Below are 144,179 nucleotides of genomic sequence, written 5' to 3'. Positions count from 1 at the left end.
ACTTGGGGACTTTGGAAGGGCATGTGGGGAGGGGGGTTCCAACTACATTCACCTGAGACTTCTGCCCTGGGGGTTTTGTGAGCTGGCTTCAGGAATGTATGGAGCCTCCCATTCCCCACATCCTCCTTTTTGGCCTCGCCACTTTCTTAAATAAATTGGCACTGACCCTGGTGACAGACTTGATCATTTCCCTTTGCTTCGTGATTGTATTAAGTGACTGCCAAAGGCCTGTTCCTGACTAGTCAGCACATTCCTCAGGACTGTGAGTGGGAGCCCATCTGCTCTGGGAGTGCTTCCTTTCCTTTACTGTGCTATTTTGGTTTCAACTTCCTATTTGGACAGGAGCATCTTCCAGCCAGTGGGGAAAGGGAGAGGGTGGAGAGGAGGGCCACAGTCTTTCTTCATTTCTCACTCATCTCTCTGGTCTCTCTGGAAATATATCAACAATAATCAGATTATATGCCATGCACCCCTCTAAGCTCTCTATACATGTTCATGCACTTAATCTTTATAACACTCCTCTGAGGAAGGTGCAAATACTACCTACATGGCAAAATAGGTGCAGAAAGGTGAAATGACTTGCCAAAAGTCACACAAATGTGATAGAACTGGGATTGAATCCAGGCAGGTCTGGCTCTGGAAGCTTAGTTCTTTCCTACTGGCTCTATCACTTTTCAGGGATTGGATTTCTGAGGCTCTAGATCTGGACCCATTGGGTATCTGAGGCCATGGCCTCTTTCCCCCTTCACTGTCTGTCAGCAGAACCTAAAGTCACTTGCATTAAAAATGAAAGGGTTGCTCTTTAACCGCCCCCCCTCCCCTGACATTTGTCTCAGGATCTATTCTTGTTCATCAAATTATGTATGCATGCATATTAGCATAACCAATGGACACAGACACTGGCATGGTGGGCTTGCCTGGGGTGGGAATGGCTGAGGGAGGGGGGTCAATTCAGGGAAAAGGGAGACATATGTAAAACTTTAGACAGTAAATACATACATACATACATACATACATACATACATACATAATAAAAAATAAAAGGGTGTTCCCCATCCCTTACCAATCACCCACTCATTTAATATTTGAACTCCCAGGTCCTAGGCCAGCAGGAGAATGTGGACTCTACCCTAGAGTTAGTTTCAAGGGGCTGATGTAATAATAATGCAAAACAGCTGTTGGGAATTGAGTACTCACTGTCTGCTGTTCTCTTAATGCATTGCTTCATTTAATAACAGGAACTCTCAAGTACGTTGCAGGGAGGAACTGAGACTCAAAGAGCTCTCAGCCAACCACAGGCCTAGCAGTTGTGCACTTCATTGCTATACTAGATGTTAATAGCTAGGTAGCCTTCATTGGATGTCAGGCACTGTCTAAACAGTATCCTGTATTGATTTATTCAATCACACTAACCCCATGAAGTAGGTACTATTAATAGCCCTATATCCTTATTTCACAGATTAAGAAGCTGAGATATGGAGAGATCAAAGTAACTTGCCCAAGTTCACACAGGCCAGGAAGCAGTAGATCTGGGATTTGAACACAGACTGTTGACTTAGACTGGTAGGTTCCCTTGTGTATGCTCTTAACCACTGTACTGTTACCTCTTGGCATTGCGGCCACCTCAAGGCCTTTGAGGTGCCATGTTACCATAAACCCCTCTACCTCTTCTTCCCCATATCTCCCTGCCTATTCCAAGTGGACTTCCCAATAACCATAATTGAAGCCTCTGGAGTCAGACAGTCCTGGGTTCAAATTATAACTCTGTAACTCACTAGCCATGTGACCTCTGTTTGTCTCTGTGCCTCAATTTCCTGACCAATAAAGTGGGGATAGTAATGGCAATTATTGAGGCACAGAAAAACAGAGGGTGGCTGTGAGCATTTAGATCAAGCAGGACACATTCCACCATCACTAGCACCACCTCCTCTTCTCCAAACCAACCACAGCATCCTGCAGGGGGAAATGGTGCTTCATGCCCTTGCACTTAACAGTCTTGCCCTCCGTGTCTCTCTTTTCCTGTCCCAAATGAAAGGCAGTCTTCAGTTACAGACTCCCTAGGCTTTTCAAAACTTGGTGATTACAATTCCTCCCAAGAGATCAGAGAAGCCCATTTCCCTAGCATTCTAAGCAGGAATTCTATTGTCATTTGGTAACTCAAATATGGCCAAGGTGGCCCAGCCCATCTCCTTTCCTCCCCACCCTTAGTATAAGCAGAGAAGATACAACTTCACTGAAACATACTCTGGCAGCATCCCATTACCAGAGTCTCCCAGAGAGAAATTCACAGCAAATAATCCATTTCAAATAGTACTTATTTGGAACCCAAGAATTCCTTGCTACATCGGTGACTGTGGATGTGAGCCTTTTCTTCTTGCCTCCTTTACTGAAAGTGTTTAAGTACTGGGAAGGAAATATCCAGTGTCTTTCCCTACCTTCCTAAATGCCTTTGTCCCATAATTCCAGTCTCCTCTAGTTGTTGTGTCTTGTGACTTAAGCTCAGTAGGGAAGAGCATAGTGCTACCTATAAGCAGGCAGTCAGGATTAGAAAAGGAAGGCCCTTCACTTAGTTCTTTATCCACAGATTGAGCCCTAACCCTGGCCACTAACTTCCCTTAATCTTGTTCATAGGCTGAGTATAAAAATGTAGAATGAGGTAACTCGAACTTAGAGAAGTAAAGTAATTGGACTGCATCACACAGAACCAATTTTCCATCACAGCCATCTACTGACCATAAACTTCAACCCATGTTTTTAGTCACAAAGAACAAGACAACAAGCATGTGGATGCATCAGTGCAAAGGGATCTCTATTGCTAGGGTTCCAATTTAAGGACAGGGCAGCACATCTTTGTCTCTGAGGGAGAGTCTGCTGTTCCATTCTTCTGGAAGTGCTGCTGGGGCTGTTAAAAAGAATTCTTAGGATATATTCCTAGAAGTGGGATCACTGGGTCAAATGGCAGTTCCATATTTAATTTTTTAAGGAAACTCCATACTGTTTTCCACAATGGCTGCACCAGTCTGAAGCACCAATCAGAAAGAATGTACACCCCTATGTTCATAGCAGCACAATTTACAATAGCTAAGATCTGGAAACAATACAAATGTCCATCAGCAGATGAGTGGATTAAAAAAGCTGTGGTACATTTATACCAAGGAATACTATGTAGCAGTAAAAAAGAGAGATCTCTTACCCTTTGAGACAGCATGGAGGGACCTGGAGAGTATCATGCTAAGTGAAATAAGTCAGTCAGAGAAACAAGTATCACATGATCTCACTCAAATGTGGAATCTAATTAACAAAATATACTGATGAACATAGTGAATCTCGAAACATGGAAGCATGGGATAGTGTGGAGAATCTAAGAGGGAAGGCAAAGGAGGGTGGGTGGTGATCAACCAAAGAACTTGTATGCATATATGCATAACCCATGGACACAGACAATAGAGTGGTGAAGGCCTGGGGTGGGGCGGGGTCAGTATGGAGGGGGTCAGTGGGGGAAGTAAGGGGGCATATGTAATACTTTCAACAATAAAGATTTTTTTAAAGGAATTCTTGCCTAGGGAGAGTGATTTGAATGATGAAAGGAATCAATAAATTGCCATTGAATGCAGTCCAGCCTCACTTAGTCAAACTAATTGGAGGTAGCCCTTCAAATTAGTAAACCATTTGTATTGAAAGTTACTTGTAAAGAAATAAAGTTTTATTGCTTTGAATAATTCATAGTAACACCTAGTAGGCTAACAAATTGTAGTCTAATCAGGTCTTAGGAGACTTGACTTAATGAAATGAAAAGAATCCCCAACATCAACCATTTGTATACAAATGGTGCTGCCAAAGGAGTGACATTTGCTGCCTTAAAGTATGGAAACTCAGCACAAGGAACCCATTTTTATGCAGAAGACTCTTTCTACCCAGAATGGGCAAAGTAAGGCGAGATTGGGCCCTCCATAGCCATTTGGTACTCATGGAGTGTCTTTTCATGAAGTTTTACTGTAAAAGGAAACAATTGAAGTGACCTGAGAAATAGCAGGTGCAATCCTTCCACTGATAGAATGAAAGATGGTTTTGGAATACTGTCATTTCCTTTTATTTATTTTTCCTAAGGAGACATTGGGGGAAAATGTAACCAACACAAGTCAAGTACCTCAGTGCTTTATCAAAACCCGGAACAAACATTAAGGAGAAAAAAATCTGAAGGTCGAGGAAGGGAAATAAACAAGAGTAAGTAAAGCATGAATCATTCATTACCACCTGATGACTCCTTAAAAATAAAAAATAAAATGTGGAAGGAAATAGAGTCCTTGCCACAGTTTGACATTTTTCTAGAAGACCTGGCACAGACTCTTTGTCCTTTTATTTCATAGAAGGAACTGACCTTTGGCTTCTGACTTGTATCGCCTTTTCCTCAAGCCTTCACAAAGTACAGGATTAGATGATGATGATAACCCTGCACCAGGTCCCACTTCTGTCCTGGACACTGGGAATAGAGACAGGAGAAATGCATTTTATTTGCATGGATTTAACTACTTACATCTTGTTTCCCAAACACTTTGAGATGGCTTACAACAATAAAATAATAATAAAATAGAAACAGAGAGCTGGCCAGGAATGATATCAAAAGAATTTTTAAAAATCCAGTGCAAAAAAAAAAATCCCCTCAAAGGCCATATGGAGTTAATTACAGAGGTTTAAAAGAGCAGAATTAAGATTCAAACAAGCTCAGACCAATGGACCATCTCTTAAAAGAGGACAGTCTTCTCAGATAGACCTCCCTAGAAGTGTGATCTTGGGCCCAATATCTAACTTCTCTGAGCCTCGGTTTCCTCATCTGGATGATGAGTCTAATAAATATTATCTATTTTGTATAGAATGTTATAAGGATTCAGTGAGCCGAAACCGGTTTGGCTCAGTGAATAGAGCGTCGGCCTTCGGACTGAAGGGTCCTAGGTTCGATTCCGGTCAAGGGCATGTACCTTGGTTGTGGGCACATCCCCAGTGGGGGGTGTACAGGAGGCAGCTGATTGATGTTTCTCTCTCATCGATGTTCCTAACTCTCTATCCCTCTCCCTTCCTCTCTGTTAAAAATCAATAAAATATATTTTTAAAAAGGATTCAATGAGATAATTCTATGAACCACTGAGCCCTTCTGTCTTGCAGAAGACACATGTTCAATAAATGGTAGATATGAGAACCAATATGAAGACAGTCTCACATTGTGCAATACAAAGCATTTTCCCATGATGGGTTCTCATTTGATTCTCACACCTGCCAGGACCTGTGCTCAGGAACACAGAGAAGAAAGAACAAAGAATGGAAGGGGTGGGGGGGGCGTTCTTTAGGGAAAGCTTTCTGTAGAAAGTGGTACTCTTCTGAAGATTGGATCTTCTGAAGGTCATGTAGGATTTGCAGACATAGAACTGAAGTACAGATGAGGAATGAGATGGCAGTGTATAGAGGCAGTAAGAAGACCCTCCCTACTAGAGCAGAGGGCCAGGTAGTAAATAAGAGTAGAGAGGGAAGGGTAGAGCAGGATCGACTCATGGAATTGCTTGACTCTGGCCAGACTGGGAAGGAATTTGGACTCCATTTGACAGGAAATGGGGAGTCATTGAAGGATTTTGAGCAGGTTGAGCAAGGGAAGGATGTGACATGTTAAAAGGGATGTTTTCAAAGGTGGAGTCTGTCTGCTGATGTCTGCTATGTGCAGGTTGGAATGGGGGTGGGGGATTAGGAGGAGGCATAGACTGGCAGGCCAGCTGCAGTGACCAAGGAAGAAACAGATGGTGAAAGCTCAAGCTAAGTAAATGGGAATGGAGAATATGGGGGATTCCTAATTCCAGTTAGAGGCACCTGAGAGGGAATGATTTGCAATCAACATACTTCTCTTCTAGACTCAAAATCCCATGAGGGTAGGGTCTGTGCATTCCACATTCATCACTGTACCCCCAGGATCTGGCATAATGTTTGGCATATAGTAGGTGCTTAGCAAGTGTTGAATGAATGAATGAATGAATGAATGAATGAATTTCATGCATGCCTCCATGCAGACAGACACTCAATAAGAGTAAGAATGGTCAACAATAAGCAATAGTAAAGGAAAATAAAATAGAGGATCATCCAAAAGGTCCCATTATTTTACCTGATTCTTTTACTGACCCTGGACCCACTCTGACAATCTGTGTAGGATGGTAGCCCAGGAGAGAGCTAGAGCAGGCTGATAAATAAGCCATCTAAAGCAGAACATATCTGCTCTGTAGGAAGCACACCAACCACACATCCCCCAGACAGTTCACACAATATAGGAACATCACAAAGCAGGTAAATTATGGATGAGAGGAGATATTTTTAATGGGGGTATTTACCTCACAAAATAATTAGCTGAGAATCCATATAAAGTAGCCAACTGCCTTACTATTACACTTAATTCAAGACCAGGATATAACTTACTGGTTTTTCCATCCAAGACACTGTCGGTTAATGATAATAGCCCTGACATGGGAGTCTAGAAACCTAACCCTTGGTCTAGGGGGGAATAGCAGAATGTAGTGGTTAATAGAACAGGCACTGGAGTCAGGCTTCCTGGATTTACATCCTGGCTGCACCTTGGGCAAATGGCTTAGCTTTTCTGAGCTGCAGTTTCCTCATCTATCAATTTGTGATAATAAAACATCTGATTCTTCTTGATAAAGTATTGTGAGGGTTATGTAAGGTAATGTATGCAATTTGTTCAGCAGTGCCTATACTATAGGGTCTCAGTCAGTGTTGACTTTTACTTTAAATCTTAACTATATGACCTTAAGCAAGTCATTTACCTTCTCTGGGCCTTGGTTTCCTTATGAACCTGAGGCTTCTTCCAGCCATACCTTAGGGATGTGGTCTCTACCTGTACTATGAATTCATCATTGAACACACACAATGGTATCTCTATCCTCCCCCTCTAGGGTCCCCAGTTGATAATTCTGCCCTGACAGGGATCATTGGGACTTTGAGAAACGTGAGAAGACCCAAATACACACAAGACTAGGATAAATGCATTTTCCTTAATATACTTCATAAACATCCCAACTCACACAGCTCCCACCCTTAAGTTCTAGCCCTTTGGCCCCTCACAAGCTGCCCTACTTCCTCAACTATGTTCATCCCAGGCCCTAATGGAGAGTGATCCCAAGAACACTTCTCTCCTTTGGACAGCATCCCCAGTCCACCCCGCATTTGGAATTAGAACCCCAAGTTCCTTAGGTTTCTTTTCTCCACCCTACTCCAACCCAGGGAACTGCTATTGCACCAACCTCTGCTGCCCTCTGCTGTCTGGCTCCAGACATGCTGACTTCAGTTGGGCAAGTTAAGTCAGCTTCCAAGCACCTTTCAGTTTCTCCAGTCCCTAGCTGCCAGCCTGACCTCAGAACACAACATAGGATGGGGGTTGGGAGTACTAGAAGACAGCAACCAATGAACATATATATGCATAGCCTATGACCATTTTCATAGGCATAGCCCATAGGCACAGACAATAATGTGGTGAAGGACTGGGCAGTGGTGGGGACAGGGGCTGGGTAGAGGAGAGCAAAAGATGGGGGGGGGCGGAGATATGGGAGACCTCTGTAATAGTATCAACAATAAAAAAATGAGGATATCTCCTGCAATATTCATGTTCAACCCTAGTCAACATAAATGCATGCACAGTCTTTCCTATTTACACCCAACATACCCAAGCCATAGCTGGTGTGGTCCATGAGTTTGGAGCTGTTGTCTTCAGCAAAGAAGATAAACTGCTAGAGTCACCCATGTTCTCATCTAAGCCTCGTTCTTGAAAATTCAATAATAATTTATTGAGCACTCTCTGTGTGAAGGGCATTATGCCAAATATTGCATATGCATTATTTTATTATATCCTGACAACTACCTTACAAGTAGGTAAAATTATTATTATCCCCATTTTACAGATGAAGGAACTGAGACTCAGAAAAGTAGAAGTCTTGCCTATGGTCACAGAACCAGTGAGTGGCAGAGATGTGGCAACTGCCACAGACCCTAACTGATTTGTCTGCCTCCACTCTCTTTCTTCCAAACTAGCCTCCATGCCATAGTCACTGGTTGACTTTGGAGTTTTATATCTGGATGGCTATAGCAGCTCACCTTTTTTGCTGAAGAAAAAGCTCTAAATTCATGGACCACACCAGCTGTGGCTTGGGTATGTCAGGTCTGAATACAGAAGACTGTGTGTGTGTGTGTTTGTGTTAAGGAAGAACACAAATGTTGCAGAAGATAATTACGATGATCGTTAGATGTATTTAGGAAGTGGATTTGACAAAATATGGTTACTGACTATGAAGGCAGTGAAGAGGGAAGAGTCTGAAATGATTCTCAGTATTCTGGCTTGGGCAACTGGGTGTAAAGGGATGCTAATCATTAAAATAGGAACATTGAACATTACTTGGATAAGGAATGTGAAGGAAATGAAGAGATTCATTTTGGACATGGTGAATAAAGGATAGCCAGGGGGAGATGGTCAGTGAGCAATTGGTTTTATGAGTCCAGAGCTCAGGAAAGAGGTCTGGACTGGCATCAACTTAGGGTTGAAATTTTTTCAAGGACAGTGGGATGCAAGAAAAAAGACGAGGACTGAAGCCAGAGCATCAATATTTAAGGGGAAGGTAAAATCAAAGGAGTGTAGGTAGATGACATGGATAGAGGAAGAAAAACAGAAAAAAATTGTCAAGGAAATCAAAGAAAGGGAAGAATTCTACTAGATCAGCTACCACGGAAAGGTCAGTGACCTTTAAAATTGTCCTTTAGCATGGCCAGCATAGCTCAGTGGTTGAGCATAGACCTATGAACCAGGAGGTCGTGGTTTGATTCCCGGTTAGAGCATATGCCCCAGTTGCAGGCTTGATCCCCACTTTAGGACATGCAGGAGGCAGCTGATCAATGATTCTCTCTCAACATTGATGTTTCTATCGCCCTCTCCCTTCCTCTCTGAAATCAATAAAAAATATATATGTTAAAAAAATTAAATGGGGTCCTTTAGATTTTTGCATTAGAAGGCTCTGTAATCTATTGCTATGTTGTTGTTTTTGTTGTTGTTATTTTAATTAGCTTTGTTGTTGGAAGTATTACAGATGTTCCCTTTCCCCTCTCCCCATTGACCCCTTTCACTCTACACCCTCCTCCCAGGCCTTCACCACACTATTGTCTATATCCATGGGTTAAGCATATCTCTATAATAAAGAGTCAGGGTGTAACCACCGTCAGGACCAAAGGCTGACTATCCGGAAGTCAACGCTGGGTTGCCATGGCGACCCAGCGCTGACTACTGAGGCTGCAGGCCCAGTAACCCAGCAGTGACTGCTGAGGGGGCTGCAAATCAGGCTGGGAAAGAGACCTGAAGAGAGAAGCAGGGGCTGATCTGTAGCATTTGTGGCAGCTTTTTACCAGCACTTGCCTCTCTCTTTCCCTCCGAGCCTGGCCAGCAGCCCTGCCTCCATTTCTCTCCAGGCCTCCATTGGGGCTGCTGATCAGACCTGCCTTTCTGATCAGGCCCTGTTGGTAGGCCCAGAGACGCTGACTGGCATAGAAACTGGACAATCAGAACCAAATCTGAGTCAACTGTGAGGAGGCAGTGGCTGCCTAGGAGACAGAGCTTTTGACACTGACTGGCATAGAAACTGACCAATCAGAACCAAATCTGGGTCAACTGTGAGGAGCTAATAGCTGCCTAGGAGGTGGAGCTTTTGACACTGACTGGCATAAAAACTGACCAATTAGAACCAAATTGGCCAGCAGGGGAGGGCAGTTGGGGGAAACCAGGCTGGCAAGGGGAGGGAAGTTGGGGGTGAGATCAGACCAGCAGGGGAGGGCTGTTGGGGGCGAGATCAGGCCAGCAGGGGAGGGCAGTTAGGGGTGATCAGGCAGGCAGAGGCAGTTAGGGGCGATCAGGCAGGCAAGTGAGTGGTTAGGAGCCAGTGGTCCTAGATTGCGAGATGGATGGCCAATCGTGCCTAAACTGGCAGTTGGACATCCCCCAAGGGTTCCCTGATTGGAGAGGGTGCAGGCTGGGCTGAGGGAACCGCCCCCTTCATGCATGATTTTCGTGCACCAGGCCACTAGTATACATATAAATTCTTTGGTTAATCTCTTCCCCCCCCCCCCCTTCCCTCTGAGATTCATCAAATTGCTATGTTTTTTAAATGTCACCCTAAAACTTAGTGGCTTCAAACAACATAAATCACTATATTATCTTTCATGATTTCTGTGGGTTAGGAATTTGGGGAACTGAGTAGTCTGGCTCAAAGTCCCTTATACAGTTTCAGTCAGAGAGTGGCTAGAGTTGGAACACTGTAGGGAGGGAGGTGGCTGGAGCATTTGAGGCTGGCCAGGCATCTCTCTCTCTTCATATGGTCTCAGGGCCTTGCCAAACCACCTCTCTCCATGGGCTACTTTGAGCTTCCTCACAGCATGGAGGTCTCAGGGTAGGTGATCTGTTTATTTTTATTTTTTAAAATATTTTGATTGATTTCAGAGAGGAAGGGAGAGAGAGAGAAAGAAAGAGAGATGAAAACATCAATGAGAAAGGATCATTGATCAGCTGCCTCCTGCATGCCCCCCACCAGAGATGGAGTCTGCAACCCAGGCATGAGCCTTGACCAGGACTTGAACCTGTGACCTTCTAGTTCATAGGTTGACACTCAACCACTGAGCCACACCAGCCTGGTTAGGTGAACTGTTTACATGGCAGGTGAGGATCTCATGTTTTTATATATCATCAAAAAACAATCCAAAAAGAACTTAAGAAAACAGTTTCATTAATAATAGCAAGCAGGGGGTGGGGGCATGCGTGGGGAGGGATGTGGGATGGGAATGAGGGGATAAGGACAAATATGTGATACCTTAATCAATAAAGAAATTAATTAAAAAATAAAATAAATAAAAATAATAATAGCAAGCAAAATAATAAAATATCTATCAAATATAATCAAGGAAGAGAAATACTTATATACTGAAAAGTGCAAAACATTGATTACACAAACTAAAGACCTAATAAATGGAAAGATCTGTGTTCATAGATTAAAAGACTTAATATTGTTAAGTGGCAGTACTGCCTAAAGTAATCTAAAAATTGAATGCAATCCCTATCAAAATTCAGTGGTATTTTCTGCAAAAGTGGAAAAGCTGAGCACCAAATTCATGTGGAATTACAAAGGGGCCTCGATAATCAAAACAATCTTGAAGAAGAAGAATAAAATTGAAAGACTCACACTTCCAGTTTCAAAGCTTACTACAAAGCTACAGTAACCAAAATAGTGTGGTACCAGCATAAAGACAGATATACAATAAGCCAATTGAATAGCATGGAGAATCTAGAAAGAAACCCTTACATCTATGGCCTTGACAAGGATGCCAAGACCATTGTACAAAATTAACTCAAGCCCTGGCTGGTTTTGCTTAATGGATAGAGTGTCGGCCTGCAGACTGAAGGGTCCTGGGTTCGATTCCGGCCAAGGGCACATGCCTGGATTGCGGACTTGATCCCCAGGAGGGGGCATGCAGGAGGCAGCCAATCAATGATTTTCTCTCATCATTAATGTTTCTATCTCTCTCTCCCTCTCCCTTCCTCTCTAGAATCAATAAAATATATATTTTTTAAATTAACTCAAAATGAAATAATGGCCTAAATGTGAGAAAAAATTATAAAACCCTTAGAAGAAAACATAGAGGAAAATCTTTATGACCTTAGATTTGTCAATGGATTCTTAGATATGACATCAAAAACACAAGCAAAAAAAGAAAAATAAATAATTTAATGTTATCAAAATTTGTTCATCAAAAGGCATTATCAAGAAAATGAAAAGAGCCCTAGAACATCGGCCTGCAGACTGAAAGATCCCTAGTTTGATTCCAGTCAAGGGCACATGCCCAGGTTGTGGGCTCAATACCCAGTAGGGAGCATGCAGGAGGCAGCCGATCAATGGTTCTGATTCATCAGTGATGTTCCCATCTCTCTCTCTCCCTCTCCCTTCCTCTCTGGAATCAATAAAAATATATTTTTAAAAAGAACATAAAAAGATAACCTACAAAATGGGAGAAAATATTTGCAAACCCTATATCTGATAAGGGCCTACTGTCCAGAATATATATTTTTTAAAACTCTCACAACTCAACAACAAACCAATTTTAAAATGGACAAGGGAGTTGAAATAGACATGTCTCCAAAGAAGATATACAAGTGGCCAACAAGCACATGAAAAGATGATTAGCATTATTAGTCATTAGGAAAACACAAATCAAAACCATGAGATACCATTTCACAACCATTAAGTTGGCTATAATTTTTAATAAACAGAAAATAACGTGTTGGTGAGGCTATGAAGAAATTTAAACACTCATACATTGCTAGTAGTAATGTAAAATTATGTGAAAACAGTTTGCTGATTCCTCGAAAAGTCAAACAGAATTACCACATGACCCAGCAATTTCATTCTTAGGTATATACCCAAAAGAATTGAAAACAGGTGTTGAAACAAAAACTTGTACATGAATGTTGATAGGTGCAGTCTTCACAATGGCCAGAAGGTTGAAACAACCCAAATTTCTGTCAACAGATGAATGGATGAACAAATTGTAATACAGCCATACAATGGATTATTCAGCCATAAGAAGAATGAAGTACTAGAAAATTAATTGTAAGGCTAAAAGCAAGACACCCATGAAAAACACACAAGGTGTCAAAACAAGCCAGAGGAAAATCATTTGGGCAAAAAGTGAAATAGGATCCCAAGTCAAATTTATAGAAAATATTCCTTTATTAACTTTTGGTCGAGAATATGATTGTATATTTTCAGAAAACAACTCTGAGACCATGTGGATTCCAGCAACAGAGAGGAATCGGCAGGACTACTCCAGCCATCAGGACAGAAGAGAAGCAGTCCAGAGATGGAAGACGCCAACGTCGCCTTGCCATACTAGCAGTTAGCAGCTGTGCGTCACTGCAGGTTGCCCAGGACCAAACCAGAGAGAGTCGGACCTGCATTACCACCATTTGTCCACCATCCAGAACTGAAATAGACATGTCTCCAAAGAAGATATACAAGTGGCCAACATTGCTGACATGTACACATAAGGAACTGTTTGACATTGAAATTGGGTCTCAAAAGAACTGTTGGCCCAGAAAGAAACTCACTACAGACTGATTCATTTGCCTGTCAACATAACCATTATTGCTTTTCTCATTTTCGGTTCTTATAAGTGTATTTCTAATAGCACATGATCTCGCTCATCTAGGGGAAATAATGAACAACATAGACTGATGAACAAAAACAGACCCAGAAACAAGGAGGAATGGATCAGACTGTCGGGCCTCAGAGGGAGGGTAGGGGAGGATGGGGGTAAAGGGGAGAGATCAACCAAAGGACTTGTGTGCATGCATATGAGCCTAACCAGTGGTTAAGGACAACAGGAGGGTGGGGGCATGCGTGGGGAGGGGTGTGGGATGGGAATGGGGGGATGAGGACAAATATGTGATACCTTAATCAATAAAGAAATTTAAAAAAAAAAAGAAGAATGAAGTACTGATGCGTGTTACAACTTAGATGAACCTTAAAGACATTATGCTAAGTGAAAGCAGCCATACACAAAAGGTCACATAGTAAACGATTCTATTTATATGAAATGTCAAGAGTAGGCATATCTACACAGACAGAAAGCAGATTAGTGGTTGCCAGAGGCAGAAAGACAAGAAGAAAGAATAGGGTGTAACTGCTCAATAGGTATGGAGTTTGATTTTGGAGTGGTGGAAATGTTTTGAAACTACTAGGAATGGTGGTTTCACAATGTTGTGAATGTACTAAATTCTATTGTTCTCTGTAAAATAATTACTTTTGTTATGTTAATTTCACCTCAATTTTTAAAAAAGGAATGTTGCATCAAATAAAGCAGTATCACCTCTTCTGATCTAGCTTCAGAAACCACGTCGTATCATAATCAGCATATGCTATTAGTCAAAATAGTCACAAAACCCTCCCAACTTCAAAGGGAGTAAATATAGCCCCTACTCTCAATTGGAGAACACCCCAGAGGTCATTGTTGACTCTAACAAGAGCACCTGTAGTGGAGTGTTGGGGGCTAAAATCAGGCCACCCACAGTGGATGATTGTGAGGATGGAAAAATTGACCGAAGAGCACAAAATACCTGAATCAATGAAAAGACATAGTATGTTCCAGGACAAAAAGGCTCAGTTTTATTAAGATAGATATTCTCACCAGATGAATACATACATTTAAGCAATCTCAACTTGAATCATAACATATATTTTTATAGGACTTGAAGAGCTGATCTTGAGATCATCTAGAGAAGAAAATATGTAATTATGACAAAGAAGTATTTGAAAAGGAGGGAGGAAGGCTACACTACAAGGCTATAGTAATCAAAACAGCATGTTACTAGCATAAAAACAGACACAGATCACTGGAACAGAATAGAGAGCCTAGAAATAAACCATGCCTATATGGTAAAGTAATACATACCAAAGAGGCAAAAACATACAATGGGGTAAAGGCAGTTCAGTCAGTAAATGGTGTTGGGGAAACTGGACAGATGCATGCAAAAAATAATGAAACTAGACCACCTTCCATACACCAAGAATATAGGAGAATAAACTCAAAATGGATTAAAGAGTTGAATATAAAACTCTTAGAAGAAAACATAGGCAGTAAATTCTCTGACATTTCTTTTAGCAATATCTTTTTCTGATATATCTCCTCAGGCAAGGAAAACAAAAGAAAAATATAAACAAATGAGACTGCATCAAACTAAAAAGTTTTTGTACAGCAAAGAAAGCCATTAACAAAACAAAAAGGCAACCAGCTGAATGGGAGAACATATTTACCAATGATTCATCTGATAAGAGGTTAATATCCAAAATTTATAAAGAAATCATACAACTCAACACCAAAAAAAACACACAATCCAATTAAAAAATGGGCAAAGGACCTGAATAGACACTTCTTGAAAGAGAACATACTGATGGCCAATAGACATGAAAAGATGCTAACTTGGCCATAAAAAAGAATGAAATCTTACCATTTGCAACAGCCTGGATGGACCTGGAGGGCATTATGCTAAGTGAAATAGGCCAAAGAAAGACAAATACCATGTGATTACACTTATATGTGGAAATGTAAAGAACAATATATACAAACAAACAAAACAGAAACAGACTCGTAGATATAGAAAACAAATTGATGGTTGCCAGCGGGTAAGGAGGAAAAAGGTGAAGAGATTAAGAAGTACAATTGGTAGTTACAAAATAGTCACTGTGATGTAAAGTAGAGCATAGGAAATATAGAATCCTATATAATAAAGAGGTAATATGCAAATTGACCATCACACCCTCGCACAAGATGGCCTCCACAAGATGGCCAGCAGGGGAGGGCAGTTGTGGGCGATCAGGCCAGCAGGGGAGGGCATTTGGGGGCAATCGGGCCGGCAGAGGAGCAGTTAGGCATTGATCAGGCTGGCAGGGGAGCGGTTAGGGGGTAATCAGGCTGGCAGGCAGAAGTGGTTAGGGGCAATCAGGTAGGCAGGCAAGCAGGCGAGCGGTTGGGAGCCAGCAGTCCTGGATTGTGAGAGGGATGTCCGACTGCCAGTTTAGGCCCAATCCCACAGGGGTCCCAGATTGGAGAGGGTGCAGCCTGGGCTGAGGGACACCCTTCCCCAGTGCATGAATTTCATGCACCGGGCCTCTAGTAGTCAATAATATTGTAACAACTATGTATGGTGCCAGGTGAGTACTTGAAATATCAGGGGGAATACTTTGTAAAGAATATAATTGTCTACTCACCATGCTGTACACCTGAAACTAATATAAAATAATATTGAATGTTAACTGTAATTAAAAAGAAAATTATAAAAAGAAAATTGTAAATATTGGCTCTGAGGCTCACACCTAGGGACACCTCTGAATAATATAAGTGAAACCAAGGAATGCACTGTTATCATGAGTTTTCCATCCTTCTCAATGTAGGAATTGGAAACATTTTAGTAGCAAGGCAACTGTCAATATGTAAAAACACACCCTTTTATTTTATTATTATTATTACTAGAGGCCCAGTGCATGAAAATTCGTGCACTCTGGGGGTCCCTCAGCCCAGCCTGCGCCCTCTTGCAGTCTGGGACCCCTCAAGGGATGTCTGACTGCCAGCTTAGGCCCGATCCCCCGCTCCCCATGGGGGGAGTGGGCCTAAGCCATAGTCGGACATCCTTAGCGCTGCTGAGGAGGCGGGAGAGGTCAGCCTGGCTTGTGGCTGAGCGGAGCTCCCCCTGTGGGAGCGCACTGACCACCAGGGGGCAGCTCCTGCATTGAGTGTCTGCCCCCTGGTGGTCAGTGTGCATCATAGTGACCAGTCATTCTGGGTCATTCTGCCGTTAGGGTCAATTTGCATATTACCCTTTTATATATATAGGATTATTTCAATCCTCACCCAAGGATATTTTTCCATTGATTTTTAGAGACAGTGGAAGAGAGAGGAAAAGTCAGAGAAATACCAGGATGTGAGAGAAATATATCGAGCCCCACCGGGGGCATGGCTCAGTGGTTAAACGTTGACCTATGAATCAGGAGGTCATGATTTGATTCCCAATCAGGGCACATGCCCGGGTTGCAGGCTCGATCCCTAGTGTGGGCCCTGCAGGAGGCAGCCGATCAATGATTCTCTCTCATCATTGATGTTTCTATCTTCCTCTACTCTCCCTTCCTCTCCGAAATCAATAAAAATATATTTTTAAAAAATAATCTTTATCTTTAAAAAAAGAAAAAGAAAAGAAATACATTGATTGGTTAACCTTCTGTATGGGCCAGGGAGGAGCCTTCAAACAAGGTACATGCCCTTGACAGGAATTGAACCTGGGACCCTTTGGTCCACAGGCCAATACTCCACCCACTGAGCCAAAGTGGCTAGGGCTGAAAACACACCCTTTTAGATCCTGCAGAGTATCTTTGGAACCTTGTTTCCCTGGAAAAGCCAGCAACATAGCCTTTGCACAGTAAAGGGTGAGGGACTGAGTGTATGGATCCTCTCTGCTGATAAACGTTAGAAGCTATTAGAAAAACCTGGAATGTTTAAACAGGGATGAAAGTGAGAGCAAAGCGCTACCCCTGCATTTTCCAGGCAAAGGACAAGTGACAAATATACCCCAACTTTGGGAACTACGAAGCATCACATGTTGGGGGAACATGTTTCAGTAGCACAAGATTCAGTAGCACATTGCCAGGACAGAAAACACTTCCAGCCATTGGTATAATTTCCTGTCAATTAGGCCTACCTAGAGAATTCATTACTCTTCCCTGAGGTTCGTTCTTTCTTTCTTTCTTTCTTTCTTTCTTTCTTTCTTCCTTTTTTCTTTTTTTTTTTTTTTTGTAAGACAACATTTATTTGGTAAATCACAGTGGTAGAAAAAGTAATCCCTAAAAGAAATGGGCTTAGAAAACAAATTATAAAGGTAAAGAAAAGGCCCTTGGAGCTTGAGAGTGAGGAAGCTAAGGGTAATGTGCCTGGGAGGGAGGGAGGGAGGAAGGGAGGGAGGGAGGGAGGGAGGGAGGGAGGGAGGGAGGGTGGGAGGAAAGGAGGGAAAAGAAAGGGAAAGGCACGGGAGGGAGAGTGCCCTGAGGTATTTTCTAGCTAACTGGTTTATTTCATTCTTGGGATGGAGTTAATTTAATAAGATCTCTATTATGATGGGCTTTTATCTTCAGTAGTCCTTATACAAAAGTAAAGTTTAGCCTTCTCTAGAAACAAAATAAAACACTCATAATCTATTTTTTAAATTGCCGGGGGGGGGGCACTTTTGACTGAGTTCAAGTTTGCCCAATTTTTCAGAAGGTGAAATTAAGCATCTTCTCATTACTAACCTGGTTTGGGAAAAAAAACGAAATTAAACCCACCTCCAAATAAAGCCATGTCCATTTTTCCAAGTTTATAGCTCCCTCTTCCCACCCCTTCTTTGACTTCAGGAAAAACACAGGCACGCCTTAGCATGTGAAGGAGATTGTTGAAGGAGAGTTTAAGGATAAGCTTTATCAGAGATGCTCAGTAAACATTTGTATGGCTAACGAGGAGTATAGTCTGCTGATCAGAACTCCAGGTTTGAGTTTCCGAATCCTGTACTGATTTATCTTTGGACACATCATTAGCTCTTTCCTAATTTCATTATGGGGCTCCACCACTCTGCCCTCGCCCTTTCCCAAGATTCCCCCCAGTTACTTCTTCCCTGCCCCACCCAACATTATTGGGAAGCTTCGAGAACTTCCAGGAGAGTTACAAGTGAAATTTAAGCATGGTAATTCCCAAGGTACTCAGATTTCCTGATCCACATTTATATGGTAGGAATTCACAAGAGGGGAAAAAATGTAAATATTGATAAAGTATACACCATCTCTTTTGTTTATGATATAATGGTACATCTAAAAAAAATCAAGAAATTATAATAAAATAATTCTGGAATAAATAAATAAGATGACATGTTTTTGGTCTATACTAGCAATAACCATCTAGAACCAGAAATGGGGAAAATGTTGCATTCAGAATAATAAGAAAAATAATGGATAAGAAAACAAGACTCATACATGTGCTACCTACAAGACACTCACTTCAGATGGAAAGACACAAGCAGCCGGGCTGGTGTGGCTCAGTGGTTGAGCATCTACCTATGAACCAGGAGGTCACGGTTCAATTCCCGGTCAGGGCACATGCCCAGGTTGTAGGCTCGATCCCCAGTAGTAGGGGATATGTAGGAGGCAGCTGATCAATGTTCTATCTCATTGATGTTTCTATCTCTCTCTCCCTCTCCCTTCTCTGAAATCAATAAAAACATATGTTAAAAAAAAAAAAAGAAAGACACACGCAGACTGAAAGTAAAGGGATAGAAAAACATGTTACATGCAAATGGAAACAAACAACAAAAAAGCTAGGGTAGCAATACGTATGTCAGACCAAATAGGCCATGGCACTGCCTGCCTGTGCCCTCTCAGGCTGTTGTTTGCATCATTGCCTTCAATCTGCCCCCTGACCCTCCCCATGACCACTGCCTGAGGCGCCATTTCTGTGCCTCTCCTGGCAACGCTTGTTCACTTGCTACTCCCCAAGGCTGCCAAGATGTCCTCTGCCACTCTGGCCTGCTGGCTCTCACTTCACTTCTCAGGCCTCCCTTGGGTTCCACTCTTCCAGAGGGTCCCACAGAATAGCTGCTTGAAAGCTGGTTGCTTTACGTGCATTTTCTATCAAACAGATGAAATTCTCTATTATCATGATCTGAACTATGACTCAGGACACCTACTGTCACTGAGTGGGAGAAAAATGCAAATTGGGTGGCAAATTCTGATGGAGGTTAGGCAGGCATTGGTGCCCAGAGACGGCATACCTAGATCAGAAGGCAGGATAACAAGCCTGGGGAGAGAGCAGGATAACAAGCCTGGGGAGAGAGAAAAAGAGGCATGAACAAGAAAAACCCTGAACAACTTCTCCAATTTCAGAATTTGGCTTTGAGGTGAGACTTGGACCAAAAAGTGAGACAAGCAGAGATGGGCTGCCTGTGGAGGCCAAGGGAGACTTCAAGAACCTTCCGAACATCTGTGGTACAAGGACTCTTGGTCATTCACCCTCCTCACCCTGAATCATTGCTTTCCACTTCAGGCCTGTTGCCAACTTGAGTTCAAGTCCCCAAACTGATGACTAAAGACATTAGTTTTGAGATAAGGAGATAAGGGAGGAACTATGTGGGGAAGGCAGGTGAGATCATCGTTGCCACCAGAGTAAAGACAGGGACCCTGATGACAGAAGCAGAGGGCTGAGTACTGTGTGGAGCCTTGGTAGCCTCTGAGATCATCCCCAGGGCAGAGTCCAGAAGATGGGGAGGGGCACCAAAAGTTTTATTTGCTTTCAGAGTTGGCACTTCAGCCCAGCTGATCTTTGGTTTAATATTAACTGCCATTTCAGCAGTGTTGGATGCCAGGGGCAGAAAGAACAAGGTATAGATGAGACAGGTATGACTTCTAGTTATGTATTTAGCTCAACAGACACTTATGTAGCATTGACTCTATGGCAAATACATTCTGAGAGCTTCACAGACATTAATCCACTTAATCCTCATCACACCCTTAAGGAAGTTAGTGCTATTATTACCCCATTTTACAGGGCAAGGAAACTGTGGGCTCACAGAAGTGAAGTGACTGGTGCAGTACCATGTAGCTAGTGAGTAGGACTTAGGATTGAAACCCTGGCATCTGGCTCCGAAGCTCACTGATGAAGGCAGGGCTGTTTGTCTTAGACAGCTGTCTTCAGGGTCATCTCACCCTGCCCTTTGCCACAGCACTCCCTCCCCTCCCGCATGATCCCATCAAATTGACCTGCTTGCCCTTCAGGATAGCTATTATGGTGCAGGTGGGAGGGAAGGGCCTTTGAGGGGGCATTCCCCAACCCTCTTGTCTCTGAAAATAACTTTATTTTCAGTCCTGGAGTGGTGGGGACAAAGGGGTAGAGAAAAGATAGTAAGCGTGTCTGCAGGCCCAGACCACACAGGGTTCTCGAAGTCCTTGTCCCCAGTCAATCCTCTGAGGTTGAGGGCTCTGCCTCGACTTTTGTTCCTGGAGGTAGAATTCACTGAATCTTCTCACTCATTTTTTTTCCATAGGTGAAGGGAGAGGGAGAGACAGGGAGAATCATTGATCGGCTGCTTCCTGCACACTCCCTACTAGGGATTGAGCCCACAACCCAGGCATGTGTCTTTGACCAGAATCGAACCTGGGACCTTTCAGTCCACAAGCCGATGCTCTATCCATTGAGTCAAACCAGCTAGGGCCTTCTCACTTATTTAGACTTCCCTCCTTCAGCGAGTCCCAGGAAGGCCCCCTTTCTCTCTTCAAGATGGTCTATTCTATTGTATTTGGATGGATTCTCAAAGCTGCCTTAAACTTGTGCATGTAAGCAGAGTATAACTACATTAAAAATAATGGAGGAATGAGGACACATATGTAATACCTTAATCAATAAAGAAATTTTTAAAAAATTAAAAAAATAAAAGTGGGACCTCCAGGCTAGGTGAGCACCTGTTCATTGGGTCTGTTTGTCTCTCAGAAGTATTCCTTTCCATGCCCGGCTGGTGTGGTTCAGTGGTTGAACATGAACCAGAAGGTCAGGTCACAGGTCAACTCCCAGGTTGCAGTATCTATCCCCAGTAGGGGACCTGCAGGAGGCAGCCGATCAATTATTCTCATTATTAATATTTCTATCTCTCTCTTCCTCTCCATTCCTCTTTGAAATCAATAAAAATATGGGTATTTTTTTAAAAAAGAAGTATTATTTCCAGGCTGAGGGTTCTAGAGGACATTTACTGGGAGCTGCTTTGGCACTGGTGCAGCAAGCTGTCAACTAATTGCTGTGGCTGTGGAGACAAAGCTGGCCCCAGTTTCACCACTTCCATAATAGGGAGTCATGCTGGTTAGGAAAACCAAAGTCATGATCCAGAAGCTATAGCAGAAGCTCCATGTCCAGTTAACCAAATTTGTCTTCTGGGAACCCCCAAACTCCCTTCTCTTGGTCTTCTTTCCTCTTCAGTGGCATCCCCTAATCCAGTGGTTCCCAACCTTTACTAGTATTTGGCCATGCCCCACCTAAGCATCTCTAAAATCCTGATGCCCCCCGCCCCATGACATATAATTCTTATTATTCAAAAAGTGAATTCCTATTCAGGTGGAGGGAGCCTAAAAGGCCATTAACTTTGTTTAAATAAGCTTCCAAAGAACATGGCATCCATGAAAGAGAAAAATAAAAGAATGAGAGGACAGTTGAAGGACTGAGGAAGAAATCACAAGAAAATTGTTTAAAAAAATAATAATATGAAATGATATGAAAAAAATCCTATATAATAAAGAGGAAATATGCAAATTGACCATCACTCCGCTACAAAGATGGCTGCACCCACAGTGGAGGCTGAGTTCCCGTAAGGAGACTTAACGAGCAATCAGCAGGGACCTGAAGCTGCGCCCATCCCCCACTCCCACCTTCATGGGGCTTGACAGGGGACCTCAGGCCGCACCCCTCACCCTGGCGCCAGGCTGGGGTACCTCAGGCCATGCCCTCCACCCAGCAGGGCTTGACGGGGGACCTCAGGCCGCACCCCTCACCCTGGCGCCAGGCTGGGGTACCTCAGTCCATGCCCTCCACCCAGCAGGGCTTGACGGGGGACCTCAGGCTGCACCCCCCCACCCTGGCGCCAGGCCGGGGGACCTCAGGCCATGCCCCCAACCTGGTGGGGCTTGACGGGGCACCTCAGGCTGTGCCCCCAGCCCTGGTGCCAGGCCACACCCCCTGCTCTGGGGCTGGGCCGGGGACATGAGGTTGCACCCCCACCTGGTGGGGCTTGACATGGGACCTCAGGCCATGCCCCCCGCCCAGTGGGGCTTGACGGGGGACCTCAAGGTGAGCCCCCCGCCCTGGTGCTGGGCTGGGGGACCTCAGGCTGCTCCCCCCCCCCCAGCGCCAGGCCAGGGGACCTCAGGCCACGCTCCCCGCCCAGCAGGGCTGGACGGGGGACCTCAGGCTGTGCCCCCCAGACGGCAGGGCTTGACGGGGGACCTCAGGCCATGCTCTCTGCCCAGCGTGGCTTGACGAGGGACCTCAAGGTGTGCCCCCCTCCCCGATACTGAGCCGGTGGACCTCGGGCTGCTCCCCCTTCCCTGACACAAGGCCGGGCAACCTCAGGCCATACCCCCCACCTGACAGGGCTTGACAGGGGACCTCAGGCCGTGCCCCCCACCCTGGTTCCAGGCCCGCGACCTGAGGCCACGCCCCCCGCCCAGCAGGGCTTGACAAGGGTGTGACCAGCCAGGTCTGGATCTAGCTCAATGTGGGGGGCCAGCCGGGTCTGGGTCTCATGCAATTTTGAGGCACACGTGGGTGGGCAGAGACTTGACTCTGGGTCCCGCAGCGCACCCCAGACTCTGATAGGAGGGAGATTTTCATATACCTTTTACTAATTTTCTTTCATCTCTGACACTTATATTATAGAGAAAGGGCAAATAGTAATATTAAAATATTTCCTCTAATTAATCCCCTTTTAATGTGCACAAATTTTGTGCACTGGGCCACTAGTAAAAAATAAAGTTTCAAAACATATAATAGAGAACTGAAATGCATAAATGTGTCACAATATATATTTATATGCTGTCTATGAGGCCCCTAGAACCATAAGAAATGCAAAAAAATTCACTGTTAATAACTCATTCTCAAATAGCTCCCCTTAAAAATCAAATTGCCCCCCTGTGGAGTGTGTGCTCCACATTGGGAACCACTGCCCTAATCCCTCCAAACAGGCCTTTGGGCCTTTCCCCCTCTCAGGTGTGAATGGTATTAACAGTCCCAAGAGAAAGGCAGTCTTACCCTCTGCCAGTGACTGGCAGCACTTTTGCAAAGTGGGCTCTCCTGAGGGGACTCACTGCAGCTCAAGAAAGTAACTGTCCAGATATAAACAACTTCCCTGAGGGGTGCAGTGGGGCTTCCCAGGTTCTATGGAGAGAGGTCACTGGCTTTTTCTGACACAGGCCACCTTAAAGAAGGAGGAAGGATAAACTTCCATCTGGAAGCAAAAGTGGGATTGTAGCCAGAGCCTGGGGTGGGGAGCTAATGGGAAACAGCTTGCCGGAGGGAGGGGGACAGAATTCAGGAATAGCCAGAGGCTGTCTGCTGTAGATAAAGGGGACTGGGAGAAGCAGATCTTTGGACTCTGCCCTGGGAGCAGGCTCACACCTTATTCCAGGAGACTGGTAGCAAGCAGAGGCTTCTCTGACCACCCTGAGTCCAGGATCCTTCATAAACAACAAACCAGAAGGGGATTCTTCATCAACCAGCTGGACACCTCCATATCACCAGCCCCTGCCCTCTGGCTGCTCCTGCCCGGGAAAGGCCTGGAGGAAGAGGCCAGGAAAGGAAGAGACCTTCCCCTCTCTCCTGTCCCTCCATTGACCCAGCACCAGCATCTGGAGACTCCATGGCCTGGACTTCCTGGGGCTGCTGCCCCTGGCTTGTCCTCCTCTCTGGTATGTGCATCCCGATCTCTCCATCCCCTCTCACGCAGGGAGGGCAGGTCCAGAAATGGTTGGAGTGAGGGCTGGGCCCAGTTGTCTCTTTTTCTCTTGGCCCCCCTCTGTCTTGAGGAAGAACACCAGGGACAGTCCTTGAGACCCTCGAGACTCAGGTCTAGTCTGGTTTGACACCTTTCCATTCCCACCTGTTAAAGGGGGAAAATGATCTGGCACTTTTTTTAAAGTAAGGAAGAGCCCTGGCCTGTGTGGCTCAGTTGGTTGTGGAATGTCATCCTGTATACCAGAAGGTTGTGGGTTTGATTTCCAGTCAAGGCATATGCTCAGATTGTGGGTTCGTTCCTTGGTCGGGCACATGTGGGAGACAACCGATCAATGTTCTCTCTCTCTCTCTCTCTCTCTCTCTCTCTCTCTCTCTCTCTCCTCTATCTATCTATCTATCTATCTATCTATCTATCTATCTATCTAATCTCCCTTCCTCTCTCAATTAAAAACAAAAGTAAGGAAGATTTTATTCAAGACTATTGCAATAGGGACACTGCAATAGGGGAGGAAGATCGGGCTTAACTCTGAATACAACAAAGATGGCCAATGATCAGAGAAAGGAAGTCAATAGATGGGAAATTCCTAAGAGGAGACATCAAGGGTAAGGAGATTCTTTTTTTAAATATTTTAATTGATTTCAGAGAGAAGGAGAGAGAGATAGAAACATCAATGATAAGCAAGAATCATTGATCGGCTGCCTTCTGCATGCTCCACACTGGGGATCGAGCCTGCAACACAGGCATGTGCCCTGACTAGAAATTGTACTGTGACCTCCTGGTTCATAGGTTGACACTCAACCACTGAGCCATGCTGGCTTGGCAAGGGTAGGGAGATTCTTGCTAAATCGACTTAATAGGATACTTGTGGAAGGCAAGCCATGGTAATAAAATACCAAGGGTGGGAGTGAGGAATTTGATCAGATATCAAGAGGTAATCAGATATTAAGGGTTGGGGAGTCTCTCTAAACTCACTTAGGAATATTCTTTCTAAGACTGGTAGATTCAGGACCATCAAGGACAGGATGGGCATAGCAGGCCAAAGTCAAGGCCTAATTGAGAAAAGGGCTTGGAAGAGCATAAATAAAGCTTGGTCTTTGTCACCCTTTATGGTACTCCATTTGTCCTCTTTGGTCACAACGAACTGCCCAGCTCAGCATCCTCCATACCCACTCCACTTCAAGCTTTAGAGAGGCCTTCCTTCCCTTTGCTCTGTCAGCAGGACTTTGCTCATTCATTCAGTGCCCAGTTCCTGAGTACCTCTCCAGTGCCAGGCCCTGTGTCAGGGACCACGGAATGATTTGGCTGCAGAGCCTACCCTTGGGAGCCACAGCCTTGGCCTCAGAGAACAGGACGTAGGTTGGCTGAGTCTTGCTTTTTATGTTGGCATCTTAGCACCACCATTTTGTCAGAGATCTGCTCCTGCAGAAATGGGGATTCATTATCTTAAATCAATAAGATTTAATCTCCCCCTTGAGTTTATAAGACCAAGACAACCAGGCAGGGCATTCATAATGTTAAACCCCAGTCACCCTCCTTCTATCTATAGCTCAACCCACTCAGAAAGTAAAAGTGCAGTGGGAGTGACCATACTCAGGCCCCCATTATTTCTCAAAAGGTGGGGTGTGATCCCAGCCAATGTGGCTCAGTGGTTGATCATCAACTTATGAACCAGAAGGGGGAGAGGGTGGGGGCACATGCCCAGGTTGCGGGCTCAATCTCTAGTAGGGGGCGTGCAGGAAGCAGCCAATCAGTGATTCTCTCTCATCGTTAGTGTTTCTATCTCTCCCTCTCCCTTCCTCTCTGAAATCAATGAAAATATTTTTTAAAGGTGAGGTGCTAGAGGGACAGACTATCAGAGACCACTGGACTTTTAAGGCCCAGAGCCTGTAGGATTTAACCCAGCGCCTGGCATACAGTAGGCACTTAGGAAATGTTCACTCTGAATACTTGGCGATCCTACTTGGATCACACTAAATTTGGGGCACAGCCCAAGTTGGAAACTAAGTCTCTCCGTGCACTCTGTCCCTTCTGTGGCACTATCCTTCCATGGTTGGATTTTTGTACTCCAATGGCCCAGATTCAAACCACTGACCTACCACTGACTTACTGTGGCCAAACTTGGTCAAGTTACTAAACCGATCTGGGCCTCAGCTTCCTCCTCTATAGCAAGTAAACAATAATACTCATCTCACAGAATTGCTACAGGTATCAAATGAGATACTATAAATAAATTGTTGACTTCAGTGTTTGGCACAAAGTAGGAGCTCTTTAATGCTAACCCACCTTTTCCCACCAGGTGATGATGTCAGGCTGAGATTGCCTGTCTTACATACTTCAAACTGGCCTGGAATGATAGGCAGAGATTTGGATTATATGAAACTAGATGCCCAGTGCACGGGCGGGGTCCGGCCGGCCAGGCCCCAGGAGGATCGGGGCTGGGCCTGTTGGGAGGAGGAGATAGCAGGAGGTTGGCCAGCCGGCGATCAGGCCTGATCAGGGCTGGGCCAGCTGGGAGAAGGGGCAGCAGGTCATTGGCTGGCGGGCCCCGCCCCCAATTGGGGTTGGGGGGCAGATTGGGGGTGGGGCCAACCATGGGGAGGGGCTGTGGGCAGTGGGGTGGCCAACCCTGCCCCTGAATGGGGTGGGGGGTACCAATAGGGGGCCAGAGGCCTGGGGGAGGAGCCTTGGGTGGTTGGCGGGCCTGCCCTGCCCCTGATTGGGGTGGGGGGGGCCAATCTGGGGTGGAGCTGGTGGGGGGAGGGGCTGCAGGAGATTGGTTGGCCGGCCACAACCCCTATTGGGGCGGGGCTGGCCAGGGGGAAGGGCTGCAGGCCCATCAGGGTGGTAAGGGCCCATAGGGGGTGGGGCCGGCCTGGGGGAGAGCCTGTGGGAGGTTGGCTGGCCAGTCCCGCCCCTATTGGGCTGGTCAGGGAGAGGGGCTTCGGGCCTATGTGGTGGGGCAGCCTGAGGGGGGGGTGCATTTGGCCAGCCGGCTCTGCTCTTGATGGGGGTGGGAGAGTCCTATCAGGGGCAGGCTGGCAGGGGGAGGGGCTTCGAGGTTGGCTGGCCAGCCCCAGGCCTGATCAGCTGGTTCGCTGGCCACAGTGGGCGTCATAGCGACCAGTAGTTAAGGTTGTTATGGCCATTATGGTCACTGGCTTTTTATATATATAGACTAGAGGCCCAGTGCATGATTGAATCATGCACATGTAGGGTCCCCTACACGCTTTCGCTTTTCGCGGTGGAGCTGGGTGCCTGTCCTCTGGTGCACCAGGCCTTTCAGAAGCCTCCACCGAGCCGGCCGGAGGCTTCTGAAAGGCCTGGTGCCGGAGCAGACAGGCACTCCCGCCCCCTGCGCCTCTCAACAGCCGCTGAGGGGGGCTGCCGCGGACACCTGGCTACCTTGCCGTTGAGAGGCGCAGCTGGGTGTCCGCGGCAGGCCCCCTCAGTGGCCGCGGATCTGGCCGTTGAGAGGCACAGAGGGCAGGAGTCCCGCCCCCTGCGCCTCTCAACAGCAGGGTAGCCCCCCTCAGTGGCAGCGGATCCGTGCCTCGCAATGGCAGGATAGGCCACCCCGAGTCCCGCCCCCCAGCCTCCCGCCGCCCAATCATGGGCGTAGGAGAGTGATGGTAATTTACATGTTACTCTATTATTAGATAGGATGATACAAGTGGGCCTTGACTTTAAGTAAACCCAATGTATATGAAATTAGATTTATAGAAGGGTAAAATGAAGGTAGGGTGATTATTTAGTGAGATCCTCTAGAGCATTTCAAAGAAAATTTGAGTACAAAAATTTAATTTACATACAACTTTTGCAGTTCAGTAGACCCTGAAGAGACCCAATTAGATTAGAAGGAAAAATTTGATTTAATGAGCACTAAAACCTTTCCCAAAGTGGCAATCACTTGTCGATGGATCAGGTTTCTTTTATTGTGACCCAGGTTGCCAGCCAATTCATTCTGATTTCCTATGAAATGTGATCATTTTTATCCTCAAGGAGAGTTGGACAGCATTGTGTGTTTTCAAACGATAGAGGGTCTGCAGGGACAGGAAGGAAGGTTGGGAGAACATGTCCCTGTACTCTCTCGAAATTATCTGATCGCCAAGTAACCCTGGATTTTTCTCCTGTTTTCTAGTTTGTGCCAGGGGCCATGCAAAACCAGTGGACCTGAGAAGAGAGAACGTGAGAAACTGTTCAACGAGCCCTCATGTGAGGCCCTGGCTTAGCCCACGCAATAGGTCCCATCGTCCTCCCCATCCCGCATTGGCTCAGTTGCTAGCCTCTCCCTCTACCAGCCTGTCTTCTGATTTCTGGACTTTGGGGCCACTATTTCTGATTAACATCCCTCAGGAAGGGCAGCACATTGTCAGGTGTCTGATATTCACCCCTCATCCTTCCCTCCCACCCATTCCTACAGCAGACTATCTACTTCTGTCCTGGCTTGGACCTGGACAGCCCCACCAGAGGGAGGGATAAGGGGAAAGAAAGTGGATAGGAGGCCCACAGCTAACCTTTGATTGAGTCTAGGCAGAGGCCAGGAGGAAGCTGGGAGGAAGGAAAACAAGAATTCTAGAGGAACAGCAAAAGGGAAGGCAAAGAAGGGAGGAGGGAGGAAGACAGAAGGTTAGAAGAGCCAATGGAAGGGCAAGAGAGGGGGGCCTAGAGTGTGAAGACTTAGAGAAGGCCCAATAGATTAGAGCAAAAAAATCGTCAGCTTCTTGGCTGGTCACCAAAGTGATTCTTTCCAAAACCAAAATAGGTAAAAGAGCTTCCCCAGGCAGGGGTAGGCTAAAAGGTGAGAGCTAGTGGGCCTGCCAGTATCAGCTAAGTCTCAGGAGTACATCTCCTTGCATTGCCAACTTTATGAGACCACTGGGGCTGACAGGTGGGTGGGCCAGCCACATTACTTTTCCTTAAAAGCAAACATGGATATATTGTGGAGTAGAAGGCAAAACAAACCAAAATAAACAAATAAAAAACCCACACTTTATTTTAAAGATAAAGCAGCCTTTAAAAACTGTCTGGCTTGGAGGGGATCTTTCTGGACAATGTCCCAAACTCCTGGGGTTACTCATTCATTCTCCTTTGCCATTTGAAACCAGTGAATGGAAACTTGAAAAAGTCTCTGAGGTAGGTTTGCCAGATGAAATACAGAATGCCAAGTTATATTTGAATTTAAGATAATGCATAATATTTTACATAAGTATGCCCTAAATAGTGCAAGGGACATACTTACACTAAAACATTATTTGTTTATCTGCAATTCAAATGTGACTGAATTGGAATCCTGTATTTTTATTTGTTAAATTGGTAGTGCTACCTCTAAGATATCCAAAGAGAGACTGTTCCCTGCAACTTCACCCACAATCCTAGACTAAGGTCCCATTATTTTCACAAAGGATCCCTCTCCAAGCTCTTCAACACTTCCATATCTGCTCAGCCCATGCACCTTAATCTAGACTAACCCATAACATCAGTTGCTTCCCCATCCCTCTCCAGGCCAGCCCAGCCTACCCACCCTACCAGTCCCAAAGCCCTGCCTAAGAAGAGGCTGGTGGCTCCTCCAGATGATGGGGGCCCAGGCATCATTTTCTCTAAACAATATGTGTCTCTGTGTGTTCTTGGTGTCTTTCTGTCCCGTGTCAGTACCTTCCAGTTACTGTGGTCAATACCACAGTGCAGCTCACAGCCCTTCGCCAGCAGATGCAAAACCAGAATCTCTCTGCCTACATCATCCCAAACACGGATGCCCACATGGTAAGGGATGGCTCCCACCCCCCATCCTTGCCTTTTCTGCTACCCCGGATCAGCTTATGAGAACAGGCCACAACCAGGAGATTGTTATGACTCAGAAGATGAAGGCAGAGGAAGGATTTGACAGGCAAAGGAAGGAAATGGGGAGCTTGGACATGGGAGTTTAAGGCACCTGAAAGAATGCAATCCTTTACATAGGAGAGAAGACATTGTCAAATCTTGACCTCAGGCAATGAAACTATAAACAACTTCAGAATGGATTTTTATCACTTCCTAGATGGCAGATCTACAATGAATGTTTAGGAGGATTGAATGTGGTCTTGGAATAGGACTGGAAGAATGCTAAACTCCCTTCCTGCTCAGCCCTTTTCATAACCTAATAGACGGGGCACTGAAATCATCCCGAGCCCCGGACTACACAAGTTCGGGTGTATGTAGGGGAGGGGAGGGGAAGCAGACAGGAAATAATATAGTCTGAAGAAGAACTGCTTTTCCCAAAGCAGAGCCCTGCCCACAATTTTCCACTACTGTTTCCCCCTTCACCCCATCCACCTTTCCAGCACAAACCCATTTGGAAGAGGAGGAATTTTAGTGTCAATAAGATTACTTGAATTAGTTTGCCCACCTGCTGGGAAAGACTAAGAACCTTGGCTAAGTGTCTGAACTTCTGAGCCTCAGTTTCCTCTTCTGCGAGATAGGAATAATGAACTCTGTCTGAGGATTATGAGGATCAAAATACTATAATGTATAAAGCCCTCTGCAGAAATGATTTATGATGGACTCAGTGTACTATGCTAGACTGGGGACATAGGGTGACAGTTGGAGGGAAGAACCCAGAAGAACCAAAAGACATGATCCCAGACTGCACAGAATTTGCATTCTGTCCAGGGATTCAAGACTCCTTTGCAGAACATTCCAGTACTAGATTGTGGGGTTTAGACCCTAAGAGATATAGTTGTTCAAGGGAAGAGATCCTAAGAGCTGGGGGGAATTCCAGAGTGCTTCCTGGAAGAGATGCCCAATATGCCTGGCTTTTAGGACTGGATCAATATGACCAAAAAAAAAAAAAAAAAAACAACTGGGATGTGGTTGGGAGCCTTTCATGTGAGGTCTGATTTCCTGAGGAAGGCTAACAATAATGTTGATTTCCTAGAGTGAGTACATTGGCGAACATGACAAGAGGCTTACATGGATGACAGGCTTTACAGGGTCTTCAGGTAACAACTATTACCCTGCCCTCATTGCTTCTATTGGTCGACTCAGAGGTTGTCACAGGTACCCTGGTATGGCAGGTTCTCTGCACCCAAGACCCCAGAACCTGGTGTCCAGAAGCCTTACTACTCTGCCTCCCCTCCACCACTGCAAAAAGGGTCACCAGAGCAGGTGTTCCATCAGGTTCCCCAGGGCACACATCTCATAGTCCACCAGCCACACTTCTGCATGAGGTAGAGAGCCCTCCTGGCTTCCTTCCCATGCTCATTGCCTCTGCCACAGCCAGGCCCAGCCTAGCACTACCTGAGCTCTTTTTCTGGGACAGTCCCTACTCCTATGTCTAGCCACTAGGAGCCCACTGATTCCCTTGGGTCACTTGGGAACAAAGTATTGCTTTGCTGGTCCTTTTAAGGGAAACATCACTTCACATGGCCAAATGAGGCACAAATGTAGAGAGGCCTTATATGAGGTCCCAGTTTTTGAAGGGGCTTCCCACCCTGATCCTGGCTCCTTGAATGAAATCCAAGCTTCTCTTGCTGATTATTGCACATGCACTAATAAAACCACATCCCTCACCTTCACTCTCACCTCCAAGTTTCTTTGTTCTGCCCCAGGAACTGCAGTGGTGACCATGGGGAAAGCAGGTCTCTGGACTGACAGTCGCTACTGGACCCAAGCTGAGCAAGAGATGGACTGCAATTGGGAGCTCCATAAGGAAGGTAAAGGGGCTGCATGGATTTGTTCCCTATGCCCTGGAACCCGGAGTACGGTAAGTTCGGGGTGTACTAGGTGAGGGGGTACATTCAAGTCCAAGTTGGGTCCCAATGGAAAGCTGGGGAAATTCGAGGCCATTCCTAAACTTTGAGGCTGCTATCGAGGAGGACACACATGGCAGCACTGTCACGGGCAGAAGCCTGGCTAGAGGGTCTGGGGTTGGCCCTGGAGGTGACCTCTGTTCCTTCCTATCTTCCCCTAAGTTGGCAGTATTCCCATTGTCAACTGGCTCCTCACTGAGATTCCTGCTGGAGGGCATGTGGGCTTTGACCCCCTCCTCTTCTCCATTGGTAAGTTCTTCCTTCAGTCCCTGTATTTGTCCACACCAATGAGGATGACTCAGCTTCCCTGGGATGTAAAGAAGCATAGTTTGGTAGAAGGAAGGGCAGGAAGACTAAAGACATAGTGTTTGAACTTGTGCTTTCAGAATATTTTGCAACAAGAATGTATTCATGAATTTTGTAATGAAAATATATTTAAAAGAATGAATACAGACTTTTTAAAGTCATGAGTGCAGAGACCTAACCTAGAAGACTCAGGGAACTATTAAGATCTAGCAGGTGAATAGTCTAAGATGTCTTTGAACCCAGAACAACCCTTTGGGACCTGAAACTCTACCAATTAGGGCACTAGAATCACTTACTTGGTAGCCCTCTTCTGGAAGGCAGCTTGGAAGGGTCAAAGAAGTTGAGATGGCTTCTGAGTAAAGAAGCACAGTCCTCCCCCCCCCCCGCAGGAATGCAGCTCCCTGGGTTCTGGGGCCCCAGCTGACTGGCCAGCCTGACCCCAAGGATGGAGACCTTGTGAATATGTACTAAAGGCTCCCACTTCAGAAATGGTTTTTTTGATAGCCTTTCCAATGGCCTAAACATCACCATTCCTTTGGAATGTGACATTGAAGCTCAGTCAAAATGGATAGTACCAAAAGAGGGCCCCACATCCATTGGTACTTAATAAGATGAGCTTAGCCAATTGGCTATGAACAGTATTGGGGTGGGCTCAGGGAAATTAGTCTTTGAAAGTGGAAAGAGGAAGGTGAGAAGACAGGACTCAGGAGGGCCAGGCTGCTTGGACAGGCTCTGGACAGCTAGGGCTACAGGAGCAGAACAGGAGACAGACTGGATAAAGACTAGTTGTGCCTGAGTCACAATTTTTCCTGAGGCTTAAGTGGGCAGGGGACAAGTGACTCCTTCCTGTCTCTGCAGGCACCTGGAAGAGTTATGACACAGCCCTCCAAGGCTCTGACAGAGAGCTGGTGCCAATCACAACCAACCTTGTGGACCTGGTATGGGGTTCAAAGAGGCCTCCAGTTCCAAGCCAGCCCATTTATGTCCTGCAGGAGGCATTCACAGGTGAATCCTCAAGCCAGCTCTCCTTCCCAACATGTAGCAACACAGGCCCTTGCTGCTGCTACTTTGACTGAAAAAAAAAATTGTCCTGAGAGGTACCAAAGCAATAGTTCTCAAAACTTCATGTCCACCCCAATTGCCTGGGATGTTTGTTTAAAATGCAGATTTCTGAGCCCTCTCAAATGTGACTCAGAATCAAAGGTCCTCAGACCATATTTAGAAAATGCTGGAATAAAAGAGTGTTAGTATTTGAAGCAATAGGAAGCAGGGAGAGAGAAAACAAGGGAGTCAGAGAAAGATGAAAAATAACACACCCTTTTGAAGAGAGAAAAGACACAATATGAGTTGCTGATGTGGTATTGGAGACCAACTCCCATTGACTCATTCAAACCTTGAGTTCCAGCGCTCTTGTGATGAGGAATTTAGATTTAAGGTCGCTGGAGTTGGGTGGGCCAGGGTGGACAAAGGCAGTAAATAAGATCAGGGTCAGTGTGTGGCACAGATTAGGATTCAAGTTTCAGCCGGACTACAAAGGAAAGTTAAGTGACCCCAAAAACTCTAGCATCAATAACCTTAACCCTGCTGACACCATCTAAATATGTCATAAAAGAACAGTGTGCTCTATGATTCTTGTAAGTAGTGACTAAAAACCTGGCGGGACCCGGCTACTTACTGACTATGAATCAGACAGAGTCTTGGCCACCACCACACTCTACTTCCCAGGAATTTTGAACTGGCCAGTGGACTTGGATTCCTAGGAATATTGGGCAATCTGAGAGGCCCCTTTTCACTTGCAGGTCCATGCACATTTGTTGTTTGGAGAGGAGACAAAAAAGCAGGAGGGAAATTTCAAAATAGCAGCTCTGATGAAACAAGTTAAAATTGTGTCCAATTTTCTTTATCCATTCTGATGTAACTTATAGAATCATTCTTTCTGCATCTTGGCAGGTTTTAAAGAAACTTTATATCCAAGGCTGTTCCATCAAACATAAAACTTATCTGGTTCAGATAAAGAAGGGCACGGTTATGTCGGGAAGGGGAGGGGATAAAGAGGAAAACCTCCCAGAAACTGGGAGACAATTTGCATGAGTTGCATGAGTTTTGTCACGTCCCACAAGTGAGCTGGCTGCTAGTCCTCAAGGAAGAGCCATCAGGCGCCAGAGCTGGGCCTGGAAGCCCGAAAATAAAGTTCTTGAGTCTCTAAAGTTATACAGACGAGAGATTGTTTCTCCAGGAACTCATAGGTTTTGAAGGGCAGAGGGAGCAAAGGAAAGAACTTGAAAAGTTGGTTACTCAAAGATACCTGTATATATCAGATTACTTTTTGTTTTGTTTTTGTTAATCCTCACCCGAGGATATTTTTCCATTGATATTTAGAAAGAGTGGGAGGGAGAGGGAGAGATAGAGAGAAACATCAATGTGAGAGAGACGCATTGATTGGTTGCCTCCTGCACGCACCTCGACCAGAGCCGGGGAACCTGCAACCAAGGTACGTGCCCTTGACTAGAATCAAACCCGGGTCCCTCCAGTCCTTGGGCTGATACTCTATCCACTGAGCCAAACCGGCTAGGGCTATATCAGAGCATTTAAATTTTCTTTCATTATTTGTCTCAAAAATTATCACATTCATAAACCTTGAAAGCATAATTCTAGGTGAAAGAAGCCAGTCAGAGAAGGCCCCATATTGTATGGTTCCATTTGTATGAAATATCCAGCAGAGGCAAATCCATTGAGCCAGAAAGCAGAGTAGTGGTTTCTATAGGCTGAAAGAGGGTGGAATAGGGAGAGACTGCATAAGGGCTATAGGGTTTCCTTTGGGGATGATGAAAATGTTCTGGAATTAGATAGTGGTGGTGGTTGCACAATCTTGTGATTGTTCTTAAAGCCACTGAATTGTACACTTTAAAATTGTTATAATGATACATTTTATGATACGTGTATTTTACCACAGTAAAATAAAATAAACCTTAAAAAGTATCATACCCAAGTGGGGGGAAATGAAAAGGAAAAAAAAAAGGTGTGATACCCAAAGCTTTGATTCTTGTTGAATTGTTTTAGCTGTTGGCACACAGGTTTTTTTTTTAATGGCATTCAGTTATTTATGCTAATATCTGAGCCCAACTAGGACCCTATTAACCCTTTGCACTAGCTTGCTTTTTTCTCGATTCCTTTATTCTAATGCTAACTGAGTCACACTCCACACTCAACATCCGAGTGCAAAAGGTTAAGGGGTTATGACCTTCTACGGGTAAATTCCTAGCCCTGTGTAGAGGTAGGTTCTTTATAGGGAGCAAGAATAAAAGATGAAAACTAAAGTCCTAGAACCTGGATACAAGCATCCCAGAAAGTACAGCTCTGTGATACTGAATTTAAGGACAGGTTTGGAGACTGACAATGTTAGCAAGATAGTTCAGGGTCTGTACAGATTAAGAGTGTGAGCCAGGTAGTCAAACCAACTGGGTTAAAATCTCAGCTCCACCCCTTGCCAGCTATAAGACCCTAGATAAGTCACTTTGCCTCCTCTAAGACTCTGTAAAATGGGCCAAGTAAGAATTAAAACAATGTATACAAAGTGCTTAAGACCAGATCTGTGGCTTATTAAGCACCAGGGTTATTGCAGGGAAGAGACTTAAACATGGCCCAGTCCTATTCTTTTGCCCTTCAACTAGGGCTGCTTTCCTGCTCTCTGTTCTGCTTGCATATTTATTGATCAGAAAGTTGTATCAGACTCACTATACCCCAGTATACCATTCTATGCGCATTACAAATATGCATTCAGGGTAAAGGGAGATAAATAGTGACAGAAGGAGACTTGATTTGGGGTGGAGAACACACAATACAATATACACTTGAAACCCGTATAATTTTACTAACCAATGTCATCACAATAAATTCAATAAAAATTTTTAAATACAGGGAATCCCCAAAAATGTATACACACTTTAGCCTGATAGCTCAATTTTGAAAATGAAATGTATTTTAATAAACACTGCCTTTGTAATTATTCAATGTGTGTGTACACATTTGGGGGGGACACCCTATATATGAATTCATTTGATCCCCATAACAACCCTAATGATACTATCATTATGATCTATTCTCATTTTACACTTGTGCAAAATAAGACACAGAGCTGCTAACTAATTTGCCCAAGGTCACCCAGCTAGTAATGGCAGAGCTAGGATTTGAACCCAGATAGCATGGGTCCAGAGCCCATATCCCCAAGGACTGCGCGAGTAGAAGTTTGTTTAAAGAAAGAGTTCCACTGCTTTTAGAGAAATGAAAAATTATTGCTCTAAGGGAGCCCCCTCAGAGAGTGTCAAAGGGAAGGTATATTACTCATGCTTTCTTTGGGCTCCTTTGCTTCTAGGGAGCACCTGGCAGGAGAAAGTATCTAACATCCGCAGCCAGATGCAGAAGCATCGCAAGGCCCCAACTGCTGTGCTTCTGTCAATGCTTGATGAGACAGCCTGTGAGTACACATGTGGGCGACTGGCTTCCTCCAACCCCCAAGCCTCCTGGACCCTGCAGTATAGGACTCCTCCCCCAGCCACCAGGTGTCCACCACTTCTGAGAGCTCTGTGGCCATGGCCTATGGGAACTAAGGGGAGAGGGAAGGAGATCATATCTACTGAATAAAGCAACAAAGAAGCCCAGGGCAATCCGGGGCCATCCCCCAGGCCACTGGAGGAATTGCCTGAACACAACAGCAAAGGTTTCTGTCTCATGAAGGGGAAGAGGCTCAGCAAACACCTCCCAGCAGCCCTGCCCCCATCCCATGGCACTCACACATCCAGCTATAGCACCCAATGAAGCTCTGTTCTGTCCCTGTGTGGCCCAGGGCTTCTTATCTGACCCCAGCTCTAGGCTTCAGATAATCTGGGAACCCCCTGAAACTCTGTGCTTACTGCTGGCTGGGCATCTGCATTTTTCTGAGAGAAGGGTCCATAGCTCTCATCCCTGCCTCAAAGACACCCCCACCCCCAAAGACTGAGAAATATGCAAAGGTAGATGAAGCAGGGGTGCTGCTGGCAATCTTTGGGGTGCCAAAGGAAATAGTGCGGCATAGGCGTCAAATGTGCTGGCTTCAGGCAGTTCAGCCTCATACATAGTCCCCTTCCTCCTCCCCAGGGCTCTTCAATCTGCGCAGTAGTGACATCCCTTATAACCCCGTCTTCTATTCCTACACGCTGCTCACGGACTCGTCCATCAGGTACTGCTTTTCTTTGGCTTGCTGTGCTGGACTTCCTCCCATTTCTACCCCTCACTGTTCCACCACTTACCCTACTACCGTATGCAGCCTTTCCATGAGCTTGGAGTTTTTCCTGACCCTTTGACCGCTGTTCCCACCTACTCCAAACCTGGTCTACTCCCTACTCCCGCTCCCTGGCCTTCAGCAACAAAGGGCCTCGGGTCCTTTGCGTTGTCCTTAGAGATTTTCAGGATCTTCCTGATCTTGCCTCCCTACCCAGATTATTTGTAAACAAGAGTCGCTTTAACTCCGAGACCCTGCAGTATCTGAACTCCAGCTGCACAGGACCCATGTGTGTGCAACTCGAAGATTATAGCCAAGTCTATGACAGCGTCCAAGCCTATGCCTCAGGAGCTGTGAGGATCTGGATTGGGACCAGCAATACTATGTATGCGTTTTACAACGTGATACCCCAGGTGGGTTTGCCAGGCCCCAGCCCAGGCCAGACACTGCCCTACTCCAGCCCTGATAAGTTCCTCAGCCATTCAGGCAGCTGGTCAGTCAGAAATGGTGCAGTGAGCCCCCTTCTAGGCCTCCCTGGGAAAAGAAGGAAGAAGAAGAACCAGTTGTTTGTCCACAGAGAACTCAGAGATTGTCAAGGAGGCTAGAGGGAGTACAGCTTGGTAGAGCAGAGGCTTTGAGGATGCCAAGCCTGAGACAGTCCTGGCTTTGCCCCAACTTGTTGTTCAATGACCTTGGACAACTGACTCATCCAAGCTGAACCTCTGTTCCCTCACCTGTAAATGGCGGTAAGAGTCCCAACCTCAGAGGAGTTGCTCTGAGGAGCTATAGAGGAAATAGCGCATGTAAAACACAGTGCCTGACACACAGTAGGTGCTCAATAAGTGATAGATGTTTGGATATGATGGGCAGGAAACTCACACTGTCAGAACAGCCCATCGACTAGTGGGGGCCAGGCTCTGATCCGTCCCAGAGCACTGGTGGGATCCAGAGGCAGGGAGTGATAGAAGGGCAGAAAGGAGGGAATGTTAAGGTGGCCATGGAAGACTAGGAAAGACCTGAGTAGCCAGAAAGCACACAAGGAAAAGTTATTGCCACCATAGGGATGGGCAAGTCTCCCTTCAGTCGGGATTTCTTGTCGATCCATTTCAAACACACTGTGCCTTGGAAAAGGTTCTCAGACCTCTTCTTCTCTGCCCATGACAGGGTAAAGTCATAGCAGAAACCTACTCTCCAGTGATGGTAACCAAGGCGGTGAAAAACAGCAAGGAGCAGACCCTCCTCAGGGCCAGCCACGTAAGTCCATGGGCAGGCAGAACAGCCTTTTCAGAGCTCCCAGTCTGAGGGGTTACAAAGGGGACCCTGCAGGAGGAGCCTGAAGAAGCCTCTTCAATGAAACAGAAGTGGACACAGAATTCCTAGGCATAAGCCAGTGCTTTACTCCCTTACTCCTGGCATGGTACAGTGGTTTAGGCCCTGGAGTTAGGGTATCAGAGTTCAACTCTAGCTCACCTCCTAGCTGGGTGACCTTGGGCAAGTGGCTTCACCTCTCTGGGCCTCAGTTACTGCATTTGTAAAATGTGGATTAAAATAGCAATCTACAGCATAGGGTTGTTTGGAAGATTAAATAAATATATAATATATTAGAGGCCCGGTGCATGAAATTCATCCACGGGTAGGGTCCCTAGGCCTGGCTGGCAATCAGGGCTGATTTGGTTCCCCGCCTCTCCACCTCCTTCATCCCTCACCACCCGTGCATAGGCACTGTGCGGTTCCCCCTGCCTACCTCTTCCCTCGCCACCCGTGCAGTTCCCCTCCCCTCCCTGCCTCCTCCTTCCCTCACTCCCTCAGTGCCCTGCTGTTACCCACCATGTTCTGCATCGCCCCCTGGTGGTCAGCGCACGTCATAGCAAGCGATCAAACTTGTTTTCCTGGTCGAACGCCTGAGGGGACACTTTGCATATTAGCCTTTTATATATATAGATATTATACTATCTATGATACACTAGAGGCCCGGTGCATGAAAGTAGTGCGCGGGGGGGGGGGAGGGCATCCCCTCAGCCCAGCCTGCACCCTCTCCAATCCGGGACCCCTTAGGGGATGTCCGACTGCTGGTTTAGGCAGGGCCAGCCCTCCATTGGTGTGAACTATAGAGGAAACACCTTTTCTGACTGCACATTGGCTAAGCTTCCTATATGCCACTGGTAATATTCTTAGTAACTTGGGTAATAAGAATCCAAAAAGGTGATCTAGGGTTTTTCCACCACACTTCTGGAGAAAAAATGAAGGTCCACTGCTGGAAGGCTAAGAAATGTCATATCCTGCCCTAGCTGGTTTGACTCAGTGGATAATGCCTCAGCCTGAAGACAGCAGGGTTTGGGTTTGATTCTGATCAAGGGCATGTACCTAGGTTGCAGGCTCCTCCCTGGCCGGGTCCCAGATCAGGGCTCATGCAGGAGGCAACCAATCAAAGTGTTCCTCTCACTTTGATGTTTCTCTCTGTCTTTCCCTTTCTCTTCCACATTCTCTAAAAGTCAATGGAAACATATCCTCAGGTGAGGATAAAAAATAAAGAAAGAAATGCATATCCTATGAAAGACACATCTTGAAAATGCCTAAAGAAAGTTGTCATTTTTTCTTGGTGAAGGGACTGGAGTCCGTGTTGATGAAAACACCTTGGTGGCTGTGGTGACTGACAGTGTCTGCAGCAGTGGGGTGATGGGGCTGGTGCCTTCCCCTGACCAGCCCAGTTGCCTCCCACAAAGGGAGGCCAGACTGCGGCTTAGGCCCACTCCCTGTGGGGCGTGGGCCTAAGCCATCAGTAGGACATCCCCTGAGGGCTCCCAGTATGTGAGAGGGGGCAGTTTGGGCTGAGGGACCCCCGACCCCCAGTGCACGAATTTCATGCACCGGGCCCCTAGTAAATATATAATTATACAAATATGTAATAATCAGATGAATTATATAAATTGGTAATTATATATAATTATATACATATAATTATTATATTAAATGATATATGTATTGCTTTGAGCACCGTCAGGCACATTCCAAGTGTTAAATAAGTGTTCGCTGTAATTATTTTCTCACCCTGGCAAGAGAATGACTCACTCTTTTGGATATTCCCAATAAAATAAGGATAAAGCACCTCATTTTAAAAAACTTTTTCTTATGGAAAATCTTAAACATATGTGAAAATCGAGAAAATGGCATAATGATTCCCATACACCATCACTGAGCTTCAACTGTCATCAATTATGGCCAATTCCATTTTGTCTGCAAACCCATATTCATCTCCTCCACTACCCACCCTCTGCTGCTGGGTGACCTTAAAGCAAATTCCAGATATTATATCCTTTCTTCTGTCAACACGTCAGTAAATATCTCTAAAAGACAAGGACTCTTCAAAACATCACCACCCTGTGATCACATACATAAACACTAACAAGAATCCCTTCATATTATCAAACTAGTAGCCCTGCGCACGAATCCGTGCTCCAGTAGCTCTCTGTGGGGCCTGGCCACTCTGCGCCAGCTGCCCAGAGTCTCTCCGCTGCCCAGAGGCCTATCTGTGGCTGGGCGCGGAACGCTCCCCAGCCTGGCCAGAGGCCCATCTGCAGACGGACACGGAACACTTGCCTCGTCGCCGGGGCAACGACGCAAGGATTCCCCCCGCCTCCCCGGCCACTCTGTGCCCGCTGCCCAGAGGCCCTCCACAGCCGGGGTGGAACGCTTGTGTGGTGATGAGGCAAGCATTCCGCCAGGCCGCTCATACTGCCCGCTCTCAGAAGCCGCTCCCCGCACCCCCCCACCGCCCCGGGACTGGGGGACACTGGCAGGGCTGAGAGGACTGGGCGCCACCATATTGTGGTTATGGATGCCACCATCTTTGTGATGGAGTGATGGTTAATTTGCTTATTAACCTTTTATTACAGTGATGGCGAACCTATGGCACGTGTGTCAGCACTGACACGCGTAGCCATTTCTGATGACACGCGGCTGCTGAGGTGGCCGCATGCCGAGGATGAAACATTTGCTGCTCCTGAGGATGAAACATTTGCGAAATAATGTTTTTTCCTCAAAGTGACACACTACCCAAGTTATGCTCAGTTTTTTGGCGAAGTTTGACACACCAAGCTCAAAAGGTTGCCCATCACTGTTTTATTAGATAGGATAGCTGGTGAAACCCTCATGTTCTTAAAGTTCAGTTCCCAGACCAGCCTCCTGGTCCCATCATCCCGGAGCCTTGATTGAGACTCTTCCTCAGCTGGTTTCTCTGCTTGCCCTGTTCCAGGTGCAGGATGCCGTGTCGTTGATCCGCTACTTGGTCTGGCTGGAGAAGAACGTGCCCAAAGGCATAGTGGACGAGTTCTCAGGGGCAGAGCTGCTGGACAAACTCCGAAGGTAAAGGACCACGGCTGTCCTTTTTGGCTGACTATCTTTTAATGTGGGGGTGAGGGAGGGAGGGAGGGGGACTTGGTCTCTATACTTTGGGGGGAGGAAGTCCATCCTTGTATTTGGGGGCCTCTCTGGAACTAGGAGTGACCGTTCTTGGGTGGTCCTGGAGCTGGGCAGGGGGTGTTGAATGACATTCTCCAGCCCCAGCTGACAGTAGAACAACTTCAAGGGCCACAACCCAATATCACCCCCTAGTGTCTGCTTCAGGCATAGCCCATTGTCCCTGGGGATAGCTGTTTCAGGTCTATTGGCCCCTGGACCACTTGAGAATCTTAAGGTGAAGATGGAGGTTTCCTGAGAGCACCAGGTCATAGGCAGGCTGTAGGTTTGAGGTGAAGGATGCTGCTCCAGGGATAGGGAAGTTTTTAAATACAGGGAACTAGGTTTCTTCACTCTTGCTTTACCACGAACATACTGTGGGTCATACAGGCCTTGGTTTCCCCATCTGTAAAATGGAGGTGGAGGAGGAATAACTAGTGTGTACAGTCCCTCCTTCTCTGACCTTGAATGCTCTATAAGTGGCAGGTCAGGACTTGGGAAGACAGAATCAAGAGGTGGGACTGGGAGAGTCTGGCTGAGGTAGAGGCAGCTGTGACCTTCAATTGCCCTTGTTAGATATCTTGGGCCCATTCATTGACCATTCCTGCCTTGTACTTTGCAGAGAAGAAGAGTTTTCCTCTGGACCCAGTTTCCAAACCATCTCTGCTAGTGGTCTGAATGCTGCCCTGGCCCACTACAGGTACTTCAGGAAAAAGAATTTTCTAGGGATCCCAGTGTATGAGCAGGGGGAGTGGGGGTGGAGGAAGCAATGCTCTGGGACCTGAGTCCATATTTAAACTTTGAGGCCTTTAGCACCGTGGGGGCTGGGGGTAGGGAGTGGGGCCTAGTGGGTAGGTTGGGGCGGAATATCTCCTTAGAATTAAAAGGCCTGAGCAATTTTCCCCCAAGTGGCTGTGACTTTGTGAGCACTGATGGCTAAGGGATCTGAAACGGAAGCAGGGCTGATGCTGGATGTTTTTCCTCGGTGTCCTGTGAGTTATTTATGTTAGTTAATTCTTAAAGCTTGCAAGCACATGGAGAGAAAGGCCCATTCATTCAGCCTAAACCAACTAAGGGCCCAAGATGTAGGCTGGCCAAATGTTTGGCTCCATAGGACACAAACACCTGTAGACCTGCCTGATGAAATTTGGGGGGTCAAGCTGACCAGATGCCTCAGCCTGGCATGGGCACAACAAGGCTAGGTCAGACATCCTCCAAGGGCCAGCCTAGCCTATCCCAGAATTCCCTCCCGTGGCATCTCCCAAGCCCTCATCTGCCTTGGCCTAGGTAGGAACTCCTCGGTCCTACCAAACCTTGCTCTCCAGCCCCATCCTTGAGTTCCTGCACCTTGGCTCCTCAGGGCCCTCTGCTCTAGGAGGCAGCAGGAAGTTAGAGAAAGAGTCCAGGCCCAGCTCCCTCCCCACTTTACCCCGTGGCTTTTGCAATTCCCTTGGCCTCTGCAGACTTGTTTCTCCTTATGTAAAAGGTGATGACTGCAGTGGGTGCTCTCTGCGGTTCTCCCAGCCCCCACATTCTGGGCTCTTTCCTTCTCTCCTCCCTGGAGACCAGGGCCTTGCTTGTGAAGTGCAGGATAAATAGATACATGCTGAGGACATTAGTGGCAGAAGCTAAGGACTTTCCTAGGGCCCTTTGGGAGATAATGACTCCACTAAAGGAGTCAACCTGGAAGTCCAGCCCCCAGGGGTGAGGGTATTCCTCTGCTTTCATAGAGGACCCCCACCCCACCCAACACAGGGATAGGCTGTTCCTTTTTTCAGCATCTCTCTCCTTCTCAGCCCATCAAAGGAGGTACACCGCAAGCTGACTTCAGATGAGATGTACCTGGTGGATTCTGGGGGACAATACTGGTATGTAGCCCCTACCATGCTCTGGCCTGGCTGTTTCAGCCCAGACACCCTGGGTGGCCAATAGCTGGCCAAAGCTTTCCCATCCTGGTCATGGATTCTTCATCTGAGAAAGGAGAGGCCTGCATTGAATGAGCCTTCTCATTTTTACACTGGCGGGGGTGGGGGGTGGATGTTTCTACACAGTGGGAAATGCACAGAGACCAAAACAGTAAGGTTGCCCATGCAGCACCTCAGTGAGAATCAGGATGATTCCTCTGGCTCAGATAAAATGTTTTTAAACCCACATATTATTACACAGTCTGAACAGGCATGCTTAGCAGCCCTGCCTTGCTGCACAGTGTACCCATACTCTCACCCACTCATGCACACACCATCAGGCCATGCATCCTTCTCAGCCCCCTCCCCTCCCACCTGCATGGGTGAGGTGACCATGTCAGGTTGGTGGTAGGGGCAGAATCCAAAAGCAACAGGCCCACAAGAGCATGGGTATGTGTCTGTGTGTGCTCCTCTGAGTGCATGCACAACCACATGTAGGGCACTGTCCTATGTTTGTTTGTTTTTTAAATATTTTTTTTCATTGATTTTTAGAGAGAGGGGTAGGGAGAGGGAGAGAGAGAAAGAAACATTGATGCGAGAGTTAAATGATGCAAGAACGAAACATTGATCAGCTGCCTCCTGCACCACCCCCCCCCGCCTCCACGGGGATGGAGCCCACAACCTGGGCATGTGCGAGCATGTAAGAATCAAACCAGCAACCTTTCGGTGCATGGGACAACCCCAATCAACTAAGCCACACTGGCAAGGTTGCGGGCTCAATTTCCAGTGGGGGTCACGCAGGAGGCAGCAGATCAATGTTTTGCTGTAAGATGTTTCTGTGTAAGAGGTTGCTGTAGCCCCTGCACCATGACTTCACAATCTGTGTGTCTACCTGTGTGCTCTCATTAAAATTAGTACAGAACCATGAAGTGAATGGCGTTCCTTTAGATGTGTTACCCTTACACAGTGCACACCCTGAACACCCGGATATGCCAGCCATGCAGAACAGGCTAACCCCATTCCTTCCAAATATGTAACCAATCATTCACACAGGAGCTGAGCTGAGAGGAGCTGGAAGAGTTTCCCTTCTCATCTAGGAAGCAAGTGGACTGGGGAAAAGTAGTGGTGCTGGGACTGATGGAGGAGTAGCTTCGAACAGTTTGTCATCCTCTATCTTGTAGAAATGGTGAATGTGCTAATGACAAAGGCATTTCGCATGTTCTGAGTGCAGCCCTGGGAGCCAGAAGAGCAGGCACTCAGCCCAGCAGCCTTTCTTAGTGACCAGTGTGGCTCTTTGTGTACTGGGCACAGCCAGTGTGCAAAGGGGAAGTGAATTTGTGGGGCGTTGCTGGATTGGGGCATGCTCAGAGCAGGGTGAGGCCAGGGAAATGGTCAGTCACCTCACTTCTTCTCTCCTTCTGAAGAAGTCTGCCACACCCTGTGACCTGCTCCCAAGGAGGAGTCCCCAGGGCCCTGGGACCATTCCTCCCCTCCCCCGCTCCCGGGGTGGCCACAAGGGCCATCCTGGGAGAACAGCTGCAGCTGGTGGTTTGGAGTCAGCCTTTTGGCTTCTGGCTTCAGCTCACTGGGACTCTGAGCAAATTCCTGGGCAAGATCCATGTTTACAGTAGAGCAACTGTGTGGAGAGTGAGTGCTTGATTCAGGGCTGGCTTCACTGAGGCTCAGAGAGGGACAGGGCCTCCCAGCCTTAATTACCTCATCTGTGAAATGGAGAGAATGAAACCTGCTCTATCTCCCTTCCAAGGGAGCTGCCAAAAGTGTTCTATGGATAGTAAATAACTATCTGGATGTGTGCGTGTTATGATGTCTCTGGATCTGTTTCCCAGATCTGGATCTGTGACAATCCCCTCCCACCTCTCACAAAGCCTGGAAGAAGTGTTGCTTTTATTTTTGTTTTAAGTATATTTTTATTGATTGCAAAGAGGAAGGGAGAGGGAGAGAGATAGAAACATTGATCTGCTGCCTCCTGCATGCCCCCCACTGGGGATAGAGCCGGAAACCTGGGCAAGTGCCCTGACTGGGAATCAAATCCGACCTCCTGGTTCATAGGTCAACACTCAACCACTGAGCCACGCTGGCCAGGCGTGAAAGAAGCCTTGCTTTTAGAGTGAGCCAAGTTTAAAAACAGCCAGAATGGGGAGCTGTTTGTGAAAAATGAAGATTGCCCAACAATATAGTAATTTGATCTTGATAGCTTTGCAGCTCCTTCACCCGTAAATGCTGAAGATGGGCATTTGCTGATGGCAGCCATCTTCCTTTCAACTCCCACCCCACCCCTGTCCCAGCCCTGCCACTCAAACCCTCCTTGAGAGCACACAGGAAGCACACAGGCACGATCACTACCCCCAGGTGTTCAGCAGAGCTGGACATGTTGATTTTCCTTCTACACAGGGGCGGAACCACAGACATCACCAGAACAGTCCACTGGGGCACCCCGTCTGCTTTCCAAAAGGTAAGCATTAAACCTAGATTCCTCTCCCCATCCTCATTCTGGGGCCACCCAAGAGATCACTCTACTAAGAGTCCTTTCATTTTATCAAATCTGAGGCCCAGAGAGGTTAAGTAGTTTGCCCACATTCACACAGCAAGTTAGTACCACAAAACCCAGTGTTCCCGGGTTCTTCCCCGGAGATGTTTCAGGCCACCAAAAGAACTTCATAATCTGTGTGGCTGCCTGTGTGCTCTCATTGGAAGTAGTCCATAACCATTATGTGAATGGCATTCATTTATATGTGCCCAAGCTTATCATCATCTCATTTCAGGAAATCAATGAACAAAATACTTACTTGGTGCTGTCTGTGTGCCTAGCTCTGTGCTCAGCAGAAAGGAGGAAGAAAGGCATTCCAGGAGGAAAGTCTCAGAGGTGGAAAGGAGCTGGGGCTTTTCAGGAAGCAGTGAGGGCTGGTCTGCTTGGTGCAGAGGCTGGGACCTCATCTATGTTCACTAGGGGGCCTCTGGGGAAGGTGGGGAGCAGGGGGCTGCATTCATGCATTCAGCAAGCAGACTGTGGTTCAGGCATTGTGCTGGAAACAGCGAAAATGTCAGCACTGGTTAGGCCTCAAGGAGCTCACAGTTTAGTGGGTTGAATCTGCTGCCCTAGGCTGTCCTGCCTGAGATGAAAAATGTGTGTGTGTGTGTGTGTGTGTGTGTGTGTGTGTGCGCGCGCGCGCGCGCGTTGAAGGGGACCCAACACATTGCTACAGAGCCTGACCAGGAAAAAAGAGGCTGCTGTCAGCCCAATTTCCTTTCTTTTTTCTTTTTTTAACATATTTTTATTGATTTCAGAGAGGGAGAGGGAGAGAGAGATAGAAACATCAATGATGAGAGAGAACCATTGATTGGCTGCCTCCTGCATGTCCCCTACTGAGGATCAAGCCTGTAATCTGGGCATGTGCCCTTGACTGGAATCAAACCTGGGACCCTTCAGTCCACAGGCCAACGCTATCCACTGAGCAAAATCGGCTAGGACCACTTTCCTTTCTTTTTCCACAAGGTAACAGCCCTGACCAAACGAGGCTGACCTGGCACATTAACAGACACCAACCCAAATTTAAAACCTTAAAAAATCTAAAGGATGATCATGATAATGGGAATAAGGGTGCAAGCCCCTGCTGTCACTGTCTTAGCTCACCATCTATCTACAAGCATACCATGCACCAAGCTTTGGGCAGGTCCCCCTCAGCCACCTCTGGGCATATTCTAGAGCAGGGGTCCTCAAACTTTTTAAACAGGGGGCCAATTCACTGTCCCTCAGACCGTTGGAGGGCTGGACTATAGTTTAAAAAAAAACTATGAACAAATTCCTATGCACACTGCACATATCTTATTTTGAAGTAAAAAAAAAAAACACAAAAAACGGCAAAAACACTCGCATGTGGCCCGCGGGCCGAAGTTTGAGGACGCCTGTTCTAGAACCTGGGTGACCACACATGAACATTAACCTCCCTCCCAACACCCCCCCCCCCACACACACACACACACAGAAACAGGTTTGGGCCCACACACCTGCATATACACAGGCCAAACAGCTGGAAACTCTCGGGCTCCCTTTCTTGTGTTCCACCTATTTCTCCCTCTTCCCCTCCCACCCCCCCATCAGGAGGCATATACCCGCGTGTTGATAGGAAATATCGATCTGTCCAGACTCATCTTTCCTGCTGGCACATCAGGTAGGTTTCAGAGACCAGGCTGGACCCAGAGTCTTTGACACTGATTTTACTAGACTCAGACCACCACCCTGGCGAAGTTACTGGGGGGGGGGGAGGGATTATATCATCACCCATATGTTGTATAGATAAGAAAACCCAGCCTAGAGAGAGAAAGTGATTTGCCCAAGGTTACACAGAGAGTCACTAGGAGAGCCAGGCTTTGAACCCAGGCCTCCTGCCTCTTAATCTAAGCTTAGTTTGGGAAGGTTAGTGTGGGCTGCAGGAGTCATGGGAGGATTCCTGGAGGAAGTAGGTGTCTTGACAGATGTGGAGAAATTGTAATAAAGTCATCAGTCCAGATAATGGGTACAATGTAAGGTGTGCTGGAGATAGTACAGGCTTACCTGTCTCTCAGCGGCCCCTCTCCACAGGCAACATCCTGGTAGTTGGCTCTGAAACAAGAGAGCAAAAAAGCAGCAAGGTGAATAGTTTGGGGTCCAGCAGACTGACTGGGGGCCATCTCTCTTCCAGGACCAATGTTGGAAGCCTTTGCCCGCAAAGCCTTGTGGGAGGTTGGACTCAATTATGGTCACGGGACAGGCCATGGCATTGGCAACTTCCTGTGTGTGCACGAGTGTAGGTATCTCCTCAACACTCCCTCAGGGTTCTCCTTCTTCTGAACATGATAGATCCTTTCACAGTTATGGAAATGACCAAGACCTTCAGGGATGCGGTGACCATCCAAGGTTACTCAGCTGGTGGGAAGTGATGCTCCGTGGGTTAAGTGAGAAATGCTGGCAGCTTGGCCACTCCTGCTGCCTACCTGGCATCTGGGAGGGCCCCAGAGAGAGGAGTTAGCAAGCAGGTCAATACCTAGTAGCTGACTGGCAGAGACCCTGCAGAAATAAAAGCTAGAGTCAATCTGGTCTGTAAGGTAGATAATGATATGGTGGACAAATGCTGCTAGAGGTGCCCAGGGATCCCCAGTTACCTACTGTTCCAGAGAGCCTGCTAATTTCCAAGCTGGTGAATACAGGAACACTGAAACTTTACCTATATTTCATTTTCCAGGGCCAGTGGGATTCCATTCCAGCGGTCTTACTATGGGCAAGGGCATGTTCACTTCCATTGGTATGACTCTTGGGCTCCTTCACCCCCAACCCCGCACCCCAAGACTATCCCAGGACTGCAGTCTAGGGAGCATGGCAGGCACAGGCACACCTGGGCTCAACTGCTGCCCTCCCTCTACTCCACACTCTCAGTCCCAAATGGATTGCTCCACCCTAACCACAGGCCTCCTCAGCCCATACCTTCATTTTGCTTTTTGGAGTTGGTTCCCAGCTGTACATCCAACTATAGTCTCCAATCAATTATTGGGGTAACAAAAACAGTTGAACACAGGGAGATGGAAGTACCTCCAGGACCCAAGTGGGCCCTGAAGGCTTCCCCACTGGGCTACAAGGGAGGGTAGAGGGAGCTGAGGCCCAGCAGGTTACCTCGGGGTAGCCAATGAACATCTAACAAGCAGTGGGTCTGCCCTGATCACCAGGCAAGGGCAGCCAGGCAGCCATACTTTGTAGCCACTCCTCAATTGGTACAGGAAATCTGGGCTCAGGTCCTCTCCCTGCATCTCTGTGTCTCCCAGAACCTGGTTACTATCAGGATGGTGAATTTGGAATCCGTCTTGAAGATGTGGCCCTCGTGGTAGAAGCAACGACCAAGGTATAGTGCCACTGAGATGGGCTGGAAGTTTAAACAGCATGACAGTGACTTTGGGATGTGTGTGTATGTGTAGGAGGGTCTACAGAAGGTCACAGGAAAAGGGCATCTGAATGTGTGGACATGGATTTATATGGAGTCTTCCTTAGCTCCAGAAAAATTCCATAAATCAGAGTTTCTCAAACATATTTGCGTATTAGAATATTAGAACCATCTAGAGAGCTTTTTTTTTTTTTAAACGCCAATGCCCAGGTCCCAATCCAGACCAAATGAGTCAGTATTCCTGCCCAAAACCATTGGTTCTCAATGTACATAATGATCACCAGGGGAGCTTCTGAGAAGTAACAATTTCATATAATAGCAACCAACAAGATAAACTACCTAGGTACAAACTTTTAAAAACTTCCATGGAAAAAATCTCTTCTCAGGAATATAAAAAAAGATTTAAGTAAATGGTGCTCTCCGGAAAGAAGCCTCAATGTTATGAAGATGACATTTCTACCTAAATTAATCTATAAATTCAAGCCAATCTCAATTTCAGCAGTACTAACTGAATACCCTTGTAACTTCACAAAATGGTAGTAAAGTTTATTTGTAAAAATGAACTTTTAAAAAACAGCTATGACCCTGGCCGGTGTGGCACAGTTGATTGGAGCATCATACCATACACTGAAAGGTTAAGGGTTTGATTCCCAGTCAGGGCACGTACCCAGGTTGTAGGTTCAATCCCCAGTCAGGGTGCCTAAGAGAGACAACCAATCAATGTGTCTTTAACACATAGATGTCTCTTTCTCTCTGTCTCTCCCCTTCCTTTCCACTTCTTTAAAAATCAATGGGGAAAATATCCTTCGGTGAGGATTAACAAAACAAAACAAAAATGCCTGTACTTTTTTTTTTTTTTTTGCCTGTTCTTTTTATCTCAGCATTCCCTCTGCCAAATATATACCTTCTGGATATAGTCACAAAAGGTCACCAAGGTGTTTATATACAATAATGTTGATTGTATCAATGGTCATAGTTTAAGGAGTAGAAACAGTCTAAATATCTATCACTGGTTAAATAAATCGTGATCCACATACTATGGATCCTCATGCAGCCCTTAAAAAGAATGAGCTGCATCTCCCTGTGCTAATATGGAGTGCTTTCCTAGGTTTACTATTGAGGTGGGGTGCGGAAGAGAATGTGCAGAATAGTGTATGATAGGGTCCATTTTGCATAAATTTTAAAAATATAGACATAAATACTGTGTATGTCTAAAATGTTTTCAGGAAGGAAAGCAGGCAGGGAGGAGACTTTCAAATGTTGGGTATCTTTCTGTAGTTAGAATTTTCTAAGCATATATATGCAAGAGCTCTATGAGAGGTGGGAATTATGGGCTATTTTTTCTTCATACTTATCTCTATAGATTCATCAATAGATATGTAGATAGAAATATGGAGATAGACATAAAATTCTAATACTTATCTTTATTTTTTTTGAAGGGTTATTACACTTTTATTTATTTTTTTTCAATTTTTTTATTAAGGTATTATATGTGTACATATCTTACCATTGCCCCCCCCCACACCCCACTCCCATATATGCCCCCACCCCCCCAGAGTTTTGCATCCATTGGTTATGCTTATATGCATGCATACAAGTCCTTTGATTGATCTCTTATCTCCCCCACCTCTCCCTAACCTTCCCCTTGTCTAATACTTATCTTTAAATTATTTAATTGTAGGTTCCCAGTCCCACCCTAGAGCTTCTCACTCCAGTGTCTGGGGGGAATGGGTCTTAGAATCTACACATTTAACAAGCTTCCTAGATGCTGTGTGGATGCACAAAGTTTGAGAAATACAGACCTAAGTCTAAATTCACGAATTAGGAGGGAACCACCAAAGGTGGGGTGCTAAGTGCTAGAAAGGGGGATAGCCAAGGGAATTGTGGGAGACTCAAGCCTCCTCTGATCTTGGGTTTGATAAGGGTCAGTTCCCTGTGCCCATAGCTTCTGGGTGGAGTGTTCCAGCGCTTTCTTCAGCCTAGCTCCTCCTCCTCACTTACTTCCTGCTTTTCCACCTTCCCTGTGGCCGGCCTTTCAGTATCCAGGGACCTACCTGACCTTTGAAGTGGTGTCATTGGTACCCTATGACCGGAATCTCATTGATGTCAGACTGCTGTCCCCAGAGCAGGTGAGTGCCCTTCAGCACTGTCAACCCTTCAAACCCTGAACCAGTTCCTGCCTTCTCCACCCTGGGCCTCTCTTGCCTCTGCTCCCCCTACTCCAAGACCCTATGCCCCTTCCATTTCACTGGGAAGGTTCACACTGGTGGCATCTGTAGGCACACACTGTGGTATGCCTTCCTGACTTACCAGAGACCCCAGGGGTTCTAGAACACTCCAGTCAGACCAGGTAGTAACTTCCTGGGGAGTCTGAGACTAGGTCTCTGAACTCTGCCATCCCAAGTCCTAGAACTAAAATCAATCCCTCCCCGACTCTGGACCACAGGACCCTCTTCGGTAAAATGGGATAAAACCTGCCCTACTTACTGTCATTGCCAGGCCTGAAATCCACTCCCCACAACCCACACCCCAAGAATGTCACTATGACATTAAACAGCCACTGTATCAAACTGCCTCTGAAAAGCTCTGGAGAATGCCTGAGCCTGATGATGGCTGAGGAATCAGTAGGGAAGGACCAGAGATTGGGTACTAAGTGCATAAATCCCCTATGGGCATCTATGGGGTATCTATGGGTACTTGGGCCAAGGTGGGCAGCTGGATTACCACAGCAGGGGACTAGATGGCACCAAGATCTCAGCTCTTGGCAGCTCACCCTAAGGAACACCTCATCCCTCTTACCCTTTGCAGCTCCAATACTTGAATCGCTACTACCAGACCATCAGAGAGAAGGTGGGCCCAGAGCTGCAGCAGCGCCAACTATTGGAGGAATTCGAGTGGTTGCAGCAGCACACTGAACCCTTGTCTGCGAGGGCTCCACGCACCACCTTCTTGGCCTCTCTTTTGGCAGCCTCCACTCTTGCCATCCTCGGCTGGAGTGTCTAGAGGCCCAGGACACCCCTGCTAACCCTGTCACTCAGCTCCCTTCACCCTACACCACCCATGCCGTCAGAGCTCCTGCTGGCCCATTGCCAGGAAACCTTTGTCCTCAGCTTCCTTCTCTAGAACCAAGCCACAGCCACTCAGGGCTTCTTGGCCCCAGGCAGGCCCCCTCTGGTCTTATACACCTCACCCTTGGCTCCAAACTCCAGGATAGGAGAGCCAGCTAGTTACTTTCCTCCAGTGAGCCCAGTAGGCCTAACCTATAACCTGGCAGAGCCTGTTGCTGCTGTGCCCCAAAGGCCAATATAGAGCAGTGCCTTACCCCCAGGGGTCCCATGGCCCTAGGAGAGCCCCACCCTAAAACCACCAGAGCTGTTCCCTCACACTGGCTCCTAACTCCTTGGGCTTCCCATGCCCTTGAGGTTGTCTCTATTCACCCCCACCTGTACCTGGCCCTACAGTGACCTCCTGGCTGCTACCCATAGGCTGAAGGAACAAGGGCTGCTTCCAGGCTTCCTGCTATGCCTATAAAGGGAGAGAAAGGGTGAGTAGGTGAGTCCTCTGATGCCATACTGCCACCCCAGGGTCAGGGAGACCAGCCAGGGAAGGGGCATGCACAGCAGCCCTCCATCCAACGTGTGAGCCCATGGCTCCCAAACCCTGGGAGGGCTCCATGCCAAGTGACAGGATAGGGACTTAAGCCATAGGAATGTGGCTATGGGGTAGGAGGGAATGTGGAAAGTGCTCTGGAATATGGCCCTACCCAAAGTTGGGAAAAGCCTGAACAGTGATGCTGAATCATTCTCTCAGTATTCCTGGCATGTGGGAGCCCATTTAACTTTCCAAAGTACAGCCACAGTGACAATACTATTAAATCCTTCAGCATCCTTGGATGACCATTAACCTGTGAGGCCAGTGTCTGGTTTCCCCATTTTACAGATAGTAGAACTGAGTTCCAGACAGAGTGGGATCTGCCCAAGATACACAGTGTTTGGTTGGGACATGGTGGGACCAGAATGGGCCAGCAGTCCAACTCTTTTGACCTTTGGCACCATGGAGAATCCCTTAGCCTACCTCCCAGCCCTCTCTGGCTCTCTGAGCCACTGTTGTTGGGGGATGGGGAAGGGTAGTTTTCTCTGGCCAGCCCAGCCGTTAACCACCTGGGCTCACATCCTGCTAGATACTTAAAACAACCTGGCAACGAAGCCTGCATTTAGGTTTTGCATTGTGTCTGCTGTGTTGCTGGGGACTTCTATTACCTGTGGCTTTTGTGGTGGGGGAGGCGGCATAGGGGTGGGGATGTGAAGCTCCCAGAAGCTCACTTGGGGAGCACATGTGCTTGAGAATGTGCCTGAGAGCAATGCGTGCAGTGTTCCTGTATTCCCATGCATGCCACGCCCAGCCAACTACTTCCTGAGCTAAAGGTCTTGGAGCCTTATGGAGGGGACAGCGGGGAGCTTCACACTGGGTATTTGTCAAATGTGGTGCAGGAAAGTTGGGGCCACTACCTTTTCTCAGAGGAGCATAGTCTGGGAGAAGAGAGAGCCAAGCCTTAGAAGGAGAGTGCTGGGCAAAGGCACCAGGCAGAGGAGTGCCCCAGCTTGGGACCACCAGGCCTAGTTTGCCTGTGACAGTTATCACCAGCGATGCTTGCATTCAAGGACCCCAGCCCTGAGCCAGCCTCACTGAGGCCTCTAGCACCCAACAGTGAGCCTCTATTGGCTGAGTCATTTGTTCCTTCACATGCTCACCCCACAAAGACTACTAATAATAAAATTACAAGTTCCACCAACACCGTTGTCATCAGTGCTACCATCTATGGAGTGTTTAGTATGTACCAGGATCTGTGCTTTACATGCATTCTTAAAAATTTTTTTTTATTTTACTGTGGTAGGAACACTAAATGTGAGATCTACCTTCATAATAAGTGTTTAAGGGTACACTATTGCATTTTCTCACTTAATTCTCATGACCTATGAGAAGGTTCTTTTCTTGTCCCCATTTTATGAGGGGCTCATAGAGATTAACCAACTCACTCAATGTCACTCATCCAGGAAATGAAAAAAGCAGGATTCAAACCAGTCAGATGACTCTACAACTCTCAGCAAAGGGCGAGGAGTATGGCTCACACCATTTCACAGATGAGAAAACAGGCTCAACCAGGATCAAACAGCTGGTGAACTGGGACTCAGATCCAACCACTGTTCCCCACACTATCCTGCTTCCCCAGTGCCTACCCGCCCCTGCTTCCCCAGGGCCTTTACCTTTGGCCCCTGACCCTTGCTCCTGGGGTTCTGGCAGGCTCCGGGCAGCAGGAGGGTCCTGGGTGTCTGACCAAGCCCCACTAGCAGGCCTTTCAGTGCAAGGTGGCTTACACGGTCCTCTGTTCCTCTCTTCAGTGCAAGACCTGGGGTTCCACCTCATCTCCTCCCTGTTACTTAACTACCCCCTCCAACCCACAATCTTGGGATTGGGAAGCCCCACCCCAGAAGCATAGCTGCAGAGGGGGCTGCTTCCACCCTAGATCCTCCCTTCCAGTGTCCCTCCAGGCACACTTACCATCCTGCTTTAAGGCTTACACTCTGGATTAGACAGGGAAACATTCAGAGTCCACACAGCAAGGCTAACATAAACACAGGCACTTGACACATCCATCCTTATGAACTGAAGATAAATAAATGCCCTTTTGCCCTGCCGGCGTGGCTCAGTGGTTGAGCATCTACCTATGAACCAGGAGGTCAGGGTTCGATTCCCAGTCAGGGCACATGCCTGGGTTGCCAGCTCCATCCCCAGTGTGGGGTGTGCAGGAGGCAGCCAATCAATGATTCTCTCTCATCATTGATGTTTCTATCTCTCTGTCTCTCTCTCGCTCTCCCTTCCTTTCTGAAATTAATTTAAAAATATATATATTTAATAAATAAATAAATAAATGCCCTTTGGGCTTTGGTCCTTTCTTTGTCTTTATGCTAGAGGATGGGCTTACCAAACCCCTCGTTGCCCCTGATTGCCACTGTGGAGCAGGCCATGTGGAAAAGCCCCTTTTCCTAAGAGTTAGGATTCTTTTCCTAAGAGCTGTGACGGCTATGTGACCTTGAGCAAGTCCCTTCACCTTTCTGGTCTTCAGCTATCCCTCCTATAAACAACCTGTACCACCTGCCTCAGGAGGTTACAGTGAGAAGCCCATAAAATCTGGATGCAACAGGACCCTATAAGCCAGGAAGCGATGATAATGCTATTATTTGTCCAGTATGACTTCAACTCTTGCCTCACCTTTGGAGCTAGGTACGGAAAAGGTTTGGGACCCAAATTTTATTTATGTATTTATGTATGTATGTATTTACTTATTTATTTGTTAATCCTCACCCAAGGATTGATTTTTTTTATATTTTTAGAGAAAGTGGAAAGGAGGAAGGGAGGGAGGGAAAGAGAGGGAGGGAGAGAGAGAGAGAGAGAGAGAGAGAGAGAGAGAGAGAGAGAGAGAGAGAGAGAGAGACATTGATATGAGAGACACATCAACTGGCTGCCTGTCCGCACATGCCAGGGATGGAACCTGCCCTACCGGGAATCATACCCATGACCCTTTGGTGCTCAGGCCAACACTCTATCCACTGAGCACACGGGTCAGGACTGGGACCCAAATTAAAAACTAGACAGGCTTTTGAGCAATTATCTAATTTGTGTTGTTCCAGCTCTGCTCCTTAGAGCCTGGGCTTCCTCAGAAATGTCACCAGGGCTGCCACAGAAAGAGCTCCAGCCAAAGGCAGCCCATATACGCTTCCTATCATATTGTATTGGAAGTAGTCGCCAGGCCAGCTTCATGGGCCATCCCCCTGTGCAGTAGTGCAGTAAGCACAAGACCCTGCACTGGATTTAATGCTCTGCTGCCACCATCTTGAAGTTTTTAATAATTTTTGAACAAGGGGCCCCACATTTTTATTTTGCACCAGGCTCCACAAACTCGATAGCCAGTCCTGACTAGCAGCTCTATGACCAAGCAAACAAACAAACAAAAAGTGGGTTCAATCTCTTCACTGTACAAATGGGCAATTGTCAACAGCAGCCCAGAAATAGAATGGGACTTGCTCAAGGTCACACTACCCATTGGGGCCAGAGCTAAGACTAACCCCCCAGTGTCCTGATTCAGCTTTGTGCTGGCTCCTTCCTGGCTTTCAGTGGATGCTTGTCCCTTCTTTACTGCCTCTGATGAGAAAATTAGGACCCAAGGAGAGCTGTGTGAGGTCACATATCTATGACAACAGTGGTTACGATGGCATTGAGATACATTTCTTGATGCTTTAAATCCTTTTTGGAATAGGAAAGTGCATGGGTACGATGATAGATAGATAGATATATGCACAGAATTGTTCATTTTAAAAATAGCCCGGCTGGATTGGCTCAGTGTTTGAGCGTTGAGCTATGAACCAGAAGGTCACGATTCGATTCCCAGTCAGGGCACATGCCCAGGTCAAGGGCTCAGTCTCCAGTGTGGGGCATGCAGGAGGCAGCCGATCAATGATTCTCTCTTATCACTGATGTTTCTATCTCTCCCTCCCCATTCCTCTCTCTCTAAAAAAATCAATAAAAAACATATTAACAAAAAATAAAATAAAAATTAACTGAGTCAGTCCTCACTCACTCGCCAGCCAGCTGGCTCCAGATCTTCATGGATTGGGACTGTGCAAGGGCGGGGCGGGGGGGCGGGGGGGTACTGGCTAATCTTCACCCAGCTAAACCAAGTCAGCAGTGCATTTTACCAACTCACTGGTCACTTCCTCAAATCAGTGGTTGGGCACTCTTGGTGCCAAAAAAATATATATATATGAAAGATTTAATAGCAACTGTTTCCTCCCTGTTTATCCATCCCGGCCCTCCAAGGCTGTCTCAGCTGGGAGTGGGCGGTGCTCCCCAACCCCGCCCAGCCAGCCAACCCTTGCCCTGAGGCCACCCATCTTTTCACTTCCTTGTTTCTTTGTGAAACAGGAACTGAGCAAGTAGAGTAAAATGGGTAGTTGAGAAAACCCCAGTGGTCCATGGCAAGGCCCTGAAGCTGAAAAGCTCATTTCCCTCCCTGCAGTCCCACATAAGTAGTTCTAGGTCCTCTTACTTGTTACACCTCCTGTGAATAGCTTGGCCTGAGGGACCCTGCCCTTGACAAGGTGGAGATACAAGGATATGAGCCACAGAATCATGGAGCAGTGATTCAGATGGGGCCCCAGATGGGATATAGAAGCAAGTGCGGAGGCAGGAGAAGAAACACTGGGTTGAGTCTGGAGTAAACTGATATAGAGTCACCTACTGGGTACCAAGCACTTTCCATGAGATGGGAACTGGGCTGAGAGTGCTCTCTATACAGGTCATCTGGGTAACTCTGGTTACTTACACACACACACACACACACACACACACACACACACACACACACCGTTCCCCCTCCCCAAGCAAGGCTCACATGATCTCTGTTAATGTCTTCACTAGAGCTCATTGCCCGAGATCATATAGCCAGTATGTGATGTACTAAGATTTGAATGTCATTCTACCTGACTCCATTTCTGCCAGGTCTTCTCCTGCTCCTTCTCTTTGTTAGAGCCTTAGACAAGTGTCCCCTGGAGACTGCTCAGCAGCCTTTGTCACTGTAACCTTGGGATAGAGGCCTAGACAGAGCAGCCCAATCCCTCCCAGTCTCCCATAGAAAGGGCCTCCAGTGAGTTTTCCTCTGAGCCCTAAAACCCATCCTCCTCTTCTGATAGTAACCGCCACAGCTGCCTGCAGGTGTTTTCTTGTTTTTAAACCAAGAACTTATTCAGAGATGACTGTCTCTCCCTCCCATCAGCCCCTGCTCCCAGGGGCTCCCCAGTGTCCCCAGAGCTGCAAGTTCTGTGTGTACTGTTTGTGTGCATGAGGAATGGACGTTTCTACCCCGACTCTCCTCTGACCTCCTTCTCCCATCTGCACTTTTGCTCTTCTCACCCTTCCTGCCTAAGATTATCACCATGAAATCTGCTAACAGGTTGAGCTACCAAGTGGACTTCACCTTGGAAATGTCCAGGTGTTTTCAAGGAACTATGTGGTTTCTGAGCATTTCTAGAGATGGGAAGATTATTATTTACCAGGGTTCAGGTGGTATCATTTTTTTTAATATGTTTTTATTGATTTTTAGAGGCAGAGGAAAGGAGAGGGAGAGAGAGATGGGAACATCAATGATGAGAATCATTGATTGGCTGCCTCCTGCATGCCCCCTACTAGGGGATCAAGCCTGCAACTCCGGTATGTGCCCTGACCGGGAATCAAACCAGTGACCTCTTGGTTCTTGGATCGACACTCAACCACTGAGCCACACCCAGCCGGGCAGGTGGCACTATTTTAATATTGAAAATGTCTTCTTTGAAAAGAATGCAGTCTTCCATTTATCTGTTCCCCATCATTCCTGGCCACACAGAACACATTCCCTACATGTCAGCTGTTTGAAGTCAACTTGCTTTTCTACTCAATCCTCTAGGCCAAATACTACTGGTGTTAAGTACTCCCCAGGTTGACAAAGCCTCCCCTACAGGTCACCCTACTTAATCAGCCCTAATCTATCCAGCTATTTTGCATATGATGTGATTTCCAGATGCCCACCCCATCCTCTTTACTCCCCTCTGGGCCTACTTCAATGTGGCCCAGTGGCACCTAGTCTGGTACTTGACCAATGTGTCAATTCTCTCACCTCACCTCTTTTTTGTGTAACTCTGCATTAGAAACACTTGAGACTAGCTGTTGGTAGCATGGGCTGTAGACCAAGACCAATCCTATGTTTAAACTCTGCTTCCACCACTTCCTGTGTCTTGCAGTTTGCTGAGTCCCTCTGAGCCTCAGCGTCCCCCTGGAAAATGGGGCTAACAATGGTGCCTGCCTTATAGGGTTGTAGTAGAGTCCACTGTGTGTGTGTGTGTGTGTGTGTGTGAGAGAGAGAGAGAGAGAGAGAGAGAGAGAGAGAGAGAGAGGTGAGAATAAGAATAATTTGAGGCCCTGACCGGCGTGTTCAGTGGTTAGAGCATCAGCCTGCACACTGGAGGATCATAGGTTCAATTTCCGGCCAAGGGCACATACCTGGGTTGCAGGATCAATCCCCACCCCCAGTCAAGGTGCATGTGGGAGGCAACCAATTGATGTTTCTCTTTCACATCAGTTTCTCTCTCTCCTCTCTCTCTCTCTCTCCTTCTCCCCAGTTCCTTCCACTCTCTAAAAGAAAAAAAAATCACTGGAAAAATCCTCAGGTTAGGATTTTTTTAAAAATAATCATTTGGGAAAATTTTCCAAATATACGTACCCCTCGCTATCCAAACTCTTACTCTCTCAAATCAGCACTGTACCCATAATCTTCTGCAAAATTAGGATCTCTTGGAGGATGCAGGTGGGGTCCTGCTCTATATGAATGTAGCCTATGAAGACCCTGTGTCTGGCAACTCTGTGTCCCCCTTTGAGGGTTCAGATGGCTCTCACTATCAGTGGACCATCCCTCAACACACACACACACACACACACACACACACACACACACACACTACAATACTGGTTAAATTAAGGTTCTCTTGCCCCACATTTATACTGGTCACATCTTTGCAATAATAATCCCAATTTAAACTACAGTCAGCCCTCTGTATCCATGGATGCTTGAACCCATGGATATGGAGGGCTCACTAAGGGATTTGAGCATCCTTGAATTTTGGTATCTGCGGAGGGTCCTGGAACCAATTCCTCCCCCTCCCCATACTGAGGAATGACTACTTAGCTCAGGGGGTTCTGTCAGGATTAATGTAGTGCTTGGCAAAGAACAAGTGCTGGGCAAATGTAAGCTTGCTGCCTCACCTAGGATCAAACTCCCAGGTGCAAAGGACCTTGACAGCTGTTTCTATCACATCTCCTCAAGGTGCCTTAGCACAGCCTCTGCCCAGAGTTAGGTCTGCCAGCCCATTATCAAGTTTGAGTTGGCCTTGTTCAGTAAACTACTGACCAGCATCATTTCTTTAGCTAAGGGCTCTGTGTACCTAGTATGCAACCTATCAAATGCAAATGTGTTGCCCAGAAGGAAAACCTGTTTTAAAATTGTTTAAGACCCATTAGCCAGCTGGGGCTTAACCTAATGGGACTCAGGCCAGAACAATCTGCTGGAAGAGAAAAGTTGGGGAGCCCTGGACTCCCAGAAGGGGGTCTTTGGGCCAGTAGAGACAGATCTAAAAAAGCGATGGAGGGCAGGACTGAAAACACTGAAGGCTGGCCCTGACTGGTTTGGCTCAGTGGATAGAGCGTTGGTTGGCCTGCGGACTGAAGGGTCCCAGTTCAATTCCGGTCAAGGGCACATGGGAGGTGCAGGAGGCAGCCGATCAATGATTCTCTCTCAACATTGATGTTTCTGTCTCTCTCTCCCTCTCCCTTCCTCTCTGAAATCAATAAAGATATATAAAACAAACAAACAAAAACACTGAAAGCTGAACTTCTCTCTGTGCTCTTCTCCGAGGTCCTCTCACACACCCGCCCCCGACTGCCTTTTCCCAGGCGGCCTGGTTAGGTGGCTGCCTTTGAAGACTGCGGTTAGAGTGTGAGCTCAGCAAGCTGCCTGGGCTGAGCAAACAGGAAGCGGGCACATCCTGTGCGCGGGCCAGAGACACGAAAGGTTCTGCGGAGCGAATGGCTCCCTGCCTGGCCACTCCTGACTCCCAGCCCCCGTGCCCACCCCTCCCGCCCCCCCCTCCGCAGGCCTTGCAGCCCCTGCAGCCTAGGCCCTCACCCAGCACCCCATGAGGCTGTGCTCTGGGCCCCGATTGCACCACCCCCAGGCACCAGAGGCCCAATGGGTCCCCTACATCATTGTCAGGGCTCCTTCCCACACAGGGCAACCTCAGCAGTTTACAAGCTGGGCCCAGCAGACAGGCCCAGGCAGACAGCGAGGGGCTTTCAGGCTGGAAAGCGCAGGCCCGCAGGGAAGCAAGCCTATCTTTTCATGTGTCTGCCTGGCAGGCTGAGCCAATGAAGTGTGGTTTCAGCTTGGGGAGGACTTAGTCTTTCCTGAGTTCACCCCAACCTATAGATGGACGGAGGGCATGGGGCAAGCTAGAGGGTAGGAGGGAGGAAGTCACGAGAACATCTTGGGAAAAACGGAGGGCCAGCTAGGGATTTCACAAGTGCTACAGTGCAGAGCTTTAAAAAGATGTACACTGAGTGCCCAGATTATTATGATCTCTGAACACATATAATCTGGCCACTCAGTATATATCCTATATAATGAAAGGCTAATATGAAAATTGTCCCCTCGACCAGGAGTTCGACCAACAGGCAGGCCGGCCAACCGCCCATGTCCCCTCCCCCTGGCCAGGCTGGCCGGACCCCACCCATGCACAAATTCATGCACCAGGCCTCTAATATATATATATATATATATATACTAGAGGCCCAGTGCGTGAAATTCATGCATGGGGTGGGGAGGGTCCCCTCAGCCCAGCCTGAACCCTCTCCAATCCAGGAGCCCTCGGGGGAAGTCCGACTGCCGATTCAGGCCCGATCCCTCTCACAATCCTGGACCACTGGCTCCTAACCGCTCACCTGCCTGCTGGCCTGATCGCCCCTCACTGCCCCCCTGCCGACCTGGTCGCCCCTAACTGCCCCCCTGCCAGCCTGATCACCACTAACTCACTAACTGCCTCTGCCTGCCAGCCTGATTGCCCCCAACTGCCCCCCCCCCCCCGCCCGCTGGCCTGGTTGCCCCCAACTGCCCCCACTGCCGACCTGGTCGCCCCACGCAGCCTGCTGCTAGGTCATTTGGTTGTCCCGCACTAACCCCCCCTGCCGGCCTGGTCGCCCCACGCAGCCTGTTCGGTCGTTCATTTGGTTGCGATGGTCGCTTAGGCATATATATATATATATATATATATATATATATATATATATACATATATATATATATATATATATATATATATATATATATATCCTGAGTGGCCAGATTATTATGCATTCAGAGATCATAATAATCTGGCCACTCAGTGTATACCTTTCATTAAAAAAAAAAGATGTATACCTTTTACTTCAGGATTCCCCTTCTGGCAATCTATCTTAAGGGGAAAATTGTGATTGTGAATATTTACCTTAAAGATGTGCAATGAAGAGTAAAAATATTTGTATATTAAGCCAACCTAAGTTCATCAGTAAGAGCCCGGTGAAATAACAATGTAGTTGAAAAATATTTCATAGTGTGAGAAAATCTTAATGATACTATGTTCAGTGTCACAAGCAGATACCAACATAGTTTATGAAGTATGACTTTAAATTTTTTAAATATTAATAAGTAAATAATAAAAACAAAATAAAATATATTAAAAGTTTTCTTAGGTATAATTGACCTACAATAAACTCACATTTTTAAAAATATATTTTTATTGCTTTCAGAGAGGAAGGAAGAGAGAGAGAGAGAAGCATCAATGATAAGAGAGAAGCATTGATCAGCTACCTCCTGCATGCCCACACTGAAGATTGAGCCCACAACCCAGGTATGTGCCCTGATTGGGAATCTAACTGTGACCTCCTGGTTCATAGATCAATGCTCAGCCACAGAGCCACACCAGCCAAGCAAACTGCACATTTTGAAAGTGTATGATTTGAGTTGTGACATGTGTATACGCATGAAGCCATCACCACAACCAACATAGCAAACATATTCATCACCCCAAAAAAGTCCTTCCCATCCCTACCCCCCCCCCCCAGCCACTGATCTGCTTTCTGTGCAGTATGACTTTTTTTAAGCACAAGCGCGCGCGCACACACGTAGTTAAATGCTCAAAAACAGAAAAAAAATCCTTCCAAACAGTATTGAAGAATGCTTGTTGAGCATGGGATATTTGCTGGTGGTGTGGAGTTACCTGCAAATGCTTTTCTTTTTCATGGTGATGTCTTTTGTGGTGATAAATATATAGGTGATGGCCAGAGGGTTTTTACTCTAAGGTGTGACAGCTCTGGTGAGGATGACTGTAGGCAGAGGGTGGTAACTGAGAGGTAAAGGCTGTAGAGTTGATAACTCTAAGAGCGATGATTGTAAGGGTGATGGCATCAGTGGGGGTGACTGGCTGTAGGTATGGTGTTTGTAGGGGTAATGGCTGTGAGGATGATGGCTGTGCAGGTCATAGTGGCAGTGATAAGGCAGATAGAGGAAGATGGCTGAGGGGTGTTGACTATAGGGTAGTTTTAGCAATGATGGCTGTAGCCATGCTGATGCATGCAGTTGTAGGGATGACTTGCAGAGGTGATTGTTGTAGGAGTGATGGCTGTAGAGATGATGGTTGTAAGAATGTTGTGGGGATACTGACTGTAATGTCTGTAAGGGTGATAGTTGTGAGGAGGAGGATTATAACGGTGAAAGCGGCAATGATGATGACTGTATGGGTGATGGCTGAGGGTGTTGACTGCAGGGGTGATTGCTATAGTGATGATGGGTTTAGGTGGTTCTGACAGCAGTGAGGATGACTGCAGGGATGATGGTTGTAGGGGCAATAGTAGTGGTAGTGATAGAAGTGATGACTGTGATGCAAGATGACCAGGAGCATTGGCCCAACAGGCAAAGAGATGGTCCAAAGTCTGGTTTCTGGATTCTGGTCAAAGAGATAAGAGGCCTGAGTAAGTCATATAATGTCATGTTGATTGGCCACCTCTGGGGAGATGGAGCAGAAGGACTGGTGATGATTGACATGAGATGGCAGGGTAGGGACTTTTCTCTGCTTGTTCAACCCAAGAGCCGTCTGCATCAGAATCTCTAGAGACTGAAGCTAGGACTTCCTTCCTCCCTAGGGGCCGACAGGGGCTGCGATTGCTGTAAGAGCAGGTCACGTGGTAGGTTTCCTGTATGCTGCTGCCGCCGGGTGTCCATGGCCCTCACCCCCAAGCAGCTACTCAGCTACTGCAGCAGTCGGAGTGGCAGCCCGAGGTTCGGTTCATGTTGTGCTCCCTGGACAGTGTTGGTGAGGCTGAGCAAGAGGCCACCACATCTCGACACCTAGGAGAGTAGGGAAGGAGTGTCAGCAGGTCAGAAGACCATGTTGCGCCGCAAGCCATCTAACGCCAGTGAGAAGGAGTCCACTCAGAAGAAAAAGGTGAGGAGCATCTCTGGGAACTCACTTCTTCCTTCCCTCTGCTCTCATAATACAGCCCTTCGACTCATAGAAGTGGGAGGACCAAAGGCCATACCTTGATTCTGTAGGCAAGGGCTCCCAAGAGCAATGGGACAGGGGCCCAGAGGTTACTAGAATAACAGAAGTACTAAAGAGACTTCCAGAATTCCAGAGATATGGAGTTACAGAATAGACTCTTAGAAGTCTAGAGTTATAGAATTTAATCCTACAATGATGGGATAGAGATCTTAATATTAAGGGCTAGAATCCTAGACTAGAATTTGAGAATCACAAAATGCAATTCTCAAGTTGAATTCAAAGACTGTACTTGTCTCTCCCCTACACTGGTCCTGCCACCGTTTCTGTATGAGCATGGCCTCTCAAGAGCCATCTCAATCAAAGGGTCCTGCTGGGCCACCCCACTTGAGCCATGATGCTCCTAGGACTCCACTCTTTGGCTATAGCCAGATTCTGTTCACTTGGTTCAGTTCTGTGGAAGCTCCCCTGGCCCACTGGGGAGAAATTATTTGTTAAGAATGAAAAATGAAGCTGGTAAGATGGGGAGTAGGAGTGAGGGTTGAGGAGGAACAATCTGAAGGAGAGATTTTAGAGGCCAGGAATAAAAGCAGCTGCCATGGACAACTGAGGTATTCATATTCCTAGAGCTAAAGCCGATCTGGAAGATCCCTTGAAGACTCTGCCAGATCTAAGCTTCTCTAGTTGGATTTGAGGATTTCTAGACTTAATTCTTTGATTTGATTGTAGGATTTTCCCAGACAATCAGCAAGTACATCCCACATATCCAGTGGAATCCTAAAACAATCCCAAAGCAGGCCTGAACCAGGTCTAAGAGGTCCAGGCCTAGCCATAGGCCTAGGTCCAGGGCTTCCAGTCCCTCTGTTTTCCCCGGAGCTCAGCCCAGGTGCTCTATGGGGGAGCCCCCTGGTCAGGAGAGCACCTCCTAGCCCAAGACTGAGCTTCAGGTCACTGGTGTGTACATCCTGCCCCATCTCAGCTCCTGGGGTGGCTGCCATTTCCGTTTATACTCTCCTCACCCCAGTTGCTTCTGTAAGGTTGCAGTGGAGGTGTGTGGGGGGGGGGGGGCGTGGGGGAGGTGGCATGAGATTTATGAGTTTTCCCACAGGCTCTGTCACCTGCCTGTTCAAGCCCTGCACAGCACTGGACCTAACAGACTTGCCATTGACTGTCTCTCTTTGGCGAGCGGTCTGCTTCCCCTTGCTCTTTGCCTAATGGGGATGGGAAGCCAAGACTGCACTAGACACTGCTGGGCCCCAAACCACAGGGTAGCTGAGCTGCAGCAAAGAATCTGAGAAAGAGCTGACACTTTAACACTAGGACCCTGCACTACCTCAGGCAGAGGTGCAAGGCGCACACAGAAGCCAGGTTTCCCATCTTCTTTCCTCACTTCCATTATCCCAATTCTGTGTTTGGCCACTGGGCCTCTGGAATTTTCTTCAGGCCTTTCCCAGGAGAAGCAAGTCCCATGTGGTCCTCTAGGGGAAGGTGGTCCAGGCAAAGCCACTCCTAGCCACAGCCTGAGCCAGCCTTCAATGCCACTCTCCAAGCCTCAAACCTTGGAAGTACCCTTAGAAAAGCCAATGCATGCTTCCAGAAGGTGAAGATAGTATCTTCCCTGGGCCTGGAGGCAGTGGCTGGCTCTAGCACTGTGACCTTGAGAAAGTCCCTTCCCCTAGGAGGGTAAAGTGTCATGGTGGAGGAAAAAGCACAAAAACAAGCAAGACCTCTCTCTCCTGCCCTTGCTTCTCCTCCTGGGCCTGCCAAATTGAGAAAGTGCTGTGCAGGGGACAGGAAAACAGAGTTGGAATCCTACCAACTTCTAGCTGTAGGACCTTGGACAGTTCATTGACTTTCTTTGGGCCTCAGTTTCCTCATCTCTGAAAAGGGGGATGGCTCCTGATCTGTCCACCTCAGGAAGTTACATGGATCACCTGGGACTATAAATGTGAGAATGCTTTGTCAAGTGTGTGCATGTGCATGTGCATATGAGGTGTTGCATCCTGTCAGCATGGGTGGGGGTGGGGAGCACACAGCAAAGAAGAAGCCCTGAAGTGGAGAAAACAAGATTTAATAGCATCAAGAGCCAGCACTGAGTGAGAGCTCATCAGGATCAGGTACCAAGCACTGTGCTGTGCGCTCCACCCATCTCTTAGCTCCTTGACTTCTTATGACAACCTTGTGAGTTAGGGGCAGATATTGTCTTTATTCCTATTTTAGGCCAAGACTCAGAGACTTACCCAAGGTCACCCAGTTAGTAAGCTACAAAGCAGAAATCCAAACCAAGATTTGTCAGTCTCCAGAATGTTAACCCTTTCTCGTTCTACTCTCTTAACCCCTACTGATTTCAAAAGCACTAGAAAAATGTGATGAGAATGAAAGACTGAACCCATCATTAAGAGAACTCGGCAGGGAAGACCCAGATGACTATTGATTGAGGGACTTTCCAGGCAGCAGAGGCAAGAGCAGGCCCTCTAGGATGGTGGGGTCAGGATGTGGCACCTATTGGTCATCATGGATTGAGGAGGCCCCTGAGTGGGGGTGGGGACATGCTCCTTGGCAGATTTTTGCCTCTATTGAGATCTCTCTCTCTCTCTCTCTCTCTCTCTCTCTCTCTCTCTCTCTTCATTCCCTATCATCTGTTAGGGTGTAGGAAGTGGACTGAGGTTTGTCCTGGGATCACACCCCTACTTTCCACCACACCCCAAACCTCCTACCAAGGGAAATGGAGAGGAATTATAGTGTCTACGTGTTCCCTCCTTCCAGTCTCTCCCTGCTCCTCTCTCTCCCAATCCCAGCACACTACATCCCCCTGACTTCCTTCCTATGAAACACCTCTAGCAGGACATGCCTACCAGCATGCATTTTGTATTTTCAGTGGCTCCTCATTGCCCACAGGCTAATGCTCAAGTTCCTTGGCATAGCTGGCAAGGGTTTTCCATAGCCTTTTCTGCTCTACCTCCCATCACGTGCACTGGCATACCCACCATTCCATCACCACACTGGAATGTTTCTAATTCTCACAATTGTTTAAACCTTTCCCAGCAACTCCTGGAAAAATCCTGGCTCCCCTACATGGCCCAGCTCAAATCTGCCTCCTCCTCTATGAAACCCTCCTGAGTCCTTCCTCCTCCATACTCCCACCTTCTCTCCCTGTTGCTCCCTTCAAATGCCACCTGAAGTCGCCACTGCACTAAATTCATTTCGTGTGTGTGTGTGTGTGTGTGTGTGTGTGTGTGTGTGTGAGAGAGACTTTGTGAGCGTGACTTTGTGAGCTCTGAGTGCAGCAACATGCAGTCTTCCAGAGGCATAGACATGGGTTCGAACCCCTGCTCTTTCTTCTGCCAGATGTGTAACTGTCTAGTGTACTTTGTTTCTCTGAGTCTCAGTCTCCTGAGCTAGGAAGTGGGTATGTAAAACAGGGCTGTGGTGAGGTTGGAATGAGCTGGTACACATGAAGCACTTAACAGGATGTCGGGCAGAGGGGAGGTATTTAACCCCTGGTTACTGGATTCACATGGCCTGGTGCCTAGAGCTCAGAGGGTGCTAGGTATGTGACTGGTACAAGAATAAACTGAAAGCATAGTTGTGGAGATACCTAGGTGGGGAAAGCCAAGCTTGCTTAGGAAGCAAGGGAAGAAGATGGCTCTGTGAGGTCCTGAGAGGGTGATCAGGGAGGGCTTCCTGCATGGGAAAGTGCCTTTAAAACTGGATTTGAAAAATCTATTTATGATATTTGCACAAATAAGTGCATAAATCATAAGTGTACCACTCAATGAATTTCCATAATGAACATCCCCATGGAAGCAGCACCCAGATCAAGAAACAGAACACTTACCCTAACCGGTTTGGCTCAGTGGACAGAGTGTTGGCCTGTGGACTGAAGGCTCCCAGGTTCGATTCTGGTCAAGGGCATGTACCTGGGTTGCGGCCACATCCCCAGTGGGAGGTGTGCAGGAGGCAGCTGATCGATGTTTCTCTCTCATTGATGTTTCCAGCTCTCTATCTCTCTCTCTTCCTCTCTGTAAAAAATCAATAAAATATATATTTTTTAAAAAGAAACAGAACACTTGCAACACTCCAGCAGCTTCCATCATGCCTCTGCCAGTCACTACATGCCCTCTTTCTCCAAGGGTAGCCACTAGCCTGACTTCCAATAACATAGATAAGTTTTGGCAGGCATTGAATTTTCTATATGAGGAACCATATAGTATACTCTGGTGGCCGGACCCTTCTGCTCAAAAGTGTATCTGAGAGTCATCCATGTTGTTGGGGAGAGCTGTACTAAGCTCATTGCTATGTCCTAGTGCCTTGTGTGACTGCCACTACTCATGTATCCATTCTTTTTTCTTTTTAAAAAAATTTTCAAATATACTTTTTATTGATTTCAGATAGGAAGGGAGAGGGAGAGAAAGATAGAAACACCAAAGATGAGAGAGAATCATTGATCAGCTGCCTCCTGCACACCCCACACTAGGGATCGAGCCCACAACCTGGGCATGTGCCCTGACTGGGAATTGAACTATGACCCCCTGGTTCATAGGTCAACCATTGAGCTACACCAGCCAGGCTCATGTATCCATTCTACAGTTGATGAGCCTGTGGGTTGTTTCCAGTTAAATTGAATTTTGAAGGAAGGGAGAAACTTCAGTTGACAGAGTGAAGGATGGAGTGTTCCAGGTAGGAAATGCCTGATGAGAGCCTGGAGGTGGGTCAGAGGAAAAACTAAGCCATACACAGACATTTGGACATTTGCTGAGGGGTGGCTGTGTCAGGCATTCACTCCCTTCATCCTCACAGAAACATGGTGAGGTAGGTGCTCTTGTCTTCATCTTACCCATGAGGAGACAGAAGCCCAGAGATGTGAGGAACTCACCCAGCTTTACACAGCTGGTCAGTGGCAGAACCAAGATGTGAACCGTTGCCTGCTGACACCAAGTGAAGAGACTGGGGGTCAGGGAGGTTAAAGAACTCGCTGAAGATCACACATCCCAAAGTTGAACTTAGCAAGTGACACCTGACACCAGATAAATACTTATTTCTAAGAGGTCCACGAATTACCCTTAAACATGAAAAATAATGTTTGGTTCTACCACCCCCTTGGACAGGACCCCCAGGAAGACCTCCCCTCAAACGGAGGACAAGCATAAAATACAGAGGCTCAAGGATTTCAATTCATACCTGGGTCACTTCAGAGACACCCCAAGGCATTCAGGATATCTGCCCCTAAGATTGAAGATTGGCCACTCTGGTCGGCCCCCACCCTTAGTTGCCTGAAGAACTGTACAGCCCTTTCCATGTTCCTGGGCTGAGGATCCACCAGCAGCACCCAAGTCCTAGCACCACCCCCACAGTTTCCTCCGCTTTTAGCTAAGGCTGGGCTAGAGGGGCCCTGAAACAAGGTCCCAGGAGCCAAAGGCCCCTCTCCCAGCCCCCAGACTGCAGATTAATGACAGGAAAAGGAAAGAACTGCGATTAGAGGAAGGCCTGGCAATGAGTTTACTCTGCCCCAACAAAGCTCACTTCTGGCCCCGCCTGCCCTCCTGCTTGCTTTCCAGGCTTGCCAGTCCCTGGGGCTTCTGGGGCGACTCTCAGCCTCCTGGTCTGCAGACCAGGCCAAGAGGTGATGGAGAGAAGGTCACGATAGGCCCCATTGACCTATAAATAGAAGCCCAGTCTGTTGCCCACCCTCTCTCTGTTCCCTCTTTTCCAGGCAGTAAGAGGAGGAAGTCATCGGGGCAGCTGCATCCTAGCAATACAAGAGGAGGAAATCAACAGAGAGCAGAGAGAAGGAGAAAGAAAGGGAGAAAAAAAGGAAAGAATAGCGGGTGGGGAAAAACAACGAAGGAGGGTAGAAGGGATACATGGGAACCAGAGCAGCCACCCCACAGTCATGCTTGCCCTTCCCCACTCGTGGACCCCTTTTCTGGCTCCCCAACATAGCATGGAAGAGGCTTCCTGATGGAGGCTGCAGGTGCCCCACCCAGGAGGCCCTCGTGGTTCCAGTGGCTAGTTACTTGGCCTGACTGCTGACCCAATTTCTGGTCAGCTAGCTTGTTGCAACCTCTAGGACAGTGTGGCCCCTGACCCTGATTGCTGACTCGCCTAGGGTCAAGACCCACCAAGAGAACAGAAGTGCTCCACTGCAGTCCCCAGGAACTGGGGTCAGTTGTGTGTGTGTGTCGGGGGGTAGGTGACATTACCCCTGCCCTAAGAGGTTGTCACTGGAACCCCCTTCTTAAGAAAGAGGATGTGAAACTTGCAGCTTTGTGCAGGTTTGGAACTTTGGTTCCACAAGCCCTTATCTCCGGTGTCTGCAGTCTATCCCACTCTATCTGTCTGGCCATCTGTGAACCCTGGTTCCTGTGTGTATCTTGACTGTTGATCTTGATTCAGGCTTCTTGTGTTGAAAGCCCGCCCTCATTACCTGTCTGGCCCTGGTTCCTGCGGCCATCTTGGCATGTGCACACATACACAGTTAAGAAAGCTCATTTCCTGAAAACTGTCTCATCAGCACAAACAATAGGTCAGGCTGAAAAGTCCAAAGCCCAGCATCTGTCAACAGTAGTCATGTCATCACATTGGTGGCTCAGGTTAAAAGCTGAGGTGAAGAAAGAAAATGGCAGCTTTCTTTTACTCAATGACTGCCAGTCATTTGTGTCTCACATCTGTGGGCACCTTCTCTGATGGCTTCTTTTGTTGTTGTTGTTGTTAATCCTCCCTAGAGGATATTTTTCCGTTGATCTTTTAGGGAGAGTGGAAGAGAGAAGGAAAGAGAGAGAAATATCAATGTGAGAGAAATACATCGATTGGTTGCCTCCTGCACTCGCCCCAACCAGGGCCTGAGGAGCCTGCAACCAAGGTACCTGCCTTGACCAAAATCGAACCCAGGACCTTTTGGTCCACAGGCCAGCGCTCTATCTACTGAGCCAAACCGGCTAGGGCTCCGATGGCTTCTAATGTGCTTTTCCAGAAAACCTAATGTCAGGTCTTACGGTTTCCTGGGGGGAGTGTTTTACTCTTCTCAGGACAGATTCACCAGGGTGGGGGCCCTAATGTGCTTACTGCTGTCACTATGACAGGAGACCATGCTTGGAGCCTGCCCAGAGCCCAGAGTCCAGGCTGTGGGGTTTGGGAGGGTTTGCTCTGTTACATAAAGGCGACGCTATTGTTCTTGCCGAGGTATGTCTAGTAGAAAATATGTCTTTGACTCATTTAGTCTTTCACGTCAGGGTTCTGGGAACCAAACTTCAGGTACTGTGGAAATGTGGCCTTCATCTGAGGCATAACTGAGCCTCTGGGGGAGGTATTAGAGGCCATTTTCTGCTGTTAAGCAGGATGAAGCCAGGTATCTCCAAGGTCATCTTGGTGTTTTACCTCAATAGCCCTGGGACCTCAGGGCACATGTGGCTCTGTCCAGCCCTGGGGTGTGTGTATGTGTGTTAAGAATGGGAACAGCTCCTTACAGCCATTTTAGCACCACTGATTGCAACACCTCTGCTTCCTCCAGCTCTCACTGCAGCGCTCCAGCAGTTTCAAAGATTTTGCCAAATCCAAACCCAGCTCCCCAGTGGTGAGCGAGAAGGAATTTAATCTGGATGATAATGTGAGTTTCAGAGCTTCCTGGGAGTGGGAGGCTGGCTGCAGGCCCTGGGCAAGGGAGTGGCTGGAAGGAAGAAAGGGAGGGCGGAGGGGAAAGAGAAGATTTTTAAAAATTAAATCTTTATTGTTGAACGTATTACATATGTCCCCTTTTCCCCCCATCGACCCTTTCTAGTCTACTCCTGCCCCCCCCACACACACACCCTAGGCCTCCACAACCCTATTGTCTGTGTCCATGGGTTACGCATATATGCATACAAGTTCTTTGGTTGATCTCTTCCCACCCACCCACCCCTGCCTTCCCTCTGAGATTCAACAGTCTGTTCCATGCCTCTATGTCTCTAGATCTGTTTTGTTCATCAGTTTATTTTGTCCATTAGATTCCACATATGGGTGAGATCATGTGATACTTGTCTGGGAAAGAGGAGATTTTAGGATTGTTGAGACAAAGTCTGCTTAAATACAGAAGGTCCACCTCTCCCACCCACCAAAATCCTGGGCCCCAAGAACTCACCTGAATCCTTTTCAGTTACAAATTAATTATAAAATTAATTACCCATTAATAGGGCTGAGGACAGGACTGGAACTAAGAGGGAAGGGGACAGGAACTTCCCATTCCCACCCCTCCATCCTCTGCTGGGGCCCGAAGGCCTCCTTCTATCCCTAAGTCCTGGACACAGGCAGTCATCAGGGTTCCTGGACTTCTTGTTGTCACAGATTCCAGAAGATGACTCAGGTGTCCCTACCCCAGAGGATGCTGGGAAAAGTGGCAAAAAGCTGGGGAAGAAGTGGAGGGCCGTGATTTCCCGAACCATGAACAGGAAGATGGGCAAGATGATGGTGAAGGCCCTGTCAGAGGAGATGGTGAGGCTTGGGATCCAGGGGAGGGGTGGGGACAGGTCCCACTCTGACAAGGTGTAAGCATGGCTACCTTGACAGCCACTGCTCAGATACCATGTCTGAAGGCTCCATTAAATATGAGAAGGAAGGTTACGTGGGAGGGGAGCTCACTCAGCCATGGACAAGGCACCATGGTCCAGAGGGAATAGAATTAGGGTCTAATAAGGGATGAAAGTTGGAGTAACAGGAGCTTCCTGAGGAGGCAAACCTGAGGAAAGTGGGCCCCTGGCATTGGGAAGGCTTGATTCAAAGAAGGGCCCCTACGAGAGAAAATTCGAGAAGGCTGGCTTTGGCCCAAGGAGGGAGGGTATGACAGACATCTGTAGGGCAATCACAGCCAAGCAGCTGAAGTCACACAGTGATTCTGGCATGTTCTGGAGTCAACTAGTACTGGCTTATACCAGCTCAGAAAAGCAGCTGGCCAAATTTTCAGGAATTTTGCATGGAACATAACATTATTGAAAATTAAATGATATAAACTAAGAATTAAATAAATGATATTAAAAACAAAGGGACTACAGTCAATGCTCAAAACTGATCCCTTCCTAATTCTTGGACTGCCTTTCATTGTTCTCTATGCCCCTGAAGTTTTTTGCATCTATAGTCTCTGTGTGGAGGAACTAGCCTATGATGATGCACTGCTTGGTCAGTGACTTCACTGTAGTAGTCAAAGGTAGTAACTCTTCAGCACTACTGTATATTGGCCATGGTGGGGAGTATTAACAACACAGGGATTGATGACCTCTACACATAAAGGAGGAGTTCCCTCTGCACTAAGGTATGGTGCGGGGGGCGGGGGGGGGTGCTTTGGAGTCAGGCAAACTTGAATGGGGCCTGGGGCCTGGCCTTGGGAATGTTCCTCTATTACTTCTTATCTGAAAACTTGGGGCAATCAAGTACTTATCCTCAAGTGAGGATTGAATGAAATGACAGATGTGCTTGGCACATGGGAGCACAGTCGAAGGTAGTAACTCTTCAGCACTACTGTCTGCGTGACTATGCCCCAGCGACAGCTCGGAGTCCAAGATCTGGCACCAGCCTTCTCTGTCTGTGCAATGGCTCTATCCACTGAGCCAAACCAGCTAGGGCTACAATGGCACTTTAAATGGACAGAGTATATTCACAAGACCTCATTCTGTGGGATGGGCAGGGCAAGGACTTTTCATTCCCACCTTACAAAAGAGGAAGCTAGGGCTCTGAGAGTGCCATGCCGCCTATAAGCTGGGGCTCCAGCCAGGGCCCAGTTCTCTGTCAAGCCCAAGCCTATTTCCTCTGCACCTGGGCTGCCCCAGTGCACCCCAACAGAGACTGCTCAGGGCTTCCTGTCACCCTTCCCCTGCAGGCAGACACTCTGGAGGAGGGCTCAGCCTCCCCAACATCTCCAGACTGCAGCCTGGACAGTCCTGGCCCTGAGAAGATGGCACTGTCATTTTCTGAGCAAGAAGAGCGTGAGCTGCCAGCACTCAGCCGCCAGACATCCACTGGTAAGTAGGGGAGGTGCGGGGAGTCTGGAGAAAAAGACTGGGTTAGGGCAGTGCCCGTCATTGTCTGGGAGGGGCTAAGAGAAATGAACCTTTATGGCTTACCTGCTGGGAACTTTCCCAACCCTCTTCATGTTAAATCTTTACAACTTCATGGGGCCAGTACTATTATTATCCCCACTTTATTGATGTGAAAACTGAGTCTCAGGGAGGTTAAATGACTTGCTCAGGGTGACCCAGTCTTGAACTCAGTTCTGCCCTATAAGAGCTCAGTTTGCTGTCCCCTAGCCTTGGAGGGCTCAAGGGCAGAGGAAAGACCTCTTGCCTTCTTTTTTTTAAAATACATTTTTATTGATTTCAGAGAGGAAGGGAGAAGGAGAGAGAGATGGAAGCATCAATGATGATAAGAGAGAGTCATTGATGGGCTGCCTCCTGCACACCCCGCACTGGGATTGAGCCTGCAACCTGGGCACGTGCTCTTGACTGGAATCGAACCTGAGACCCTTCAGTCTGCAGGTCGACGCTCTACCCAAACCGGCTAGGGCTCCCTGGCCCTCTTGAACCAGCCCACTTCCACCCTTCTAAGCAGAGCTAGAGGTTCCAGCTGCCTAGGCCTCTGTCATCCCAGGCTGGTGTGGGGGTATAGAGCCTCCAGCTGTGAAGACCCCAGCCTCTTGGACCCCAGACCTTGGATTGCTGAACTTAGGGCACCACTTGGCATCTTCTAGATGCCCATGGGGCTAGGCAGGAGATTCTGACAGCCCTGCCTAAAAGAGCAACTGAGGCCTCTGGCACTGCCTTTCCCACCCCTCAGACCTGCCTGACCTGTCCCCCCTCCCCTGCACTGAAAGCCATTTAAAATAAACTTCATCCTGCTCTTCCCTGAGAGAAAGACCCCATCTGAGTTTCCAGGTAACTGGACACTGAGTTTTATTAAGTAAAGAAAGTTAAATATTAATGAAGGGTGTGGCTTCCTGGGTGGAAGGAGCACTAGAATGGGAATCAGGAGACCTAGAGCATAATAGACCCAGTGCTGCCAATTATAAGATGAGATGGGCAGGTCACTTGGCCTCAGTTTTCCTCATCTGTTCAGTGGGGTGTTGGCCCAATTGGTCTCTAGAGGCCTCCCAATTTGCCTGTTTTTTGGACTCTGAGCCATTTCTCCTGTGGTCAGCTGTTCTCATGTCTAAAGCCTCAGAAGTGAAGCTGTGCTCCTGCAGGGTGGCCCAGGGGATGGGCCAGAATCCCTGCCACAATGTGAGACTAACCAGCACCTAGCTTTTTCCTCCACTGTGTAGCCCTGGGACTTCTAGACAGATTCCCTGCAAGGCACCTGCTGAGCGAGGCCCCAGCTGTCCTGGGAAAAAGGTGACTCTCCTCCCTGCCCCATATCTTGCAGGCAGTGAGTTCTGCAGTCCCAGCCCAGGCTCTAGCAGCTTTGGAGAGGAGCCACCTGCCCCCCAGTACACAGGGCCCTTCTGTGGCAGGGCCCGAGTCCACACCGACTTCACTCCCAGCCCCTATGACCACGACTCACTGAAACTACAGGTAAGATTGGCTTCCAGGCCCCAGGCTGAATGCATAGAGGGGGCTGGACTGAGTCAGGGTAGGACAATGTCAGCAGAAGCTGTGGGACCGCCCTGGCCTCTCTCTTAATCCACTCTGTTCTTCTCCCACAGAAAGGTGATGTGATCCAGATCATTGAAAAGCCGCCTGTGGGCACATGGCTGGGCTTGCTCAATGGCAGGCTGGGCTCTTTCAAGTTCATCTACGTGGATGTGCTGCCTGAGGAGGCTGTGGGGCCTGCCCGCCCCAGCCGCCGACAGAGCAAGGGCAAGAGGCCCAAGCCCAAAACTCTGCATGAGCTGCTGGAGCGCATTGGCCTGGAGGTCTGACCTTGGGCCTGCATTAGTGGCTAGAATCAAGGGACTGGCCCTTATCCCAGGGATGGTGGCCAGGGCACATCAGCTAAGTGGGGAGGGAAGGATTGGGGGGTTTGTAAACTGCCTAGCTGGTGGCCTGCCTCTGCCCACAGGAGCACACGTCCACCCTGCTGCTCAATGGCTACCAGACACTGGAAGACTTCAAAGAGCTGCGAGAAACACACCTCAATGAGCTGAACATCACAGACCCACAGCATCGGGCCAAGCTGCTCACTGCGGCTGAGCTGCTGCTGGACTACGACAGTGAGTAGGCTTTGGAGCTGGGTGGGGTGCCACTGGCGGTCCAGGGAGGGGAGGCCTCTGCCCCGGGGCCCTGTGCAGTGGGTAGGAAGGCACTTTCCACACTTATTTTATGTCTTGTTTTTTATTTTTTAAAATATTTTTATTGACTTCAGAGAGGAAGGGAGAAAGAGAGAGAGAGACAGAAACATCAATGATGAGAGAGACTCATTGATTGGCTGCCTCCTGCATGCCCAACACTGGGGATGGAGCCTGCAACCTGGGCATGTGCCCTGACCTGGAATCAAACCATGACCTCCTGGTTCATAGGTCGATGCTCAACTACTGAGCCATGCCGGCTGGGTCCCTTTTCACACTTTAATCGCAGTCTCAGGCAAAGTTTGTGGGGACAAAGGGTTTTAGGGATGATCAGGCCCCACTCCCTTTGGGATCCCAAGGGAGACTTAAGGCCAGAGAAGGTAAAGCAAGTACTCAAGGCCTCAAAGCTGGGCAATGACAGAGGCAGGTTTCGGGGCTTCTGGCTCAGTGCTGAGAAGTTTAAGTTCTTTTTTAAAAAATATATATTTTATTGCCGAAACTGGTTTGGCTCAGTGGATAGAGCTTCAGCCTGCGGACTGAAAGGTCCCAGGTTCGATTCCGGTCAAGGGCATGTACATTGGTTGCGGGCAGCTGGTCGATGTTTCTCTCTCATCGATGTTTCTAGCTCTCTATCCCTCTCCCTTCCTCTCTGTAAAAAATCAATAAAATATATTAATATATATATATATATATATATATATATATATATATATTATTGATTTTTTACAGAGAGGGAGAGAAATAGAACAGTGATGGCGAACCTATGACACGTGTGTCAGCACTGACACGCGTAGCCATTTCTGATGACACGCGGCTGCTGAGGTGGCCGCATGCCGAGGATGAAACATTTGCTGCTCCTGAGGATGAAACATTTGCGAAATAATGTTTTTTCCTCAAAGTGACACACTACCCGAGTTATGCTCAGTTTTTTGGCGAAGTTTGACACACCAAGCTCAAAAGGTTGCCCATCATGGGATAGAGAGTTAGAAACATCGATGAGAGAGAAGCATCAATCAGCTGCCTCCTGCACGCCCCCTACTGGGGATGAGCCTGCAACCCAGGTACATGCCCTTGACCGGAATCAAACCCAGGACCCTTCAGTCCCCAGGCCGACGCTCTATCCACTGATCCAAACCAGTTAGGGCAAGAAGTTTAAGTTCTTGAGCCTGGAAACTACAAGAAGGGCAGAGATGGTGACAGGTGCCCAGAGGGAGAGACTGCCTACAGTGTCCCTACCCCCAGAGCCCCTATTCCCACACAGGGCTCCCTGGGGCTTCTGACCCACTCCCTTCCAAGGCCCAAGGCCCCATATTCCATCTCCCACCCTTGTTCCTGGCAGCCGGCAGCGAGGAGGCAGAAGAAGGTGCCGAAAGCAGCCAGGAACCTGCAGTGCACACCCTGTCAGACCCCAAGGGGGACATCCCACGTGACTCAGGCTGCTTTGAGGGCTCAGAGAGCGGACGCGATGAGGCAGAGCTGGCAGGCACTGAGGAGCAGCTGCAGGGCCTCTCCCTGGCCGGGGCACCTTGAGCGCAGGTGGTGGCGGGCCAAGGCTGGGCCCGAGCAGCACATTCAACAGGGATGGGCCCGGCCTCCAGAGGTGGCCCGGGCTAGAGGACTGTCAAAGGACTGGTGCCTAGTCTGGCCCTGCTCCCCTCCCCTCCCCCCTGTAGCACCAAGGGCCGCAGCAGCTGGCCAGGGCCTGAAGGCTTGGCTGGAGTGGATAAGGAGCCGCTGAGGACACACCACACCTGCCTGGCCCCCTCTCTCCACCAGCTACTGACAGTACAGCCCACTCTGGCCACGGCTACAGCAAGTGGGGCACCGAGGGATCACCTCACTCGTCCCTCAGCAAGAAGGCCTCCAAATCCTCCTCACTCCCACAGCACCTTTCCCTGTGGCACTGTTTCTGAAAAGGGACCAAGTATTTCATGTCTGTCTCAGGACCCTAAGGAAGTTGACCATTTAAAAGGATTCTAATTGATCACGGGGAAATCCAGATTGTCCCCAATAAGGTTTGAAGAGAGCAACATGTACCTTTCCTACTTTCCTTCTCCTTAACTTCCTGAAAGGTTTAGCCACTAAATCACTAGGTGACTCAAATCAAATGCCTTCCCCAATTTGGGTCTAGGACTGGCTGGCATTAGAATGGATAGACGCTGAGGGCCTTGCCAACTCAGACATTCTGTGACATTAAATGTCTGCTCTCCTGTTACCTGTGGCCCAAGATACCAGTGGGGCTTACGAAGGAGGCTGGGAGACCTCAGGCTCCCAAATGAAATGCCTGCTCCTGCTCATCAATTCTATACCTCCCCACATAACTCAGGCCACTCTGCAACTTACTCCAGCTTAAAACAATGCCCATACCTTATAGAGTGTGCACTCTCCCTTTCCACTCCTGGCCCCCTCCAATGACACTTCTCTCAAGGGTGATGGCAGATGGCCAGACCTGGCTTCCAAAGATAAAATGGTCCCTCAGAAGCCAGATGTAGGTGCGGGCCCTGACTTGGCTTCTTGTGTGGGTCCTTACAAGCCAGGAAAGCACAAACTTGACATTGGGGAATCCATTACCCCACTCTGCTTGTTAAAGGTTTTGATGTGCCCTGAGCTCCCGAAGGGGAGGGATAGTATCTATTGGTGGGGGGCCTCCCTTGACCCCAGTACCGAATCTGTGCTCTGAATTCGAGTAACCCTTCCCCAGGGCCAAACTGGCTCAGGGACAAACAGTGCCTACTACATCTAGGACTGCTGGCTTAATGGACACATTTCTGGACCCACTACCAGGAACTTTGGTAAAGCTATCTTGTGGCGGGAAGGGATTAGTGTAAATATGAGGGGGGTGAGGGGAGATAGGTTGGCAACAATAAATGTAAGTAGAATGAAATTATCATCTCATTATCTTTTTGTTTTGTTAATCCTCACCCCAGGGTATTTTTCTATTGATTTTTAGAGTGGAAGGGAGGGGGAGAGACCAAGAGAGAGGAACATCGATGTGAGAAAGACACATCGATTGGTTGCCTCCCAAATGTGCCCCAACCAAGGCTGGGGCTCCAGCCTGTAACAGAGGTACCTGCCCTTGACCAGAATCAAACCCAGGACCCGTTAGTCCAAGGGCCGACCCTCTATCCACTGAGCCAAACTGTCTAGGACTCCATTTATCTTTCTTATGGAGAGAGGGTTGGGAGAACACACCAGTCTCCTTCAAAGCTGGACTCAGCACAACATCCTCCATTGTCCTTTCAGGGCCATCTGTCCCTTCCCTGCAGACCTAACGCTTCAGTTTGAAGCTCTAGCTGGCTCTGCCCTTCCTGCTAACCAGCCCCTCCCGATCTCAGACTCCCAGGGCCAAGGTTCTTGCTGGGGTCTGAGAGTTGGCAGTATCTTCCTAGAACTATTCATTTAACAAGAACCTTGAAGACCTCTACTCCAATGAGAAAGGGCCTGAACTGGGGGTTGTCCAGTGTCCAGGAAGGGGAACTTTGAATTCAGCTGGGCCTTTCCTCTGAGGCCACTTCTTAGTGAGGCCTACCCTGTGATCACTGAAGCTACATCATTTCTTGGGAGGTGGGACAGAGACGAAGATCCCTGGATTCGTTTGTTTCTGTCAGTGTTAACTCCATGAGAGATGACAAACTGGAGTGAGCTGCCACCAGAGGGGAAGACAATGCCACTCTGCTTCCAGGCTTTGTTCTCAGCTGCACTCGCCCCACAGCAGTAAGTGGCAGTGGGCCTCAGGAAACTATAAGCATTATCTTCACCAAAGAAGCAAGGAGGAGCCCAGGCGACCTCAAAGCCCCAAAGGCACTGAATAATGGCTTTAATTTAGTGAGTACTGACACATTTGCCAGGCATCAAGCGCTTTGCATTTCTTCTCATAATCATCATGTTATCCCCAAGGTAGGTACCTTCACATTCCCAGTTTACAGAGGAGAAAACTGAGCAGCAGACAGATTGAGGTTGAGTAGGAAGTTCAACAAGGTTTCAGAGCCCCCCCCCCCCCCCCAGCCCTCCAAAGGGCAATCTGACCCTCTGTAGTGTGCCTTTAACACTCTTTAACCCATTACCCTCCATGGATTCGATCCACAGAAAGCCTTACAAGTACACACAGATACATGGACAAAGGTATTTGCAACAGCTTTATCTGTAAGACACTGAAAATAACACAAATGGGGAACTAGATACATTATGGTCCGTTCACGCAATACCATGCAGTCATTAAACATGATGTTGTAAAAAAATATTTGACACAGGGAAAATCTTTGTAATTTTTTTATTGTTTAATTTAATATTTTAAATTATACAATAATATACAAATGTTCTTGTAATAGAAGTCTGTGCTATGTTATGGGGAAGAAGCAAGTGCTAAAACATTATAGGGTGATTTATTTTAAGAAAAGAAAATCATACACAAGAATTAAGACCAGAAAGATCTGAATCAAACGGTAACTGGTGATGATCTTGTGAGGTGAGCTGGGGGTTGTGGGGTGTGATTGGAGGAGTAATGGAGAGAAGTGTTCACTTTCTACATTCTTGCTTTATTTCCATTTCAAAAGTATCTATTTTTCCCTTTTTTATCTATTATTTTTATATCTATTTAAAAAGGAAAATATTTTAATTTGGGGGGAACTAAATAAATCAATACATCCAAGCTTCTGGCCTCTAATTTGGGGTAGCAGCAACGTCATTATCCTGCTGCCTTAGGCTCAGGCTTCTGGAAAGATGGGGAGTGGAAGTGAATAATGCCCAAAGTATTTTAAAACCACAAACACACCAAGGAGATTCCTAACCCTTTTAAAACCCTGGGTAGCACCTACCTATTAAGTCTAATCTGGGGAAAGGAAAATATCAGAAAAAGAAAAATCAGGCTGAGAAAAGTATGTTTTGAACTCCTCCCCTGCCCTGGGGAGGGGGCTGGAGGAGCTATAGGGTCTATAGGCTGAATGCAGGCTGAAAGGACTCTAATGAGTGCAGGTGAAGAGGGGCAACAAGGAAATGAAGACTGCAGGCCAAAAAGACAGTGCCAGGTGGGGCTACAGCCCAGGGCCCAATGCTCTTTTTCCAGGCAGGGCTGCTGAACCCTCCTGTCCAGCCCCATGGACATCCAGAAGATGCAAAGTGGCTCCCTGAGCCCTACAAACCAAGATCTGGAGTCCAAGAGGCTATCTTCACAGATGGAGACCCTATACCCCCACCCCCAGCCTGGAATGTCAGAGGCCCAGGTAGCTGTAGCCTATAGCTCCCCTTGGAAGGATGGGGTGGGGGGGCTGGCTCAAGAGGGGCAATGGGGGCCTATGGTTGAGCATCAACCTATGAACCAGGAGGACATGGTTCAATTCCTGGTCAGGGCACATGCCCGGGTTGTGGGCTGGATCCTCAGTGTGGGGCATGCAGAAGGCAGTTGATCAATGATTCCATCTCGTCACTGATGTTTCTATCTCTCTCTCCCTCTCCCTTCCTCTCTGAACTCAATAAAAAAATATATATTTTTAAAAAGAGGGCAGTGGGGTTCTTCCTCTGCCCTTGAGTCCTCCTGGGCCTGGGACAGCAAGTGGAGCTCCTCTAGGGCAGGTAAGGCCTAGCGGTTAGGAGTTAGGGCCTACTTGAGTTCAAGTCTTGGCTTTGTCACTCACTTAGCTGGGTCCTCTTGGACAAGTCACTTAAGCTCCTTGAGTCTCACTTTCCCCATCAATAAAGTGGGGATAACAATATTAGCACCAAGCAGTTGTTACGAAGATTGAATAAAGTAGTGTATATGAAATACCCATAAAATCAACATTCAGTGAATGGATTCCTTAAATCTACAATACCCTGTACCTACATTTCACTTCCTTCAAGGCCAATCTCACCTTGGACCCCTAGGTTAGTGTAGTGACAAAGAGCAAAGGCTTTGGAATTAAACTAAAGTGTCTTCGAATCCTGGCTCCACTACTTACTAGTTACCTGACTTCAGGTAATTACATACATACACATTTCTGAAAATAAGAATGATTTAGCTTGGCTGGCATGGCTCAGTGGTTGAACATTGACCTATGAACCAGGAGGCCGTGGTTCCATTCCCGGTCAGGGCATATGCCTGGTTGCAGACTTGATCCCCAGTGTGGGGCGTGCAGGAGATAGCCGATCAATGATTCTTTCTCATCATTGATATTTCTCTCTTTCAATCTCCCTCTCTCCTTTCCTCTCTGAAATCCATAAAAAATATATTAAAAAAAACCCAACAAAGTTAAAGGAGGTTTTTAAAGGGAAAAAAGGGTACTGATCACTATAGTCTCAGTGAGATCCAACACCTTTCCCCCCGCCAAGTCAGGAAATTCAGGATGAGGTATGAGGTTTCTGAGCTAGGGAAAAGAAGTGGCTCTCCCACCTCCTTCACAATAGAGGCTACCTTCGCTTCTCACACAACTTCAGCCTCATTCTATACTATTCAGCCAACAACACAATCAAGTGGGAAGGAACTGCCTCCCCTCTAGACCCAGCCAAAACTCCTCCTCTAGGAAGGCTCTAAATAAAGGAATTCTATAGCACTTGATATGTAGGCTTCACCTTTTCCTATAACTTCACAGTTACCAATATAGCATTTGTATACCATTGCCTCTGGGACCTGCCAGGGATAGCGTCAGAAAGAGCCCAGGCAGTGGCCCTCACAAAGGGACAGCCAACTTGACTGTGGGAACCGACAAGGCAACTTCCTGAGTTCCTGTGCTAAAGAAACCCCACCATCAGTTCAACCTAAGTGCAGGGGTGTGGAGAGAGAGTTAAGAGATTTAAGTTTAACACAAAACCCAACAACCACCCCATATCAGCTCAACTATTTATAGCAAGCCCTCTCTATGCCTAAAATGGAGAGACCATTGGTCAAATGAATCCAAAATGGCACCAAAAAACTTCTAAATATCATTGCTAGGTCTCAACTCACTTACAAGAGAATGGGATCAGCAGTGCAATTTCTCCTAAAGTTAACCCTAACACGTGGTCAGTTTTCAACAAGTATTTATTGAATGTTAAATAAATGAAAGAAAGGCTCATTTCAGTCAAGTGACACTTGGAGTTATTCAAACCCCTTTATCTGTCTGTACCTGGGTTATGCCGGAAAGCTCTCTGACAGGAAGTCCTGGCATCTGGGGTTCTGGTCTTAGCTCTACCAGTAACTGTCTATGTGACCTGTGGTAAGTCACAGTACTTAATTTAATGAGTGAGTGCAAGTGGCACCGGCTACATGATCAATATGTTCCTTTCAGGGATATCATCCAACAGACCCTGGGTTTTATAACAAACTAAAGGCCCAGTGCATGATTGAATCATGTACGTGTAGGGTCCCCTACACGCTTTCGCTTTCGATCGCGGGGGAGCTGGGCGCCTGTCCGCTGGTGCACCAGGCCTTTCAGAAGCCTCCAGCTCGGCGGAGGCTTCTGAAAAGCATGGTGCCGGAGCAGACAGGCACCCAGCTCCCACGCTTCTGATGGTCCGAGGCGGGACGTGAGCTCGCTGCCCCAGAGGCCCCTTCTGCTCCGCAGCACAGCCATGGCGCAGACGCTGAGCCAATCGGCTACCCCGGCCACCCCGAGTCCCGCCCCCTGTGCCTCCCGCTGGCCCAATCGTGGGCGTAGCGAAGTGATGGTAATTTACATATTACCATTTTATTAGGTAGGATAATCATCATGTCTGAATTTGAGCAAAAAAGTACAATGCTTTTAGTCATGTTGGAAGAGCCAGGTAGCTGTAAATGGACAGGGGCAGCAGGCTTGAAGAAAGTGAAGGAGGCCCTGGACAGTGTTTCTCAGTGGTTGGAGCGTCGGCCTATGCACTGAAGGTCGAGGGTTCAATTCCCAGTCAAGGGCACATACCTGGGTTGCAGCTTCAATCCCCAGGCCCTGATCATGTAGTTGTGGTAGGTAACTAATTGATGTATCTCTCTCATATAGATGTTTCTCCCCTCCCCCCCCCCGCTTCCCTCCCTCTCTTCCACTCTCTCTAAAATTAACGGAAGAAAATATCCTCAGGTGAGAATTAACAACAACAAAGAGTCGGGCTGAGGTGGCTCAGTGGTTGAGCATCGACCTATGAACCAGGAGGTCACAGTTTGATTCCCGGTCAGGGCACATGCCCGGGTTGCAGGCTCAATCCCCAGTGTGGGGCATGCAGGAGGCAGCCAATCGATGATTCTCTATTATCATTGATGTTTCTATCTCTCTCTCCCTCCCTCTTCCTCTCTGAAAGCAATAAAAATATATTAAAAAAGGAAAGTGACGAGGCATGAAATGTCAGGGAAGTAATTCTACTCCAGGTTCCAGAATTGTAAAACCACTTCTAAATCATGGCCCCCTCATTTCCTGGCCCATGGTGGAGTGTGAGCTATCAAACTCACAATTTATGAACTGAGTAGCAAATTCCCTAATACCAGAAGAAAAATAAACACATGATTTGGACAGCCAAATTATAGAATAAAAATGGCAAGAAACAAGGCAAAGGAAGATGTGGGGAAATGTTTAAACTCATTATTAACAAAAGGAATAGAAATTAAGTGATACTGAGATACCAGTTTACAATGATAAAATTATGGAATGTTTAAATGAGATGTGTTTAAATGTTTAAATGAGACATGCAGCAAGCTCTCTGAGACACTACTTGGCAGGACAAACTGGGACAGCCTTTGTGTGAAGCAATTTAGCCATATTTGCCAAAAGTCTTTCAAAGAACACTCCCTTTGACTGAGTAATTTCACTCCTAGGAATCTATCCTAAGGAAATAATCATAGATATGTTCACAGATTTTTTTAAAAAGCTCATCATGGAATTATTTATAATAATGACAAATGGGAAACTCCTAAATGTCTTAACAATAGGGGAAGAGTTATGTATATATTATGGAATCATGAAGAAATAATTTCTAATGATATGAAAAATGCTAATTTAAAAAAGCAGGATTACAAAACTATATTCATAGTTGAATTCCAGTTATGTTTAAAAATATACATGCATGAAAAGGACTAGAAAGAAATACACCAAAACACTGACAGTGATTATTATACCTTAGTAATGAGGTTATGGATGATTTTTAAAAATCTTCTTACTTTCTTATACTTTCCCAATTTTCAATAATGGACATGAGTTACTTTTAAAATTAAAAAGCACATTACAGGAATGAAGGGAGGAAGAGGTTTGTTTATTTTCTAAGTTTTCCAACTATTTAGAAGTAGAAAGGGACATTTGAGAGTCCAATGGTTCTCAACCCTGTCAGCTCCAAACCTCCCTGGGTATATACAATGTTTTGTAATAAACCCTTTGCCACCCTGAAAGAAATTTCATAGTTATTATAACCTGCATATACACATAATTTCCAGAAGAGCAGTATAATACACTAACTATAATATAAAGGAGAAATAAAGGGAAAGTAGTTTATAGTAAAATAATATGTATTTCAATATGTAAATGCCTGGGCAATACTATACTTTAAGTCAGATGCTTCCACTTACATATGTAGATTCACTGTGGATTCAACTGCTACAAAGGAAGATGAATACAGGTACATTATATTGGCAACTTAAAAATCCATGAATGGCATTGCTATTGGTGACACGATTTTCAAAAGTCACAAATGTTATTAAAGTTTTGAACAAAATAAAGTACCATCTTCCCTGAATTTACACAATGGTTGCATTCCTGGAAATTCACTGTATATATTAAAACTGCAAAAACATGTTTTGTGTTTATTTGTATAATAATTAGGCCCAGTTAATTACACTAGGTTTTCCCACTTCCATTGATGTTCTATATGCCATTTGAAAGTTTACAGATACAGATTTTTAGTTCCCATTCTCCGTTCATATTTATTCGGAACATAAAATCTACAATGACTATCTTTTTTTGCAAGTTGGGCTTGCATCTTTTAAAGGTAATGATAGTCACAATTTTAGCCTTTGATACTATTTCTAAAACCTATCACCTAAGAATAGCAAGCGATGGCTAGAATGTCTTCTCAAAACTGACACAAATGTTTTTTGAATTATTAGAAACATTGCTCTTCTTTAATAGCACCAAAGCACGAAAACAAATTATCATTTTTAAAAAACTATTTACTGTGATCACTTGGTGATTCTCCCTAGCCTGGCCCCAGCCTCAGGAGTATAAAATAAACTGAGCTGGAAGAAAAGGACTAACAGGGCCAGGCCATAGAGAGAGGGATGGGGGCTAAGTTGCTAGGTTACCACTTAGCCAACCCAAGTGGTCCCAGAGGGGTACCAGACACTAGACAAGCTCCTCTCTCTGCCCCACTAGGCTGAAAGCCCACTCAAAGGAAGAGGGTCAAAAGGTGGGGGAGGGGGCCAGCCACTCATGCTAGGCACAAGTAAAGAAATGAGACAGAAGCACAAAGAAGCACACATCCCTGTATTTCTAAAACCATTCAAGTCTTCTTCATTAATTGGCTTTCCCCGAAAAAAAAAAAAAAGGGTTCTTTATTAAGAAATACCAGAGAGTGAAAAAACCACCACACATACATATTTGTAGGTTCACACACAAATGCAGAGATTTACATATTAAATTGCATTTAAGTTAGAAAATAGATTTAAAAACAAAATACTTTTTCTTTCCCCAAAAAGGTAAAGCAATTTGGTCAGTAGGAAAAGGGCCCTTGGGATAAAGGCAGGTAGGTTAGCACAGGAAGAATGGAATTTAGCTGCTATAGAATTAGAACCCACCACTTGCCCCTGGGGAAAAAAGCAAAGGGAGAGCAGATGCCTTCTGCTAGGGCAAGGAGGGCCCCAGAGCCAAATGGACATGAAGAAATGGCCCCAAAGAGCCAAACCCCACCAACCCCGAAAGGTTTTGGACCTGTACCAACCATCCTCACCTGGGGAAGGGGGGTGCATAGGAAACTGAAGGAATGCAAAGGAAGGGAAGAGACGGAGAGAATGCAAGCCATTTAAAAAGACCAATTCTTCAATCTCCCCTCTGATCAAAACTCAAATGAAGGACAGTCCCAGATGGTGCATGGTATGAATGGAATAGATCTTCAGGCCAAGGTCTTAAATACAGAAGAGTTATATAGGTAAAGAAAGAGAGCAGGAAGCATGAAGAAGCAGAAAAATAAAATATATTATTTCATACAAGAGATAGATTTCCGTGTTGACCCTTCACCTTAGAAAGAGAAAGCTCCTCTGACTGACGTAAGGGTCAGCAGAAGAGTGGTTGAGGTAAGTTAAGGGAGGAGAGAAATCCGTCCTAATCCAGGAGAGAAGATGGGCTGAGACAGGATGGGCTCAGAAATGACTAAAAAGAGATTCATTTGAGTGGCAGGTTAACTGGAAAAATCTAATAGCTTCCAGACTCTCCAGTGTTGGCATTATTTTGAACTAACTAAAATGTAACTACAAGGACTGAGAGAGCCAGAAAGAGAATGGTAAAGTAGAGGCAGAGAAGAAAGGAATCCGAGTCTCTCTCTCTCTCTCTCTCTCTCTCTCTTTCTCTCTCTCTCTCAACTCAAATCCTGGTATAAGAAAAATAAAAAGATAGAGAAAAGTCTGGAAGCAGCCAAATTTCATTCATTCTGATTAACTGGAAAGAGTAAGATAAGAATTGGTAAGGAGTCTTGATTATAGACCACTTAAAATGAAATATATACCATCACTTGTAAAAGATCACTAACAAAGTATTTCCCAGGAGAGGCGCTAATGTGCCTCCTTTAATAACCAAGACTCATTTACAATTAACAGCATTCATCTGCATAAACACAACATCTCAATAAAGAACTTGTTCTCTTAAGTGAATATACCCCCAACCCTCCCCATCATGTTAACATTGTATAATGCCTTTAAAGCCCTTTCTTTAGAGTCCAGAATAAGGTGAGCATCGGCCCAGAATGTAGTAGAAATCTATGGAGAGTTTGGGAGCTATCTCTCCCACTCAAGGGTCCCCCAGAAAATGGAAGTATGGGTAGTAACTAGAAACCCCTTCTACCCCCACCCCGATCCCACCCTACCACACAAAGACACTCACGCCCCCATGGTGATTCTTGAAATGGAAGGGGAAGGAGGAGGCAGACAGTCTGCATTGGACACAGTTTAATCACTTTCAAATAGATTAAAAGTTCTGATTTACACGTCCCCCTCCCCGTAAGTCATCCAGACAGGACCCTGGCTTAGAAAAACACAGGTGCTTTAGGAAATATAGCCACATATAATACATAAATCTTCTTCCCTGAAATAGAGCAGGTCCTGAGCAGAGCTGACGGGGTGTGTGGGGGGGTCACAGCCCGCACCCAGGGTGAAGTGGCTCTGGGACTCTGCCTGTGGAAGTGGAAGTGCTGGAAGAACGAGGCTGGCGGAAGCCCCTGGTGTGGTTATCAAGCCCGAGGTGGGCCAAGGCCTTAGAGTGGGTCACCCGGGAGGGCAGCAGTGCTGGGCTTTCCCTCCTCACTCAGCCGAGGCCTACTGGAAGTACTAGTTGTCTTTTTTTACTTTTTTCTTTTTTGAGGGGACATAGGGAGAGAGGAGAGGAGAGGAGATCCTCTCTGTGCCTTGGTTTCCCCATTTGTGCATTCAGGGCCTCTGCAGGCCTCACACAGGGAGTCTGGGGGGTGTAGTGTTTAAGTGAGCACTCGGGCTTATTCTGAGGAGAGGAATCGCCAAAGTGCAGACTTTTATTACTGCCATTCCTGCTCCTAATAGGAGCAAGAGTCAGAAGGAAAACAAATTAAATGGGACTGGTGAGAAAGGAGGAGATAAGAGACAGAGAATACAAGGGGTGATGCCATTGGCATCTCATGAATTCTTATTGAGAATAGCACAGGTATTAAAAAGTTTCTGGGTAATCTATAAGACATGTAAATTGTTATCTATACTGCAACTACTTACATATCTCTAACTGGAAAAGAGTGGGGCTTGGGGGTTAGAAAGTGGATGGGGGACAAAGGAGAAACTACACGAATAAATACAACAAGTGGAAGCTACCTGCCCCATTCCTGAAAGGATTTATGGGCAATGTTGGCACTTTGTAGCCAGGAGAATCCTCCAACCCCACTCTCCATCCTCTTTAATTATGAAGCCCCAAGAATCCAGTTAGGATTCCCTAGCCAGAGTTCTCTGTGACCACCTCTGGACTCGTGCCATGCAGCGGCTGGAGAGGATCTGTGCCAGTCTCAAAAACCTTTAACCCCACAAATGGACCAACCACGCCAAGCAGGAGAGCTAAGATCTGGAGGGAAGAAAGGGGAGCCCTAGAAGACTCCATGGAAAACTAGTGCAGGGGCCCAAGAGACCCATTTGTCCAGTTACCAGAGGTCACTGACATCTTCTATGACTGCCTTGAGTCCAGGAAAAAAAACAACAAACTTGCAGCAAGAAAATGCCAGTGTGCAATTGGCTGAATAAAGATCAAAGAAAAACAGCTTACTTGTTCTCTGTCTCAGGTTTATCTTCTCCCCTTAAATCTCTCACAGCCCTAATTAAACACAAACAAAAGTCTCTTCCATAGATGGGCTACTTGTCAGCTTCAGCTACCTCCTGTGGTGGCTCTGGAGGTTCCGGGGGTGGCATCTCTTCAGGAGTGCTGTCCTCCGGCATCTCATTTGAGCTCAGATGTTCTGTTAGGGCCTAAGAAGGAAAATATATCAAATTCAATAAAAAGCCCATCCTTGCTCGGCCAGTGTAGCTCAGCGGTTGAGCATCGATCTATGAACCAGGAGGTCACGGTTCGATTCCAGTCAGGGCACATGCCTGGATTGTGGGCTCAATCCCCGATGTGGGGCGTGCAGGAGGCAGCCAATCAGTGGTTCTCTGTCATCATTGATGTTTCTATCTCTCTCTCCTTCTCTCGTCTTCTCTGAAATCAATAAAAAAATTTTTTTTAAAAAGCCCACCCTCAAAATCCAAGTGGAGATAATCAGTAGACACTGAGCTCTTCCTCTGAACCCATCAACCACACTGATGTTACAGATATGCAACCACCGGCACCAAACTCAGAACCAAGACCAAACTATTCTTGTCTTCTCAGCAGAGTGAAACTGATGTTTCTTTGAATTCTATTCTTAACTGTTATGGAGAGATGCTTCCATTAGTATTCATAATAATACTAATAGAGACCACAGATCATTACACAGGCCCCTCTCCTTCACAAGAGAATGTTATAATGTACTTGTCTAACAAGGCCTGACCCAGTGGGTCTCAATCTTGTTTCTGCCCTAACACTTGGCTCTCTAGAACAGTGATTCTAAACCAAAGAGAATGGGGTAGCAAAATTTTCAGATGCTATATGTTTGAAAATGCCCCCAGAGCGATTCTAAAATATCACCTTTCCCCACATTCAACTGAGAATTACTAATCTAAATTGTTATGATTTAAGACCAGACTTATCATAAACATTATATTCAAAATGATGATAATAAAATATAAAAATGCGTTTGCTGTAATTCAAAAAACAAACTTCAAAATATAGGAAAAGCAAAGTAGAGAACAATTATCTACCTTACAAAAAGCATTCGCCTCACTAGACAGTGAAGTCCTTGAGAGCAGGGACATGCTTTTTGCCTTGTTCACTAGTGTATCCTGCATCTAGCACAGTAGAATGTCGAAGAAATGAGTAGATCCTAATCTATACCGCATGGGCACAAAGATCTGAGGCAATGTCAGAGCAAAAGCAGAGACAGGGAAGCTGGGGCTATTGAACACGAAATTGCCTAACTGTATCTCTAAGGTGTAAATTTAGCCTACACTCTCCATCACCAGCTTAGCCTTAAAATCTTAAAGTTGGGAACACTTACTGGGCTCTGTGGCAAGAGGCTACTACTGGTCTCTTGAGTGCTAGGAGGTCGACTTCCACTTTCCTCCAGTGGTAAAATACCTCTTCGATCCAGCACACTGAAGGAGACAGGACAGTTAATAAAGCACTTCCCATTCCCCCCCTCCAGCCACCCACCCTCTGAACTGAAAAACATAAACCTGCCCTTTGGCAGTCTAGCCTGATCCTAGCACATGCCTCCTATCTTCCACTCACTTTTTCTTCCACAAACCAGGGCATACCACATTAACCAGGGTAAGAAACAAATGAAATAAGAATGAAAGGTCATCTCTTTAAAACAATCATCCTGCGGTCTATGGTCCATGTAGATATGGCACTAAGGTACAATCCCTGGGAAGTCCTATTTGACACCAAGAGGTCACATTCAGAAGAAGGCATCATACCAAGCAACAGGATTGGCTCGAGTTGCTCAACCCAAGAGTCCCAGGACCTTCTAGTCCCCTGAGTACCTGGGAGGCAAGGGGCCACACAGCACTTCACAGCAGTTCTTCACAATGTTGCCATGGCTGTAGGGATTCTGGACTCGATTCTTCCCTGTCCATGAGCCTTTGATCTGCAAGATAAAAGCCAAGACTTACATTAAAATTTATGTTGAAAAAAACATGCAGCATGGGAAGATGAAAAAGTTCTGGAGATGGGTGATGGTAATAGTTGCACAACTACATGAATATACTTAATGTCACTGAATTATACACTTAAAATAGTTAAGATGGTACATTTTATATAATGAATATCTTACCACAATAGGAAAAAAAAGAAATACAATGCATAGCCATGGGACAATGTCCACAACAGAGTGAAAAAAAGCAGACAACTAAACAATATGTATCTATTTTAATTTAAAAATTCAAAATATATAGTCAAATAAACAGGAACAAGTCTGGACTATAAATCATACCATTAACAATGGTGATGTATAGAAGGTAAAGTAACAGGGACTTATTTGATATGTTTGCTCATCTGTCTTTTTTTATTTTCTGCAATGAACATGGGTTAATTGGTAACTTTTAAAAAGCAAGGATTTATTCCATGCACCTGTCCTTGTCCATCCTAATCCAGAAGCACCAATTAGCCTTTAAAGATCTATGAATAGCTGAAGACCTTGTACCTCCCCTACCATTCAACCACTTCTTCTTAATTCTCTACAGGCATTCAGCTCTAAACAAAGCAGTCTGCTTTCTTCTCCACACTTCAGATTTAACAATCTCCCACGCTAGGTTTCTGCCTGCCTCAACCTCCCAGGCCCTGGATATTCAGTTCTCTAGCAGGTAACAAGAGAATAGGCTTTGGAGAAAGAATATGTGATGAGCCCTAGCCAGTTTGGCTCAGTGGATAGAGTGTCGGCCTACAGACTGAAGGTTCCCAGGTTCAATTCCGTCAAGGGCACATGCCCGGATTGCAGGCTCGATACCCAGTGCGGGGGGGGGGGGGTGCATACAGGAGGCAGCCAGTCAATGATTCTCTCTCATCATTGATGTTTCTATGTCTCTCTCTCCCTCTCCCTTCTTCTCTGAAATCAATAAATAAATATACATTTTTTAAAAAGAATATGTGATGAGAAGATGGGAAGGTTGACTCACGTCTTCATTGGTTGTCTGGTTGAGAGCCACAAGGAAAGTGTGAAATCCAGTTAGTCCCACGACGGACCAGAGTGTGAAGAAACAAATGAGTACTTCTAGAACAGTGAGGTATGTTAAGGAATGTTGAAGCCACACCAGCAGACTCAATGCTTCACCCTTCTCATGGCACCAGTCTTTACCTCTCGGAACATGTCACAAATGGCCAAGTATCCATACATAACAGATGAATTCTAAATTCGCTGGGTACATCCCTTATGACAGGTAAAGGACTCCTGTCTGTTCACTATGAGTAACTCTCTAACATCTCTAGCATATTTAAGTGTTCCTCTGTTTTTAGATTAGCTTTTTGAAGGGGATGTTTAGGAGGGGGCCAAAGCTAAACAATGCTGACCATCACTGCTAATGGAAAATCCATCAAAAAATAAACTTTATAAATGAAAAAATTGGTGGGAAAAACAGGATGTGATTTATAGAAATCCCATCTGAATTTCCTTTTCAGAAATGCAACTGTTGTACAAAGTAAGCGTTAGCGGTAACAGAAAGGTGGACTTCCAGCAAGTGACATAAGAGATATATTGAGGCATAGACAGCCCACTACAGAGGCAGGGCTGAGTGTGTGATCAGAAGGAACTGGAAGGGAGGCAATAGAGAAGGGGGTAGAGCAAAGGCCACCCTTTAAGTCTTGGTCTTCTTCCATTCTGATTGCTACTACGAAGACTACCTTTTTTATTTTTTTCCCAGAATTTAGCACTCTCTGATGTCTGAAAAATGAGATGATGGGATAACTGCAGAGAGAAAGCATGCTGGAAAGTAATTTAAGAAGGATTCACAGGGACATACTGCCAGGGGAGGATATGTTCCAGGAGTTTCTTTCAACGTCTCCAGGAAGCCAATTTTCAAGGATTCTATGAAATTGGGAGGAGTAGTAGAGAAAAAAGTTAGTGACTTTAATTTTAAAAATGCACACTTATCCTAGTACCTACTCACTTCCTCTTCCCTACCCCTTGTTACAAACTGGCAAGAAATAAGCCCTCACTCAGACAAGGGACTCACACCCCCAAGGAGGTAGTCTCCTGACCAAATGCAGGACCCGGCAATGGTCTAGAGAGTCGGGCAGAAGCCAAGCATCTGGCTCCCCTCCCTTTTCCCTAGTCCTCACTATGGGCATGCAGGGGGATATTCATTCATAGATAAAATAAATTAGAAACACCCCTAAAAATCCTCTCTCTTCACCAATCCGTGTCCTCCCTCCCTTGTTCAAAATCCAGCTGAGAACTCATCCCTTCCCAGGAAGTTGTTTTGATTAAGACCACTCCTTTAATTCCACATCCCCTCTGCCCTTATTTGTTATCTGCTTATTTATGTGTGTGTATGTGTTTGTGTACATGCACACACGTAGGTGTGTATTTTCTATCTCCCAAAGTAAACCAGGAGCTACTAAAAGGCATTTCTCAGATATAGCCCATTCTACCACTTGGCACAGAGCAGATCTTATAAAGCAAAAGAAGAGAGGATGCAGACAGCCAAAATACATCCCCAACCTTTGGGATCACCTCAGAAATGTCTAGTACTCTGGGTACAAACCAGTTATTATGGCCATGGTCCCCAACAGAGGGTCAGTGAAAAGGCCAACTCACTCAGTAAATACTGATTGATGTGAGCTGAGGTTTGGAGCCCTACTCAAGAGCAGACAGTAGTGCTTATTTCTAGCTGGTCCTAAGGCGCCTTCACAATGGTAAAGTCCCACCAGGAAACCCAACCACTCCCCTAAGCTGTCCTCAAGTCTTCTCCCATCCCACCCCCACTCCAACAACAGGCACTGCCCTGCATACTCACTGAGGGCCACATAGACGATATTGAAGGCGAAGACATAGATGGTGAGGAGGGAGAGAGAAAGGATGAAGAGGTAGAAGTAGCGGTAGTTCCTCTTTCCAACACAATTCCCCACCCAGGGGCAGTGATGGTCGAAGCGCTCTGTGGGGAAAAAAGAATCTAGTGTCAAAGCCTCCAAAACACTGCAACCCCACCATTCACATCTGAATAACTAATTCAAAGACCCCAGATCATTGCCTATTTCAATTGTAAAAAACTGGTTTCTATTTTTCTCTTTTTCACAATGTTTTCATAGCCATCTCATTTGACCCCCATAATCACCCTAGAAGTTGAGCAAAAGAAGATATTCTTTTCCCCATTTTACTGCAGAGGAAACTAAGGAACTGAGGGGTTAAGTGATCTGTCTCACTGAGTCTCTGCTTTTCCAAAGAAAAATCTTAGTAGGTGGGTCTACTAAGTTCAGGAAGAATAAATAGGTGAAAATAGCCAAGTAATTTTTGAAAAGAGTAGTGTGGTTTTTCTTAACCTCCAGTTAGTAAAAGATAATAAAATTACAACACTTAAAATGGTGTGGCATAGCCAGAAACACACTCTAGAATATATAAGAATTCACTGTCTTAATAAAAGCAGCATTACAAAATCAGTGGTGAAAGGAAGTACTTTTCCATAAACAACACTGAGACAATTGGCTATTTGGTGAAAAATAAGGTTAAAATTTTCCCCCTCACACTATTTATCAAAATGAATTCTAGATGAATTAAAGAGTTAAATTTAAAAACAAAGTGAGTTCAGCAACGTCCCATGCACCAAGAAGTTACCAGTTAGATTGCCAGTAAGGGAACATGCCTGGGTTGCGGGCTCAATCCCCAGTGTGGGGCTTGCAGGAGGCAGCCGATCAATGATTCTCTCTCATATCGATGTTTCTCTCCTCTCTCCCCGTTTTCCCTTCCTCTCTCTCTAAAATCAATAAAAACATATTTTTTAAAAATTACCTTTAAAAAAGAAGGTGACTGCCTGTAAGACAGAGAGGGAGGCCTCACCAGAAATCAACCCTGTCGCCGAAACCGATTTGGCTCAGTGGATAGAGCGTCGGCCTGCGGACTGAAAGGTCCCAGGTTCGATTCTGGTCAAGGGCATGTACCTTGGTTGCGGGCACATCCCCAGTTGGGGGTGTGCAGGAGGCAGCTGATCAATGTTTCTCTCTCATCAATGTTTCTAACTCTCTATCCCTCTCTCTTCCTCTCTGTAAAAAATCAATAAAATATATTTAAAAAAAAAAAAGAAATCAACCCTGTCAATACCTTGATCTTGGACTTCTAAATGTCAGAATTAATTTCTGTAATTTAGTCACCCAGTCTGTGTATTTTGTTATGGCATCCCAAGCAGACTAATACAAGTATACACCCACGAGTGGAATTGCTGGACCATATGTTAATTCTATGCTTAACTTTTTGAGGAACTGCCAAACTTTTCCACAGTGGCTGAACCATTTTACATTCCCACCAGAAATGTATGAAGGTTCTAATTTTACCATATCTGTATATTAAATAATTTTGATTACAGTGTTATAATAATGAATACAATGGAATCATGAATAATATCTAATGATAGGAAACTGCCTTAAAAAACTAGAATATGGCCATGTGATAGATTATATACAGTCATTAAACTAAAATATTCAAAAGACATGTACTAAAGGTGTAAAAAAATGCTTAAGATATAATGTTAAATGACAAAGGTAGGAATAAAAACTCAATCATGTGTGATCTAATTTCACAAACAAGAGTGAGGCTGGAAGGAAATATAGAGAAATGGAGAGTGAGTTTGGGATTAGATTTTATTTACACTTTCTGTATTCCCTGTATTTTCTACAATGAACATGTATTATTTAATGAACCAAAAAGGCACAAAGAATAACACATATCATTTTTAAAGGACAATGAACTGCATACTGTCAAAAATAATAAGACTGCAAGAATGATACATCTCCCAGCTAAAGGGCTACAATATATCTTTTCAGAAAAGAGAAGGAAAATGTAGAAAAGAATGACATGTTCAAGTCTTACTCTAAACAAACCTGTCATATAGAAACACTGGAAATGTAGGTTTATACAGATATATTTTTACTGTACTTTAAATCACACTTTTTTCTTATAATACAAGCAATACAAGGAAACAAAATCACTAATAAACCCACAACCTATAGATAACAAACTAAGAGCATTCTGGAGTATTTCCTTTCATATTTCTTTACACATATTCATATTTTTTAAATGTCTAACTGAGATCACACTATACATGTAGCCTGTCTTCTATTTTATTTCATTTCACTTTCTGGAATAAGGTTTTCCCATAAAAGTCCCCTGTATGAATGTTCCACAATTTATTCAACCATTTATTTACTGGTTGACAATGAGATTTATTCAAATTTTCATTATCATAATAATCCTGAGGTACATATTTCCATACCTAAATCTTTTACCACATTCTTGATTATTTTCTTAGGAATTTCTACAAAGGTAATCATTGACATCAATGTTTTAAGGTTTTTATCAATCTTAGTAGAAGCCCAGAGTGCGAATTCGCGTGGCGCCGCCCACCCACCTGCAGCCCTGCCTTGACACCCGAACCGGTCCTGGCAGAGCTCCAATGCACCTGGCCCAGCCCCCAAACCCTCTGGCCTTCTCCTGCCACTTCAAGCCCCACCCTCAGTCCCTCAAGTCACCTCGGGCTGGTCCCACATTCTCTGGGAGCCTCCCCGCTCCCCCCCCGGCCCCCCTCCCGGTCTCAGGAGCAATGCAGCAGCTCCGCCCCATCATGGCACTGGAGGAGAGCGTGGAAGCCTCCTGCCTGCTGCTGTGCTCCTTTCCCTGGCAGGTGGGCCGCGGGGCACTCAGAGTGCCAGCGGTGGGTGGCGAAGGACTGGTGAGGGGGGCGCTATGGGCTCTCACCCCTGCCCTCCCTGGCATGGGATGGTCCCGCCTTCTCCAGGCACCTCCCCGCTTCCGCCCTGTCTCTGGAGCAACGCCCCAGCTAATATGCTAATGACCTGGTCATTACCCGTTATGGCGTCCCGACCATTAGCATATTAGCTCTTTATTAGTATAGACTAGAGGCCCGGTGCACGAAATTCGTGCATGGAGGGGGGGGCATGTCCCTCAGCCCAGCCTGTACCCTCTCCAATCTGGGACCCCTCGAGTGATGTCTGACTGCCCTCTCACAATCCAGGACTGCTGGCTCCCAACTGCTTGCCTGCCTGCCTTCCTGATTGCCCCTAACCACTTCTGCCTGCCAGCCTGATCACCCCCTAACCACTCCGCTGCCAGCCTGTTTGCCCCCAACTTCCCTCCTCTGCCGGCCTGGACACCCCTAACTGCCCTCCCTTGCAGGGTTGATCGCCTCCAACTGCCCTCCCTTGCAGGCCTGGTGCCTCCCAACTGCCCTCCCCTGCTGGCCATCTTGTAGTGGCCATCTTGTGTCCACATGGGAGCATGATCCTTGACCACATGAGGGCAGCTATATTGTGTGTTGCAGTGATGGTCAATCTGCATATTACTCTTTTATTAGATAGGATAGAGGCCTGGTGCAGGAGTGGGGGCCAGCTGGTTTGCCCTGAAGGGTGTCCCGGATCAGGGTGGGGGTTCCTTTGGGGCGTGGGGCGGCCTGAGCAAGGGGTCTGTGGTGGTTTGCAGGCCAGCCACGCCCCCTGGCGACCCAAGCAGAGGCCCTGGTATCTGGAATTTATTTACCTTCTACAATTGAAACTTTGTAGCCTGGAGTGGAACCAAGCCTTCTGCTCGCTCCGCGGCAGCAGCCATTTCTGTTTAGGGTTTATTTACCTTCTATAATTGAAACTTTGTAGCTTGAGTAGAGGCTTAGGCCTGGCAAGAGCATGCGGAAAGCTTGGCTTCCTCTGTTGCCTGGGAAACCTTGCTCTCTGTGGCTGTAGCCATCTTGGTTGGATTAATTTGCATACTCGCTCCTGATTGGCTGGTGGGTGTGGCTTGGGCATAGCGAAGGTGTGGTCAATTTGCATATTACTCGATTATTAGGTAGGATTAGGTTGCTTTCCAAAAAGTTTGTTCCAAATTACACTCCTACCAATGGAGCACTAAGCATTACCAGGTTTTCCTTGCTTATTATCTAGATTTTAAGAGGTCCTGCTTTAATTTTTTTTTCTTTGATATTTAGTAGGGATAAATTTTTTTTCATGTTAACTAGCTAATTGTATTTTTTTATTTTGTAAACTGTCCATATTTCTACTGAAATTTAGTGGTTCTTTTTTAAAAATCAATTTGTCCCCTGGACTGTTTGTTCAGTGGTTAGAGCATCAGCACACATTCCGAATGGTCTTGGGTTTGATCCCTGATCAAGGGCACATACCTCAGTTCCAGGTTTGATCCCCAGTCCCGGTCGGGGTGTGTGCAGGAGGCAATCAATCGATGTGTCACTCTCACGTCGATGTTTCTCTCTCTCTCTCTCCCTTCCACTCTCTCTAAAAATATCAATGGAAAAAATATCCTCAGATGTAGATTTTAAAAAATCAATTTGTGTGAGTTCTTTATATTTAAGAATATTAATAAGGAGAGGGAATTCTTTATGAAAACCTTCACATCAGACATTCTTGAAACATTAAGTTTCCTGGCTTATTTAAAATGGGTTTCAATTTGCCTGGCCAGTGTTGCTCAGTGGTTGAGCCTCAACCTATGAACCAGGAAGTCATGGTTCGATTCCCGGTCAGGGTACAGGACCAGGTTGCAGCTCAGTCTCCAGTGTGGGGTGTGCCCACTAATGATTCTCATAATTGATGTTTCTATTTCTCCCTCTCCCTTCCTCTCTGAAATCAATAAAAATATATTTAAAAAAATAAAAATAAATAACTAAATAAAATGGGTTTAAATTTCTAAAAATCCTACTTACATGTAGCTTATTACCATATAAAGTAAGATATCTTTTCAAGCTTTGTCTACAGAACTGGATAATAAGAAGAAAGCAATGTACTCAGGCCTGTTCTATGACATATATAAAGAACGCTGGAAGTAAGCCTAGTAATAATATAAGGAATTGATCATATTTGCCTATTGATAGACACATTTACGGACTGTTTCTGATCTTTCCCAGAGCTCAGTACACAGTAGGCAGTGATTACAACTAAGCCACATACATGTGGCTAAAAGCACAGATATATTATGCACACACATACACCCGAAACCCTTGTAACAGCAGCAGAGAAAGAAGAAATGAGTTTGAGAATCATACCTGTTCCAGCTTCATTTCTTACTAATTATATGAACCCACATAAAGGTGCTTCACCTATTTCCTCATCTATAAAATGGGGATAATACCTATCTCCTGAGATTCTTACAAGCCTTAAATGAGAGAAAGGGAATACACTTCACATAGTACCTAGTATATAGTAGGAACTCAATAAATGCTAACAACTTTCTTCTTGGGAATACTACTTCTTACAAAGTCCTTCCTTCCCTGATGCTTCCCTCCAGTAGACTAGGGTTCTCCTCCCCCTATGCAAGGTGGGTTCCACTTGAAACAGATCCAGTAAAGAAAATATAGATTTGAAAAACAGGTAATTTGCCTTAGCCGGTTTCGCTCAGTGGCTAGAGTGTCGGCCCACAGACTGAAGGGTCCTGGGTTCGATTCCGGTCAAGGGCATGTACCTCGGTTGCAGGCTCAATCCTCAGCATGGTCGGGCATGTGCAGGAGCCAACCAATTGATGTGTCTTTCTCACATCAATGTTTCTCTCTCCTCGTCTCTCCCCCGCCCCCCTTCCACTCTGTCTAAAAATCAATGGGAAAAATATCCTTGGGTGAGGTTAGTAAAACAAAAACCCAACAGGTCATTTATTTTCCCACTTACCAAAAAGGTGTGTTTTTTTTTTAGACTGGCAGATATTTAAATTCCAATTTGATCTACAGAAGTACAGTTGATTTACAGTTGTTCAGACGCTTGTTTCCTATCTAATTCTAGCTTTCCTATCTACCCCTACTAATTTTTTCAAGAAAAAATTACCTTTACTCTCTTCTTCAACTCAGCCTTTCCCCCAGACAATGCCCTAATGATTTTACTCACCCACACAGTTGTCACAGATGCTGCAATGGGAGGCCCGGGGAGGCCGGAAGATCTTGCACGTATAACAGTATTTCAGCTTTACAATCTGGTTGTTAATCTGGAAATTCTTGATACGAGGGGGTGGTCGTTGGCCCTGGGGCACCGCACCATTGGTAGCTTCTGTAGATCAATAAAGACTGTTAACGTCACTGCTAGCCATTGTTTGAACCCAAAGGTCTCACCAGTTGTCCAAAAGCAATGGAAGTATTCAAAGGTTCCTTAGGCCCACTGTCTTCTTCATACTAACATTTCCAGAGTAGACTCTCAACATCAAATTCCACTGAGTGCCATGCAATCCTTTTGTATGCATGTGAAAAAGTGTGTCTTCAAGTTTTTGGCTGATTACAAAGAAAAATATTCAAAAAGAAGAAGTAAAATGGCTAAAAACAGAAAATGAAAACATCCTATTTCGTTCATAATCAAAGAAATAAAAATTAACACAAAGATACCACTTCCACCTACTGTATCAACAAATATTTAAAAGAATAAAAACACCTAGTGAGCCCTAGCTGGTTTGGCTCAATGGATAGAACATCGGCCTGCAGACTGGGTCCCAGGTTCGATTCCAGTCAAGGGCACATGCTTGGGTTGCGGCCTCGATCCCCAGTGTGGGGTGTGCAGGAGGCAGCCAATCAATGATTCTCATCATTGATGTTTCTATCTTTCCCTCTCCCTTCCTCTCTGAAATAAATAAGAATATATTTTTAAAAAATATCTAGTGATTCCCTGGCCAATGCTTCTAAGTGGTTAGAGTGTCCGCCCTCACACTGAAGTGTCATGGGTTTGATTCCTAGTCAAGGGCATGTACCTGGATTGCAGGTTCGATTCCCAGACTCTTCAGGTCACGTGCGGGAAGCAAGCAATTGATGTGTTTCTCTCACATCAATGTTTGTCTCTCTCTCTCTCTTTCTCTCCCCTCTCTCCCTCCCTTCCACTCTCCTTAAAAATCAATGGAAAAATATCCTCGGGTGAGGATTAACAAAAAATAAAAAAATATCTAGGGTTGGCAAGGACAGGGAAAAGGTATTTTTATACATTACCAGTAAATAATGTAGCAGTGGCTACCAAAATTTTAAATGTGTTTACTTTTTGACCCAGAAATTCTACGTTTAGGAACTTATCAAAATTTCAAAGAGTTGTATAAAAGATGTTGACATAAGGATATTTTTCATAGAGTCCCTTTTATAGTGAAAATCTGAAAATAACTTCAATGTCACAATAGGAGGTTGGTTAAGTAAATCATGATACATGCATAGGATGGAATATTATGCAGCTTTTTAAAATGGTGTAGACAAGTGAATGATGACAGGAAAAGATTCACAATATCTTGCAAAAATAAAATATATGCATGAAAAAAAGGCTAATAATTAGAAAAACAATTATTTTAAAATAAGAGTAATACATGTTTATTGTAAAAATTTTGGAAAAACAGAAAACGTAAAGAAAAAATAAGGATATCTTTTCAGCTCAGGGATATTCATGCATTTTAGTGTATTTCCTTTTATCTTCCCTTAACAGATAAACATTTATGATTTTTTAAAATTTGAGATCATGTTATAAATGCAATGTTATACACTGTGTTTTTCACTTAAGATTATACAATAAACATTTTTCTATTATTTTTTTCTGAAAACATTATTATTGACAATACAATATTCCATCATATGCATGTACTATTATTTATTTACTCATTTAAATTCTGCTGCATGCAAACAGATGTGTATTTCAGAGGGAAGGGGAGAGGGGGGTTGGGAAGAGATTAACCAAAGAACTTATATGCATATATGCATCACCCATGGACACAGACAATAGTGCGATGAAGGTCTGGGGAGGTGATGGGAGTGGAGGAGAAGGGGAGAGGGGGCAAGAAGGGGTCAATGGGGGTAAAAAAGGGGACATCTATAATACTTTCAACAATAAAGATAAATTTTTAAAAATTATGCTACATTCAAAGTTATGATATTACAAATAACGCTAAATTCCCTTGAACATCATACCCCGATCCCAACCCCCTCCTCCCTTCCTCGAGAATACATTCATGTGTTAAAATTAATTTCTAAAACATAAAGGAAAGCATGTTGAAGTCTGAGCAGTAATATATGAAGTTGCCAGCATTAAAATAGCTAGTGCCATATTAAGATGAAAAAGAAAAAAGAAAAATGATGTACTAAAAATCCTTCTACAGTAATTTGTGTAAATCTGTCTATTTCCTTTAGCTAACCCCTGACAGAAGTGGAATTACTGGGTCAAAGGGTATGAATGCTTAAAGCCAATATTACTATTGCCAAACTGCTTCCCAAATTGATAGATTTGCATGCCACCCATCTGCAGCATATGAGAGTGCCTGTCTTGTTGCACCCTCCCTATGCAGGGTAATTCCAAAAACAGAATATTTTTTAATTCATTTTGGTTTTTAAAATATCTGCCATATGGTACATTTTTCCCTTTTTTGAAGAGTGGGGTGGATGCTGTGAAATCAAACAATAACAGTGTTTCATAAGTCTTACAAGAATGGGGATAGCTGTTCATTAGAGGATATGAGTACCAGCATGGCACCTGCCACCTTAATATTCCTTTGTATGTGCTTTACATGAAGGCACCTGGAAGACAGTTCATGGTTCATCCTCCCTATGAAGTACTATGATGCAAGGGAATCACCCGCTTTCTTCTCTCGGTTCTCCTCACCCATAACATACCCAGTACAGTAAGTCCTCACGTAGCATCTTCGATAGGTTCTGTGACTTTAAGTGAAATGACATATAATGAAACCAATTTTACCATAGGCTAATTAATATAAACAAGAGTTAAGTTCCTACGGTATCTCATCCATGTTATAATGAAACTATGTTGAATAAAACAATGTTATTCGAGGACCTGCTGTACAGGGCTGAACACTGAATGTAAGTTGACAAAAACTTGTTAGCATAAAAATTAAACATATGCATGAGTATGGACTCAAGAATGCACTCTTGTATAGAGAGAGGCGTGTTAAATGCAGAGGTCACAAATATGATGTCTCATGCTTGGCCCCCAAACCCAGTGATCTGGCAAAACAGAGCTAACCTTGCTAAGGAACCTGTTGTGACATGCACAAAGACAAGTCAATTAATAATTTTTTTAGCCTGGCCAGCATGGCTCAGGGGTGGAGCATCAACCTATGAACTAGAAGATCATAGTACGATTCCCAGTTGGGGCACATGCCCAGGTTGCAGGCTTAATTACCAGTGTGGGGCATGCAGGAGGCAGCCAATCAATGATTCTCTCTCATCATTGATGTTTCTGTCTCTCTTTTCCTCTCCCTTTCTCTCTGAAATCAATTATATATATATATATATATATATATATATATATATATATATATATATATATATGTGTGTGTGTGTGTGTGTGTGTGTGTGTATGTATATATGTATATATGTATGTATGTATATATGTATGTATATGTGTGTGTAATTAATGGACATAAAATTCAATCTGAAAATATAAAAAGACACTATTTTTTGGATAAGCATAAAAATGTAAATTCTCGCCCTAGCTGGTTTGGCTCAGTGGATAGAGCCTGCGGACTGAAGGGTCCCAGGTTCAATTCCAGTCAAAGGCACCTGCCCAGGTTGTGGGCTCAATCCCCAGTAGGGGGCATGCAGGAAGCAGCCGATAAATGATTCTTTCTCATCATTGTTATTTCTATCTCTCACTCTCTCCCTTCCTCTCTGAAATCAATTTAAAAAGTAAAAATAAATAAATGTAATACCTGTTAGAACCCCGACAGGTTTGTTTTTTGAATTAAATAAAATAAAATTGAAATTTAAAAAAATAAACAAACACACACCCTAAAAGAACTAAAGGCTAACCACAGACTGGTGCTCAACTGATGTAGCTTTTAGTCTTATAAGTCCTGGGTCCCTTTCTTCTACTCTATTTGGCTTGTATGCTAACTCAAGCTACTTGGGTACTGGAATTGAGAACAATTTAGGCAGGCACTGCTATTGGGTCTGGTGGGCTCTCAATCCCTGCTAGTACTGGCATCTTGGCCTTCTTTCCCAGTGTGAGTTCCCAGAATATCCTCTCTAGCCCTGGGATGTTCTGCTTCAATTCCCGAAGCCACCCTGGCTCCTGGGTAGTGTAATACTCTATCTCTGTCCCAGAGAGTCCTACCCTTAGCTGTAGACTGCTCTGTAATGAAACTATAACTGCTTCCTTATCATTTCTAGAATTCTTAATGGTTCCTGGCATCATAGTTGACCCCTTCCACCTTGTGTGTTCTCCTAAAGCAGGAATTCTTGGTTATGGACCCATGAATGTGCTTCAAAAGTCCTATGAATCCCTGAAATTACATCAAAATTGTATGTATGTGCATGTATGTAAAGATACTAAGAGAAGGTTTATAGCTTTCATGAAAAAAAATCAAATGAGTTGATGATGACCAAAGAGTAAAAAAACAAAACAAAATAACCATCCTTTTGGGAACAGTGCAGCAGACCTTGGTAACAAATCCCTCCCGAAACGCAACCCAACACAAGAAAAAAAAAGGAAGCATGACTTTCAAACCTTGTTTCAGCTGCCTTAGCAAATTCACAGGGTGGGCATGATCTCAGATTCAGGATCTCAGAGGGAAAAGCCTAGAAATGATTGTTAATCTGCAACCACTATTATGATGCCACTAGTGGCCCGGTGCATGAAATTTGTGTGCATTAAAAGGGAATTAATTAGAGGAAATATTTTAATATTACTATTTGCCCTCTCTCTATAATAGAAGTGTCAGAAATGAAAGAAAATTAGTAAAATGTATATGAAAATCTCCCTCCTGTCAGAGTCTGGGGCGTGCCGCGGGACCCAGAGTCAAGTCCCTGCCCACCCACGTGCGCTTCAAAATCGCAGGAGACCCAGACTCGGCCGGCCCCACCCCCATTAAGCCCCTCCGGGCAGGGGGCACAGCCTCAGGTCCCCCAGCCTGGTGCCAGGGCGGTGGGCACAGCCTGAGGTCCCCAATCAAGCCCCACTGGGTGGGGGGCGCAGCCTGAGGTCTCACGGCCCAGTGCCAGGGTGGGGGAAGCAGCCTGAGTTCTCCCGTCAAGCCCCGCCGGGCAGGGGGAGTGGCCTGAAGTTCCGTGTCAAGCCCCACTGGATGGGGGGCATGGCCTGAGGTCCCCCACCCAGGGCAGGCACCATGCAGCCTCAGGTCCCTGCTGTCCAGTTGTTACATGATGGCGTCCCAACTAATTTGCATATTATCCTATTATTAGATAGACTAGTGGCCTGGAGCACAAAATTCGTGCACTGGGGGGGGTGTCCCTCAGCACAGCCTGCACCCTCTCCAATCTGGGACCCCTTGGGGGATGTCCAACTGCCGGCAGTCGGACATCCCTCTCACAATCCAGGACTGCTGGCTCCCAACCACTCGCCTGCCTGCCAGCCTGATCACCCCCTAACCACTCCCCTGCCAGCCTGGTCAATGCCTAACTGCTCCCCTGCCAGCCCGATTGCCCCCAACTGCCCTCCCCTGCCGGACTGGTCACCCCCAACTACCCTCCGCTATAGGCCTGGTCCCTCCCAACTGCCCTCCCCTGCCAGACCAGTCGCCCCCAACTTCTCTCCCCTGCTGGCCCGATCGCCCCTAACTGCCCTCCCCTGCTGGCCTGGTCACCCCTAACTGCCCTCCCCTGCTGGCCTGGTTGCCCCAAAATGCCCTCCCTTGCCGGCCTGGTCCCCCCCCCTAACTGCCCTCCCCTGCAGGCCCAGTCACCCCCAACTGCCCTCCCCTGCTGGCCCGGTCACCCCCAACTGCCCTCCCCTGCCAGCCTGGTCCCCCCCCTCAACTGCCCTCCCCTGCAGGCCTAGTCGCCCCTAACTGCCCTCCCCTGCTGGCCTGGTCACCCCTAACTGCCCTCCCCTGCTGGCCCGGTCACCCCCAACTGCCCTCCCCTGCAGGCCCAGTCACCCCCAACTGCCCTCCCCTGCTGGCCCGGTCACCCCCAACTGCCCTCCCCTGCAGGCCCAGTCACCCTCAACTGCCCTCCCCTGCAGGCCTGGTCACCCACAACTACCCTCCCCTGCCAGCCATCTTGTGGTGGCCATCTTTGACCACATAGGGGCAGCCATCTTGTGCCAGGGAGTGTTGGTCAATTTGCGTATTACCTCTTTATTATATAGGATTCCCTTACTAATTAAAGCATAGCATCTTGCCAGCTGGTTAGAAAACCCACCTATCTCCATTTCTATGAAAGCTGCTTCATCTGGTAGAGCTCGAGGGATCACTCCAGGGTCACTGAAGCTGGTCCTCAACAGTGTAGCCATGGAAAAAAGGAAGAGCATGGCAGCAAACACAGGGATGGCAGGAGATAGCTGGACAGCCAAGTAACGGCATCTGGAGAAAGCACGCAATTGAACATTTAGTTATACCTAATCCTATATGGACCACGAATTGTTACCAGTATGTCAACAAAACAAGCAATACCTTGAGGGCAGACACCATGGTTTTTACTTCACTTGAATCACCCAAAACTCCTAAAAGTGGTTCTGTACATAATGGGAGCTCAACAAATACTTAATTGATTGATGCCATCTATAACATACAGAAGACAGTCTAAAGGGACCTCTCCTACCCCCAAGCCCAGTCCATCCTGTCAGCCTGCTGGGAGTCACATTTCCTCTGTGCCTCAGGAAAGGCTCACAACTGTTAAGATCAGGGAAGCCACTGAGCCTGGACCTGCAAGCATCACAGGTTGCTCTCACTCTGGGAATGTCTGGAGCTTTTCCTATGCACCCATATGGCATTAGTCCTGAGCTCCAGGAGGAGGAAGGAAAGATCAGGACTAGTCATGAAGAAAGGTCCAAGTGTCAGACACAGAGTATGTGAAGCATGCTTCAAGGCCAATAAAAAGCTTCAGCGTGGTTCAGTGGTTGAGCGTCGACCTATGAACCAGGAGGTCATAGTTCAATTCCTGGTCAGGGCACGTGCCCAGGTTGTGGGCTCGATCCTGGTGTGGGGCATGCAGGAGGCAGCCAATCAATGATTCTCTCTTATCATTGATGTTTCCATCTCTCTCTCCCTCTCCCTTCAGCTCTGAAATCAATGAAAATATTTTTTTTAAAGCTTCAGGGCTGCTGACTGACTTTGCAACATCCATTCCTCTTCTCTCCTCAATTAGCTCAGCTAGTAGGTAACTAGTGACCATAAGGAAATAAGAAAATTGTTTCTCCTGAGCACCCCTTCCCAACATCATGTTTGCTCCCCTCTTTCTTCATAATTCACCTAGAAGGCCATATCTCTTCCTTTCTGGATTATCTCAGCCCTACTCATCTGTCAGGTCCCAGAGGCATGAATGCCATCATTGTCATCATCACAACCATAATTTACTGACCACTCACCAATATGCCAGGCACGACACTAAGCTCTTTATATGCATGATCTCACCAATTCTCACACTAAATCTATGAGGTAGAGTCCATTATACCCATTTGATAAATGAAGAATCTGGGGTTTAGAGAGGTCTTGTCTCCTCCAAAAGGCTTATCCTAAGCTGCACTAATTTGTCCACGTCATCCTCACTGCCAGAGCCTTGTATTGTTTCCTAACTGTTTTTTTACTATGTTGACCTCATCTCCCCCAACTGGACTTCCTAAGAACAAGAATCTTCTCTTTTTGGAACAGGAATGTTTGGGTTTGAATTCTGGCTCTACCAGATCCTAGCTGGGTGTCTTAGTTACTTTCAAACTCTTTATCTGTGAAATGAAGATAATAATAGAACTTCATGGGGTCGTTGTGTGGATCAGATGCATGAATATAAATAAAGTGCTTAGAACTGCACTTGACACACAGTAAATGCTAAGTAAATGTCAGCTATTAACATTATCATCACGGTTCTATATCTCCCAGAGCTTAATGCAAGTATGTGAATAAAGAAGCTATCAACAAATACTTGTTAAGTCTAAGTAAATTTCCAACCAAATAAATGGGAATGTGTGATGAGAGTTACCACTGACCTATTTTTATTCTCCTCCTCCTGGCACATTTTCTCCTTCAACACAGAGATCTTCTCTTGGAGGCAGACTATAACTGAATAAGCAAGGGCCAGAGGGAGAGTGGAGAAAGTAAGCTAAGGAAAAAGGCTTATTTCACTAGCATGGGGATCAAGCAAGCTTCTGTCCACTCGGAATGTTTAACCCCGGGTTGTACATTCACCGCAGTTTTGGAACAGTCCCCAGGAGATCTTCCCTGTTTTCTTGCCACACACATGACTCCATGGGTATGCAAACCAACTATACTATAGGCTGAGCTGTTTGTCATGAAGGTGAACACATATAGTGAACTTGCAAAATGATTTTTGTGGCTTTTTGTTTGCTTGCCTGCTTATTTGTTTTTAAGAAAATCCTTGGTCATAGTTTGCTTTTGTATGATTGACTTCCTTCTCCTAAATGCCAAGGGTAGGGGAAAATGTTTAGAGAAATGAAGGATATGGCTAACTGAGTTCAGGGTAATTAAGGAGCTTGTGTAGTACCCTCTTTTCCTTTGTTCCCCTTCACTGTCACAGATAATCAAGAAGTAAATTCAGAAATGAAAGTCCCCTCTACTTACTAGGGACCCAAAGGCCACAGTAAAAACACAAGGCTCTGGTTCATGAACAAGCCAAGTGAAATCACCACACTAACAGAAATCAGCCATCTTCCTAAGATCATTATTGAAAACAAAGAAGTAATGTCTCCAGGACTCACACTGCCTTGGTGTACAGTCTCCAATCAAAAGCCTTAGAAAAATCAGAGCCATCTGATTGGACACCAAAGGGAGTGTAAATTGCTTTATTATAGGGAAAAGATACGGAGAGAGTAGAACAAACACACATACACAGATACACACACACCCACAAATTAATGTGGCCTCCATGCACAGAAGGACTCACCCAAGCTGAACTAAGTCCCCTTCCAACACCTGCTTGTCAATCAGACAAAGAACAACTTAGATTTGAATTACGCTACACCATCATGGATAAAGGTCTCTGTAATCTCCACACAGCCTATCTTCTGCACCTGCTAAAACAATCCACTCTGTATGTCAACAAGTACACAACAGGCCCATTGTATTGTTCTCCAGAGATGAGGCTACTGGCAGCCCGTTGTCACTAGTGAGTGGGTGTGTCTGGGAAGGCAGATGTGGGACCAACAGGCCTTTCTACTCTGAGTAAAGGGAAGCTTGGAGAGCCAGCAGCTAAGATTCTTGTGAACTACAACCCATCGTGCCCGTCTTTAATAGTTATGATCCAAAAATATCCCCCAGGTTAGTCCCATCATTGCAGTAAGCTGGAGGTCTGTCTCTGACAGGAATAAGCTATGGGAAGATTTGGGAGTAATTCCCAATATCAACCTCAAAAGTCAAGAGTATCCTCATATACCCCTAATTTATCTTAATGAAAGACTGGATCTGTAATTCACATAAGCTGTTTTTAAAACTCCCTAGTACTTTCCATTGATATTTCATTTTGGAATAATGATATCCATACACTTCTGCAAACAGAACTCTCCTTTGTCTTCAAAGTACCAAGAGGCCTTCCCCTTCGCAGGGGGTTGGAAGTTGCTTTTCTCCCTTGTAAATTTCATATGTACAACCCTGTTCCCACTAAGTCTTCATTTCTGCCACCTGAAGAGGCATTGTCAAGATAGGTCCCCCTCTACCAAATTCTTTTTTTTTAATATATTTTATTGATTTTTTACAGAGAGGAAGAGAGAGGGATAGAGAGTTAGAAACATCGATGAGAGAGAAACATCGATCAGCTGCCTCTTGCACACCCCCTACTGGGGATGTGCCCGCAACCAAGGTACATGCCCTTGACCGGAATCGAACCTGGGACCCTTGAGTCCGCAGGCCGACGCTCTATCCACTGAGCCAAGCCGGTTTCGGCCAGCCCCTCTACCAAATTCTTAACTGGCCTCAGGCTTCCATAGCAGGTTTAGATGACTGGACTCCCACATGTCCCACGGACCACATGGTGGTACTAACCAGCAATAGCCAGCAGTGCCAGGCTGGGCTGGTGTGTCATGTATCATCCCCCATTCCTAGCATGCTAGTTCATTGGAGGGACAATGATAATGACACAGACTTCAATTCACTTGAGGAAACTCAAAAGAGGTGCATGAGTGGAGCTAGTAAAAAAACAGACAGATTCCATGGCAGGGCTCTGCCTTACAGACTGGTAACGTGGACTGATTATCTGCTTCCAAGTCTGCCCAATAACTTTCTTGCTATGTTTTTGTTGTTGTTGTTCTTTGATCAGTACACTCAATCAACCAACAAGTTTTTATGGGTCTAACAAATGAAGAACAAGAGAAATAGGAGTTAATTTTGTTGGAGAAAACATAACTAACATATGAAATAGCTAAAGAGTAAGACCAATGATGACGTGTTAAGGGTGGCTGCTTGAAACTGCTCCCATAGCAGCTGTTAAGGGTGGCTTTAAGGAAGAGCTGTGCTTGCAACAGCAGGAAGCACTCAAAGATTAGAGAGTCCCACAATGGCCCTTGGTCCCACCTAATAGAAATAAGCCTATGCTATAAGTTTCCCTGATACAGATGGCTGTCTGTCCTCTTAAACACAGTAAACATGTAGAAACACCCATAAGACTGGTTCAAGTTTCTTCTGACGACAGTCTACTGAGAGGAAAAAGTTTCCTTAGACACTAAAAACATAATTTAAAACCAGCCTCCAGATTTACTGCATGTAAAAGTCACAGGAAAATGCATAACACTGTTTTGCTCCAGTAGCATTGGTGAAAATGAACCAAGCAGGGACATTTTCTTTCTTTTCTTTTTTCTCTTCTCTTCTTTTCTCTCCTTTTCTTTTCTCTTCTCTCTCTTTCTTTTAAATTCTCTAGGATATTTTTCCATTGGTTTTTAGAGAGAGGGAAAGACAGAGAGAAATATCGATGTGAGAGAAACACATTGATTGGTTGCCTCTTGCATACCCCTGACCAGGGCCAGGGCCGGGGAGGAGCCTGCAACCGAGGTACGTGCCTGTGACCGGAATCGAACCCGGGACCCTTAAATCTGCAGGCAGATGCTCTATCCACTGAGCCAAACCAGCTAGCGCGACATTTTCATTTTTAAGGCAATGAACCATCCTCTAACTTGAGGAGGACCAAAGTTTCTATCCAAACCTGTTAAGAAGTTGCCAAATTTCAGTTATAACAAATTTCAAATATAACAAATAACAAAATTCAATTATAACATACTCCTGCTCAAGAACTTAGAACAATTTCCTGCTGCCTACTATATTAAGCCCCAAACTCCAAAAGGCCAGTATTCCAAGACCCTCCATCAACTGGCCTTATCTAATCACCATTATGAGGTGCTTGTCTTCTCATTGCTCCATACCAGAAGTATCCCCCTAATTACCCTGAATTCACTAGCTTCTTTCTGTTGCAAGAAGCATAAAGTGCCTCCTTAAACACAATACTTTTGAGGAGAAAGATTTAGGAGGTCTCCTCTCTCCTTCAATAAACACCTCAACCAATGTCAGCATCATGGGGGACATCCCTGTTCTTTGTGCTTGCTTTCCCTAAAACAGAAGTTCGCTACACTCAATTAAGACTCATTCTGCCCTGGCCAGGTAGCTCAGTTGGTTAGTCATCCCTGTATGCCAAAGTTGCAGGTTTGATCCCCGGTCAGGGAACATACAAGAATCAACCAATGAATGCAAAAATAAGTAGAACAACAAATTGATGTTTCTCTCTCTCTAAAATCATTCAGTAAATAAAATGTTTTAAAGACTCATTCTGAAAAGATGGGAGATGCATATAATAAAGATTGATAACATGAAACTCATTACCACTAAAGGTAATCGATGCTGAAATATTCAGATAAATTCTGAATGACGGAACCACAAAGAATTGTTCAGGAGACATAAACCAATCCTTCTCCAGGAATGTGCTTAATCAGGAAGTTGAGCTTAGCTAAGTACTATAACAGATTGGTATCAAAGAGGCAACTACTCGTTTCTTAAAACTTTCATTTGGTTGGCCAAGTCACAGAAAGAATCTTGGGCTAGATGAAGCACAAGACTGAACTCCTACAGAACATTCTCTATAGAAGGCTCTGTTGGTTAGAGATATGATGCAGTCACTCTTTCCTCTTCACAGTCTTACCTAATGAACTTCAGGAACCTGGACCTTGCACTATAAGCACAGATATTCTATCACATGAGTTTGGCTTTAGTCTGCATAGTCCTGTGCCTCCTCAAACCTGGTACCTTTGTGTTGTCAAATTGCCTTTTCTCTTCCATTTGCCCTCAGGGACATGGTGCCCCTTTCATAGGGTTCACCCACAGAGTAGCAAAGTATGAATTTTGCTCTAAGCCCTCCTCATCCTGGCCACAGAGGTGATAATCCCTCATAACTCACAAAGCTTACTTTCTAGGTTCACCTTAGAGATGGGCTTCCCTGCTCTTGCAAGGCTATCAGAATGCCATGCCAGCATGCTATCAGTGTTCCACAAAGATGCCTTCATTTTCTAGGAGCATGAGCTGGGGAAGCCCAAATAGCCTAGATGCCATTAGGTAACAAACACTAGCTACCAAGAACCCAGAATATGCTGGTCTAGCATTCAGCCCTATGTACAGCTTTAGCAATCTGAACATCTTCAGGACTCCATATTCAAAAGCTAACATTGAGATGAAATGTAATGTCATATAAAGGCAGTCCAGGGCCCCTCGCTCCTTACCGCCCGCTTACAGCGGAGGCAGGAGAGGCTCCCGCCACCACCGCTTGGCCGCTTGGCTCACCAACCGTGAGCCAGGCTTGTGGCTGAGCAGTGCTCCCCCTGTGGGAGCACACTGACCACCAGGGGCAGCTCCTGCATTGAGCATCTGGCCCCTGGTGGTCAGTGCGACCGGTTGTTCCACTGTTAGGTCGATTTGCATATTAGGGTTTTATTATATAGGATTCTGTGAGTCAAGACTGATACATTTTAATTGCATCCAGGATGTATTCATTCTGCAACATTTATTGACCACCGACACTGTGGGGGCCACACAGACACAGAAAATAGTCCCTCACATTGGAAGAGCACAAGTGCAATGACCATAGAAATCAGAAATGTAAGAAATGTCATATGATTATGTGTTAAATGAGTGGCATGTACAATTAGTCCCATGAATGCAGAAATTACTAGAAAGATTTCATAAAGGAAGACTCGAGGGACTTGAAAGAGAGGTAGAGTTGGGAGAGGCTAGAAGTGGGACAATTACTAGGCAGTGCTACAAAGCATTTTTCAGTTCATCCAATTCAGTGACTCCTCTGTATATCATAAGCACACATGTGTGTCAGTCCATTGAGATTTGATAGTGCCTTGATATGATTTCTTCCATATAAAGCAAAGTGAGGCATATGCACTAATCATAGCAGCAAACTGCTTCTACTTCAGTGGTCAAGAGTCATACAATTTTTCTTGCCACAAGAGAAATCTGGGGACCTTGACCCCACTAGCAATCTGGTCACAAAGTTAAAAGAGGCAGCTAGGGACTAGCAGGTGTGGCTCAGTGGTTGAGCATCAACCTATAAACCAGGAGGTCACGGTTCAATTCCTGGTGAGGACACATGCCTGGGTTTCAGGCTTGATCCCTAGTGTGGGGCATACAAGAAGCAGCGATCAATGATTCTCTCTCATCATTGATGTTTCTATCTCTCTCTCCCTCTCCTTTCCTCTCTGAAATCAATTAAAATATTTTTTTAAAAAGAGGAAGCCAATTCAAAAAAACAGTGCACTCAGTCCTTTCTCCAAGCTTTATCATGAAATGGAGATTAACTAAATACCACAATTGCCTTTCAGTAGCTGGAAAGCTCACAAGTTGTCAGTGTCATTCTGCTATAGCGTCCTGACACTCCCGGCCAAGCTAGTGGCTATGTGTTCATCATACAAGCGGGACAGAGTTTGAGCAGAAAGGACTGAGAAGGGTTCATGTGCTCAAAGCTGAAACTGGCAGACTCACTCACATTGCCTAGATAGCTCACCCTGAGAATAAATTAGGAAATCCTTTTTTAAAACACTGTACAATTTTCATTCTGCTTTAAATTCAAATATATTTACCATGGATACAATTATACTTGAATACATAAACATATTTAAATACACTACCTACCTGTAATCTTCTAGCCTCTCCTTTTCTATATTTACTCTTACAGACAGTCACAAAAGTTCTACAGAATTTCAGACGCTCAGAGTTGCAAGAGGCTTATAGACAATTAGCTCAATTCTCCCATTCCGGGCAAAAATCCACTCTGTGACAGCAGCCCTGAGAGATGGCCACCCAGCTTCTTTAGAAACACTTCTAACAATACAAAGCTAACTAGCTACTGAATGAACAATCTCTTTTCATTCTATGTATTCAACCTACTATCTGTCCACTAAAAAGTATAGGTCCCTCTTTTGAGAAGTCTAAACATGTAAAGGCAAAATCCAAAACTAAAACTATTTCCACTGGCACTACTAGCACTGCATGATTTTCATCAAGGGGCACACATATGCCTGACCAGATTTCTCAAGCCATCTGGCTGACCCAGGGCTGTGCCACAGGCAGCTATAAATCAACTCGCACTTGTTCCTAAGCACCTGCTGCAAGCAAGACCCTATTACTAAAATGCATATCCAGATGTGCCTCAGGATCTGGACTCTCTTCCCCAAGGCAAAAATGCAGCAGCCAGAGGAAGTGATGTCTATGCTTCTGGACAAACTGATGAAAATAACCAGCCCTTTGTCACCCTCACCTAGCTTGATCAGCTGACTTTCTGAGGTCTCCCTAAGTTCTAATACTATCTAAGGAGCCCATATTTTACCCCTCACCACCTATCCCCCACTCTGTGCTTGGTAGTAAATTACAGACTCCAAAGAAAAAAAGGTTGACCAGAAAGTGACTCCATTATTCAGAGGCATGCTGGTTTCCTTTGTATAGCCTGTCATTGGCAAGGCACAGGCAGTCAGCATGTAGAGTATCTGTGTGTCTGTATGTCTATATATGTATCGCACACACACACATACACACATTCACAAACAGATTCCACCATTCTTAGTGAAAAGGATTCATCACCAGGATCCTCTCCCCTTTGGTCAGAGTTATACTTCCCCATTCCATTCCTCAGCTAATATATTTACTTCCTTCTCCTCCCCCCTTCTCCCTTCCCCAGCCCTACCCTCAAAAATATTTACTCTATTGCACAGACAGCTGGAACTCCGAGCAGTTTACAAACAACCTCACCCTTCATATCTGAGGACAAAGTGTGAGAAATAACTTGGGGGGGGGGGAAGTCGTCTTGGCAGAAAACTCAACCTGCCTCTGTAAAACTGTAACTTGGCTAATTATAAGCTCATCCCATGGGCAGTTTTCTTCAGAAGCCTTTGGGTCTAAGTGGTACAGACCCAAATCAGACTCTGTCTGGCTCCCAGATACAAAAAGGACCAAACACCAATAGCTCCAAATTTCAAATTCCCCCGGCCAGTCAAACCAGAGGTTTCCTAGGCCCAGAATTATCAGCTCACTCAGGGTCAGAAAACAAATCTCATTTGTTTTGAATGGTTTCAATCACAACAAATTAACCCCAAGGCAAAGGGGTTGGGGGTAGGGGCAGAAAGAGCTAATGATTTCACAGGGGATGACGCACAAGACAGGGAGGATGATAGAGAGCACAGTTCAGCTCTGCACTTCCAAAAAGAAGCAAGGCAGGAATAAAGCAAAGAAAACTTGGAGAGCCCTGGCCGGTTTGGCTCAGTGGATAGAGCATTGACCTGTGGACTGAAGGGTCTCGGGTTCGATTCCAGTCAAGGGCACATACCTCAGTTGCAAGCTCTATCCCTGGCCCAGACTGGGGCCGTGTGGGAGGCAACCAATAGATGTGTCTCTCTCACATCAATGTTCCTCTCTCTGTCTCTACCCCTCCTTTCCACTCTAAAAATCAATGGAATAAAATATCCTCGGGTGAGGATTAACAAAAAGAAAAAAAAAAAACTTGAAGAGATGGGTCAGGAGGGGCGGGGGACGGGGGAGGGGAGATTATGGAGTTATACATATGCCTGCCTGACTGCACATACTCACTTGTACCTCACACAAGTACACAAGTACACACACACACACACACACACACACACACACACACTCAGCCATGAGACTCAGAATGGAAAGCAGCTAAGACGCCATGACCAAACTGCCTGACTCTGCCAAATACTTCACAAAGTCCACAGCAACAGCAGCAAAAGTGCCTTTGACAAAGCTCTTCTGACCTTACTTTCCTAGCCCTGTTATAAACTGGGTCCCCTTCCTCCCCCTGCTGTTACTCAAGCCAGTTGCAACCATCAAGAAGTCTAGCAAAGCAGCTCAAAAAATCACTCTTGATGCACTGGGAAAGCCTGAAGCTCTTACAGAAAGAAAAGACAAAAATGAGCCCCAAGAGACCAGAGCTCATTTTAATTACCCACAAAGGCTGGCCAAGGAGCCCCCTCCTCCCTGCCATGGCTATGCTGCAGTTCTAGGTCACTCATGTACATGAACTACAGCAGGCTCAAGTTAGGTGTGGCTCACAGCCTACACACACTTCGTGGCTCCTTAAGGCCCTCCTCATAATAACCCCAAACCAATTAGCATTGCTCCCATCCCCAGAGTACATAGCATTCTCAGAACAACCAGCAGTGATGTCACAGTATCCTAGAATCCACCTAGCCACCTCCCTAGCAGGTGTCCTACAGTGGCTCTAGTATTGGCTATTACATCACAGAAAAAAAAAATAACTCCAAGGCTGGTATCAAACACACACAAAATAGAGGGTTATATTGAGTGATTTTAAGTGAATAAAAGAACTCACAGTTAATAAGCACATATGTGCCACACACACAGCTAGTTTGTAGCATAGATGAGGCTGAAACCAATCTGCAGGTTCCCAATTCAGTTAACTTTTCAATTTAACAGCTAGCTGAGAGCTAATCCCTAAAGTACATAGGACCCAGAATAACAGAATAGGTGACTATGGTGGGGTGGAGTTATGACCACAAGGGGTGCCCCTGGGCTTGGGAGGGGTGGGGAAGAGGCAGCCTGTCGCTAAGAACCTAAGGAGACCACTGAAAAGGGGAAGTGAGTAATAAAAACAAATTATTTTCTTTCCCAAGGGTGTCAGGAGTAGCCCCAAATCAGTGCTATAATATTGGTATCAAAGGTCTTGGTCTTTTTATGCAACACATACTCTGCTATAAGCATAAAGCAATGAATTCAGTTGACATGATCCATAGACACTGCTCAAGAGGACAGTGACAACCATCCAAGGAACACCCACAAACTTCCCAGAAAGAAGGTTCTTCCCCTAGATTCAAAGTAATCATTGTCAGGTGACTCTACTCAATGGAAACTCACTCGAAGGCAAAGAAGAGTGTACAGGTCCCCAGGATGAGGAAAAGGGTCAAGTAGAAGATGCCCTTTTGCCGGGCCATCATGACACGACCATCGCAGCAGAAGGTGTTCCTGCCTGGGAGTTTCTCCCACTTCCGTGTCACCTTCTTTCTCACCACCATCACAGACATGATTGGAATTCCTGGTCCAGATGCTCTTTGTGATTACAAGATGGAAAAAACAGAGGCTGAGCTCAACTTTAAAATCACGTTGCCTGCTATTGCTGCCGCTGGGTCAAACATCATCAAAAGTCCAACTTCTAACCCTAAGAGAAAAGACAAAAAAAAAAAATGAGACAGGAACAAGAAAATGCAGTTCAATCCTCCTTCCCCAGAAGCAAAAGATAAGCCTGAAAGGGTGGGGGTGGGGAAGTAGGAAAAGTTTATTTCCCATCTATGTTTGTCCTCTAAATGGAGAAAAGTTTACAGGTTCTCCAGAAAAAAAAAAAAAAAGAAGAGGAAGAGCGCTAGTATACCTTCTTAAAGAAACCCCCATAGTTCCAATATAATACTGGTGGTTTGTTCATCACAGAACCTTGGAGCTAGAAGGGTTTTTATAGGTGATAGCCCCAATTAATTGGTTGAAAATGAGTAAAGTGAAAACCAGAGAGAGAAAATAATTTATCCAGGGTCACACAACTGCAAAGCTAAGTAAAAATACTTGTCTGCAGACTTTTAATCCAGGGCACTTTCCACTACACCACATTGTTCTATAATCATCATTAAAAGGGCTAAAAATAATAATTTATGTCCTTAAGGAGCCATTCCCTCCCCTCCTCCACTTCTTCACCTTCTTTCTTCAATTAGCCACTCAAATATGAATCACACCAGGGAACAAGTCATCCTCTGGCAGAGCTAGGAGGTTCTGGACACTCTGGACACACATCCAGGTACTTACTCAAAACAGATTTCCCCTCATCAAACCCTTGGTAACTTCCTGAGTTCAGGAAATGAACCAATTTTGGGGGTCAAGCCTAACATTTGTGGGAATCTTAATAAAACCACATCACAGATCTATAGGTGGAAGGCTGACTAAAACAGGAGAGGTCTTGAAAGCGTTGGAGGGGGAGGAACAAGACAGCAATTAAACGGTGTTTTCTGGGATCTTTCATAAGTACCATCTCTACTTAGCATCCTGAATCCCCAAGCCCAACCTTTCTCAGCCACTGCCACCCTTCTCATCCTCTCAGGTGTGGTGCTGTGGCCTCTACTTACTGACACCACATGCCCCACGCTGGCACGACTGAGGCGGAAGCCTGCAGCCTGACGGACTGATGAGAAACAACCAACTTGAAATCATCCCCCAGCTGGAGAGGGCAAGGGTCCAAACAGAGACTAGGCGATGTGCCTGGCAATCAGAAGGTGGAGGGCTTGGGAAAGGGGAGGGGTAAAAGGTGCAGAAACACTTCCTTTGTGTAAAACTAACCTGGAAAACAATCTTCTCCCAATAACCCGGCCCAGTAGGAGAAGAGACCAGGAAGGGGAGCTGGGCCAGGGAGAACAAAGATCAAAATCCGTCCAGAACCAGCGACCGCCCACCCGCCCGGGGCCAAGGCCCGAGTCCAGGGCAGGCAGCGGGCGCGGTCTCGGGAGGCCCGCCCAGCCTCCGCCACGCAGCGGACCACCGCCCCAGACAGCTCGGGACGCGCGCCACCTCCACACGCTCGTACACACTCACACACGCTCCGCCACGTGTAGTCACCACGGCTGGGGACTTCACCGCTGGCACCCTGAGCCGGGCAGTGCCAAGGTCCGCGCGTCCCGATGTAGCGGAGGGGTTGGCAGCCCACCATGCGGCCAAGCCCAGGAGACCCCCAACCCCCACCCCTTGTTACCTGAACCTGGGAGCCCAAATTCGGCCAGAGACTGAGGGCAGGAAGTGGACTGTCCCAGGGGACCGCGTCAGCCGCCCGAGAAGGCAGCGACCTCTACTCCCAAGCCCGGAGGCTGCCTTCTCCAGACAAGGAGCCCCAAAGATCGGGGCCCTAAAACAGCTGTGGCAGCCGCCTACTGCTGGCCGAATGGAAGGCTTCTCACGTCACTAGGTCGCTCCAGTAGTTTCTCGCCCTCCATTGGCTGATAGACCTCAGTGTCTCCGCCCCTGCCACCGCTGCCCCGAAGTACTGTTGGCTACTCCGAACGCCACTCAATAGTGCCTCCGCCCCACTTCCCCACCCATCTCCCGGCTTCGTGCCCACCTGGCAAGCGCTGCAAGCTTCCTTTTGGGGTCCAATCGCCTATACGTGAAGTGTCGCCTTCGCTTAATATAGTTACACAGAGACGGAGGTGAAGGATAGTTAGGATAGGACAAGGGAGGACTGGGGACCAGCCTCCCCCACACACACCGTGAGATGCTGAAGCAGCACTGGCTCTCAGATCCGGGTGCTCAACCCAAACTGGGCCTCTGCTGTCCTACTTGCACGAAAGCAACCGCGACTGGCATTTTACTCTTGCGGAACAAAGCAAACAAATATAAAAAGGAACTTGAAAGCGATAACTGTTCTCAAGAACATAGAATAATTTTTGCAGTACCTACAACAAATAATTGACAGTGAGGAAGTTAGAGAAAATCTACTGACAGAGCATAGATTCTTTCAGGTAGATAACGAAGTATAAAGATTGCCAAAAAGGTTGGAAATTACTACTCGCTTTAGAGAGTTTATGATAATTGGGGAGGGGGAAGTCAGGATCCAAGGCAGAATCCCTACCCATCAAACACATTCATTCTTTTCTTTTGCCCCTTCCTCTGCAGTTACTGCCACAATGAGTCACTGCTACTGATCCCAGTGAATCACATCCTTTAGAAATTCAAGATTGGAGTGGGGGAAAAGTCCAGAATCATGGCATTGATATTATACGAGGGACTTTAAGAAGCACTGCTCTGTTTCCTCTAGTATGGCTCTGGGCTTCCAAATAAAAGGAGAAATATGAGAAAGGGCTGAAGGTTGCCTCTCCTTACCTGAGCTTGAATAAAGTTTCTCTAGGGTGAGGGTGTTTGTAATTAATACGGAAGAGATTGCCAAAGGTCTCCCTAAAGCAGTTTTTTGTATTAGTTGAAGAATCATGGTCAAGAACTATTTCTCCTTTACACTATTTGGGTCCCACATGATATGAAGCAAAAAGCTACCTGATGATAATTACATTTACCACTTTCATGCACCCTTCCAAGAAATATTTAAAAGGATTAAAAATCACTAAGTAATTTTTATGACAGAAATGTGTTATAATTAATTTGTAGGAGAAAGTATGTTTTTATAAAGCTTTTATTGTTCCTTAGCACGCATGCTGGTTAGAATCATCAGTTTATTTCTTTTTATATATACATATTTCTATTGATTTCAGAGAGGAAGGGAGAGGGAGAGAGAGATAGAAACATCAGTGATGAGAGAGTCAAGCCCGAAACCCAGGCATGTGCCCCGACTGGGAATCGAACCGTGACCTCCTCGTTCATAGGTCGATGCTCAACCACTGAGCCACACCAGCTGGACCATCAGTTTATTTCTGATAAACCATGTGATGGATGGATATCATTGTCTCCAATTCTCCCCCCTCCCTTTGCTTTGAATCCTGGAAGGTGCTGATATTGTACACACTTGGTATGGAAGGGAGAGGAACTCCCACAGCCCTGGATTCCTGAGCCTGTGTACTCCAGACGCTCATGGCTAGCCCAGCTGCCATCCTCCTGACTATGGAGCAGTCAAAAATAAACCCCTGCAGCACCCAGACATACTTTGTCCATATCTCAGGTGCAGGTGAAGCCTAGGGGATCCTGGAATCGATGTGTCATGGCAACACATTCCTGAGCTCTGCCCCTCCCTGCTCTGGGTCACATTCCCTCTGGGATTAAGTGTCTGTGTAGGTCAGGCTTGTTTGAATACAATCTCTTATTTGTGTTCACCACTAAAAGAAAAATAAGGAAAATTTCTATAGACAAGCATTCCATAAGACTTCCTTCTATGTAATTACATCGTTTTATATAATCCTGAAAGTCTTAATACACACACAACTAAATTGTGACTATAAATTGAGTTTGTTTCTTTTCTGTTGTTTTTTCTCTTTTCAATAAAACTCCAGACTGTATGCATCCAAATTAGGGTTGGCTTCTTTCAAGGGGAGGCACAGTCCCAGTGAGCACTAGAAACACCCCTGGAATAAAGGTACAAGTTTCCACAGTGTGATGGCATACATTCTGGTGAGCTTGGTTAAAAATGCTTGATGCCCGTCTGGCATGGGTCAACCTATGAACCAAGAGGTCACAGTTCAATTTCTAGTCAGGGCACATGCCTGGGTTGTGGGCTCGGTGGTCCCTGGTGTGGGGTGTGCAGGAGGCAGCCAATCAATGATTCTCTCATCATTGATGTTTCTATCTCTCCTTCTCCCTTCCTCTACCAAGGCATAAGAACAAAGATAATAAAAGTCAAGAAAATAATAAAAAAGACATAAAAACAAAAGGATGCAGATAAAAATGGTTATCTATGGGGAGGGGAACTAAATAATGGGAAATAAAAAGGATGGTGATGCAGTGTAAGTGAGCTAAATCCCCATTTATTATAGTGGGAAGTCACTAGATAATGTCTAGAGCTGGTAAACCAAGGAAGTGCAGTATAGGCACATCATTTAGAGAAAGTGGAGTATTACAACACTCCCCGTACTGGTCTCCCTGCTCCCACTTTTGCCCCATTTGGTCTATTAACACGGTAGTTAGAAAGATTCTTTTAAATGTTAACTCAGACCTTGCCACCCATGACTTGTCCAATGGCTTCCCATCTGTGAAATAATATATACTCTGCCCACAGTTCCTGGAGCAGAACATCTAAAACCCTTGCAAATTTCTAAATGGTAAGAGCAATCGGAGCATCTTTTTTCCTAATATTTACTCTTTGACCCCAGTTCCTGACACAGGGTTCCTGAAACCCTTGTAAATTCCCTGGGTGATAAGAGCATCTTTTACTTATTTTTTAAAATATATTTTTATTTATTTCAGAGAAGAAGGGAGAGGGAGAGAGAGGTAGAAATATCAATGATGAGAGAGAATCACTGATCGGCTGCCTCCTGCTTGCCCCCCCTCCCCCCATTGGGGATTGAGCCTGAAATCTGGGCATGTGTCCTGACTGGGAATCAAACGGTGACCTCCTGGTTCATAGGTTAATGCTCAACCACTGAGCCATGCCGTTTGGGTGGAGCATCTTTTATTCTAATGAGGCAACTCTGGGTGGCTCCTGGATGAGGGCTGTTCACCTGAAAAACCAAGTCATGGAATTAGAAGCTGAAATTTCCACCACCACCCCCATTCTCTTGAAAAGGGAGGAGGGCTGTAAATAGAGTTAATAATTGATCATGCCTAGGTGATGAAGCTTCCAAAAAAATCCCAAAAGTATGGTGTTCAAGGAGCTTTTAGGTTGCAGAACACACCCATGTACCTGGTGGGTGACACATCCCAACTCCACAGGGACAGAAGCTCCCTTGCTCTGGACCCTTCCAGATCTCACCCTATGTATGTACTAGTATCTGTATCTCTTCATCTGGCTATTCATCTGTATCCTTTATCATAACCTTTAATAAAATGGTAAACCTAAGTAAGTAAATGTTTCTCTGAGTTTTTTTGTTTGACTGATTTTCTTTTAAAGCAAGTGTGGTTTTTTAAAAAAAATGGTTTTTTTATTGATTTCAGAGAAGAAGGGAGAGAGAGTGAGAGCTAGAACCATCAATGATGAGAGAGAATCATTGAAATGCTGCCCCCTGCATGCCCCCTACTGGGGATGGAGCCTGGAACCAGGGCATGTGTCCTTGACTGGTATCGAACCCGGGACCCCTCTGTCAATGGGCCAACACTCTATCTACTGAGCCAAACCAGAAAGGGCTCCTTGAGTTCTGTGAGCTGCTCTAGAAACTTAATCGAAGCCAAGGAGGGGGTCATGAGAACCTCATAGCCGATAGGTCAGAAGCACAAATGACAACCTGGATTTGCCATTGGCATCTAAAGTGGGGTAGGAGCAGTCTGGCAAGATGAGCTCTTAATCTGTTGGGACTGATGCTATCTCCAGGCTGATAGTGTCAGAATTGAGTGAAAGTGTAGGACACTCAGTTGGTGTCACAGAGAACTGCTCATTGTAGAGAAAATTCCTCACACATTTGGTTGTGAGTGTGGTAGTAGTGTGAGAGGGAAAGAGAAACACAACAGGGAAGAATGAGCTTTTTCTAACACACCATCTCACTCAGAACAAATGCCAAAGTCATTACTATGACTTACTAGACCTCATACAATCATTCACGCCACCACCCCCTCACCCCTGCTACCCCATCCTCACACTCACTCTGCATGAGCCCCAGGGACCTCCTTGCTGTTCCTTGAACAAACTGGACATGTTCTCCCACAAGCCCTTTGTACCAGCTATTCTTTCTTCCTAGAACGATCTCTCTCTCCCTAGATATCTGCATGGTTTGCTAGCACCTCGTTCAGGTCCTTATTCAAAGGTCCTCTTCTCAGAGAAGTTTGCCCTGGCTACACTATTTGAAATTGCACCCCCAACCAGAACTCCCTTTCTCCTTTCTCTACTTTATTTTTCTCCATAACACTTACCGTCTTTTAACATACTATATATTTTAATTATTTTTAAAAATATTTTTTTATTAAATTCAGAGAGGAAGGGAAAGAGAGATAGAAACATCAATGATGAGAGAGAATCATTTATCAGCTGCCTCCTGCACGCCCCACACTGGGGATTGAACCCACAACCCAGGCATGTGCCCTGACCAGGAATTGAACCATGGTCTCCTGATTCATAGGTCGACACTCAACCACTGAGCCATGCTGGCCAGGCTAATTACCATGTTTATTATTGTTCTCCCCACTAGAACGTAAAGTCAATAACAGAGGGGATTTTTATGTTTTGTTCACTGCTGTATCCCCAGTGACTGACAACAGTATGTGTTCCTTTTGGGATGAATTGCTTTTCCCCCCAAAATTCATATGTTGAAGTCCCAACTTCCAGGACCTAGGAATGTAACCAAATTTGGAGATAAGGCCTTTAAAGGAGGTGATTAAGTTAAAATTAGGCCTTTGGGTTGGGGCCCCAATCCAGTATGACTTGTGTCCTAAGAAGATGAAGAGATGTTAGGGGTGCTCGTGCACAGTGGGACAATCAAGTGGAGAGACAGCAGGAGGGTGGCCATCTGCAAACCAAGGAAGAGAGGCCTGCAATGCCTTTTCTGCACCTTTGAGCCAAGGTTTCTCCCTTCTGTCATTTACACAGCACCTCTCTGATTAAATCTCCAATTCCTTGGAAAAGAGAGAACAATTTCTCACTAATTCTATCTAACATAGAAACAGAACCTCCTTCTTGCTCAACAACCTACCAAAAGCACCTACTTTTATACATACATAACTAAGTATATTTCTTATACATTTGTATTGATTTCAGAGAGGCAGGGAGAGAGAGAGATAGAAACATCAATGATGAGACAGAATCATTGATCGGCTGTCTCATGCATGCCACCTACTGGGGGTCAATCTCTCAACCTGGGCATGTGCACTGACCAGGAATTGAACCCATGACCTGCTGATTCCTGGGTTGATGCCAACCACTGAGCAACACCAGCAGGGCACAACTAAGTAAATATTTAATGATTGCATCTGTTAGATGTTTCAGTTGTTGTGTATTCATGATAAATGTGTCTATGTTAGTATTATGTCCAGTTAGAAGTGGTTTGGACAAGTGTCTGGTGATCAATTTGGGGAATATGGTTTCCAAGGGGGGTGTGAGAAGGAGCAAGGGTTGTCACTGTTCCACATTACTGCTCAGAGCAATAGTTTTGCCTCAAATAACAATATTTTGATGCTGCCAGATATTGAGAGCCTGCTAGGGGAGGGGAGAAGATCCTATACCAGAATCAATGCACTGTGGAATATCTCTAGAAGGAAACACAAGAGACTGATAATAGTGCTTGCCTTCAGGGGTGGAAAGTGGAGAACTTGGAGCTAAGGGCGTGGGAGAGACCTAATTTTTAGTGTATATCCTTTTATATCTGGAATTTTGCTCCATTTGAATATATTAGCTACACAAAAATATTGTTTTTTAAGATAATAAAATATTATATTTATTTAGCTCTCAAGCCAAACTTCTACTCAGCTACAAATTAATGTAAAATTATCATGTTTCATATATTCAAAACTCAGTTATTCTGGCAATCTGTTAGCCTCTGAATCTCACACTGAGAAAAAAAAACTAAAATGAAATTAATGTATGCATTGGTATGTTCCTGTTGATATGCTTTTCTTTAAATTGTATGGAAATAAGCAAAAGAAAACTGATCTAACTACAATATCCATATACCTCAACAATGCAACAATTTTAAGGATAATTGGAGTTCTGAAAAGCGCAGTGACAACATTTTAGCTACATTTTAGTATGTTATATAATTGATTGACTGGGATGTTTAAGCTTTCTGTGTTATAGATGACAAAAAAAGACCATTCTATTGAGGAATAAATAGTTCCCTGCCTTGTTTGAATTTGTATGTAATAATGGAGACTAAATATCTTGGGATAAAATAATGCTTTATTGAGAACTCCATTTCCACAAAATTTCCCTGTCACCCCAGTGACTGTAATACTGAATATCACAATTAAAAACAAAACAAAACATGGAAATGTCCCTTGTCCAAACTGAGCCTCTAGTATGAAGATATACTCCTTTTTTTAAAATTTTTTTATTGATTTCAGAGAGGAAGGGAGAGGGAGAGAGAGATAGAAACATCAATGATGAGAGAAAATCATTGATCAGCTGCCTCCTGCAAGCCCCCTACTGGGGATCGAGGCCACAACCCGGGCATGTGCCCTTGACCAGAATCAAACCCGGGATCCTTCAGTTCACAGGCAAACGCTCTATCCATTGAACCAAACCAACTAGGGTGAAGATATACTCCTTTTTTATTTGACCTCTAAGGCCTTTCTTTACTTGATCATGTCTACCAGACCTAGCCATCCAAGGTAGATGGTCTACATTCTAATGCACCTTCCCCTAGCAACTCCAGGGAATTGACTTTCCTTCCCATTGATGAACCTCACTCTGCTGGCACCTCCCATCACATCTTGCTTCTAATCTCTGAATTCATTTGCACAGAAGGTAAGCTGAAGACTAATTTTCAAAAGGTGATGTATGTTTTTTTAAAAGTGTTTCTTACCCCTTTTCTAAATGGGAAAGGAATCAGACTAAGCTGAATCAGCTAAATGAGGCTATCTACCAACCTAGAGCTATTCAGTATACCTCTGTTCCTCTACTCTGTGTTTCTGTTTTGGATTAAATAATATTTCATTGGTTATTATATTTTTCTGTAGAAATTTAAACTCTTATCTATATAATAAAAGCCTAATATGCAAATTGACCGAACAGCGGAATGACCAGCAGAAGACTGGTGGCTATGATGGGCACTGACCACCGGGGGGAGGGGGCAGACACTCAGCGCAGATGCTGCCCCCAGCCCGCAGGCCCCAGACAAGCCAAGGCAGGTGCCAGTGAACCTCCCCTCCCCTGATCACCCCACCAGTCGCCCCACAGAAGGAGGCAACTGGCGGTGGCTGTGGGGGCGGGGCCGGTGAGCAGGCAGCACCAGGCCAGCCAAGGTGGGTGACAGCGGGGGGCCCCACAGATCAGCCCTGATTGCCGGCCAGGCCTAGGGACCCTACCCATGCATGAATTTCGTGCACTAGGTCTCTAGTTCTAAAATAAAAAGTCATCTCTCCACCACCACCCCCAAAATCTGTTCCTATCTGATAATAGCTTTATTGGTTATGCATATACACTGATATATTCATCTACTCTAGCTGCCATAACAAAATACCATCGACTGAGTGGCTTAAACAACAAAAATGTATTTTCTCACAGTTCTGGAAGCTAGAAGTCCCAGTTCAAGGTGTTGGCCAATTCTGTTCCAGGTACAAGCTCTCTTCCTGACTTGCAAACAACTGCCTTCTTGCTGCATCCTCACATAACATACAGAGAGCAAGATCTCTGGTGTCTCTTCTTCTTTTAAGGATACCAGTCATATCAGATTAGAACCCCACTCTTATGACCTCACTTTACCTTTATTACCTCCATATAGGCCTTATCTCCAAGTACAGTCACATTGGGGGTCAGGGCTTCAACATATGAATTCGGGGGGTGCACAATTTAGTCTGTAACAACTGGTTCAACACTAAAACATACTGTTTTGTATTTTAGTAAATTAGCATGTTATCAGAGATATATGTGGAGAGCATGTTATCAGAGATATATGTGGGGAGATATATATATATGTACCTACAAATATATACATACCTTTAGAACTAGCCGAGAGGTGAAGTGAACAGGTTGTTTTGGAATTGGTGGGGATGGTGCACAGAATGCATTTGGGGAGGAAGAATAGAATGTTATGAAGGAATGGGGGAAATATGCTGATGGAATAGGAAAGGGGGAGCAGCAGCACCCTATACTGGCAGTCTTTAACCAGCAGAGTGTTCAGTTTCTAGTAGTCTTGCATCAAAGCAAACAAATTCCACGAGATTGAGTAAGCTTCTTTGAATCCTAACTCCTCCCAATAATCATTAGGGCAAAGTGATTTGCTCTGCCTGGCAGGCTGGAATATGAGCATTGGCCTAACCTGTCCCATCCTGATTGCAGGCTCACAGGAGCATGACAGCTATGTTCCTTTAACTCATTCTACAGTAGTATTGGCCAAAGAAGCATTTAAATGCTTTTGATGGTGCCCGGCCAGTGGTTGAACATTGACCCATGAACTGAGAGGTCACCAGTTGATTCCTAGTGAGGATACATGCCCAGGTTTTGGCTCAATCCCCAGTAGGGACGTGCGGGAGGCAGCCAATCCATGTTTCTCTCTCGATGTTTCTATCTCTCTATCCTTCTCCCTTCCTCTCTCTCTAAAATCAATAAAAACATTTAAAAATAAATGCTTTTGATGATGATGATTATAGAGAAAATGGAATATTAATGGCTACTGACAAGTTTCATTGTAACAATTTTTATCACCCCATCATTAAGTAGATGAATATCTTCATATTCCTAAACAAGAGATAATTACATGTCTAAAGTCTCTTTGCCCCTCACTTCTTTTGTTAAAATGCTAGTCTCATTTATTCTTCATCTTTCTCCCCTGGGTGTACATTAGTTACTATGGAAACATTGGGATACCATAGTTTGAACATATCAACATTTCCAAGTTATATTATACGAATTTATTATGAAGCCAATTTATATCAAAGTATTAGTGAAGGGAGTTGTTGCTGGGGGTTACAAGTGAATTCAAGTCAAAATGAAATGTATGGCACTGGTAGACAAACACAGGCCTCACTTAGCACCACAGAAGGGGTAAGGTTCTTTTCATTTGCTCACTCCATGTACCAGAATCCTAACTATAGTTATCAATGAGGCTATTGTAATCGGTTTGTGCTGCTATAACAAAATACGATAAACTAGAGGCTTATAAACAACAAACGTTTATTTCTCACAGGTCTGGAAGCTTGGAAGTCCAAGATCATGGTGCTAACATATTTGATGTCTGGAGAGAAACTGCTTCCTAGATAGCTGACATCTTTTCAATGTGTCCTCACATGGCAGAAGGAGCAAGGGAATTCTCTGGGGTTTCTTTTATAAGGGCACTAATCTTATTCATGAAGGCTTCACCTTCATAATCTAAGAACCTTCCAAAGCAACATTGCCTAACATCATAACCTTGGGGGTTAGGTTTCAAGATACAAATTTGAGGGGGACACAAACATTAAGTCTATAACACAGGTTTACTAAGTGAAGATATTTATAACAACATCAACATAGGATTTTTTCCATTTATTGTTATAATTATTATTTATTTATAAACAATTTGTAATTTGTTTCATTTCCATTTTATTTTTTTTTAATTTCTCTATTGATCAAGGTGTCACATATTTGTCCTCATCCCCCCATTCCCATCCCACACCCCTCCCCACGGATGCCCCAACCCCCTGTTGAACTTAACCATTGGTTAGGCTCATATGCATGCACACAAGTCCTTTGGTTGATCTCTCCCCCCTCCCCCCACCCTCCCCTATCCTCCCTTTGAGGCCCGATAGTCCGATCGATGCCTCCTTGTTTCTGGTTCTGTTCTTGTTCATCAGTCTATGTTGTTCATCATTTCCCCTAGATGAGCGAGATCATGTGTCACTAGAGATATACTTATATGAACTGAATGTGAGATGAGCAATAATAGTTATGCTGACTGGCAAATGAATCAGTCTGTAGTGAGTTTCTTTCTGGACCAACAGTTCTTTTGAGACCCAATATCAATGTCCACCAGTTCCTTATGTGTACATGTCGGCACTGACCCCTCTGCTCTGGATGGTGGACAAATGGTGGTAATTCAGGTTCGATTCCCTCTGGTTGGGTCTCGGCCGGACCCAGGGGCACGGCTTCATCCGAACCCAGGGGCACGTGGCCTCACCCAGACCCAGGGGGTGCGTGGCCTCACCTGTACCAAGGTGCGCGCGGCTTCCCCCGGACCCGGGACCCAGCTTCACCCGGACCCAGTTTCACCCGGACCCAGGGGCGCGTGTCCTCACCCGGACCCAGGGGCGCGTGGCCTCTCCCAGACCCAGGGGCACGTGGCCTCACCCGGATCCAGGGGCACATGGCCTCACCTGGACCCGGGATCTAGCTTCCCCCGGACCCAGGGGCGCGTGGCCTCACCCGGACCCAGGGGCGCGTGGCCTCACCCGGACCTAGGTGTGTGCGGCCTCACCCGGACACAGGACCCAGCCTCACCCGGATCCAGGGGCATATGGCCTCACCCAGACCCGGGATCCAGCTTCACCCGGACTCAGGGGCGCGTGGCCTCACCCGGGCCCGGGACCCAGCCTCACCCGGATCCAGGGGCACACGGCCTCACCCGGACCCGGGATCTAGCTTCCCCTGGACCCAGGGGCGCGTGGCCTCACCCGGACCCAGGGGTGCGTGGCCTCTCCCAGACCCAGGGTCGCATGGCCTCACCCAGATCCAGGGGCACACGGCCTCACCCAGACCCGGGATCCAGCTTCACCCGGACCCAGGGGCGCATGGCCTCACCCGGACCCAGGGACACGTGGCCTCTCCCGGGCCCGGGACCCAGCCTCACCCGGATCCAGGGGCACACGGCCTCACCCGGACCCGGGATCCAGCTTCACCCAGACCAAGGGGCGCATGGCCTCACCCGGACCCAGGGACGCGTGGCCTCTCCCGGGCCCGGGACCCAGCCTCACCCGGATCCAGGGGCACACGGCCTTGCCCGGACCCGGGACCCAGCCTCACCCGGATCCAGGGGCACACGGCCTCACCCGGACCCGGGATCCAGCTTCCCACAGACCCAGGGGCGCGTGGCCTCTCCCAGACCCAGGGTCGCGTGGCCTCACCCGGACCCGGGACCCAGCCTCACCCGGATCCAGGGGCACACGGCCTCACCCGGACCCGGGATCTAGCTTCCCCCGGACCCAGGGGCGTGTGGCCTCACCCAGACCCAGGGGCGCGTGGACTCACCCGGATCCAGGGGCCCACGGCCTCACCCGGACCCGGGACCCAGACTCACCTGGATCCAGGGGCACACGGCCTCGCCCGGACCCGGGATCTAGCTTCCCCCAGATCCAGGGGCGCGTGGCTTCACCCGGACCCAGGGGCGCGTGGCCTCTCCCAGACCCAGGGTCGGGTGGCCTCACCCGGATCCAGGGGCCCACGGCCACACCCGGACCCAGGACCCATCCTCACCCGATTCCAGGGGCACACAGCCTCACCCAGACCCAGGATCCAGCTTCACCCGGACCCTGGGGCTCATGGCCTCACCTGGACCCAGGGGTGCGTGGCCTCTCCCGGGCCCGGGACCCAGCCTCACCCGGATCCAGGGGCGCACGGCCTCGCCCAGACCCAGGATTCAGCTTCACCCGGACCCAGGGGCGCATGGCCTCGCCCAGACCCAGGATTCAGCTTCACCCGGATCCAGGGGCCCATGGCCTCACCCAGACCTGGGATCTAGCTTCCCACGGACCCAGGGGCGCGTGGCCTCTCCCAGGCCCAGGGTCGCGTGGCCTCACCCGGATCCAGGGGCATGCACGGCTCACCCGGACCTGGGACCCAGCCTCACCCGGATCCAGGGGCACACGGCCTCACCCGGACCCGGGATCCAGCTTCACCTGGACCCAGGGGCGCGTGGCCTTACCCGGACCCAGGGGCACGTGGCCTCACCCGGGCCCGGGACCCAGCCTCACCTGGATCCAGGGGCACACGGCCTCGCCCGGACCCGGGATCTAGCTTCCCCCGGATCCAGGGGCGCGTGGCCTCACCCGGACCCAGGGGCACGTGGCCTCTCCCAGACCCAGGGTCGCGTGGCCTCACCCGGATCCAGGGGCCCACGGCCACACCCGGACCCGGGACCCAGCCTCACCCGATTCCAGGGGCACACGGCCTCGCCCAGACCCAGGAATCAGCTTCACCCGGACCCTGGGGCGCATGGCCTCACCTGGACCCAGGGGCGCGTGGCCTCTCCCGGGCCTGGGACCCAGCCTCACCCAGATCCAGGGGCACACGGCCTCGCCCGGACCCAGGTACAAGCCTCACCCGGACCTACGGGCGCATAGCCTCACCCGGACCCAAGTGCGTGAGGCCTCACCCGGACCCGGGACCCAGCCTCTCCCGTATCCAGGGGCATACGGCCTCACCCGGACCCGGGATACAGCTTCACCCGGACCCAGGGGCGCGTGACCTCACCCGGACCCAGGGGCGCACGGCCCCACCCGGACCCAGGTACAAGCCTCACCCGGACCTACGGGCGCATAGCCTCACCCGGACCCAGGGGGGGTGGCCCCACCCGGACCCGGGACCCAGCCTCACCCTGACCCAGTTCCCAGCCTCACCCCGACCCAGGGGCGCGCGGCTTCACCCGGATCCGGGACCCAGCGGGGTTTCGTCTTCTTGATCCCAATTCCTGTTGGTCAATTCCATCTCAGCAATTCCTTCGGCCATTTTCTCAGAGCTCCAGGGCAGCCGCCGCAGAACTCGTTGGGCGGCGGGCTCGGCGAAGCTCCGGTGTGCCCGGTGCGCGGCGGCAGGCTGGTCCAGGGTGGCTGCGTCGGCCCTTGGGTCTGCAGCGGTGGCCGGTCGTCGAGCGTGCGCACCTGGCCGCTTCTGGGGCGTTGAGATTCTTGAAGGACTCGGAGGTCAGCAAGCGTGGAGTCTCCCACCCCATGTCTCCCAGTGGCTCGTCTGTCCGTGCTCGGCAGCGAGTGGAGCCTTCCCCTCAGCCGGAGACCGCTGGGGGAACTACGCCGAGCACGTTCCAGCCCGCCATTGTGTCGCCATGGATAGTTTCTCCTAACTGCCTACCTTGTAAGATGGAGACATTAGAGTCCTATATTTTCCTCTACCTCTTCTCACCCCACCTCCCAACCTATGTTTTTTCCTCCACATCTCTGTTTTCATACTTATGCAAACCATCATCTTATCAAGCTTCTTATCTGGTCTCCCTATTTCAATTCTTGCCCCCTCTTAACTCTCCACACAATAGCCAAGGTAATCTCTTATGAATATGAATCAATTTCTGCTTCTGTCAATGGCAGACAACCTTCTTTCAGAGTAACCATTCCATTGAGAACAAGTATACAAGCTGATCAACACATCAAAAAAAAAGTTTAGTCTGGCAGGTGTGGCTCAGTTGGTTGAGAGTTGTCCCATGCACCAAGAGGTCACTGGTTCCATTCCCAGTCAGGGCACATGCCTGGGTTGTGGGCTCAGTTCCCAGTAGGGGCTGTGCATGTGGCAGCCGAATGGATGTTTCTCATCCATGTTTCTATCCCTCTCTCCCTCTCCCGTCCTCTCTCTCTAAAATCAATAGAAATATTTGTAAAATGTTTTTGTCCCATTGAAGGGCCACCTAGGTAGGAAGAAATTGAGAGGTCAATATTGTGGGGAATCTAGAGATTTTGCTTTTAAGGCATTTGCCAGTTTGAAAGCTGTTGATTAAGAAGCTAGGAACCTGAGCAGAAAATAGTGGCTGAGGAACTGAGTAGAGCTTTCAGAAATCTCATGGAACTGAAAGGGGGGAAATGGTGTTGAGTGTCCACAAAGGAAGAGCCCTGGTAAAAACCACAGAATTTCAGCTGAAGGGCCATAACCTAGAAGAAGAGAGAATGGGAAACAGACTAGCCCTCATAAAGAATGAAGCCCACTCCTAGCTGGTATTTCTCAGTGGCTGGAGCATCAGCCTGTGGACTGAAGCATCCTAGGTTCAATTCCAGTCAAGGGAATGTAACTTGGTTGCAGGCTCGATCCCTGGCCCTGATCAGGGCCTGTGCAGGAGGCAACCAATCGTTGTGCCTCTCTCACATCCCTTCCACTGTATCTAAACATCAATGGAAAAATAACCATTGGGTGAGGATTAACAAAAAGAAAAAGAAAAAGAAAAATCAATGGAAAAAATATCCTCGGGGTGAGGATTAACAAAACAAAAACCAAACAAAACAAAAGGAATGAAGCCAGTCTCAATTTCTAATCAGATTAAGGTGATCTATTCTTATCTTGAGTGCTTTGTCAGAGTAAAAAAACTAAATTCTCCCTGGAGGAAGATAGCATCAACAAATACCTCAAATTACCTCTTCATCTTTGTATATGGTAAAATAATGATGCATGCAAAATGACAACCATTGACTAGAAATCAAGAGAAAAATAGGCAATAGATATAGACCCACAGAAGATCCAGATATTAGAGCTCTAAGATATAGTCCTTAAAATAATCATAATTAGCCCTAGCTAGTTTGGCTCAGTGGCTAGAGCGTTGGCCTGCTGACTGAAGGGTCCCAAGTTCGATTCTGGTCAAGGGCACATGCTCGGGTTCAATCCCCAGTAGGGGGCGTTGCAGGAGGCAACCGACCAATGATTCTCTGTCATCATTGATGTTTCTCTTTCTCCCTCTTCCTTCCTCTCTGAAATCAATGAAAATATCTAAATGCATAGCATTTTTAAAAAGTTATTCTTTAAAAAAATAACCATAAATAATATATGCATAAAATTAAATGACATAATGGAAAATTACAACTACATAAGATTGTTTACATATAAGAGGATTATATTAAGAAAAATGGGAGCCAGGTTTCTCACTGTTAATCCATTGAGAGGGCCTGAAAACTGCAATACCCTTGTTTCAGTCAGCTCAGGCAGATACAATAGAATGCCATAGAGTGGATGGCTTAAACAACAGAAATTTATTTCTCATGGTTCTGAAGGCTAGGAATCTTAGATCAAGTTGCCAGCATGGTTATGGGGTGTTTTTTTGTTTGTTTGTTTGTTTTTTAGCATGGTTATGTTTGATAAAAGGTCTCTTTCTGATTTACAGATAACTACCTTCTCACTATATCCTCATATGGTGCAGAGAGCTCTAATCTCTTCCTCTTCTTATAAGGGCACTCATCCCATTATGGGGTCCCCATCCTCCTGTCCTCATCTAATTATCTCCCAGTACCTCATTTCCAAATACCATCACATTGGAGATTAGGGCTTCTACCTATGAATTTTGTGGGGACACAAACATTCAGTCCATAACAACCTTAATAACAATGAGCATGTCTAGCACCCACATATTGGTTTCTAAAATACTATTCTCCACTAAAAGGAACCAGAGCTCCTTGGATAAAAGGCTAATTCTGGGACCGGGGCAAAGAAAGTATAAACTGAGTTTGAAATTTATTTTTGTCCTCACAAGTAAAGAAGTGCTCAAAGAATAATGGGGAAATGTCAAAAGAACACAGAAGCCAGTGTAAAAGAGATCCCACTGGCTAAATTTTAGCATCACAGTAAATGATAGTAATAGATTAACAACCATTAAATACAGTGGGAAGTCATGAGTCCGTACTGACATGAATGAATGAGAAGTTTGATGAGAAACTGGGGATAGAGATAGATAGATGATAGATAGGTAGATAGATAGATAGATAGATAGATAGATAGATAGATAGATGATAGGTAAGATAGATAGAGTTTCAAATATATCTCTCCACAAAGTACTTATTCAGATATACTTCCCCACAAAATACTTATTAATTGCAAAGGGAAAAAGAATAACCTTACAGTGAAGAAGCCTGGAAGACATCTCCTTAATGCAATAAAAGAATAAAGCATCACTTCTGTTGCCGTCCTGCCAAAAGCTTATAAATGGAATATAATTGTGAGGAAACATCAAGGAAACCTAAGTTGTAGGACATTTTATTAAAAAACTGGACTATAATCTTCAAGTGTCAAAATCATGGAAGTCAATAAAAAACAGAGAAATTATTGCATATTGGAGGACACTAAATAGACATAACAAACAAATGTAGTACTTGGTTTGGAATTTAATTATTTGGCTGTAAAGGACATTATTGGCAAAATTGACAAAACTTGAATGGACTCTGAGTATTGGATAATAGCAACTTACCAGTGTTAATGTTATGATTTCATGGTTATATTGTAGTTTTGCAAGAGAATTCCCTTTGCTTTGTTTTAAGAAATAGACATGAAAACGGTTTGAAATGATAGGACATCACATCAGTGACTTATTCATAAAAGGTTCAGGAAGAAGTTCTTTGTACTGTACTTAAAATTTTCTGTAGGTTTGAGATTCTTTAAAGATTTTATAAAATGTCTTATAGGGTTTAGAAAACATGATGAATTAAAATTTATGACATTAACTGCACATGACAACAGCTCAATTTACAAGGGAATAAACTGAGTTAAAGCGTTGATAGATCCTTACACTAAGAAGTGGTAAAAGTATTAATTGCAGGTAGGTTTTAGTCAAGAAAAGATGTTGTTGTTTTTAGGTTAACAACTAAAAGAATAATAAAAGAATGTGTTACCAGTAAACTAAAAAATGAAAAATAGAATAATAAAAAATGCATCATATTTAGTGACTCACTTCCAAAGAATAAAGCTTGGGAAGGGAAAAAAAGCAACTTTACAGTGGAGTAAACTGGCAAACACCACCTTAATCAAGGTTTATATGACCAGTAATAAGTTATGTTTATAGCATGTACCCTCTAAAATGATGAGGTGAAAAAAGCACTTCATCTCTGTGGTATTATTTATCAAAACCAATAACCCAATCTAATCATGAGAAAAACAGCAAATAAATTCAAATTGAAGGACATTCTACAAAATACCTGAAAAATTCTGCTTCAAAGTCAAAGACTGAGAAAATGGCACAAATCAGAGGATTATAAGGAAACAGAACAATTAAATGCAATGTGGTATTGTAGATTGGATCCTGAAGCAGAAAAAGAACATTAATGGAAAAACTAGTGAGATCTGAATAAAATCTGAAGTTTAGTTAATAATGATGTGGCAATGTTGGTTTCTTAATATCAACAAATAATAGCATTAAAGGAAAGTGAAATTAAGGGAAATTGAAACTGGGTATATGGAAACTTTCTGTTTAACCTTTGAAACTTTTCTGTAAATCTAAAAGTATTCCAAAATAAAAAGCTTATTTAAGACAAACTTCATAATGTCTCATAGATAAAGTGAGCAGTTGTATGGTTACCAGAGGAGAGAGCTTTGGGAGGCTGGGTAAAAAGGTGAAGGGATTAAAAACTACAAAATAGCAGCCACAAAACAGTCTCAGGGATGTCTGACCCTTTGCAACAGCATGGATGGACCTGGAGACCATTATGCTAGGTGAAATAAGCCAGTCAGAGAAAGACAAATACTATGATCTCACTAATATGTGGAATCTAATGAACAAAATAAACTGACAAACAAAGTAGGTCCAGAGGCATGGATACATGTAACAGACTGACAGATCTCAGAGGGGAGAGGGGTGAGGAATGGGAAGAGATTAATCAAAGATCTTCTATTCATATATGCATAGTCCATGGACACAGACAATAGTGCAGTGAAGGCTTGGGGTGGGGTAGGGGCTGGGTGGAGGGGGGGAGAGGGGCAAAATAGGGGATATCTGTAATACTGTCAACAATAAAAAACTTAAAAGACATTAAGTACAGCATAGGAAATCTATATATATAAAAGCCTAAGCAACTATCACAACCGAAACAACCAAACAGACGACCAAACAGGCTACATGGGGTGACCAGGCCGGCAGGGGGTTTAGTGAGGGGCGACCAAACAATTGACCAGTGGGCTGTGTGGGACAACCAGGTCGACAGGGGCATTAGTGAGGGATGACCAAACAACTTTAACAGAGGGCTGCGTGGGGCAACCAGGCCAGTGGGGGGGGGCAGTAAGGGGGGACCAAACAACTGAGCAGCGGGCTGTGTGGGACAACCAGGCTGGCAGGGGGGTTAGTGAGGGATGACCAAACGACTTAACAGAGGGCTGTGTGAAGTGACCAGGCCGGCAGGGAGGGGCAGTTAGGGGTTACCAGGCCAACACAGGGGAGCAGTGAGGGGTGACCAGGCTGGTGGCGGGGGGGGGGAGTTAGGGGTGACCAGGCTGGTGAGGGGGTATTGGGGGTGACCAGGCCAGCAGGGGAGCAGTTGGGGGTGACCAGGTCATCACAGGGGCAGTTAGGGGTGATCAGGCAGGCAGGTGAGCAGTTAGGAGCCAGTGGTCCCGGATTGTGAGATGGACCTGCCGGTCGGACATCCCCCGAGGGGTCCTGGATTGGAGAGGGTGCAGTCTGGGCTGAGGGGACCCCCCCCCCCCCGTGCACGAATTTCATGCACTGGGCCTATAGTATAGTCAATAATATTGCAATTACTATGTAAGGTACCAGGTGGGTACTTAAAATATTGGGAAAACCACTTTGTAAAATGTAGGGAGCGGTTATAGGGTTAAGCCTCGGACTGACCTGCTGGCAAAGTCGCAAACAAGTCCCAGCTTGGAGGGCACAGTCTTCTAAGCATAATTAAGCTTGATCTTCTAACTGCTCCCTAGATCTTTCCTGGGTAGCTAATGGGCTGTGGGAGGGGCAGCAAGTACTACCAAAACAAGTGAAACTCACAAGAACATTGTAAATTACCTTGTTTGTCCCTGACTATAAATAAAGCATCAGCTTTGCAGTCTGGATCTGTTCTGTGGCCTCAGCAAGGCACAGAAGATCCACCTAGACCCAGCTTATTCTCTCTGTCCGTCTTTATTCTTCATCCTTCACCGGCCTTCCCTCAGGCTCGCCGAACCCTTGGCTGTGCTGGCGCGGCACAGTAAAATATGAGATTGTCTAACCACTATGCTGTACACCTGAAACTAATACAAAATAATATTGAATATAAACTGTGCTTGAAAGATAAATTTTTTAAAAAGAAAGACACTTCTCACATATTTGTAGAAATATTAGAGGGAAAATATGCTGTTTCACTTCACAATAGACCACAAACACATTTGCATTTTTAATTTATTTCAATTAAAGTTTACATTCAATATTATTTTGTATTAGTTTCAGGTATACATTTGCATTTTGCTGTTGAGTTGCTGTTTTTTGTTATTTTAAAATATTTTTTATTGATTTCAGAGAGGAATGGAGAGGGAGAGAGAGATAGAAACATCAATGATGAGAGAGAATCATTGATCGGCTTCCTCCTGCACGCCCCACACTGGGGATAGAGCCCACAACCTGGGCATGTGCCCTGACAAGGAATCAAACAGTGACTTCCTGGTTCATAGGTCAACGCTCAATCACTGAGCCACACCGGCCAGGCTGTTGTGTTGTTTTAACTACCTGCCCCAGCTATCCTATGGAGCAGTCAGCTTGACTGTCCTTGTATAGACCTCTAAGACTTACACATCATCACATGCATTGCCATGATTTATACACAGAAAGGGGGAGGATGGAATTAACTTATTCTATATGTTTCTCTGCTATTTGTCACATCACAGAACGTATAACAGGGACCTGCCAGGTCAGGAGCTGTAGCTTCACTTGTGTTCATAATATTCCATTAAAAAATAAAACAAACTTCATAAATCCAAAAGTAGACAACAAAGGGGAAAAGGAAAATGAAGAATGGATATGACACATAGGAAACAAACAAAAAGATGGCACATATAAACCTACATGTGTCAATAATTACATTAAACATAACTGAATTAATTCTTCAATTAATGAAACAGCCCAACTATATGAAAAAAATAAACCATATACAGCTTGCAAGGGACACATTTTTATTTTTAAATGTGAATATACTGCTTTTATTATAATTATGGTTGTTAGCTGAATGAAAACAAACAATAACTAAAAAAGTTTCAAATGATAGAAAAACATTTGAGTAAACCATGACACAATTTTTTAGTACTCAGGCAATAGACGGGTATTACATTTTTATACCAATTGCAAATAAAAACTTAACAATGAAATCAAGGAATTAAAACATCAAAAAGGGCCCCAAACATATTCACTATCTTTTAAATTTTAGAAAAATTAGCTGAGAATGGGAAAAAACCAACATCTACACTGTGAGAACCATGCCAGGGTCCCTGGATAGTCAAGACCAATGGGAGCACAGAGGCCTTGTTGTCAATACACCAGAATGGCCAAGGCCGCTCTGAACATGAGACTAATCGGGGTGCCCAAGGCCAAGATAGCATGAGCAGGTGCAAGAATACATGGTACATTGTACCCTTCTGTAACCCAAATGATCGATGTCACTGTTGGCAACTAGCCTTCTTTGTCTCTGGAGTAATATACAGGTTACTGACCAGGAGTCTGCTAGAGATAGCAGCTTGGCAGAGCTAGTGAAAGAAGCAGAGGCAGTAGACACAGAGAATGTAGCTTCTATGTGTGCAGGAGAGAGGAGAGCTCAAGCAGAGCTGAGAGCTGAGAGCTGCTATAATGTAAGGCTAAGAGCTCACAGAGAGCTCAGATATGGCTACCATGTTAACCAGCCAGTGTGCTGGGAGAGTGAATCTCACTATAGTAGGCTATAGAGACCAGCCAGTGTGTGCTGGGCAGGGGAGACAGGAGAAGCTTAGATACTGCTATAATGTGAGGCGATGAGTCTAGGGGGCAGTATGCGGCTGCTCAGATAATAGCTGTGGGTACAGAGACTAATGCTGTTTTGTAGAAAAGATATGTATTCACCAGCTAGTGTCCAGCTGCCGACCTGTATGGACTTTGCTGTGAAGGATTGTCTTGTCTGATGGCTATATGGCCACTGACTTCTGCAATAAAGACTCATTCTTATACACCCACAACTTCTCATGGCTTTTCCGTCTGAGAGCCAGCGTCCAAGGAGGTCCAGTCCCAGGCAGGGGGCCTCAGACCAACACCTGTAACTAGTGAGCAGAGGATAAAGGAGGAACTTGGACTAAGTTCCCAACAGTACAATGGGCAGGGTTCAAGCAGGAACCAACCCTGGCATAGTCAGGAAGAATTTAGAAGAATTCAGAACAACTCAGAGCAGCAGTGCTCCTGCTGGCTCTGACATATACCATAACAGTCTTTTTATTAATTACTTCCATTTTTAACTCTGTTCTGAAAGCATTAAGGACATTGAGACCCATATTGTAGATTATGTATCACCTGCTCTTTGGCTATGAGATGTGTAGTTTTGTTTAGAGACATCAATGAGTTCAATTTCTAAGACCAGTCATTTAACAAATTATTTGAGTCCTCAGGACTCTGGAAGTTGATAATTCCTGACAACCTGTCTACTTTAACAAAGACGGAAAAGCACACTTTATTTTATTTTATTATTTCAGAGAGGAAGGGAGAGGGAGAGAGAGATAGAAACATCAATCCTGCACGTCCCACACTGGGGATTAAGCCGGAAACCCAGGCATGTGCCCTGACCAGGAATTGAACCGTGACCTCCTGGTTCACAGGTCAACGCTCAACAACTGAGCTACACGGGTCGGGCGAGACATTTTAAATGTAAGGATATAAAATGGTTAAAAATAAACAAATGACAAAATGACATATCATGCAAGCAATAACCAAAGTAAATCAGGATAACTATATAAATATCGGACAGAATAGACTTTAAGGGAATCTTCAGTATAGAGATAAACGGGGACTTTTCATAATTATAAAAGATTTGATTCAACAGGAAATTATAACAATATTAAAATTGCAAATACCTGATATCATAGAAAATATACACATAAAAAGTGACAAAAGTAAAAAAAAAAAAGTGACAAAAGTAAGAGAATAAAGAAATTTACAATCACCCCAGCCAGGTAGCTCACTTGGTTAGAGCACTGTCCTGATAGGCCAAGGTTGCAGGTTTGATCTCCAGTCAGAGCACATATAGAGTCAACCAATTAATGCATAAATAAGTGGAACAACACTTTCTCTGTCTCTGTCTTTCATTAATAAATTTTTAAAAACAAAGTTAAATCAAGTTGGTAGGTTTATGTACATGTCTCCCAGTAATTAGTAGAAAAGGCAGATAAAAAAAAAACAAAACCATTAAGCATATAGAAGAGTTGAAGGATGACAAAGTTGGCCTGATAAATATAGAACACTATACACAACAATTGAAGAATACATACTCTACTCGAATGCAAATGAAACATTCACCAACATTTATCATACTGCTAGAGGACTGGTGCACAAATTCGTGCCCCAGTGGGGTCCCTCGGCCTGGCCTGTGGGATCAGGCCAAAACTGGTTCTCTGACATCCCCTGAGGGGTCCAGGATTGCAAGAGGGTGCAGGCCAGGCTGAGGGACCCCACCGATGCAGGACCAGGGCCAGGAAGGAATGCAGGAGGTTGGCCAGCCTGGGACAGACCACAGGAGGGCTCCAGGGTATGTCTGGCTCATCTCACTCAATCCCAATTGGCCAGACCTGAGCAGCAAGCTAACCTACCGAGCATCTGTCCCCTGGTGGTCAGTGCACATCATAGCGACTGGTCAACTGGTCGACTGTCTGCCCCCGGTGGTCAAGCGGTTGATCAGCCTTAGCATATCATTAGCTATTACACTTTGATTGGTTGAACGGATGACCAGACAACTGGACACTTAGCATATTAGGCTTTTATTATATAGGATGGTCTCTAAAGCAAGTCTTAAATTTCAAAGGACTGAAATTATATTATCACAGTAGAATTAAGCTAGAAATCAATAACAAAAATATAACAGGAAATCTCTATTTGAAAATTACATAATACACTCCAAATAACCCAGGGTTCAAAGGAGAAATAAATGTACAGCATAGGGAATACAGCCAATGATATTGTAATAACTATATATGGTGCCAGCTATGATGACCCAAGGGTATACCCTAGGTAACTAGGCTTAAGTTTAACAACAAGAATTTTTAAAAAAACTGAGCAGAGATTC

The 144,179-nt window shown here is 46.0% G+C and overlaps 3 protein-coding genes across 6 annotated transcripts; 2 read left to right on the top strand and 1 right to left on the bottom strand.

Moving 5' to 3' along the window:
* Positions 1 to 23,769: 23,769 nt before the first annotated feature.
* On the top strand, positions 23,770 to 55,639 carry XPNPEP2 (X-prolyl aminopeptidase 2). The gene is made up of 21 exons (XM_079765238.1): positions 23,770 to 24,086; positions 28,272 to 28,345; positions 29,783 to 29,893; positions 31,044 to 31,107; positions 31,717 to 31,821; positions 32,080 to 32,166; positions 33,082 to 33,228; positions 36,596 to 36,697; positions 37,357 to 37,438; positions 37,698 to 37,893; positions 38,645 to 38,734; positions 41,733 to 41,842; positions 42,558 to 42,635; positions 43,732 to 43,803; positions 46,252 to 46,312; positions 47,960 to 48,029; positions 48,540 to 48,644; positions 49,080 to 49,139; positions 49,654 to 49,730; positions 51,809 to 51,898; positions 52,578 to 55,639. The coding sequence occupies exons 1-21, from the start codon at positions 24,038 to 24,040 to the stop codon at positions 52,770 to 52,772; spliced, it is 2,025 nt and encodes a 674-aa protein (XP_079621364.1). The 5' UTR covers positions 23,770 to 24,037; the 3' UTR covers positions 52,773 to 55,639.
* Positions 55,640 to 63,214: 7,575 nt separating this feature from the next.
* Positions 63,215 to 79,960, top strand: SASH3 (SAM and SH3 domain containing 3). 3 transcript variants are annotated; one of them, XM_079765489.1, is made up of 9 exons: positions 63,215 to 63,292; positions 64,584 to 64,885; positions 72,450 to 72,545; positions 73,259 to 73,405; positions 74,784 to 74,925; positions 76,322 to 76,470; positions 76,602 to 76,811; positions 76,958 to 77,108; positions 78,857 to 79,960. In XM_079765489.1, exons 2-9 carry the CDS (start codon positions 64,829 to 64,831, stop codon positions 78,919 to 78,921), a joined length of 1,017 nt encoding a protein of 338 aa, XP_079621615.1. In that variant the 5' UTR covers positions 63,215 to 63,292; positions 64,584 to 64,828; the 3' UTR covers positions 78,922 to 79,960. The 3 variants fall into 3 exon arrangements, with proteins under 3 accessions (XP_079621615.1, XP_079621613.1, XP_079621614.1); XM_079765487.1 differs by having other exon boundaries at positions 78,523 to 79,960; XM_079765488.1 differs by lacking the exon at positions 72,450 to 72,545 and having other exon boundaries at positions 78,523 to 79,960.
* A 5,215-nt stretch (positions 79,961 to 85,175) lies between these two features.
* Positions 85,176 to 120,946, bottom strand: ZDHHC9 (zDHHC palmitoyltransferase 9). Of its 2 annotated transcripts, XM_079765163.1 has the most exons (10): positions 120,760 to 120,946; positions 118,890 to 119,190; positions 107,719 to 107,879; positions 101,477 to 101,635; positions 95,392 to 95,529; positions 94,414 to 94,460; positions 93,556 to 93,660; positions 92,425 to 92,528; positions 91,938 to 92,034; positions 85,176 to 90,771 (listed from the first exon to the last, which is right to left on the bottom strand). In XM_079765163.1, exons 2-10 carry the CDS (start codon positions 119,054 to 119,056, stop codon positions 90,658 to 90,660), a joined length of 1,092 nt encoding a protein of 363 aa, XP_079621289.1. In that variant the 5' UTR covers positions 119,057 to 119,190; positions 120,760 to 120,946; the 3' UTR covers positions 85,176 to 90,657. The 2 variants fall into 2 exon arrangements, with proteins under 2 accessions (XP_079621289.1, XP_079621290.1); XM_079765164.1 differs by lacking the exon at positions 93,556 to 93,660 and having other exon boundaries at positions 94,396 to 94,460.
* Between the last annotated feature and the right edge of the window lie 23,233 nt (positions 120,947 to 144,179).

This window comes from Cnephaeus nilssonii, assembly GCF_951640355.1.
Source record: "Cnephaeus nilssonii genome assembly, chromosome: X".
Lineage (NCBI taxonomy): Eukaryota > Metazoa > Chordata > Mammalia > Chiroptera > Vespertilionidae > Cnephaeus > Cnephaeus nilssonii.
This window is presented reverse-complemented; position numbering and strand designations above follow the sequence as displayed.

Coding starts and splice junctions, on each gene's coding strand:
- XPNPEP2 (XM_079765238.1), top strand. CDS start 24,038: ATGGCCTGGACTTCCTGGGGCTGCTGCCCCTGGCTTGTCCTCCTCTCT. Junction 29,894..31,043: donor CAAACACGGATGCCCACATG/GTAAGGGATGGC, acceptor TTGATTTCCTAG/AGTGAGTACATTGGCGAACA. Junction 33,229..36,595: donor CCTGCAGGAGGCATTCACAG/GTGAATCCTCAA, acceptor CTTTGCTTCTAG/GGAGCACCTGGCAGGAGAAA.
- SASH3 (XM_079765487.1), top strand. CDS start 64,829: ATGTTGCGCCGCAAGCCATCTAACGCCAGTGAGAAGGAGTCCACTCAG. Junction 73,406..74,783: donor AGGCCCTGTCAGAGGAGATG/GTGAGGCTTGGG, acceptor CTTCCCCTGCAG/GCAGACACTCTGGAGGAGGG. Junction 76,471..76,601: donor ACGACTCACTGAAACTACAG/GTAAGATTGGCT, acceptor CTTCTCCCACAG/AAAGGTGATGTGATCCAGAT.
- ZDHHC9 (XM_079765163.1), bottom strand. CDS start 119,056: ATGTCTGTGATGGTGGTGAGAAAGAAGGTGACACGGAAGTGGGAGAAA. Junction 107,880..118,889: donor ACACTCTTCTTTGCCTTCGA/GTGAGTTTCCAT, acceptor TGCTTTCTCCAG/ATGCCGTTACTTGGCTGTCC. Junction 94,461..95,391: donor TATCGTCTATGTGGCCCTCA/GTGAGTATGCAG, acceptor CCAATTTCATAG/AATCCTTGAAAATTGGCTTC.